The sequence below is a fragment of the Rana temporaria genome, chromosome 12 (genome assembly GCF_905171775.1).
Source record: "Rana temporaria chromosome 12, aRanTem1.1, whole genome shotgun sequence".
In the NCBI taxonomy this organism is placed as follows: Eukaryota; Metazoa; Chordata; class Amphibia; order Anura; family Ranidae; genus Rana; species Rana temporaria.
Window position 1 is genome coordinate 52,303,682 of NC_053500.1, and position 144,179 is coordinate 52,447,860.

Sequence of the window (144,179 nt, forward strand, 5' to 3'; positions counted from 1 at the left end):
AAGCGAGAAAAATCGCAAGAAAAAAAACTCCAGAGTACAGGACTCTAGAAGTGCCTGACTCCTCTCCTGTCGTTAGGCAGAAAAAGACTAAGGCTCCTAGAGCAGGGTGTGGGTTATGCCTGGGGGAGCCACGCCCCCTGGGAGGAGCGGCACGAAGGAAAGGTTTTAACGCTTTAAGTGCTGTTAAATTCTGCCTAAACTCTCCTGGTAGGAAAAAGCATAACCCTAATGTCAAAGAAGGCTGTGGCCGTCTATGAACAAAAGAGAAACATGTATGATAGATATGGGGAGGAGCTCTTGCAAGACAGAAGCTACATGCTCTTTCTGGTTCCCTTTTTAGTTAAAAAATCCTACCTAGCCTATTCCTTCTATGTGTTTATTATAATTTACGCAGTACTGTGCTGAAAGATCTCATTATCCGTTACAAACTACTTGAAATTGTTCAGAACACCTTGAAGTCCCAAGAATAAACCTGCTTCAAACAAACCAGAACGATATGAACATTTTAAACATTTTTGGAGTATCATGTGTGAATGGAAACAAACATTGTGGGGTTTTCTCAAATTAGACTGCAAAACTGGAAATGCCTTTTAAAAAAAAAAACACAAAATGTGAAATCAACACCCTCTCAGTGTTGGTATAAAATGATAGGGAAACCATGATTCAAAGACAAGACCACTTTTCTGTTACACACTCACATTTTATCTTTATTAACGCCAACTGTTTTATATTTTTATAGTTTTTATTTTTGTGATTTAAAACAATAGCACAAAAGAGGAATCCGGTAAGCAAGTCTGAGAACCAAGGCCCATGGCCCTGCCCACTATGCCATTAGGCGTCACAATCCCACAATCTGGGAAACCTAGAAATTATGAAGGAAAAGGAGGGGATAGGCAGAGGACAGATGTTAAGAACAGGAGCACAGGCAGTTCACCATATTCTTCTTTAGCATAGTTAAATCTAAATTAAGGACAAGTCCATCGGCACCAAACAGGCGGCCACTGCACAAGGCTTTTCAGTACTGAAGGGGTTAATGTTCCAGGCCACTGAAAAGTTGGGCATCCTGGGCATGAGAATGTATTGAGCTCAGACCCCCAAGATTAAATATTCCTTCCAGAACAATGGGTTAAACTCCAAAACAGACAACAGGAAACCAACAGTTACAGTATTCTTATGATGGGAAATACAAGAGGTAATTAAGGGAGCAAACAGGAGGGGATGACCCCTCATCAAAAATAAAGAACTGTCTATATACCCAGTCACTTTCCAAACCTGGTCTTGGCCAATTCACACTCTGTAATAACTTGTCAGGTTGCGCTCCCTTTTCTCATTAGATAACCACCTACAGTGGTGCCAGATATATCTGCCTGACATAAGCCAATAGAAAAGTCCCTCCCCTGGTCTACTCTGAGGCAGAATTTCCTCTGAAGGTTTATGGGCGATTCACAGTTAGCAGCTTTATGCTGTTAAATTTCCCATATGTACAGACTGACAGAGCAATTTAATAAAATCCCTAAGGAGTTGGTTGGGGACTAAGCAGGAGCCGACATGGGTTTCTGTTTTCGGACCAGCTCCCCAGTAGGTGGAAGGGTGTTGAGGGATGAGGGAGGACAAGTACAGAGCCTCCCATGGAGGGGGCCTAGGGTCTAGCCTGTTGGGGCGGTGAGACAGCAGGCGAATGGGAATGACTGCGCACATTCACACAGCAGATGAAGGCGACTTGCGCAGCAGTAGATACTGGTGCATGGCATCACCATCTCTCTTCAGCCAGGCAGCATTCAAGACTATATTTTCACAGCACTGTTGCACCGTTCGCTCTGCAGATGGCGCTGGATGAGCTTCAAAAAATGCCTAGAGTGAAAAAAGCAGAAAAAAGTAATGTGAGCACAAAACAAACTATTCACCCCATTTTATTTTCAAAAGGCCAACATAAGCCAAACGTGCACCGATAAAATACAATGAGCTGGTAATCTGAATAGTAATACAGATCACTCAAGATCCAGTCACACCTGCTGTGTTGTATGACTGCACAGCATGAAGGGAGAAAAATGTTTGGAGCCAGAAGCTCCGCTCTTTGTAGGCAATTTGTAATTCCAGGGCAGGTCCTAATGCAGAAAAGCTTAGTTCTTTTGATAAAACAGAAGAGTTGTATGGATTAGAAATGGTATAGGTTGGGGTAATGGTAACGTTTTAGGTTTAACGTTCAGGTTAAGAATGAAAGCTAAAAATTAATGTTACATTTTAGGCAGAAGTTAATGTATTACAATATGGGTTATGATAGATTTTATACCGCGCGTACACACGACCGTTTTTTCAGCTCAAGCTGTCTTGCATACACACGGACACACCAAATTCCGACTGTCAAAAACGTGGTGACGTTCAACACTACGACGAACCTAGGAAGTTCAATGCTTCTGTGCATGCGTCTAATTGTTTCAGAGCATGCATGTTTTTTTCTCCGTCGGAACAACATATAGACGAACAGAATTTCCGTCAAAAAAATAAAAAAAGAGAACATGTTCTCCAAGTCCGTCGGAATTTCCGATGGAAAAAGTCCGATGGGGCATACACAGTCTGAATATCAGATGAAAAAATTCTGTCCGACTTTTTCCATTGGAAATTCCAACCATGTGTACGCGGCATTAGAGTTCAGGTGAGGCGAAAGTTAATTGAGAAGAGAAGCTTAGGGGTCAAGGGGTATTTTTACCTTTGTTTTTTGGGACTAAACCATCAAGTAGACACCTACCAGGAGTTAGCCTTTTAGCACTGAAAACTCAGGGCAAAAGAGCAATTTTCAGGTTCCACTAGTTCAGCTATTGCCTTGCCTCCAGTGCCTTAACACAGTAGTTATGAACCCTGACCTCAGGGCCCACTAACAGGCCAGGTTTTAAGTATTACCTTGGGGTAATGCAGACTAGAATACTGCAATCACTGAGCAGCAAATATCACCTGTGATGTATTTCAGTTATCTCGCAAACCTGGCCTGTTAGTGGGCCCTGAGGACTGCCTTAACATTCACTCCTCTAAATCTACTTAAAACAGTAGTTAAAGCGTTTAACTTGTACGTACAGGTAAGCTCACAAGGATTACCTGCATGTACAGTGAAGGTCTCCTAAATTTGCAGCATTTCAAAGAAAAAAGGATGCCCGTATGCCTAAATATAGCAATGCGCTGCCTCCCCTTACTTGGTGACGTCACCCGCATATGCGGTGTTCCATCGTGGTTCCCGACTGGAAGACACCAGCTTTCTCCTCCTGTGGCGGAGAAACCATTTCCGTCCCAGCTAGTATATAGGCAAGCTTTTTTGTACTATAAAGTAGTTTTAAAGCCTTAAGGTTTTTCACCCTAATGCATTCTATTTGATCCAGCGCTGTGAATGGGTACAGCAGCTCCTGCCGTCACACCCATCGAGCAGATTGATAGCAGAGACAGCCAATAGCTCCCGCTGCTGTCAAACAAAAGCTGTGACACAGGAGTGAGCATGTACGGGTGCCCACATGGAAATCCACTTTCTGTGGGGGCACCTGCCGAAGAGGGGGCCTGGAGCGCTGGCAGGGGACCCCAGAAGAAGAGGATCGGGATGCTCAGTGCAAAAGCATTGCACAGAGCGGGGACATATGACGTTTGTTATTTTAAGTAAAAAAATAAAGGTTTAATACCACTTTAAACATGCAAGTGGTCCAATTTGTGTTAAATAAAAGGGATCGGTCCTACACAGAGGCACTTTTCCTCTCTTTATTGTGCATACAGAGCCTGCTTCTGCTCTTGGAACAGCTTGCCCAAGTGGATGGATATCTTTTTATTGGAGTTTACATTATATTTTTTTTACTTTTGGATGGAGACCAACTTACCAGTGAACGTCTGTCAGCTTTAGCATCATGACAAGCCTACATTGTGAGAGACAGGTGCAGCTACCACAATGCATGACATAGGCATAGAGGCCTATATGGAGGGGTGTGTATTAAGTGCTCAGCGCTAGTTTCATTTCTTCATACAGCAAGAACACTGAGCAAGGTTATTGTTTTTTCCGGTGCCAGAGCGTAACAAATCGACAAATATTCTGCTAGAAACAGAAGGGCATTTTTTAAAGAAATTTTGCAGGATGACTTCAGGGCATTGCATAATGTATTGTGGCTCTATTTTAACCACTGCGTCTTTTAGATACCTATATAGTCAAATGCTGTGTAGTGCTGCCTCCTAGGTTTTAACAACTCCTAGTAATGGATGAGATGTCTCAAAAAAAACTGCACCTAAACCAAACAAACCTAATTAATATATTGCACTTACAAGTTCTTTGATGTACTGGCTGCATTTTTATTTAATTTGTTTTCACCTTTTAAAACTGGCCAGTAATACTTCCAGTCCTAGATGGACGTTGTTGGGACTGACAGAACACCTCCTTCTTGTCTCTCCTTTAAGACATTGTGAGAAGTGTTCTGTAGTCCACAGAGACAACTGGGATAACAGTCAGAGATGGAGAACATAGGAAGTTGGCTCACAGATGTATGGCAGGATCAACAAGTAGGGAGATCTTACCTGTTAAACACCGCCCCCCCTCCCCTCACCGTGTTAAGAGAGTAATCTGTATTAATTAAAAACATTCCTGGTGTTTTGTGAATGTCAACAGTGCTGAGTGAGCGAGTGATTCCTTGTGGTCACCAGCTAGAAGGAAAGCTGCTCAGCACAGGACCCGAAAGACTGACTAACTCTAGCAGTGACTACTACAGTGATAGTCACCTTCATAGTGGTCCCTCAGGTATGAAGACCTATACATACATAGCTCCAAGGTGGAACAATGTAACAGTGTATTTCACTTTCTCAGCTTATTAAATGTATATGGAAAATGAATGTTCAACTGCTTTTAAAGGGGGACTTGGTCAAAAAAAAGCTTGAGACGCACACTTACAGAAGATTTCCCCTTTCAGCTCTCACCAGAATTTTAGATGGAGTTCTACTTTAACAGTATTTTGCAAATGTTTAGCCAGTTACAAGCTTCTGAGACGTTCTACGACTCTACAGAGGCTCTCCAGTAATATATGTAGTGTATTTTTAAGCTGGAATGACATTAACAACAAACAGCTAAACATTTGTGCACTCCAGCATGCATAAAGAATTGCCATTTAGCTAAATGTATGATATAGAACTACTGGGCCATGCAGAGATAGAAGAGGTATTTGATCCCCTGCTGATTTTGTACGTTTGCCCACTGACAAAGAAATGGTCAGTCTATAATCTTAATGGTCAGTTTATTTTAACAGTGAGACAGAACAAAAATATCCAGAAAAAAATGTTATAAATTGATTTGCATTTTAATGAGTGAAATAAGTATTTGACCCCTTCGCAATACATGACTTGGTGACGTTTCTTGTAGTTGGCCACCAGGTTTGCACACATCTCAGAAGGGATTTTGTCCCACTCCTCTGTGCAGATCCTCTCCAAGTCATTGAAGAGGAAGTAAACCCCAAAATGGGTTTTACTGCCCCCCCCCCCCCGCAAAGTAAAAGAATAATGGGCTAGTATGCATCGCATTACGTGGCACTTAACTGCAAACGAAAACCCTGATGTCCCCGCTGGTGGCTGCATCCATCTTCTCCCCTCTTCCTTCCGGGGGTGCGGACTCTGGCTCTGTGACTGGCCAGTCGCATGCACGCGGGAGACGTCAGTCACGGCACTTGCTAGTAAAGAAACATTGGCGCACTACAGGGTAAATATCTCCTAAACGGTGCACGTTTAGGAGATATTTACAGTACCTGTAGGCAAGCCTCATTATAAGCTTACCTGTAGGTACAAGTGACACAGAGGTTTACAATCACTTTAAGGCTTCGAGGCTGACGTTTGGTAACTAACCTTGAGCTCTCTCCACGTATTTTCTATGGGATTAAGGTCTGGACACTGGCTAGGCCACTCCAAGACCTTGATGTGCTTTTTCTTGAGCCACTCCTTTGTTCCTTTGGCTGTGTGTTCTGGGTCATTGTCATGCTGGAATACCCACCCACGACCCATTTTCGAGGGAAGGAGGTTCTCACCCAAGATTTGATGGTACATGGCCTTGTCCATCATCCCTTTGATGCAGTGTAGTTGTCCAACCCCATTTACCATGTTTGATGGTGGAGATGGCGTTCTTGGGGGTCATAGGCAGCATTCCTCCTCCAAACACGGTGAGTTGAGGCCAAAGAGCCTCATCTGACAATACTTTAACCCAGTTCTCCTCTGAATCATTCAGGCTGGGTTCACACAATCGCTGCATCCGGCTCACAGCAGGGGTCCGGTGCGCCCTGGTTTACCATTACAGGTCTGATTTCAGCCTGAATTTTGGACTGAACCCAGACCTGAAAAAGACCAAAAGACGCACAGGGTTTTTGTGCAAAACGCACTGGACGTGCTGCAGAGATATGTGAACCGGCTCCATAGAGAGCCAGACAAAGTCTCCTGCTACCTACCCAACATCCAATTCTGAATGGTGTGAACCCAGCCTTAGATGTTCATTAGCAAACTTCAGACTGGCCTGGTACATGCTCTTTATTGAGCAGGGGGATCTTGCGGGTGCTGCAGGATTTCAGTCCTTCACGGTGTAGAGCATTACTAATTGTTTTCTTGGTGATTATGGTCCGAGCTGCCTTGAGAGATCATTGACAAGATTCTCCTGTGTAGTTCTGGGCAGATTCCTCACTGTTCTCATGATCATTGAAACTCTACACGGCGAGATCTTGCATGAAGCCCCAGACCAAGGGAGATTGACAGTTATTTTGAGTTTCTTCCAATTGTGAATAATCGCATCAACTGTTGTCACCCTCTCACCAAGCTGCTTGGCGATGGTCCTGTAGCCCATTCCAGCCTTGTGTAGGTCTACAATCTCGTCCCTGACATCCTCGGACAGTTCTTTGGTCATAGTGGAAAAATTGGAATCAAAATTATTGCTTCTATGTAGAGGTGTCTTTTCTACAGGTAACAAGCTGAGATTAGGTGCACTCCCTTGAGAGTGCTCCTAATTCTCAGCTCATTACCTGTTTAGAAAACACCGGGGAGCCATAAATCTTGCTGATTGATAGGGGATCAAATACTTTCACTTATTAAAACGCAAATTTATAAAAAAAATTGAAATGCGTTTTTCTGGATTTTTTTTTTGGTTAGTCTCGCTGTTAAAATAAAAACTTACCATTAAAATTATAGACCGATCATTCCTTTGTCAGTGGGCAAATGTACAAAATCAACAGGGGATCAAATACTTTCCCCTTTCTGTATTTATTTTGGATGTGCTAAAGAATATCCTAAAAACAATTTAAACTAGTGAAAGAAAATAATTCTATGGTGGGAAACTACCGCTCCATAGACCTTGCAGCAATGCAACACAGTAAGGCACACTGGTCACAAATTTAGCCTCATTTACAGGAACTGAACCTAACCAAGAAGCAACCCTTAACCTCCTCACCTTAATTTCTGCAGCCATTTTTTCACTTGCAAAACCATCCACGGAAAGCTGAAAGTAGAAATAAGAACATCAACCCAAACCATAAGCTTTAGCACTTGCAAATGATTAAACATAATTGTCTGATCCTCTTACTTTTATCAGTCGGGAGATGAGGAAACCGCCTTGGTACCGGTTATGTAGTTCTTCCCAGTTTTCCTTTACAAAAGTCCATGCTGCCTTTCTGCCTTGCTTACTAGCCCCTGCAACTCCTCCAATTACAGATACTGTATCTTGTGGACGTACCTCTTCCTAGAGAGCCAAAATAAAATCCTTAGAAACATGCGCAGCAAAAAATGATTATCTCACGGTTAGGCTGTACAAAGTCTGAACTATTAATGTTGTGGCACACATCCATGTTGACACATACCTATGAAATCCCTTTTGTGCTTTCATTGTGAGTATGAATGGACAGTTTTTGACACTTATTTCCATAGTCTTTTTTTTGGATGACCAGAAAGAATAGAACAGGTAAAAGTGATCAGCGCCCTCACAGTGGCTGCCAACAATGAAACTGCATAATACGTTGATTGTATAAATAATGCGAAAAGGCGTACAAGAGCTACCAATAGCATATATTAGGCAGATTTTGCATATTTGGGTCAACGGGAACAGTCTGTCCTGTTTTTTTTGGGGGAAGGTGTTTGATGACATGTTGGCCTGTTGATGGTCGGGGTAGAGGTCTTCATGAGAGGAAGAGTGAGGGAAGGCCAACGTCTAAAGCCATATTTTTCAGGACTATTTTAAATTTGGCTTAACAGCAAGAAGGGGACAGGACACTAGCTTTTGTTGGTTAGCAGGTAGGCAGTTGGTTGTGTTGTACATTAAAGCAACCCAATGAGTATTATTTTTTTGTCTCAAAAGGTGTAAATTAATTTCAAACAAAACTATGCACAAAGTAGCACACCAGGTAAAAGTTCATTTTTGTTCTCCAGAGCCACAAAATAACAAGGCTACAGACTGCTGTGGGCTTTGGTAACAGGATCAAATATCAGTCCACTTTCAAAGTGGAATAACCTTTTGATAAAAAAAAAAAAAAAAAAAGCAATATATATTATATATATATATATATATATATATATATATATATATATATACACACACACATTTGGGATTTAGGTAAAGTATGCATATCGGAATTACCTGTAAATTCCCTTTCTTGGAGTATAGAGTAATAGGATATTGGATTAGTGTTAGACTACACTGGGGGTCATTTACAAAAGGCAAAGCCACTTTGCACTACAAGTGCAAAGTGCACTTGAAATTGCACTGAAAGTGCACTTGGAAGTGTAGTCGCTGCAAATTGGAGGGGAAGATCTTAAATTAAGGGAAGCTCTGCTGATTTTATCATCCAATCATGTGCAAGCTAAAATGCCATTTTCCTTGCATGCCCCCCTCGAATCTACAGTGACTGTACTTCCAAGTGCACTTTGCACTTGTAGTGCAAAGGGGATTTGCCTTTAGTAAATAACCCCCACTGTGTCTGACTTGACATTGGCAGCAAAGTTGTTAGGACAGTCCCATATAACCCTGCCCACTCCCAGTATCATTGTTAGCATGCAATAAGGAGTGAAACACAGGGGTCCTCTACTGTACTCCAAGAAAATAAATTTACAGGTAGATAAAAAATATTATTTCTTCATCATACATTACAGGACACAGGCAGAAAGTTTAAGAACTCAAAGAGCATCTTGAATCACCTTGCGGCTGAAGCTGCCACCAGAGGAGGCCTGAATATCAACCAAAAAAAACGCAATGTGAACAGAAGAACAGGTGTCAGTCTTGTAAATTTGAGAAATAGGCCCTGATGCTGAAAAGCCAATGAAGCACAAACAGATCTAGCCCTTAAAGCAGAGTTCCGGCCACAATTTCACTTTTTAAATATAAATACCCCTGTAATACACAAGCTTAATGTATTCTAGTAAAGTTAGTCTGTAAACTAAGGTCCGTTTTGTTAGGTTGTTACAGCATTTAGACACTTTATAAAATAGAAATTAACTGGGGCCATCTTAAGTGTGGGCATCATGAAGCCAGACTGTATGACTTCCTGGATTTCAGCCTTGCAGATCTCGCACATGCTCAGTGCTGCACAAGCAGTGTCAGATCAGGTTTCAGCACCTGTGCTGTCCAAGTCACATGATTCTTTGAGACTGGGGAATGCACAGACTCCTGGAAAGTTACACCCACTACATTCCCAGGAGTCTGTGCGGTGTAGGTTAGGAAGCATTAAGCACCTAGGTGCAGGAAGTGGGAAGATGAACTATTCTGCCTAGCAACAACACTTTGAAGGCATCTAAAAAAAAAAAAATGTTTTCGTAAAGAACTAATGACATTTTTTTAAAACTACTGATGTAATGTTATATTTATGGGTGGAACTCCACTTTAAGACAGAAGGTGTGGAAGCACCCCCAGAGGGTCTGCCAGAAGTCCAAGTATGATCGAGTACTGCATCCTTGTGGGCCAGTATGATGCAATGAGGATCACCAGAATGCCCTCAATCGTGATTCTGAGGGGGGAGAAGCAGAATCAAGATGAACTGCTCCCACCAAAACATCTACTGCAAAAGGCCCAAGGATCCCTGTTCCTGGTGACAAATCTGGCCAATTTGTTGTTAAACATACACAGTGGAACGCCTATGATTGGCCTCCCCCACCTGAAACTGAGGTTTCAAAATGGGAATTCAGATGTTGAGGACTGAGAAATTTTGTCTGCCAATCTTCCATGCCTGTGATGGGCGTAGGGGTCAGAGCCAAAATGTGAAGTTCTGCCCAAAACAAAATCAGGCGTGTTTCTCTGAGCTGCGTGAATTCTGGTGTGCCTCTGAAGGTTGGTGGAGGCCACTGCTGTCTCATTGGTCAAGGGCCGATCTAAGGACAAGCTGCCAGATTACTGAGGTATCAAGAAACTGGTCATATAAAACTGCCTCGAAAGCTGCCATCAGTCCCAGAACCCTCATGCAAAGGTGAATGAAGGGATGGCTATTGCACTGAAGGGTCCGAACAGCAAACCTAAGCTTCTCACGAGGCCACAAATTGTATCCAACACAGACTTCTTTTCAATGTTATTTTATTGAAGGGAACAAAAAGGGAAATGCATTCTGCATAGATTACATTACCGGAAGTAATAGCAATAAAACATATGTATAGGGAGGTTACAAGGTGTAGTACTGTATCAAGTTCGTTGTGTGTGTCAAGAAGAATTAGATTATATTAAGACATAACATGGATAATTAAAAGCCCCTCCCACTGTAAAGGAGAAGATTGTGTAAACATGTATTACTACAAGCAACTTTATTCTAAAAACCTGTTATGCTGTAGAGGATTTGTCTGTGAGGGTCATATTTTGCATCTGGAATAAGTATTTAATGGATTCTGAGGAGTACATTTGTACAGAGAGAAGGAGTTGAGAGAAAGTAGGAAGCAGAAGGATTAGGAACAGGAATGGCTCCAGCATGGTCATGAGGTGGCGCTGCCCAGGTTGCCCTCTACCCAGGGGATGAAGTCCGATGAGTAGCGGAACATGGACCATGAAGTCCAAGCGAGAGAGAACTGGTCATTTTTATTAGATTCAACGACCAACAGACATTTAAGGTCTCTGATGCGGTCCACTTCAATAGCTCACTCCCCCAGGGAAGGTTCAGTCCTTGATTTCCAGTAGCGTGGAATCACTGTTCTGGCTGCAGCCAAAAAGTGACGCAATACGTGTTTTTTTAATGGACTTAAATGTGCCTGGGAGCATGGACAAGAGAGCCATCTCAGGTGTGGGAGAAAGAGGTCGCTATCATCTTGCAGTATAATAGGAAGATCTGTTGCCAGAATTTCTGTATGGGAGGGCAGTCCCACCAAATGTGGAGCATAGTACCCCTTGAGCTTAGATACCGCCAACAGGTATCCGGCGTTGTCACGTTTAAAAGATGTATAGTCGAAGGGCATCTATACCATCTGGTCACCAGTTTAAACCCTTTTTCTTGTGTTTTAGTGGCCAGAGAGTTTGTGCGTCAGAATAAAGCATTTTTGCCAGTCAATGGGGGAGACAGAGTTTCGCAAATCCCTTTTCCCCAAGCCCCCGTGTAGGGTGGGAGGTCAGCAAGAGCAGCATTCAGCAAAAGGGAATAAAGCTGAGATACCACGTGCGTTGGAGGATCGGCTTGGAGGAGCATATCCTTGAATCCTGTCGGTTCAGCTAGAATATCTGATACAGATGGGAAGGTTTGGGATATAGGTGGTTAATTGTTGTTTCTGGAGTCACTGCATAGGGTACAGAGAAAGCGATTTGGGAGGGGTATCTGGCTTTAGAGTGGCGTCTGCTCGGAGAACCTGGGAAAGTCTATGGTCTTTTCGCCAAGGTCCAAAGCTAGTCACATGCATAGCTGGTGGGAAGGCCGAAGTCCCAAATAGGCGAGTCATAGGCCCCGAAGGTTTTGATATGTTTCCACTAGAGATCAAGCGATCCCAGATTTAGATCGCTTGACGAGTAAGGTCACAGATGGGGTATGAGCCCCTAAGGTTTGCGGGTATGGTCCATGGTAGAGCTGAGCGTTCAATGGGGTTCATATGCCAACACAGACTTCTGAAGGATGAGGAGCAATTCAAAGTTTCTCTGAATCTGCACTGCCCACTAGCAGCATTGGCAGATAGGACCTTGGACTAAGCGTTTTTTTTTTTTTTAACAGGAGATCGCCCAGATATCCCACAATGAGGATACCATGAGATTGTAGAAGAACAAGAACAGGGGCAAACACATTTGTGAAGACCAGAGGATCTGTGGACAGATCATGGGTAAAAGCAAAACAAAACCTGGGCAGCATGGGAAGCAAGACAAAACCTGGGCAGCATGGGAAGCAAGACAAAACCTGGGCAGCATGGGAAGCAAGACAAAACCTGGGCAGCATGGGAGACACGACTGACCTGGCAGATTCCACATCCGAATTTGTGGAGAATGTTCAGATCCAAGATGGGACGAAAGCCTCCTTCTGCTCTAAATGCCTTTTTGTGGTTGGGATGGGGACAATGACAAAGCAGCTGCTGCAGGGTAGCTCACAGATCCTCTAGTCTTTCCCTTCAACCCACTTTATGCCCTCAAACACTTTCCACAGACTGAAACTCAAATTTGTAACACCTGGAAATGATGACCTGGCCCCAAATGTCTGGAAAGTCCTAAGTCCAGATAGCTGCAAAGGACCGACAGTCCTCCACTTTGTGAGGAGGGCTCAAAGCCAGATTTGACGAAACTGGGGATTGGGTTTGGACTTGGAGGCCTGAGAGGAAAAAAAAAAAAACACAACACCCTCTAAGTCCTAGAAACCATGGGCCTATTAGTTGTGGGGTTTTGCCTACTTTTTACTAGGCGAAAGAGTACGCTTACCACCAGTGACTTCCTTCATGGAAGTGTCCATGGGTTTACCAAAAAGTCATACACTGCCAAAGGATATCCTCTTGAGAAGCTTCTAGAAGACAGGCTCCATAGACCAGCACAGAGATGAGACACACTGGGGTATTAAGTGTTGCAGCCCATATATAGGGGGTGACAATTTAAAGGGTCGCAACCCGTGCCTCCAGGCTGCAGAACATTAATAGAGCCGCAGCCTGTGCTTTCCGTGGGTGCAACACTCCAAAGGAGGGTAGCAGCCCACACATCCCCTGGACTACAGCACCCTGGGGGAACTATCACACACGCATCTCACCAACAAGGCCACCTGGACTTTTTTTTTTAATTATCCCCCCAAAAAATGAAGGAAAGATAAAGTGAACCATTCTATTACTCTTAAGTAAAAACCCACAAATATCTCATACAAAAATAAGCAGCCTAGGCAGACAGAGCATGGTTACATATATACAAATTCCACAAACTCCTTGATCTCCATTTTACTTTTTTACAAGGCATTCTTTGATTGGGAGAGGTGGGGTGATAAGATCATGATCACTACCTTAACCAAAGAATGCCTTGTATTCATTTAAAAAAATACAAGGCATTTTGTGAATAGTGGCTGTGCTAAGGGGGCAATTATAATTAACTGGTTAATATGTAGAAGGGAAGCCACAAAGCACAGGACCCTAAAGATCGCTGACCACCCAGGCAGGTAGAAGCGGAGGAAGGAAATTCAAGGGTTTCCCTTCCAATAAGAAGTTAAGGGGAAAAGGAAGAGGCCCCCCTAACCACCAACAGGAGCAAAAAAATTGAATGCCATGCCGGCTGACACAACATGGCAGGGAAAAATTTGAAGTTCTCAAGGGACAATATGAAGCAAGGAGAAGACCTTGGGTCCGTCTCCAAATGGAAGAAGAATCCAAGAAAAATCCAAAATAAAGTGCCACTGCTAATGGGAACAAAAAGCAAATTAGTTTTTTTCTATTTGTTCAGAAAAATATGGGCTTGGCCCATGGTCCTTCAGGAAGCCCTCTTTAGTATAAAATTGCACTAGATGTGCAAGGTGTCAAGAGATGGGAAGAGTACGTACAAGGTTAATCAGGACCACAAGCATGTTCAGGATGAAGGATGCACAGGACGATGAACAAGTAGGGAACTCAGGATGAGGTTCCCTTTCAGACCACTAGGTGGAACAGTCTTACCAGAGATTATAGAAAATGTAGAGGGAGATATCCAGAAAATGGGGATATCAGGAATTTGCCTGGCAATGCTGCCATACATCCAGACGCTGTGCAAGGCAGGCAGGTGCCAAAGCTCTTATAGACCACAGGTGGCAAGGAAAGGGGACCTCCCAACAGAAACCCTGGTTAATGGGGGATTGCAACCTTTACCAATACATAACTGGCAATAAAGTCACCCGACAACAAGGTCAAGTCCTAGGGAAGGGAAGGCAAAAAAGGATGCCCTAGCCTGGAAATGGGCAAGTTGGCAAAATGCAGCCATGGAATGTAATGGGAATTGCAATGATGATGCTGCATTGCTCCTATATACAGAGCATAGTTGTCGCTCGTTGAATGTGCTTGCTTGCACTACAGAGGGATGAGAAAATGTTGTAGGGTAGGTGGTTATCGGCACAATCTCTGCCGATTCACAAACCCATAGTCTATCAGTCAGGAGCTGGTTACATCTAGCCCTGGCCACTACTTCGGGAATTGACAGCACTGCCTTTGTTGCTGAAACCTCCCATTGTGAGCTGCAGTGTCTGAGAAGAGAAACATGCGAGACACAAGTAAGGACTCGATCACACTGGTGGCGTCTGCCAGTGTATCCGCCTGCTCAGGAGGGGACCCCTGCTGAGAAAGCAGATGACAGGTGCACTCTGCATCAGCAGAGTGGACACAGCCCGTTGTCCTCCATGGGCTGTCGCATGTAAGAGGACCGCCTGTCCATTCCCATCCAATCCACCAGACGGATGGGGAACGTAGCAGATATGATCAGATGTTGGGGGGGTGTAAACTGACACATGTCCGCTGACCAGTGTTAATTTAGTAAAATAAAACGACTAAAACATGTCAACGAACTGAATACTATTTTAGTCTACTAAAATACGACTAAAACAATTGATATGACTAAAAGACGAAAACAAAAATGCCATTTCAGTCAAAAGACTAATGCCGCGTACACACGACCGTTTTTCGGGTTCTAAAAAAAGACTTTTTTTTTTTTACGATGTGAAAAACCTGCGCATGATCAGAAGTTATGAGGCGGGAGCGCTCGTTCTGGTAAAACTACCGTTCGTAATGGAGTAAGCACATTCATCACGCAGTGACAGACAGAAAAGCGTGAATCGTCTTTTACTAACACAAAATCAGCTAAAGCAGCCCAAAGGGGTGGCATCATTCGAATGGAACTTCCCCTTTATAGTGCCGTCATACGTGTTGTACGTCACCGCGCTTTGCTAGAGCATTTTTTTTTCACGATCGTGTGTAGGCAAGACCGTTTTAATGATCAAGTTGGAAAAAAATGAAAAACTTGTTTTTTACAACCCCAAAAATGATCGTGTGTACGCGGCATTAGACTAAAACAAAATTGAAATTTGACGTCAATATTAGCACTGGTCTGTAGTGCATGTTTATACCTCAATACCATAAGTAATAACATTAGGATTTTTCACTCCAGCAGTATATAAGAAGTTTGGACATTGTAGAGAGAGGTTAACTAATGCATTACAATTTAATTACACCCATTAGATTTTAGACTTAAATGATTTTTAGTCGACTAAAATGTACTGGAGATTTTAGTCGACTAAAACGTAGAACATTTTAGTAGACTAAATACGACTAAAACAATTGCAGAAGACTAAAATGGGACTAAAACTAAAATGACATTTTAGTCCTAAGACTAAAATCGAAATTTGCTGCCAAAATCAACATTGCCGCTGACATCGCCTGCTCTATAGAGAGCAATGGATGATCCCAACGGGTCCGTCTGAAAAACTGGTCAGTCCCTCCATGCGAAAGAAGCCTTAAGGACCTGTTTTCACACTTGTGGGACTTGTCTTGCAACTGCAAAGTCGCATGACAAGTTGTACCCCTTGATTTCCAATGAGTACCGTTCATAGCTGTGCGACTCAAGTAATGCCTGCACTACTTTGGTCCGGCTTTGATGCGACTTGAGGTCCATAGACCACAAGATTACACAGTCATTGCTTCAAGTGGCGGCAAAGTCGCACGATTTTCAGGTCGCACAAGTGTGAAAGGGAATTTAGGGAGGTTTTGGCTCAGTCAGAGAAAAGGAGGGACCTTTTTTTGTTTACTTTACGAGGTCTTGACATCACATAGTAACTGGATTTGAGACTTGTTTAGACTGTCGAACAGACCCTTTTAAAAAAGTACTTTAAGACCAATTATAACAGGCAAGAAATAATTATTTAAAAAATGGTTTAACCAGAGCCAATGTTTGACATAACATCTCTACACACATTCTTTAAAAGATGAAAACATAAAATTTAACTAAAATGATGAAAACTCACCGAAAGGGAAAAACTTAGCACCTTCTGGATTAAGTCTGGGGAACAAATGGCTCCTAGAACCCGCTCAATCCTATTTTTTTCTTCTTGCATGTCAGCTTGTTTGTGGAGCTGAAAAGAAAGAGGGCGACTAACTTTAGTAAGAAGGCGTATTAAACAATGCCAAACTCAGTTAAATCACAGTTTTTACACCAATGATTAAAAGCCTAAAGAATGCAGATTCTATACCACTCCTCTGGCTTGCTGCTTGGAGTACTAATAATCACCATATTGGCAAAACCCACCTTCAATATTCACTCAAAGTATTTGTAAAAGTGATCACTAAAGTTAAATAAAAGTTTTAACATGTTAATGTAATTTTAGGTCATCAATATTTTTAAATCTGCAGTTGTGAATACCTTATGATGTTGCCATGAAAGTCATTGTGCAGGCACTTCTATTTATAGGGTGACAAAGCTCTGTCTTCCCACTATTCTGCTGTGCCGACACTACATCATACACCCTTCACAACACAGACTACAAATGGCTGTGCCAACACATTGCGTCCACTTAGAAAACCTATCCTGAAAAATCACATGCAGCAGTTGGAAAAAGGCTGCAGGAGATCAACAGTGCACACATGCATCAAAGATTAAATTGTTGTCATTCGGTTGTGGTTTAAATATACCATTATGTTAAACTAAAAAGGTAAAACTAAGAGCTATGAACTCGCACCTCGGTGATTACTTTACTTTTATTATTTTCCCTTTTCCTTTGTTTTATAATCTGCAAACGCTGAAATTGCTTGTTTCGGGCTGTCATCGTTTCTATGCAAATCTGATTTTCGAATAATGCATATCTTGTAATGCTATTTTGTTAATAAAAACCTCTTTCTGTAAGAGAAAATCCCTCTAAAATGAGGGAATCCCTGGTTGTCTCCAGGACTAGTGTCCCCGTTGGAAGATAGCCTCAATATTTATGTTATGTGGACAACTCAACATTTTTGATTTCCTTTTACTTTCAGTGAGAATGGTAAACAGGACTAATGGTGATGGTTGATCTGTCCAACGGGGGCACAGACAGCAATAAATTCCTGACAGGGGTTCTAATACCTCTCCACTCCACCCAAAACTAAAAAAAAACAAAAACGTTTGCCTTTAAGGTAGTGTTGCGCTATAAAATAGGGGATGAGATAAACGTGTGGAGGAAGTAAATATGTGAAAAGATAGTCTGTCTATTGGTTATAACAGTCCAATCAAAGACATGTAGCATCAAAAATACACATATTACAGTGTATTAGCTGACAGAGGTGTATCCATTCCAAACACCAGTGCTATTAAGTATATCTTCATAATAAAGTGAAATACAAGAATATAATAATGTACTACTGCAAATTAAGGTGTACAACGTGCATAACACAACACACAGGTGGCTGAGATAGGCTAAAATAAAAAGTACAAAATGGCCATTGTTTCACTTGCAGCCCACTAAACAAGCCATCCTATATAAAGGACCCTCATTATACCGCTCACCACTCCTGAGGAAGTCACGAGAAGTGACGAATACGCGTAAGAGTGTTACAAAGAGTCCACCAAGAGGTACCGGAGGTGACGTTGGCGAACACACTTTCCTTTTTTACATGCCTGATTTTATCATAGCTATGCGAGTACCCTTATGTAGTCTTTCTGTTGAATAAACCTTTTTAAACGATACTGCACTATTGGTACTTTATCTCTCTGGGTGCAAGTCATTGTCAATCCTGGGACGTGACTACCGAGAGGGACCTGTCTTTTGAATTACAGTCCATCTGGATAACATCCTATGCGGATACGATCAGAAAGTGCGTTTGGGTTTATATGCTGTTACCTTACAGCAGTAAGGTAAGGGGACATGCTCACTTACTCTGAAAAGATCACTGGAAACTCATCCTTTCTTCACGTTGTATTTTGGGATCTACACCAGCACTTTCATTTATTTTTTGGACTCCTGTTAATTTTCCCTTTTTTCTTATGCCCATAGGCTTTTGCTGCATGGACTTTTTATTTTAGCCTATCTCAGCCACCTGTGTGTTGTGTTATGCACGTTGTACACCTTAATTTGCAGTAGTACATTATTATATTATTGTATTTCACTTTATTATGAAGATATACTTAATAGCACTGGTGTTTGGAATGGATACACCTCTGTCAGCTAGTTCACTGTAATATGTGTATCTTTGATGCTACATGTCTTTGATTGGACTGCTATAACCAATAGACAGACTATCTTTTCACATATTTACTTCCTCCACACATTTATCTCATCCCCTATTTTATAGCGCAGCACTACCTTTTTTCACAATATTTTATGGTTTGATACACTTTAGTGCCGCAGCTGTATCCCCTTTCCCCCTCCCCATTTCTTGGTAGCACAGTAATACTCACTCCTTCAAATGTTTGCCTTTAGTTATACAGGCGATACTCAAAAAAACTGAAAATCGTGCAAAAGTTAATTTATTTCACTAATGCAACTTAAAAGGTGAAACTAATATATGAGATAGACTCATTACATGCAAAGCAAGATAGTGCAAGCCGTGATTTGTCATAATTGTGATGATTATGGCTTACAGCTCATAAAAAACAAAAAAAACAAATCCACAATCTCAGAAAATGTGAATATTGTGAAAAAGGGATTTTTAATACAGCTTACCTGTAAAATCCTTTTCTTGGAGTACATCACGGGACACAGAGCGGCATATTCATTACTATGTGGGTTATATGGAGTACCTTCAGGTGATGGACACTGGCAATCTCAAACAGGAAGTGCCCCTCCCTATATAACCCCCTCCCATAGGAGGAGTACCTCAGTTTTGTAGCAAGCAGTATGCCTCCCAAAATGGTCCCCATAAGAGGGGTGGGAGCTCTGTGTCCCGTGATGTACTCCAAGAAAAGGATTTTACAGGTAAGCTGTATTAAAAATCCCTTTTTCTTTCTCGTACATCACGGGACACAGAGCGGCATATTCATTACTATGTGGGATGTCCCAAAGCAATGCTTACAATGAGGGGAGGGAGAACATCTTCCCAAGACAAAAGGATTTAATTTAGAGATATACTTAAATCATAATAAATCCAACTTAGTTGAGAAAAAATAATTTTAAATGTTAAATTTAACTCAAAAGGGAGCCCCCGGAATCCGAGGGTCTCAAACTGCAGCCCGCAGCACTGCCTGCCCAAAGGCTGTATCAGTATTCCTTCTTACGTCCAACTGGTAGAATTTTGTAAACGTGTGGACAGAAGACCAGGTTGCCGCCTTGCAAACTTGAGCCATAGAGATCTGGTGGTGTGCTGCCCAGGAGGCGCCCATGGCCCTAGTAGAATGAGCCTTTAATGATAACGGAGGAGGCAACCCTTTCAAGCCGTAGGCCTGAGAGATTAACTGTTTAATCCATCTCGAGATGGTGGACTTTGCAGCTGCCTGCCCCTTCTTGGGCCCATCCGGTAAAATGAACAACACATCTGTTTTCCGGATCTTCTCTGTAGCTTTAAGATAGGCCTTCATGGCCCTGACAATATCCAAGGTATGCAGCAACCCTTCCTTTCTGGAAGTAGGTTTAGGGAAGAAGGATGGTAATACCAAATCCTGGTTTAGATGAAAACTGGATATAACCTTCGGTAGGAAGGAAGGATGAGGGCGGAGAACGACCTTGTCCTTATGTAAAATAAGATATGGTTCCTTACAGGATAAGGCTGCCAGTTCCGATACTCTTCTGGCGGAAACTATGGCTACCAAAAATACTAACTTCCTTGTTAGTAAAACCAAAGGAATTTCAGCCAACGGCTCAAAAGGTTGTTTCTGTAAACTTGACAGAACAAGATTTAAATCCCACGGACAAAGCGGGGATTTAACTGGAGGATTAATACGTAAGACCCCTTGAAGGAAGGTCTTAACTAGCGAGTGGGTGGCCAGCGGCCGCTGAAACCACACTGACAAAGCTGAAATCTGTCCTTTGATTGTGCTTAATGCCAGTCCTTTATCCACTCCTAGCTGGAGAAAACTTAATACTCTATCGATGGTAAATTTGCGAGAAAGCCATCGCTTGGACTCACACCAGCCTACATAGGCCTTCCAGACCCTGTAATAAATCACCCTAGAGACCGGTTTCCTGGCTCTGATTAGGGTAGAGATTACTTTCTGAGACAGACCTCTACCCCTGAGAATCAGGGATTCAGCTTCCAGGCCGTCAAATTTAGATGCCGTAAGGCAGGGTGGAGGATCGGACCTTGCGATAGCAGGTCTGGCCGTAGAGGAAGAGTCCAAGGGTCTCCCACTACCATCTTCAGGATTAGTGAATACCATGCCCTTCTGGGCCATGCTGGAGCTACCAGGATGACTGGTATGTGCTCCACCCTGATCCTGCGCAGCAGGCGGGGTAGTAACTGGAGCGGGGGAAATGCATAAAGAAGTTTGAACTGATGCCAAGGGCAAACTAACGCATCGGTTCCGCAGGCTCTGGGATCCCTTGTGCGGGACATGAACCTGTCTAGCTTCTTGTTCAGTCTCGATGCCATGATATCCACGTCCGGCACTCCCCACTTCTGGCAGAGTGTCTGAAAGACCTGTGGATGCAGAGACCACTCCCCCGGCAATAGAGTCTGGCGACTTAAGAAGTCCGTCTGTAGGTTGTCCACTCCGGGAATGAATATAGCCGATATGCAGGGCACATGGGCTTCTGCCCACAAGAAAATCAAGCTCACTTCTTTCTGAGCGGCTTGACTCTTGGTTCCCCCTTGGTGATTTATGTATGCCACCGCCGTGGCATTGTCCGATTGTATTCTCACCGGGAACCCCTGCAGTTTGGACGTTAAAGCCCTGAGGGCTAGTCGGGCAGCTCTGAGCTCCAAGATATTGATGGGCAACTGCTTCTCTGCCGCTGCCCAAGTGCCCTGGCGAGTGCAACCATCCAAAATTGCTCCCCAGCCGATCAGGCTGGCGTCTGTGGTTACTATCTTCCAGGTCACAGGACTGAACGTCTTTCCCTTCAGGAGATTCTGAGGGTTTAACCACCAAGATAGACTTTGCCGGACTCTTGGTGAGAGTGGCAAAGGAATCTCCAAGGCCTGAGGCCTCTTGCTCCATGCTGACAGGATGGCTGCCTGCAGGATGCGAGTGTGGCTCTGAGCATACGGTACCGCCTCGAAGGTGGCCACCATCTTGCCTAGTAGCCGCATACATAGGCGAACAGTTGGCTTTCTCTTGCTCAGAACTATTTGTATTAGCTCTTTGATGGCCTTGACCTTTAATAGAGGTAGGAACACCCTCTGTTGTTCTGTATCCAATCTCATGCCGAGATATTCCAGCTGCCTTGTGGGCCGAAATGCTGATTTGTCTCGATTTAGGACCCAGCCGAACCCCTCGAGGTACTGAACCGTGAGGGCGACTGCTCGTTCCAGGCCAGGAAACGAGTGGTCTACGACCAAGAGGTCGTGTCCAGGTAAGCTAGGACCGTGACCCCTTGGGTCCTTAGATTGGCTAGGATTGGGGCTAGGACCTTCGTGAATACCCGGGGGGCCGTAGCCAACCCGAAGGGGAGCGCCACAAATTGGAAATGACGCTGAGCCACGAGAAGCGTAGAAATACCTGATGTGGCTGAAAAATTGGCACATGAAGGTAAGCATCCTTTATGTCTATGGACGCCATGAAGTCGTCCTTCTGGAGCACGGCGACAGCTGACCGAATAGTTTCCATCCGGAATGAGCGGACCTTTAGGTACGCATTTACTCCCTTTAAGTCCAAAATTGGCCTGACATCGCCGTTGGGCTTTGGGATGATAAACAGGTTGGAGTAGAACCCCAAGCCCTGTTCCTGGACTGGTACTTCTACGATCACCTTCTGGCACAGCAGATGATTCAATGCCGCCATCAACGCGGCTCCCTTCACCGGGTCGCCTGGTACTCTTGACTCCTGGTAATGAGGAGGAGGGAATTCTGAAAATTCTAGTTTGTAGCCCGTGGCCACGGAAGACCGTACCCAGCAGTCGGGAATGCTGGCCTCCCAAACTTCTGCAAAGAGACGTAGCCTTCCCCCCACCATCGTGGGTGGGGGCGCCCCTTCATAAGGCCGACATGGGGGCTGGCTTCGCAGGCTTGCGGTACCACTGCTTCTTGCCCCCAGTGGCTTGGCCTTGTGGCTTATTGTTAATGCCTGATCTTGCAGGAGGCCGTCGATACTGTCTGGTATTAGAGGGCCCCTGTCCCGGGGAGGGCTGGCGCTTAAACGCGGGCCCTCGGGCTTTCTTCTTGACTGGCAAGAGTGCTTTTGCCGCTTGATATAGTCTGAATATATCTATCCAGATCTTCTCCGAAGAGTCGTCCTCCATGGAAGGGAAACCCTACCAGGAGCTTTTTGCATGGGGGCTCAGCCTCCCAACTCTTCAACCATAAGAGCCTTCTCATATGGATTAGAAATAAGGATAAACGTGATGCCTGCTGGATGGAGTCCTTGATAGCATCCACCGTAAAGCGCATAGCCCTCGGTATATCCGAAAATTCCTCTGCCTGCTGGGCAGGGATAAGTTTAAGCATTTGCTTAGTCTTATCTGATAATGCTTGGGTAATTCCAATAGCAGCCACAGCGGGCTGAACTATCGCCCCTGCTGAAGTAAAGGAAGCTTTCAGTAATGTTTCCAAGCGTTTATCAACCGGATCCTTAAACACCTGTACGTTTTCCACCGGACAAGTTAAAGATTTGTTCACATAGGAGATGGCTGCGTCCACCGCCGGGGGCGCCCATCTTTTGGAGAATTTCTCCTCCATAGGATATAAAACAGAGAATTTTTTAGGTGGCTTAATCCAATCCTGAAACATGACCTCCTCGAGTAGAGGATGGATCGGGAAAACTGCGTTGCTTTGAGGCGTTCTTAAAGAGCCTAAAGCTGAAACCGCCGATACTTGAGGTTCTGGTATGGGTAACTTAAATGCCTCATGGACCATGTCCGTTAAGGCCTGAACCCACAAACTTTCCCCTTGGGAGGCTGAACCAGACCCCTCAGTATCCAGATCCTCGATCTCTGAACCACCCTGGTCCAAAGCGTCAAGTCTATCCAATTCCCCTAGGGAAAGGATTTCTGTGTCTGAGGGTTCTTGCTCGGGTGACGGAGACCTAGTCCGCTTTCTACCCGATATAGCTTTAGCTATCCCTTTTGCCATTCTTTTCTCTAGTTCACCTAAAGAAACAGCAAGAACTCTCTCAGTGACAAAGCCGGGGTTGGACTGACCTGGATCAGCCCCAGCACCAGATCCCCCAGGTCCCATCAAGGCGTGCCCTGATATGTCCTGTGGGGAGAGCAGCGGCATAGCCGTGTCTGAGCCCTCGGACTTTGCGGGGGAATCCCCACCCCTTGTACCCTCTGACCCAGAAGGCATGGTACAATACCGAGGTACACCTGCTATCACCCAGCCACAGACGTAGCTAAGGGGATCTGTCAGTTTGGGAGCGATAGAGACTAACGCCCAAACTGAGAAGGGAGATCAGCAGTTCTTTCCCTTCTTTTTCCTTTTTTTTTTGAAGAGGAAAAGAAACCACTCTGTCTCCCACTAAGTATTGCCAATAGCCATCTGCTGAAAAAAGGAAAAGAAAACCTATCTGTAGGTTTGACAGTCCTTAGAAAAAACTGCAATTCTTCCTTTCGCCACCGGGTGTCCTCGGCGTGCTCCGCTCTGTGTCCTCCTCTCCTCTAGCTCAGGATGACACTGAGCTCTTGGCAGCTAATGGAAGGACCTCCCCTTCCTTTATCTGTGATTCGTCGCCCACCGGGACGCGCCCCCACCACGGAAACGGCGCGAAAATCGTTTATATCTCGGGCACGCGCGTGCGCCCCCGTCGGCGGGGGCCATCACACATGGAGGAGGACGGAGCAGCGCAGGCACCCAGGCAGGTAAGCCCCTTTAGGTAGGTCACAGACCTCCTTTTAGCATGGGAAAAGACTCCCCTCTTACAGAGATCCCACACCTAGCGCCAGCAGCCCAGCTAAACAACACTTACCAGGGAGGTCACATATTACTGGGGAAAAAAGATTGAATCATCCTGTCTCTGTCATAGACATAGTGATTCCTTGCCAATGCAGAGCATACCCAGGCCTGTCCCCCTGTGCACCCCCTGTAGGGAACCTGCTAAGAACCAAGTTCCGCAAGCTCCCCCAATACTTACCTGCTCCATGCCGCAGGACTTTTGCACAGCAAGAGGTCCAATCTTCCCCCATCTCCGTGGGTGGCGTCTAGACCTTCAGGCCCTGGGTTCCTATGAAGGAGCCACTGTCCTGGGCCCATATAGCACCCTGGCAACAGAAACATTAGGCCCCCAAAGGTTTCTAAGTTCTGGGCCCAGGGTCCAGCTCTCTGAACAGAAAGCATTATGGGCTACACCCCAATGGTTTGGGGTCCGGTTGCTGACCACTTTAGCACTGAGGCCTTTGGACAGAACCGGTTAGCCCACCTTAATCCCAAGGATGTGGAGGTAAGCTAAACCATGACCAACACCTAAGACACTGGCGAAAAAACTGAGGTACTCCTCCTATGGGAGGGGGTTATATAGGGAGGGGGTTATATAGGGAGGGGCACTTCCTGTTTGAGATTGCCAGTGTCCATCACCTGAAGGTACTCCATATAACCCACATAGTAATGAATATGCCGCTCTGTGTCCCGTGATGTACGAGAAAGAAAAGGTGCAATATTCTAGGCTTAAAGTGTCCCACTCTAATCAGCTAATTAAGCCTTAACACCTGCAAAGGGTTCCTGAGCCTTTAAATGGTCTCTCAGTCTGGTTCAGTAGGAATCACAATCGTGGGAAAGACTGCTGACCTGACAGTTGTGCAGAAAACCATCACTGACACCCTCCATTAGGAGGGAAAGCCTCAAAAGGTAATTGCAAAATAAGTTGGATGTTCCCAAAGTGCTGTATCAAAGCACATTAATAGAAAGTTATGTGGAAGGGAAAATGTGGAAGAAAAAGGTGCACAAACAATAGGGATGACCACAGACTGGAGAGGATTGTCGGGAAAAGCCCATTCGAAAGTGTTGGGGCCTTTCACAAGGAGTGGACTGAGGCTGGAGTCATCGAGTGCATCAAGAGCCACCACACACAGACAGATCCTGGAGATGGGCTTTAAATGTCGTATTCCTCTTGTCAAGCCACTCCTGAACAACAAACGTCAGAAGCGTCTTACCTGGGCTAAAGAAAAACACACATGGTCTGTTGCTCAATGGTCCAAAGTCCTCTTTTCTGATGAGAAATTTATGCATCTCATTTGGAAACCAAGGAGCCAGGTTATGGAGGAAGAATGGAGAGGCACACACTGCAAGATGCTTGAAGTCCAGTATGAAGTTTCCACAGTCTGTTGATTTGGAGAGCCATGTTATCTGCTGGTGTTGGTCCACTGTGCTTCATTATGTCCGGGGTCACCGCAGCCGTCTACCAGGAGATATTGGAGCACTTCATGCTTACTTCCGTAGACAAGCTCTATGGGGTTGCCAACTTCATTTTACAACAGGACTTGGCACCTGCAGACTATGCGAAAAGCACCAAAACCTGCTTCAATGACCGTGGGATTACTGTGCGCGATTTGCCAGCAAATACGCCTGACCTGAACCCCATAGAGAATCTATGGGGTATTGCCAAGAGAAAGGTGAGAGACATGAGACCGAACAATGCAGAAGAGCTGAAGGCCGCTATTGAAGCATCCTGGTCTTCAATAACACCTCAGCAGTGCCACAGGCTGATCGCTTCCATGCCACGCCGCAGTGAGGCAGCAACTGCTGCAAAAGGGACCCAAACCAAGTACTGAGTACATATGCATGCTTATACTTTTCAGAGGTCCGATATTGTTCTATGTACAATCCTTGTTTTATTGATTGCATGTAATATTCTGAGATTGTGGATTTGGGGTTTTCATGAGCTGTAAGCCATATTCATCACAATTATGACAAATCATGGCTTTTCATGGCTTGAACTATCTTGCTTTGTAATGAGTCTCATATATTAGTCTCATCTTTTAAGTTGCATTGGTGAAATACATTAACTTTTGCGTTTTTACTTTTTTAATCTGGGGGGGGTCATGAACATTGTGTTGACACACCCAGTGGTTCGCATATGGCAGTGTGACCTGCCTGTGAGTTGGGTGCGATGCGCAGTGGATTTGCAGGATTTCCCACATCGCACCAATGTGAACCGAGCGTGAAACGCACCTGAATCATTGAAAACACACCGGAGTGAAAACCACAGCCGGGCATGTGTGAACCCAGCCTTAAGAAGATACCTCTCCTACCTAAGAGTAGGAACTCATGCTACCAGCCTGATTTAAAAGAAACCTGTAATGAGAGAAATACAGTATATAGGTTGTCACTGAGGGCCTATTGGTCTCATATTTCTCTCAGGGGGAAAAAAAGTGGGTAGATATGGATTTTGGAGGTGCTTCATATGATAGGAAGCCTATCAAGTGTCACTGCAGGAGCAGTGTTGTGTCCCAGAAGCAGAGGAGAGATGAAAAAAGCAGCTTGGGGACGCAGATAAAAATTTTGAATGCAGCAAAATAAAATAAAAAACACTCAACCCTCCAGAACTAGCACTTCAGCAGTACAAAGCTGACTACTTTGCTTTCTGCCTAGTGTCCAATCATCCTGTAGGCAGCAGTACATAATCATGGTTTAGAACAGGGGTGTCTAAACTTTTGACCTTCCTGGGCTACATTGGAAGAGGAGAAATGGTCTTGGGATGCATTCGTTCGGGCACCTCAGGCATCAAATGATGGGGCTGCTGCGCCTGCGTTTCATGCAGGAAAAAGGGGTCCTGCACCATTGTTGAACAGCGGGCTGGCAAAAAAGCACCATGTGATTTCCCAGCAGCTCCCGCACCTAAAAACGCGCTGCGTTTTTAGATGTGTGGTTGTGGGAAAATGTGCGATTCCCGCACCCGCAGTAGTGTGAACCTAGCCTAAATTTACTGACCGCGATTTTTACATCTGTCTGTGAATATCCGTTAAACGTGCAGACTGCATGTCCACAACGGACATTCATGGCCAGCTGTCAAAATCGGATTTTACAAACTGTCTTTACATTTCAGGACAGTTGGCAACCCTAGTATGTGCTGTGTGGGGAGCTAAAGTGGAGGTTGTAGATGGGCAACTAAAATCTGGGCAGGTGCAGCCCCCCCAACACCCCCTTAATAAAGCCAAGCTGTATTTATTTAGTTACATGGGATGGAATCTCTGCAATCGCGGGTGGCCATTGCTTTTACAGCACCCCCGGCATCCCATTAGCTGTGCCCGTTCCTGCATTCACATATGGCCCGCGGGGCTGGACACCCCTGGTTTAGAATATCCAAGTTCTTTGTCCCTCAATTGAGAAAAACAACAATTAAAGAGCACTTAAAGAGCAACAGAACTCTGGAAGTGGTAACCTAAAAAGTCAGGCAGAGGGCTGTGGACCAGGCGACAGCATTGTTTTTGGTCACCATGCAGATGATCACTTTCCCATTACTGTATTAACATGCCCTGTTCTACACTTCGTGTGTGGAGGGGGAGAGCCATCTAGGTGGAAGCAGGACTTTTTTTTCCTCACGTCAAAGCCTTCAGCAAGAACAAAAGTGATAAGCAAAGCAGTGCTATCCCTAAAGCCTTGTACCCACGATCAGATTTTCGGACGACAGTTCTTCAGTTTTTTTGTTGCATGCTAGTCTGTCGAAAGTGATGGGGTTACACCATACAAAAATTTGCGTACGACAGAATACACCGTCAGAAGCGACATACTGTGTTGATTAGTTTTGTATGTATTCTTTTTTTTCTGAGCATGCGCAGTCTTGCTCTTACCATTTTTTTTTTAATACAAAAACTGTACCAATTAACCGACGTTGAGTTTACGTATGACAAAAAATTTATAGCCTGCACATCAAGCTTTTGTTGGACGAAAAACTAGAAAAAGCTGTTGAAAGCACCGTACCAACGACCCGAAAATCAACAGACCGTTCGTTGGACAAAATTTTACTTACGATTTTCGTATCGTGTGTACGGGCGGACCTTATATTTCACAGGTAAAGGCATCAGTGCTTTGATCTTACACTGCATATATACAGGTGAGAAGCTTTAACCACCCCCTCATACCAGGATGTGCAGCACTTCTACAGCGTTCTTCATAGGCACAATTATAATTCAAAGTTTTCCATAAACAGAGACAATCTTCATTTTTTAAGTTCAGTCCCACTTTAATAACATGTCTGATGTGATGACTGACCTTTAGCATTGTATCCAGCGTTGAGCTGTCTCCATGCTTTAGAACAGTTACATAAACCTAAGAAGAAAAATGTGTTCACATCAGGGGTCGTTTCATACATAAAAAATATATAAAAAATTGTGGTAACTGGAAAGAAAGAACATACCGGGCTTCGGAGATCAGCACTTAGTGTGTTCTTCCCTTCAACATGGTCCTTAAACCTACGACGAGCTTCCTCCAGGGTAGGTTTATCGCCAGCCTTTCCTAACTTTCCCAATACGAGGCCTCTCAGTAAAGCGTCCAGATGTCCTAAGGATATACACAATTAAAGCTTGCATTCGCACACAAATATATAAGTGACCACATTCTTCAATCAGCTGCAATCGCAATGTACAAAATAAAGTGTTAAAAAGGAACTGAAAAATACAGGAGGGGAAGTCATTCTCCAGAACTGATGTCCGTTATTAAGCCACTTAATTTCTTTAGGGATGCTAAAGTAACCTCTGAAATCATGTACAAGATATTCCAGCAGCTATTTCAATGGTAAAGATTACCGTATTTATGGGGCTATAACGTGCCCCGGCCTATAGCGTGCACCCCCGAATTTAAAGGAAAATTCCTGCAAAAGAAAAAAAAATACTTACAGTTTGGATGCCCCTTGTCGGTGTCTTGCCCGTCCTCCATCGGCGGTCTCGTCCGGTCTGGCGTCCTTCTGCGGCCATCGTGGTGTCCTCCACGCTCGATCCCCGCGCGGTGTTCGAACCACTGCGCCGACATATACCGAGCGGAGTACACTCGGGTATAGTTGGGCGGGCTCGGCTCCTCTCGCGTAAAGAACGTGACCGCGAGAGGAGCCGAGCCTGCCCGACTATACCCGAGTGTACTGCGCTCTGTATATGACGGCGCAGTGGTTCGAACACAGCACGGGAAGCAGGTATCGGCGTATATCGCGCACCCACGATTTTGCTCTGATTTTCAGGGCAAAAAAGTGCGCGGTATACGCCGATAAATACGGTAAATGTTTTATGCATGCTTGCCTACCTGCCCATTGCACCCCTGCTGAAAGCAGCTGAGGCAATCAAACAGAAAAAACGTCAAGAAAGTTTATTTTTTAGGCATAACGAAGTCAGTTTTGAAGGGATGCCTTGCAAGCTGTAATTTGAACTAGCAATACAGTAATCCTGCACTCTACGGCCTCATGCACACAGGACGTTCTAAAAATGGCAGTTGCGTTCGCTGAAGAATGAGTTTTTCAGCATTTTCAGCAAAAACTACACTCCCACAAAAGCTTATGGCTCAAAAAACTCTGATAAACGCCAAAACAATTCATGCATGGTTGGAAAAAAATCAGACCCTCTAACACTTACCCTCTCCGGGTTTGGGGTCCCAGCACAAACGCTGCCCAATAGGAGAAAAAACATCTCTGATGAAGCCTTGAATTTCCTCATGAAACTCTGTATGAGATAACAAAGTTGATAGAATTCCTAAATTACAACTTAAGTCACTCCAAACAGTGTAATTGGGCTCATTCACAAAGGCCTCCATGACTTTTAAGACTTCAACTGTGCTGATGATGCCTGACCGAGCCTGAAAGAATACACATGAATGAGAAAAGGGACCATTAGCATTCATAAACCATGTCTTTGTACTACACTAAAAAAAAATCCAGGTTAAATAAGTGGATGGAAGGGCAATTACTGAGGAATATCTATCTCACCGCAGACATTGGCGCAGAAATCTGAAAACTTGGAAGAAATGCATTGCCAGGCACTTGACTATTACCGATTGATTGGAGAACTAGCGATGGTGAGAATGTACGTTTCACAGTCCCATACCTCGTCACCCATTTATTCCAAATGGTTCTCCTGTAATTTCAAACGCTTGTCCCATCTTTATACTCACCATAAAAAAGAGGTCGTTCTGCAGCCCAAGTCTGTCTACAGGCTGCAGGGAGAGGTCTCTAATTCCAGGCAGCAAACTCTCCAGCATAGAAGGGCTGTACTGGGTGCGATAGAAGCCAACAGTTCCTGGATTTAACTAGATAAGATGAGAACAGGGAAACAGTGAAATGAGTTTGACCAATTAGAATATGATTTTTATACACACTATAGAAGCCTATTCCCTCAGAGCTCATTGAGGGATACAGCATGATACTAATCAACATGGGATTACACTGCCATCTACAAGAGGAATGAACACTAGATGCCAGTGAAACACATAAAAAACAAATAGGAACCAAAGCCATTAAATAGCTGCTTGTAGAACATTTGGACCCAAACTAGCCTATGCAGAGGCAGACACACTGACCTTGTAAAACTAAAAAAACATATGTACAGGAGAAGCCTGATGATGAACAGTCCAAAAAGCACCCATTGCCCAAGTGGAGTGGGCTTTACCAATGAGACACTATCTTGCAACTGATAGGCCTGTACAATAAGTTGTCAAATCCACATAGAAATATTGCATAATGGAGCCACAAAACGCTTTTGGGCCCTTCTGCAATAAAAATAGGGAATATGTCTGCCTAAGCAAAGCAGTCACAGAAAAGGTAAATCCTAACAGCCCTAACATCTAGGAAATAAAGAAAGATGTCCCTGAGGTGAACTGATGCCAGGCAGGCACAGAGAAAGTAACACATTATCCTTATTTGGTTGAAAAACAGAGACCATCTTGGGTAATAAAAAAAAAAAAAAAAAAAAGGTCCCAGATTACAAATCAACCGATTCTTTAGGAAAGGAGCCCCCTACAGGACAATGATGGTAAATCAGAAAGCTGTCTGGTCAAAGTAATGGCAACAAGAAAGGCTACCCAACAGGAAAGCATTGGCAAACAAATGTGCAGAACCAGTTTGAATGGGAGTGTTTGTAGTACTGACAATATTTAATTCAGGGCCCAACAGTGTGAGCAACATGTGTAACCCCTCGCATAAAAGTATGAATTAATGAACAATTAGCAAAAGAATGCTGCTGCTGTTCAGAGAGGGCAGACACCTAACCCTTGATGGTACCAAGACAAGTTTTGTTCTCCCCCCAAGCTGAAGTAAAGAAAGAACACAACAACATATCAAAAAGACCAGGAGACATCCCCATAGGCTCACACTAGTAAAAAAAAAAAAAAAAAAAAAAAGTTGTCTTCTGTGTTTCCATGATAAACTTTGCAGGAATTAGGTTCACAAGCTTTGCGCATGATGAGGATTACTGAATCTGAAATGTCCCCATCATTCAGAACCTGGTTTTCACCAGCCAGATAATCAAAGCCAGCAAACAAGAGATTTGATCGATCTGGTAGAGGCCACAGTGTCAGCTGGCAGTATCACACTGTCTAAGGCCAATCCAGGTATAATAAAATAACAAAATATAGACTAAATCCACAGCATAGAAGGAAAAATATATTAATCCTGCAGCAGCTAACTTAAAACTCCAAATCTCCAAAAGTATTCACCATAAAAAACAAATCTCAAGCAGCGCTCACACTTCATATAAGGCCCCATTTACACGGGACGCTGCTAAACGTACGTTCAGAGGCAGTTGGACACTTTTTTCAACTGCCCATGAATCCATTCAATGTTATCCTATGTGACCATGTGTACACAGTCTCATTTATTGCCGTTTTTAGGCACTTGCGTTTAACGATTCTTTGAAAGAAAAAAAATGGGTTCAGACACCGAAGATTTCCAAGTTTCAGACTCCAAATACGACTAAACGCGGTAAGCCGCATTTAGCAGCATTTCGTTTATAGGCGTTTTTTTTATATATTATATACACACACACACACACACACACACCTATATTTTTTTTTTTAAATGCTTTTATAACGCAAACGCGGCAAAACTGATGTTTTAAACGTGGGTTACTATCCGTCAAGTTTAGTTATTTAGGAGCAGTTGTAAAAACGTCCTGTGAACATGAAGCCTAAAGGTAGAGTGGTACTCTCACAAATTGGAGTATCTACCTTACAACATAAGATCAGACATAAGATCCACTTGATAAAGGGGTATTTACTCCAATACATCGCGATTCATACCTCTGCATACAAGCGGTTAAATGCTTTACTTTTAGCCTGATCTCTTCTTGTGCATGTACTACAATTTTATTCCAAATAATTTTCGGAATGAATGCAAGGCTTCCACCGTTTGGTGAAGAGGCGAGTGAATGACGTCAGAAGCCCTGCCTCAGTTAGAGGACACTATGTATTCATACAGAAAAAACAAAGCTTCCTATGAATGAGTGAACAGCTGTAGTAATGGCTGCTTAATTGGCAAAATTCAAATCTTGCGTAGTCCCCCCTTCCTGCCGCCAGCCGTGTAACCAAAAGTGTTGCGGACGGGGCACAGTAATTTATTCTTTCTAGGAGGACAAAGACAAATAAGTGTCAGCAGGCTCCCTGAAAATAAGGGTAAAAGCCCTATTCTCCTCAGTCCTCAGAAGACCTTATGGTTTCACCCCAGGAACACATGGGAATCCAGAATATATGTCAGGTTCTTAATGCCCTTGGCTCATAGGAAGTGGGATAATTAAGGAGTGGTTTCATTTAGCCCACAAACAGGCTAGCCCTAGATCGACTAATGACAGCACTAGAAAAAAGCCCCAAACATTCCAACTGCATGATAAAGCATCACAAACCCCTAGAAATATTTCACATTGTAGCTTCTATGGAGTGTTCTGTGCATATTTACAATACCGCTAAGATGGTTTCACAGCATAAAGCACAGCATTAAAGTGAAACAATACAAGGTCAGCCCTACATGCTGCAGTGGCATCCCAATACACAATGCATTTTGGCTCACCTTCACCCACTGGTCTGAGGTCACTCCTTCTAGCACAACTGTCATCTCTGGCTTGTCCATAAGTAATCTTAACTTAGCAGAGGCCGGGGATTCACTGGTGCAGATGCTGATCGGTACCATCCACTGAGGACTCTCCTCACCTGAGCGAGGGCAATAGGAGGATGTTATATGGAGAGAAGGGCTGGAGGCTTACCCGCCAACCTATCGTCGGGAGAATAAAGGAGATAAGAGAAATAGGAAGAAAGAAAAGGTAGGATAGCTTTGAGCTGCTCCAGAAAAGCACAAGAGACTATAATGACAGCATTGTGCCTATAAAAGCACAATATTGTCTGCAACCTGCGATCAGGTCACTCAATGACTGCAGACCACTAATGGGGTCACTCAAAGCCCAGAGGTGGCCACTCAAAAAGCATAGCAGGCCTGGAAAGTCTTACCATGGTAAGGACCACTGGCACAAAATTTCTTCTGAGACAGCGTTAAGATTCTGGAGTCTTCCTTCTGAGGGGGAAAGTTCACAGGGATTCAGTTAGTACACTGTTTAAGTACTTATAGTGTTTTGCAACCAAAAGAAAAGACAAACAGAAATCTATTGAAGAATGGCTTAGACAGCTAAAGTACCTGTTCTGACTCCACGTATATTAAGGGGAAACCCATCTGTTTGGTCCAGGTGCTCATAACAGCAGCGATTGGCTTCCCACTGGCCTGCTCTAGAGATTCCCATAGATCCTCTGCAGAAAAGAGTACTCAGTTTACAGCTGTGCCAGAGGAAGCTGAGAGGAAGGGAAAAGGGAAGGTAGGTTTGGGCGGTGGCATCACAACCATCATAAACAGGGTAAAAAGACAATACAGTGATTAGGAGTACCTGTGGCAGCATTCTTTTCCTGGAATTTAATGAGGTATTGATTCATGCCCTTACGAAAATCCTGCACAGAGGAGAAAAAAAAAATTATAAAAAAGTTACTAAATTTTTTGTTACCTGTATACCATTAATTAAATAAAGACAAGAAAAAGATGAAGTTTGGCTTGGCTGGTAGAAGTCGCTCTTTAGCTATTTGCTTTCTGCTCATTTCAGCAGCTACTGTTTTTTGAGAAATCCATGTGTGCAGCATTATAAGAAGTAGGATACCGAAAAATTGCTGGTAATGACAAACAGCTGACTTGATTAACCGCTTCAGCTCCGGAAGGTTTAAAGCCCCCCCCCCCTTCATGACCAGGCCATTTTTTTGCGATATGGCACTGCGTTAATTTAGCTGACAATTACACTGTACCCAAATAAAATTGATGTCCTTTTTTCCCCACTAATGGAGCTTTCTTTTGGTGGTATTGGATAAACTCTGCATTTATTTTTTGCACTATAAACAAAAAGACAGACAATTTAAAAAAAATGTAATATATTTTTTACTTTCTGCTATAAAACATACATTCTGCCACGTTTTCGCTTAAAAAAAATTAGCGTATATGGATTGGTTTGCGCAAAAGTTATAGTGTCTAAAAATGGGGTATATGTATGGATTTTCTTTTACTATGGGGAATATTTGTGCGTTTTTTGTTTTGTACTAGTAAATGGCTGTGATCAATTATTTTTAGCGGCACTGCGACATTGCGGCAGACAAATCTGACACCGACGCATTTTGGGGACCAGTGCAAAATTAACCACTTGCGGACCGCCGCATGTACATATACGTCGGCAGGATGGCACGTACAGGCACATTGGCGTACCTGTACGTCCCTGCCTAGACGTGGGTCCGATCGGGACCCCCCCCCCCCCCCGGTACCTGTGGCTGTCCGAGCGATCCGGGATGAGGGGACGGCTGTTCGTTTTTGTCCGCCCCCTCCGGATCGTTCTCAGCCAATACGCGCGCTCCCCGTGTGTCACTTCCTCTGCCTGTGTAAACACAGGAAGAGGGAAGTGATGTGATCTCTCCTCTTGGCGGTATTTTCAACTGCCGCTGAGGAGAGAAGACATCACACAGTGAGTCTGCACAACACTACACTGACACCAGGACACACAGGCACATTAACCCCTTGCGATCACGCCACCCCCCTGTCAGTGTCACTGCATTTAGTGTCAGTGTGACAGGCAGTTAGTGTTAGGTTCAGGGTAGCCCCGTACCCCCCCTAATAAAGTTTTAACCCCTTGATCACCGCCCTAGTTAACCCTTTCACTCCCTATTGCCAGTGTCACTAAGCGATCATTTTTCTGATCGCTGTATTAGTGTCGCTGTTCTCGCTAGGTAGCTATTTTTTTTTTATTGCGATTTTTTTTTACTAAAGACATGTGGCTGAATAAATTTTGGCCTAAATGTTTGACTAAAATTTAGTTTAGAAAAATATTGATTTTTTTCAAAAATGTCGCTCTATTTTTGTATATAGCGCAAAAAATAAAAATCGCAGAGGCGATCAAATGCCACCAAAAGAAAGCTCTATTTGTGGGAAGAAAAGGACGCAAATTTTGTTTGGGAGCCACGTCGCACGACCGCGCAATTGTCTGTTAAAGCGACGCAGTGCCGAATTGTAAAAACCCCTTGGGTCATTTAACAGCATATTGGTCCGGTCCTTAAGTGGTTAATATAAAAAAAATGCACTGTCACTGTACGAATGACACTGGCAGGGAAAGGTTGTGATCACAGAATTAAATGTATTCCCTGGAGTGCTTGCCAACTGGGAGGGGGGGTGCTTTAACTGGAAGACGACAAATCTCCAACTTCCTTTCTGACAGAATGGCGATCTGCCTTGTTTACCTCGGGAAGAACCGCGCATTGGCTCCCGATGTGTGAAATTACAGAGGAGCAGGTCGCTGGCGGCGCGCCCCAGACCCAGCATTTGTATTTACAGACACTGGGTATAGTTTCACGCTGAAGGGAAGACCTGCTGCAGTAAGGGCCAGTTCACACCAGATACAGTTCTGTTTTTTCTGCACCAATGCAGTCAGTTTCCGGACCGAAAACTGACTGGAACTGACTGCACTGGTGTGAACTAGAGCCATTGGAATACGCAAAAAAACACTGTGCATGCATTTTTAGTGCCGAAAAAAAGCGCACGGAACTGCGCCTGGTGTAAACTAGCACTAAATGTACGTGGAGCGGTACGGAAGCGGTTAAAGCACACTTGTCATAAGAAAAATCACCTTGCCTGCAATTGCAGCCGATCTAAAAAATGAAACTTGAAAGTTTGTCACTGGCTTCAGAGTCACCGACATGGAAAAGTTGTCAGTAAGCAAAGTTGGAGCACCTGATCTACATACATTTCCTGTGTCTAGGACTAGAAATTCTGAAGTTAAGGTGGCCACAGACAGATCAAAATTTGGCCAGTTCAGCAGGGACTGGTTACATTTCCACCAGTGTGTGGCCATTCTAATTTCTGGTGATGAAGAATGTCAGAAAATTGTCCTCAATTAGCAGCTGGAGCCAATGATCAGTGTATTTTTGATAGCTGCAGGCGCCGCTGTCAGAATACAAAGCCCCGGCATAGGATTCCTCCATCCACCTTGTTTGTGACAATAAAGAATCTGTTCAGGGGGTTAAACGGGAAAATACAAACAGTCTATGGCCAGCTTTAGTGTCAACAATAGAGTTAGTCAAGTAGCAATTTTAGAAGGTCAGAAATGGCAACCACTGTTTTTGGTCAAATTTTGTCAAAAAAATTAATAAAAAATTCTCCAGCAATTTACCTCATCTCCAATGTAGTCATGGAGCATACGGATCACTGATGCACCTTTGCTGTATGATATGGCATCAAATATTTCATCCACTTCAGAGGGGTGTCCCACACTGACCTAGGCACAGAAAGTAAAGGTTATAGAAGGAGAGAGAGGGATAGAGGGACATAAAATATATATATATAAAAAATAATATAATATTATATTAGTAATCCAGGTTAGCGAGTGAGGACCTTTTCAGGGTTTTTGCAGATTTAATCAAGCCCAAAACCGAATGCACATATTGATAACATTTTTGAAAAGCAATAAAAACTGTCTTTATACTAGTGGTCCGGGACACTCCTCCTGATTGGCTGAGATAGAGCAGCATTGGCTTTCCGCGGCTGTCAAAGTCAGTCAGCCAATATGGGGAGAGAGGGGTGGAGCCAGGTCGGGGCTCCGTGTCTGAATGGATACATGGAGCTCTGATGCGGCTTGGGTGCACCCATAGAGAGCTGCTGGCTGAGAGGGCACTCAATAGAAGGAAGGGGCCAAGAGCAGCAAAGAGGGAGCTGAGAAGAGGAGGATATGGGTTGCTCTGTGCAAAACCAACGGTATAACGTTTTTTGTTTTTTTTTATCACTTGAAGCCCAGGCCAATTCTGACACTTCACTCCTACATGTAAGAGTAAAAAAAAAAAAAAAACTTTCATGCTTTAAAAAAAAAAAAAAAAACAGTAAAGTTAGCGATTTTTTTTTGCATAATGTGAAAGATGAAGTTACGCCGAGTAGATACCCAACATGTCACACTTCAAAATTGCACACGCTCGTGGAATGGTGCCAAACTTCGGTACTTAAAAATCCCCATAGGCGATGCTTTAATTTTTTTTACTGGTTACATGTTTTGAGTTACAGAGGAGGTCTAAAGCTAGAATTATTGCTCTCGCTTCTATGTTCACGGCAACACCTCACATGTGTGGTTTGAACACAGTTTTCATATGTGGGCGGGACCTGCGTATGCTTCTGCGTGCGAGCACACGGGTACAGGGGCAATTTAGAATAAAATAATTTTGATCATTTTTAGAGCTCTTTTACATATGTCCGTATTTCATCCATCTGTTTTCGGATGAAATACGGACATACATGTATCCCTATGGGATAGCGGGTGTCAGCGGATGAACACGCTGACACCCGATCTCATCAGTCTCCGCTGTGCTCCGATTCTACAGATGGAGGAAAGTCCTATTTTTCCCCCCATATGTCTGCGGATCGGATTGGGTTAACACAGACAGAGGGTCTGTGTTCACCCGATCCTCTCCATAGAGGAGAGCGGAGATCGGACAGGGCGGTCCCTGCACAATGTGCAGGGACCACCCTGTCATCTGCTGGCTCAGCGGGGATCAACGGAGCGATCCCCGCTGTGCAAGCGGATATTTAAAAGAAACGGATCCTCACGGGATCGTTAGTGTGAAAGGGCCCTTATTCCTATTACAAGGAATGAAAACATCCTTTGTAATAGGAATATGACAGGACCTCTTTACAGTGAGCTATGGGGTCAATAAGACCACCACTAGGTTGGAAAGCCAAAAAAAAAAAAAAAAAACAAACAAAAAAAAAAAACGATCACCACTTCCTAGCCGAGGCGGCGCCGTTTTTCTTTTTAATGCAGAGGCCGGGCGTGATGCCATAACATCGCGCCCGGCCTCCGACGATCGTAGAGACTCCGCTGACCATCTGGTCCACCGGAAATCTCTATGATCAGCATCTGGGGCCGGTTGTTCCGTTCTCCTACTCACCGATCACAGCGGTGAGTCGGGAGAAGCACCGGAGGGCGACGGGAGGGCGAACATCCCCTTTTGCCGCCCGTAAAAACGATCAAGCGGTGGAACAGCTGCTATGATCCTTCCTCATGGTGTAGGGAATCGTCGACTGAAAAAAGCAATATCTGAATGATGCCTGTAGCTGCAGACATCATTCAGATAGACCACCACAAAGCCCAAAACGTCATATGATGGCCTCTGGGCACCAAGTGTTTAAACAAAACTTATCACTTTAAGTAGGAGCATAGATTTTAGAAATTTCAACCAACAGGACAGGGCTAAGGGAGACTTTTGGACCTTAATCAGTTACCGTCTGGCCTATAAACAACTGACAGCCAAGCGGGACATTCACCATTCTGGATGGAGTCATGATGTTCTCCTGAAAGGCGCATTTTTTTAAATACCCTGGACTGTTTGCCTTCCAAAAAGGAACACTATCAGACTGAGTTTTTAGCAGTGTATGATTGGGGCCTTGAGTGAAACTGCTGGTAGGCAGGGAGATACACCAGTGACAAATTAAAAAAAAAAAAAAAAAAAAAAAAAATGTATAAAAAAATGTAACCTCTATTGGATGGCTGTTATCCAGTGCATCCAGCTCTTGAGCACGAGTATAATCTGCAGAGACAAACTGTGTCCATATGTCATATTCTGGGAAGCAGTGATCCACACAGAGATATTCAATCCAGGAAGCAAAGCCTTCATTCAGCCATAAATGGGTCCACCATTCCTGCCAAAAAGAATATAAGAATTGTCAAATAATCCTTTAAGTCAGTGCCTGCTGCACAAAAACTTCTCAATGATCTGTAATACTGTTCATGTAGGGTGCATACAGTATCACAGAGGAAGGCGAAGATGCAATTGAAGATTTTAAAAGAGGGCTTAAAAAAAATAGATTTAAAAAGAAATCCACAACTTTAACCTCTCCGTCACAATACCCCAATAAAAAATTATTAAATACATTTAAATACTGGCACATTAAAGCGGAGATCCACCGTTTTTTTTTTTAGAAGTCAACAGCTACAAATACTGCAGCTGCTGACTTTTAAAATAAGGACACTTACCTGTCCAGCATGGCCGTGATGTTGGCACCTGAAGCCGATCTCTGTCTCGGCTCTTGGATGCTGCCGCCGCCATCTTCGGTAAGGGAATCAGAAAGAGAAGCCTTGCGGCCGGACGTGGCGTAGACTCCTGCAGATAATGCAGGGGTCTATATCCGTAAAAGGTTCCCCCTCCCCCTAAAAGGTGCCAAATGTGAATCCGAACAGCGGAGGTTCCATTTTTGCGTGGACCTCCCGCTTTAATACTTACCTTGGAATAAAGCCCACCAGGGGGTGCGCTGTCAGTGCTGACAAGGCTTCCACCTTCTTCCGGTCTTCCTTCTGGGTTCACTGGCTCCGGTCCTTTGAATAGCTAAACTGTGATGACCTTGCTCCTGCGCACAGGAGTAACAGTTTATACGGCACAGTGCTCTGAAGTCAGCATCTAGTGTGAATGTCTCCTAAACCGTGCAAGTTTAAAGAGATATTCACTTACTACAGGCAAATTCCTATTATATGCTTACCTGTAGGTACAAGTTCAGAACGCTTTGAGAGTAACACAAGATTGGTAAAACCTTCAAAATCGAACAAAACTGTATACATACTGTACATTAAGAATAGCATTAAATACAATTCTATCATAATATAATGTAAATAATGTTTGATGAATTTGAAACCTCGGAACGTGGATTTTATTTTGAAGAACAATGTTTTTTTATGTAACAGGTCAGATTCCCTCCAGGTACAGGGTTCTGTGATGGGCACCGTCCAATGCAAATCTGGGAGGGTGGGAGTGTGAGCTTTTTTGGCAGACAACCTGTCCATGTACCTGTGTTTTTTTCAATGGAACAGATACAAAGGCAACATTTTTACACTTTGACTGGTGTCTGAATTTTTGCTGAATGAGTTTGTGATCATTTTCGATTTCAGTGATTAGAATTGAATATTCACATTTGTTGAAGACAGAAAAAGCAGGCCTTTTCTAGACATGAACATCTGTAAAAACTGTAAGGGTTGACTGTACAATAAGCTACACAAGCAAATCTACAACTGGAAATACAAAACTAAGGGCCAATTCACACTATGTGCGGTGACAAACCTCCAATTATCAAAATGTTGTTTTCTGAACCATAACATTTACATTATACATCTACATATTTATACTTTTATATTTGGTACTATTTTGGGATATGTTGGATAATGTTTATTTTTTTTTTTGTTTAGTTTAAATGGAATGGTTATTAATAAAAAAAAAAAAAAAAAAAAAGTATTTTTGTACTCACCATAAAATCCTTTTCTTGGAAGTCCATTGAGGGACACAGTCTCACGTTTGGGTTATACTACTGCCTACAGAAGGATTGGCCACTGGCCAAAAAACTACCCCGTTTCCTCGAAAATAAGACCGGGTCTTATATTGATTTTGGTCACAAAAAACGCACTAGGGCTTATTTTCAGGGTAGGGCTTATTTATTTACGGTATGTACATTAGGTTGTTTTAAAAAAAAAATCCTGTTTCTTTAAAGCATGATAGACAACACAGTGTTTGTGCGGTGTCATCTATCCCTCTCTATTTTCCTGTTAAAATCTAAAAATTCTGTGTCCTCCGTCTTCCCCCTCAGGTCAGGGGTCCGTTTTTTAGATCATTCTGAATTGATTGTAAAGTAATCCGTTTTTTTCTACAGTTCAGTCAGTCCCGTTTTATACCGTATAAAAGAAATGTTTTAACAACTTTTATGGTACCGTATGCTGCTCTTCTCTGAGATGAGGAAAGATGAGGAAAGATGAGGAAAGAGAATGTGACGTCCAGCACGCTCCGTGCACTACGGTAAAGAGGGAGAGGGTGCAGACGTCAACGGGAGGAGAGGAGGAAAAAGAAGAGCCGCGATTGCCGCTGACGTCAGTGCACTGAAGACAGAGGGGACGCCGACAAGTGGAGGAAAGAGAACAGCCGAGATATCGGCTGACGTCAGCCCGCTCCATGCGCAGAAGAGGAAGGGGCAGCAGACATACGGGAGGAGAACATGTTTTTTTAAATACAGCTGTAAACGGAGACACTGGCCAATATTTACAAAAGCATTAAAGGATTCCTAATGAGATTTACTAGGGCTTATTTTCGAGGTAGGGCTTATATTGCAGCCCACCCTGATAATCCAGATAAGTCTTATTTTCGGGGTAGGGCTTACTTTCAGGGAAACACGGTACTATAGACCAACCCAGTATAACCTCTCCTACCAGCACGCCATAGTTCCGCAGCACAGCAGTACCAAGTGCATGATTACAGAGGGGTGGGACCGGTGTCCCTTAGTGGAGTTCAAGAAAAGGATTTTACTGTAAGTAAAAAAAAAAAACACTTTTTATTCTCATCTATTTAGGGACATAGAAGTATTGCCTGAAGCACCATGCGCTTGAAACTGGATTCAGATTAGGTCAAAATGTCAACCTGGTAGAATATCAAGAAAGCGTGAACAGAAGACCAGCAGTCTAGTAAATATGGGAAACCGCTACTTGATGCCAGAAAATGCAAGAATCACACAAAGATTGTAGGTTGCCCATTGACATGAAAAGGTGGAACCCAGTACTTAAGACCTAAGCTTAGATGATGGTCTGAGTCATGTTGAGATAGAACATTTAAGGGTGAAGTTTCCTTCCAGGTTGAATATTCAAAGACACTAGGACACGCCTGAGCAATTAATGAGACGGGCGAGCAATAAACATACCAATAGGCCCAAGAACAACAGGGGGTCAATGTTATGAGAAAGTATCCTCTTTGCATTGCTTCCTTTGTGTGAAATCCCTGTTTCTGTCAGCCCCTCTACTATCCTATGAAAAACTGACTACACTATACAGGAGAATACATTGTGGTCAGTTCTCTAGCTATGCTGGGAACTGCTCTCGTCCATTGATCAGACTTGTCCCTACACTCCACTGCTGCACTGCTATTCACTGGGAAGATAAGTGTATGGTTTCTTCTCCTCCCCCCAGCTCTTATGTAACTGAGAACAGAGGGCATGTAAGCACTTCTAAAAAAAAAGGGGGGGGGGGTATTACATTTTTTTATATACACAAATGTTTTGCCTTTCATTTCACTGTAAACTAAATGGGTTGTTTTACAAGGTGATCGTTTACAAATCACTTTAAGAGTACTGAATTGTTGCACCCTCTCAGCTCGACTGCTGTAAATGTATAATATTTAAGGAGAACATCTAGGATTGCAGTTCTTGTATAAAGGAACACTGAATGATTTTTTTAAAGCACTAAATTACATATTTTTATGTAAACCTAGGATGTGACCTTTTACATTTGCTTGTTAGGTTATATACAGCACTTATGGTAGTTGTAAACCCTTACAACACACTTTTTGCTACAGGCAAGCCTATAATAAGGCTTACCTGTAGCTACCCTGGATATCTCTTAAACCTGAACGGTTTAGGGGACATCCCCTGTATTTGAATGTACCAACGTCATCGGCACATGCCCACTGAAGCGATGGCAGGTACGTGTCAATGCTTCAGTGAGTGTGTTACCCGCTGTGTACGGGCACTGCAGCGAGGGCTTCAATCTCAGGTGAGTATTACATAATGAGCCGGTATGCCATTCATACTAGCTCATTATGCCTTTGTCTTGCAAGTGTTAGTTTTTTGTTTTTTTTCCAAAGTGGGTTTACAACAATTTTTAAGTGAAAGAAAACAATTTCTTAAAAAATGTTCCCTCTCCATTTTCTTACTTATTCTGCCTAATCTGTATTAAAAAAATAAATACCAAAAAGGAGGGTGTACTTACCTATTTTTTATCTGCTCGTCTGGTCGTTAGCGCCCCCTCCTCACTCCTGCAGCAGTCGCTCACTGACACAGGGGAGCTGTGAGATTACATGACCGGACTACAGCAGATTAAAAATAGGTAAATACACACACCTTTTATACAGGTTAGTTGGAAAAATTAGGAGGGGGGGGGGGGGGACATTTTCAGGGGCTGGTCTTCCATCTTAAGGGTTAAGAGTGCAGCACAGTGATTGTACTTTACTGCTTTTTTTTATTTTAGTGAAAACCAGATCATATACATATTTAACTACTTCCAGCCCAGGCCAATTATGACATCTCTCCTACATGTTACTTAGAACACCCAAGCATTATACAGCACCTCACAAAAGTAAGTACACCCCTCACATTTTTGTGAATATTTTATTATATCTTTTCACGTGACAACACTGAAGAAATTACACTTTGCTACAATGTAAAGTAGTGCGTGTACAGCTTGTATAACTGTAAATTTGCTGTCCCCTAAAAATAACTCACACAGCCATTAATGTCTGAACCGCCGGCAACAAAAGTGAGTACACCCCTAAGAGAAAATGTCCAAATTGGGACCCATTAGCCATTTTCCCTCCCCGGTGTCATGTAACTCGTTAAAGTTACAAAGTCTCAGGTGTGAATGGGGAGCAGGCGTGTTAAATTTGGTGTTATCGCTCTCTCACACTGAGCTGCAGTATAATGGCAAAGACCATACAGAGGTTTAACAGGACAGGTTCCACGCAGAACAGCTCTCTTCATGGTTGGCCAAAGGGGTTGAGTTGAGTGCACGTGTTCTGCACCGCTCCCATGTCATACTACCCATAGCTATATCCAGAGGTGGTCTTTGGAAAATACAGTGCTTTGCCAAAGTATTCGGCCCCCTTGAACTTTGCGACCTTTTGCCACATTTCAGGCTTCAAACATAAAGATATAAAACTGTAATTTTTTTTTTGAAGAAACAAGTGGGACACAATCATTTAGTGGAACAAAATTTATTGGATATTTCAAACTTTTTTAGCAAAAAAAAAAAAAAAAATAATTGGGCATGCAAAATTATTTAGCCCCCTTAAAGGGGTTGTAAAGACAAAAATATTTTCCTCTTAAATTAAAGTCTGACAGTAGCTGATAAAGTAAAAAGTAATGTTTTGCATTATAACTAGTTTGATACCTGTTGAAATCAAGCTGTTTTATTCACCTCCAGCACTCCTGAATCATTATTCTCACTGACTTCCTGGTTTGCGGTGCGCATTCATTCTTGCTACATCACGGCCTAATGGGAACTACAGTTCCCATTAGGCTTAGCCTCCATGCCTGTGAGGGATAAGTGAGCATCTTCACGCAGGGCTGTAGTCATAGGGAGGGGGTGAGCACATTCTGCTTTCCACCATGCAAAACGGCTCAGAGGCTGGTGGAAAGCAAGAAGAGGAGAGACAGGAAATGGCATTTTCAAACCTGGATTACTGTATTTTGGAGGTCAAAAGAAAAAACGAGGTAAGTGATATTTAAATGCTCTAGCTTACAGCAATCAATTGATCTAATAAAAAATGAACCTTTAGTGTTCCTTTAAGTTAATACTTTGTAGCGCCACCTTTTGCTGCGATTACAGCTGGAAGTCGCTTGGGGTATGTCTCTATCAGTTTTGCACATCGAGAGACTGAAGTTTTTGCCCATTCCTCCTTGCAAAACAGCTCGAGCTCAGTGAGGTTGGATGGAGAGCGTTTGTGAACAGCAGTTTTCAGTTCTTTCCACAGATTCTCGATTGGATTCAGGTCTGGACTTTGACTTGGCCATTCTAACACCTGGATAAGTTTATTTGTGAACCATTCCATTGTAGATTTTGCTTTATGTTTTGGATCATTGTCTTGTTGGAAGACAAATCTCCGTCCCAGTCTCAGGTCTTTTGCAGACTCCATCAGGTTTTCTTCCAGAATGGTCCTGTATTTGGCTCCATCCATCTTCCCATCAATTTTAACCATCTTCCCTGTCCCTGCTGAAGAAAAGCAGCCCCAAACCATGATGCTGCCACCACCATGTTTGACAGTGGGGATGGTGTGTTCAGGGGGATGAGCTGTGTTGCTTTTACATAACGTTTTGCATTGTTGCCAAAAAGTTCGATTTTGGTTTCATCTGACCAGAGCACCTTCTTCCACATGTTTGGTGTGTCTCCCAGGTGGCTTGTGGCAAACTTTAAATGACACTTTTTATGGATATCTTTAAAAAAAGGCTTTTTTCTTGCCACTCTTCCATAAAGGCCAGATTTGTGCAGTATACGACTGATTGTTGTCCTATGGACAGAGTCTCCCACCTCAGCTGTAGATCTCTGCAGTTCATCCAGAGTGATCATGGGCCTCTTGGCTGCATCTCTGATCAGTCTTCTTGTATGAGCTGAAAGTTTAGAGGGACGGCCAGGTCTTCATAGATTTGCAGTGGTCCGATACTCCTTCCATTTCAATATTATCGCTTGCACAGTGCTCCTTGGGATGTTTAAAGCTTGGAAAATCTTTTTGTATCCAAATCCAGCTTTAAACTTCTCCACAACAATATCTCGGACCTGCCTGGTGTGTTCCTTGTTCTTCATGATGCTCTCTGCGCTTTAAACAGACCTCTGAGACTATCACAGTGCAGGTGCATTTATACGGAGACTTGATTACACACAGGTGGATTCTATTTATCATCAGTAGTCATTTAGGTCAACATTGGATCATTCAGAGATCCTCACTGAACTTCTGGAGAGAGTTTGCTGCACTGAAAGTAAAGGGGCTGAATAATTTTGCACGCCCAATTTTTCAGTTTTTTATTTGTTAAAAAAGTTTGAAATATCCAATAAATTTCGTTCCATGATTGTGTCCCACTTGTTGTTGATTCTTCAAAAAAAAGTTACAGTTTTATATCTTTATGTTTGAAGCCTGAAATGTGGCAAAAGGTCGCAAAGTTCAAGGGGGCCGAATACTTTCGCAAGGCACTGTAGAAGTATGAGTTCTGTCAGCATTGCTGCAGAGGTTAAAAGGGGTGGGGTGTCAGCCTGTCAGTGCTCAGACCATACTCCACACTGCCTCAAAATGGGTCTGCATGGCTTTCATCCCAGAAGGAAGCCTCTTTAAAATATGATGCACAACAAAGCCCGCAAACAGTTTGCTGAAGACAAGCAGACTAAGAACATGGATTACTGCAGAGTTCGACAATTTCCGGGCGCTAGGTCGTGATTGCGACTAGAATTAGCGACCTGCTGCCTGGGTTGAGCTGGGGTATCCTGCGTCTCCGCTTCCCCCCCCCGCTGTGCGATCGCGGGGCGCCGGTCCAGCCGGTAATTGAGGCCGCTACTTTGCGGCCTATAATTCCTACTGTAGTCTGGTACCATCTTGTGGTCGCCGCTGGTATGACAAGAGACAACCAGCATTACTAATGGGGATTTCTGCCTGTATTTACTAGGGCTGCGCATCTTCACCGGTCTCACGATTCGATGCGATTACGATTATCAAGTCCACGATTCGATTCGATTCGGCGATGCATCACGATTGCAGCGCAAGTGCGCATGGCTCTCCCCCCAAAATACTAAAGGAGATGATCAGAGACTGCAGACATGCTACAGGAGATGATTAGAGACTGCAGACATGCTACAGGAGATGATCAGAGACTGCAGACATGCTACAGGAGATGATCAGAGACTGCAGACATGCTTCAGGAGATGATCAGAGACTGCAGACATGCTACAGGAGATGATCAGAGACTGCAGACATGCTACAGGAGATGATCAGAGACTGCAGACATGCTACAGGAGATGATCAGAGACTGCAGACATGCTACAGGAGATGATCAGAGACTGCAGACATGCTACAGGAGATGATCAGTGACTGCAGACATGCTTCAGGAGATGATCAGAGACTGCAGACATGCTTCAGGAGATGATCAGAGACTGCAGACATGCTACAGGAGATGATCAGAGACTGCAGACATGCTACAGGAGATGATCAGAGACTGCAGACATAGTACAGGAGATGATCAGAGACTGCAGACATAGTACAGGAGATGATCAGAGACTGCAGACATAGTACAGGAGATGATCAGAGACTGCAGACATAGTACAGGAGATGATCAGAGACTGCAGACATAGTACAGGAGATGATCAGAGACTGCGGACATAGTACATGAGATGATCAGAGACTGCGGACATAGTACAGGAGATGATCAGAGACTGCGGACATAGTACAGGAGATGATCAGAGATTCAGAGATTGTGGACATAGTACAGGAGATGGTCTATATTTCTCCTCCATACAGCCCAGTCCCTGCAGTGACAATGACTTATCACAGGTGACACATCAGATTCCACTACATGCCCGTACCCCCCCTGTGTCCCCGGATAACAGCACCCCCTCCTCCTCAGTACTTACATGCTGTTCTGCGCAGTGCGCACACAGGATGATTGGAGGGAACAATGAGGAAAAATACATGATTTTGCCTGTGCATTTTCAGTGTGTTTTTATGTGCTGACATTGTCATCAATACGCCCTTTAAAAATGCACAGATGACAATGAACCCTCAATAAAAATATCAGTACAGCGAGGACTACCGTGTTATTTATTTTCTATTAAAATTAACACATTCCCAAGTCCTCGCTGTACTGACATTTTTTATTGAGGGTTCATTGTCATCTGTGCATTTTTAAAGGGTGTAAATCGGGTGAAACTCCCCTTTAAAAAGTGCACAGGAATACACATGGCTGCTGGGGGGCAGGACTCAGGGATTACATTCCACAACTGACAGAGCCCTGTGAGTTTCACTGCACTGCACTGTCTGCTGAAATTTCTCTGACTCTTTGCACATTCCAGCACACTAGGAGTTAACACAGTGGAATGTGCAGAGAGTCAGAGAAATGCCTGCACAGGCAGAGCAGTGTAGGAATCAGACTGCTGATAAAATACCTGTGATACTAAATGCTGTTATAGCCAGGGCTGTAATGTGCTTTTTACAACATATGCAGAATCATCATACCTCATGTCTCCGTGTGTATATTACTTTCCCCTCATGTGACTCCATGCTCAGACCTGCCTCTTTCTCCTCTCATCTCCCCTGATGTCCGTTCTCAGCCCCGCCCATCGTCTATAGCTAAAGTAACAGATCACGAGAGGCGGGCGGGGCTGAGATCAGAAGAGACTTTGAGACGAGGGATGTGAGAGGACAGAGGAAGAGAGAGGCGGGCCGGACCATGGATCACATGATCGCATGTACAGTTACTATACACGGAGCTACGAGGTATGAATCTGCATACATTTTTAAAAAAAGCACACAGAGCGATTGCCACTTAATGGATTACAACGCGCATTTATAAAAAAAAACATTTTAAAAGACCTGCTCGGAGCGATCTCCCGGGAGGGGCGGGGCAAGTCGGGATGACGTCACCCGACATCGATTATTGGGGTCACATGCATCGATGCCGAATCGGGGGGCCCCGAATCGCGATGCATCGATGCATCGATTATATTCAACACCCCTAGTATTTACTGCCGCCCATTTCCTTCCCAAAGTGGAGAAGAGCAGGAAGTGATTGTGCCCATCTGGCGCCTTTTGCCTAATGGTGAGTGTGGGGGGGGAGCTGGTTTAAAAAGCTTCATATAGCCTTATTTTTTTTAAATAGCTTTTTTTTGTTAAGTAAAAACTGTTTTTTTTTTCTTAATTAAAATGTAATTATTTATCATCTCCCTGCTTGGCCCTTTTCACCTCTTTTTATATATATATTTTTTATTCTAACACCCTAGACAATAAAATGGCGGTCGTTGCAATACAGTCACACCGTATTTGCACAGCGGTCTTACAAGCACACTTTTTTGGGAAAAAATACACTTTTTTTAAATTAAAAAATAAGACAACAGTAAAGTTAGCCCAATTTCTTTTTTATATTGTGAAAGATAATCTTACACGGAGTAAATTGATACCCAACATGTCACGCTTCAAAATTGCGCTCGCTCGTGAAATGGCGAAAAACATTTACTTTTTAAAATTTTCCGAGACGTTAAAAAAATTCTACAGGTTGCATGTTTTGAGTTACAGAGGAGGTCTAGAGCTAGAATTATTTCTCTCGCTCTACCAATCGCGGCGATACCACTGCATATGGGGGGGGGGGGGGGGAACATGGCTGCATATGGGGGGGGGGGGAACATGGCTGCATATGGGGGGGGGGAACATGGCTGCATATGGGGGGGGGGGGGGAGACATGGCTGCATATGGGGGGGGGGGAGACATGGCTGCATATGGGGGGGGGGGAGACATGGCTGCATATGGGGGGGGGGAGACATGGCTGCATATGGGGGGGGAGACATGGCTGCATATGGGGGGGGGGAGACATGGCTGCATATGGGGGGGGAGACATGGCTGCATATGGGGGGGGGAGACATGGCTGCATATGGGGGGGGACATGGCTGCATATGGGGGGGGGAGACATGGCTGCATCTAGGGGGGGGACATGGCTGCATCTAGGGGGGGACATGGCTGCATCTAGGGGGGGGACATGGCTGCATCTAGGGGGGGACATGGCTGCATCTAGGGGGGGACATGGCTGCATCTAGGGGGGGGCATGGCTGCATCTAGGGGGGGACATGGCTGCATCTAGGGGGGGACATGGCTGCATCTAGGGGGGGACATGGCTGCATCTAGGGGGGGACATGGCTGCATCTAGGGGGGGACATGGCTGCATCTAGGGGGGGACATGGCTGCATCTAGGGGGGGACATGGCTGCATCTAGGGGGGGACATGGCTGCATCTAGGGGGCCTAGGGGGGACATGGCTGCATCTAGGGGGGGACATGGCTGCATCTAGGGGGGGACATGGCTGCATCTAGGGGGGGACATGGCTGCATCTAGGGGGGGACATGGCTGCATCTAGGGGGGGACATGGCTGCATCTAGGGGGGACATGGCTGCATCTAGGGGGGGACATGGCTGCATCTAGGGGGGGGACATGGCTGCATCTAGGGGGGGACATGGCTGCATCTGTGGGGGGACATGGCTGCATTTGGGGACACATTTAAAAAAAATTATCGCTATTCGGTATCGGCGAGTACTTGAAAAAAGGTATCGGTACTTGTACTCAGTTCTAAAAAAGTGGTATCGGGACAACCCTAGAGGGAACCATGAATGCCAACATGTACTGTGACATACTAAAGCAGAGCATGATCCCCTCCCCTTCGGAGAATGGGCGGCAGGGCAGTATTCCAAAATAACGCCCCCGAACACACCTCCAAGATGACCACTGCCTTGCTAAAGAAGCTGAGGGTAAAGGTGATGAACTGGCCAAGCATGTTTCCAGACCTAAACCCTATTGAGCATCTGTGGGACATCCTCAAACGGAAGGTGGAGGAGCGTAAGGTGTCTAACATCCACCAGCTCCGTGATGTTGTCATGGAGGAGTGGAAGAGGACTCCAGTCACAACCTGTGAAGCTCTGGTGAACTCCATGCCCACAAGGGTTAAGGCAGTGCTGGAAAATAATGGTGGCCACACAAAATATTGAGACTTGGGCCCAATTTGGACATTTTCACTTAGGGATGTACTCACTTTTGTTGCCAGCTGTTTAGACATTAATGGCTGTGTGTTGAGTTATTTTGAGGGCACAGCACATGTACACTGTTATACAAGCTGTACACTCACTTCTTTACATTGTAGCAAAGTGTCATTTCTTCAGTGTTGTCACATGAAAAGATCGAATAAAATATTTACAAAAACGTGAGCGGTGTATTCACTTTTGTGAGATTCTGTATATATTTTTAGGTAGAGACCCTAGAGAATAAAATGGCAGGTGTTGCAACTTTTTTTTTTATGTCACACAGTATTTACGCAGCAATCTTTCAAAGGCTCGTGGTACGGCACCAAACTACAGTACTTCAACTGTGAAAGTGCATATAAGCTTTACATTTTATGCAACATAATTCCCATAATAGGAATTCCAAATAAATTCTTTGAAAAGTGAAATAATCTGCCGACAGTTTTTTTTGTAAAGAAAAAAAAAAAAAAAAAAAAAAAATCATGCTTACCATTGTGACTAGATTACCAAACCATTGGTGCGCTAATTCATGTCCAACAACTAGTGCCACCCACTGCCGGGAGGAAGAGCAAGAGTTCTTTGGATCAATAAGCAGAGCCGTCTCCCTACAGTCAAGATAAAAAGTGGCCTCAATACATTACATAAGAAAAAGCTTCTAGGGGATCAATAAAACCGTATGACTTTAGACCAGTGTGACGTTAGACTTTCTCAACATTATGAAATCCAGTATTTAACAAAGTACTCCCTGGAGCTGGTTGAAAACCAACATGAAATCTCCCTGATGTGAGCAAATACTAGTACCTGTAAAGCGAGGAAAAAAAATAAAAATCTAAAATAGTAAGTAAGCTATTAGAGGGCATTTACTATATAAAAGTAAAAAGTACTACCACTTGTGTGGAATTGTAAAAAAAAGTGATGGTAAACTATAAGTCAAATACAAGGGGCTGCATGGCATCTCGTGGACTTTTCTATTATTTATATCTGATGGATTTATTGCACTGAAGACACTGGGGGGGGGGAGGCACACAAAGCAGCTATGCTCACCCCTCCCCCCCGCTGTCCATTCAGAGAAGCCTTTGCATTATGTGAATACATTCACAAAATACAAAGGCTTCTGTGAATGGGCAGGGGAGGGGGGGGGAGTGGAGGAGTGGTGGGCAAAGCAGCTACGTCAAATGTGCTGTTCAAGATGCATAGCCCAGAAGGATCAATGTCAGGCTCCTAGAACTACAGCATTAGCGGTCTTCTGGGAGTACTATAAAGTTGTCAAATATAAATAGAGCCAAGCCCAGGAGGTATCATGCATAGTGTGCCTTCATTTGCATTTTTTTTATTTTACAAAAGAAATGGATTTCTGTAATTCAGCATTAAATTATGCCCCCAGTTTCCAACAACTGCTATAGCATATCTACAGTCTCTTGCCATCCCCTGCTGCATGTCTGAAGTATTAGACAGTTATCTTAAGCATTACATTTACTAAATTTCATGTGCAGTCCTTTGGTAATGTTAAGGGCCAAGGAAAAAGGAAAACCGCGCTGACTCCAAGTAAATTAAAGGAAGCCAAAGGCAGCAGCTTAAGTGTAATGAAGTCTATGCATGAAGATAAAAAAAACTTGTGTAGCAGCCCCCCAAATATTTACCCGAGCCCCCCTCTCGATCCAGTGATGTCCAGAAGAGCCTTACCTGTCTGGGGACTCGCACTCCTGATTGGCTTTTGGCAGCAGCAGGAGCCACTGAGCCGGAAGGAGCGGGGCCAAGCCACGGTTGTGTGTGTGAATGGACACAGAAGTGGCTCAGCTTGGGTGCCCCCATAGCAAGCTGCTTGCTATGGGGGTACCTGGCAGGAGTGGGGGACCAGAAGCGCCGACGTGGGACCCGAGAAGAGGAGGATCCAAGTTGCTCTGCAAAACTAGTGCACAGAGCACATATTTTTTAATATAAGAAAAACAAGACTTTATTCACGGTTTAACTACATAGCTATTAGTAAACCAAGGTTCCAGAAGAGGACAAGGAAACACCATATGTACCTGTATGTGACCAGGCCCCAGTTTTCCATGGCTCCTGTGAAAAACAAAGAGTGTAAGGAAGCGAAGCAGGGCAGGAGACATTTGTATCATCTGTACAGCATGCTAGTTAGTAAAAACTTTACCGGCTGCAAAGTCTGCAATGGCAATGAGGTCAATCTTGGGAAGAGGGTAGGGCACATTGAAGTAATCCTTATAGAAAGGCAGAGTTTTAGCAGCAACCTGAAGGAACAATTACACACAAGTGGTTGGTGAGGGTATTCATAACACAAAAACTAAATCGGCAGACCCAAAAACAGAACCTACCTCCAAAGCAAACTTTCCCTGTTCAGCTTTCCCAACTGGAGTGTAAACACGAACCAGCACTCCGTCCGAAGAACGAGCTTCCACAAAGTCGTACTCTCCCACCACGAAGGCCACAAGGTAGGTTGACATGATAGGTGTGCGAGCAAACTTCACTTCCACCAAGTTATTGTCATCTGGGTATGCCTTGCGCTCAATTAGATTCTACAGAATAGGGTACAAATTTGGAGCAAGAAAGTAAACATCTTGGAAAAACAAAGCAAATTTAAAATGTCTGTAGGACAAATCTGTCCTTTTGCAATAAGACTCAGCAATTGCTGCTTCCACGTTGCGCATGGCAGATAAAGGGTAGTGACCTTGAGGTTTGGGTTCATCCCAATGTGGAAGATTTACAGTATAGTCTGCAGCCAGATAGGGTTAAACCTAAAGGCAAAGCCTTTGTCTGTGGTGGGGGGGAAGACAAACCTCACTGAAATGGTTTGGGCACCACAGTTGGTGCACATTTTGCATAATTCCCTAGTGTGGTTCCCACACAGATGACAGACAAGACTCCCATATCTGAAAGGGTAGAATTCGATTGCCTACCTTACAACTGCCCAAAGATAGCAGGGGTCTCGCTGTACCACATGCAAGAATATATTTCCTGGCTGCGTGACTGCAGCACTTTGCAGAACGGGGAATCAAACACAGCTGATCCCAATAAACTGTCAAATACCATCTCTTGGCCCAATTGGAGGCGGGTGGGTTTTGGGATTCCCCGCGGTACCCTTTATTGAAACTAATAAAGCGTGGAATGAAATTAAACCGATCAGGATATATGATGGGGTGTCTCAATATTCACCCATCTGGGAGGGAGGGCATTTTGAGGAGCTTGGGAGGGAGGGCATTTTGAGGAGCTTGGTATTCTAAAGCCCCGTACACACGATCAGAATTTCCGATGGAAAAAGTCAGACTGACTTTTTCCATCGGAAATTCCGACCGTGTGTATGCCCCATTGGACTTTTTCCAGAGGAATTCTGCCAGAGTTTAGATAGAGAACATGTTCTCTTTTACTGTGATGGAATTCTGTCGGAATTCCGATGTGAGTTTTGCCGGGCAAAACCCAGATCGTATGTACGGGGCCATAAGGCTCCAGTTTCAAAAAGTTTCTCGACTACTTATTGCGATTTCCGCCTGCGATTTACATTGACATCTGTGCAAAAGCTGCACAGATGTCTGTAATTGCAGCCGAAATCGGGACTGACAAGCAGGAGTGAAATTTTGCGAGTTCAGCTGAACTTGCACGGCTTCATTCCAGCAGCCCAGTGCTAAAATCTCCAGTGCGTTTTTAGTCGGCTAAAATAATTTTAGACAACTAAAATCGAATGGTTTTTGTTACATTGTAATGCATTTAGTATTTCTCTACAATTTCCGGACTCATTATATACGAAAGTGAAAAATCGAATAGGCTATTATTTATGGTATTAAGGTTACACAGATTTTGTCAAGGTCTTTAAGGTAAACCACGTTTCATTACAAGAATATTGCTTTTTTTTTTAAACAGAAGTGTAACATTAAAAAAAACTCTGTGGTATGCCACCATGCAGTGCACATTTACTTGAACTTTTCTGCTTTAACAACTTCACCCCCCCCCCCCCCCCCAAGGATTTACCCCCCCTCCCAAGGATTTACCCCCCCTTAATGACCAGGCCATTTTTGCAATATGGCACTGCGTATCTTTGACAATTGCGCAGTCGTGCACCGCTGTACCCAAACAAAGTGTATGTCCTTTTTTCCCCACAAATAGAGCTAATGGTGGTATTTGATCACCTCTGTGGTTTTTATTTTTTGCGCTATAAACTGTTTGACTGGGCCATTATCATAGGACGTCCGCCCAGAACGAGAACCGCACCGCCCCTCCGTCATTTGATGGTGAGAAACTGGTTAAAGTGTACCTGTGCTCAGACTATGCTCGCTTAGGCTCCATTCACACCATGGCATTCCATTTTGCGGGTGGAATCGCTGCAATTCTGCCCACGATTCAGAAACACTGCAAATCACGGGACGCCCTTGCGATTCCCACTATTTTGAATGGCACCAAATCACGGCTCAAAATGGAACACAATGGTGTAAATGGAGCCTAAAGTATTCACAAATTCTGAACAAGCACCAAAAGCATTTCAAAACTTTTATAATTTTATAAGGGGCACCATTTCTATTGCACCAGAATCTTGGCAGCCTACCAGCATTTAAATGTAAACATAAGATGTTTCCAAGCTGTTGGATACTTACTGACTGAAACCAGACTAAATTCTGCTGTGATCCTTCAGAATTAAATACTTCAAATTTCAAATAGCTGAAGAAGGCAGGGGTGACTTGTGCTGGGCAGGTGAATTTGAGGATTTGTGCTGAGAGAGGGAGGATTTGGAGATTCATTTGTGCTGAGAAAGGGGATGGGTTAGTGCTGAGCAGAGGATTGTATCGAGGGAGGGTTGTGCTGCAGATGTGGAATTGAGACATTCTATGCATGGTAAAAAACCTGCGTGCAGCCCCCCTAATACTCACCTGAGCCCCCTCGCGATCTAGCAATGTGCACAGGAGCCACGGTTGTCCTGGATCTCACTCTTCTCATTGGCTGACACACAGCAGCACTAGCCATTGGCTTCCACTGCTGGTAATCACAGCCAGCGAGCTGGGGAGAGAGTGGGGGCGGGTCGAGCCGTGGCTCTGTGTGTCTTATGGACACAAAGCAGGGCGCTGAAGCACACACCAGTGCCCCCATAACAAGTGCCTCACAATTGGGGATAGTCAAAGGAGAGGAGCTAGGAACGCCAGTGGGGGACCCGAGAAGAAGAGGATCAGGGCTGCTCTGTGCAAAAGCATTGCACAGAACAGACAAGTATAACTTTTTTTTTTTAAACAAACACACAAACATTTAGATTCACTTTAAGCAGTGATACACCAGGCCTGCCCAGTCCATCTATGTTAATTACAGAACAGGCCCTCTCCTACATTTGGGAAATGATGGGAAGTTATTCTTTAATCCTAACACTTCCGGTTCTAGTGCGACAATGCTGCGCCTCCATAAAGTACAGCGAGTGAGGTTACAGGTAAGGCAAGAACGCAAAGTCTGCTAAGGGAGTATGTCAGTCATATTGCCATATTAGAGAACTTTCGGGCACACAAAGCAAGTAATGTTACTTAAGGAGCAGATGCCACTGACAAGTGCCAAATAGAGGGCTATACCCAAACCCAGTAAAGTAGTGGCGTACAAAATCACATATGGGACTGGTCTTAAACAGTTCAGAGGATGGAAGCGAACACTTACTGAAAATGGCATCACTGGGCAGGAGAGCCCTACTGTATTTCTTGCTGGAACATCTTGTGATGAAAAGACTGAGCAAAGAGCAACAAAAGAGGCCCTGCTGTACCCAAGGGCCCAGGTATAATCTACCCACTTCCTGTGATGCAATTTTCGCTAAGGGATCTACAACAGGAAGTCTGAAGTGTAGGTGGATGCCCTTATCAAAACCGTGGCAGCAGGAGATTAAAAAAAAACAGCTCCAATAGAGCCGACGTGCCCAAAATAAAGAATAAAGAGATGGCTACCACAGTAGAAAAAAAAATATATAAAGAACGTGGCAAATTGCACAAAGAACAGTCTCAAAAGGCAAGTTTTCAGGGTCATCCTGTGATTGCAGGCTCAAACTGGCTCTGGAAAACCTGCAGAAAACTGCTGTGGTGACTGTGCTAATCAGGTGGTCCGGTAGGTGCAACGTGTTCTAGGCAGTGCAGGTCACTCTTTAGGAAGTCCACTACAGTGAAGAATCAGATGGATTGTCACAAGAAGTACCAAATTTAGGGCAGTCTGGGAAGCCACTGCGCTTGTTGGCTGCTAAAAAGTTTGATCAGAATTCTAGGATCCAGCATGAAACCATCAGCAGCTGCTTAAAGAATCTTTCACACTAGTCTAGATCCAGCAATGATGGAGAAGACATCCTTTCTTTTCAGGACGCCAAGCTAAAAACTAGAGCCCTCAAACAGGTTTAGAGGTATCGTCACTAGGAGAGAGCTGGACACTTTTTGATTTGCATAATTTACAAACCTCTGGCTGGCTGTACAATACATACACACACGTAAAGGATTATTGAGTTGTGTGCTCCAAGGAAGTGAAGATCACAAGAAGAATTTCAATAGATCTGCTCACCAAAAGCACGTATTTTTACTTTAACCTCATATCTCATCAAGACAGGCGTCATCACCAAATCATTACTCGATCAGTGTTTCTCAACTCCAGTCCTCAAGGCACCAACAGGTCATGTTTTCAGGCTTTCCACTATTTTGCACAGGTGATTTTATCAGCTTCACTGCCTTCATAATGCCCACAGCTGGTTCACCTGAGGAAATGAGGAACACATGACCTGTTGGGGTGCCTTGAGGACTGGAGTTGAGAAACACTGCTTTATGTAGTATGCCTTGCGTTGGTGGAGGTAGGGGTGGAGGAGAGGTGGGTGCACAAAGCAAATGACCGATACCAGTCAGTTTTCCCAGTTCAAAAGTTAGAGTGGGTGTAACCCTAGAAAAAAATGCTCCTGTCCCTTTAAAGCATAGTGCTTTTTCAACGTCATTTGTCCCTTTCCATGTTGAACAATACCTAGTTGATCCTGTCCGTTCATGTGTTCCCCTCTGTATCATGGCTGCTGATCCATAATAGCATGGTTAGTTTACATTCCTGCTCACTCTGCTCAGCGTTTCTTCATCTCCTTCACTCCCTAACCCCGTAATTTCCATAGTCTGAGCAGCCGATCTCCTCCCCTCCAGCTTTGATTGGGTAATCTGCTGCAGCTGCTCCTCCCCTTTGGTAAAGTGGTTGTAAAGTAACATTATATGCCATCTTTGCCCAGCTCTGCTGTGTGGCCACGTCCTCCCTCTGATAGTTTGCATATGCCAGAAGTGAATCTCAGCCCCTCCCACTGTACTCCTTTAGATCTAGAAGGAGAGCAGATGGAGGAAATGTGATTACACAGCAGAACTAAGCAAAGCAGGCATTTAGTATTAGAATTAAAATATAAATAAATAACCAGTATCCAATATGTTCCTAAACTGAGGAAAAATTATAATAGATGGGACTTAACCACTTTGCAGATAAAAAAAAAACAGCTTGCTTTAAGTTACAGAGCACTTGCATTGTTAAAGATGGGGAGGTAACACAAATCTGAGCAGGTTACAAATGGGTGCGTCCAGATAACTGGAATGTAAGAAGTGTATATAGAGATGAATTATTCACTATACTTGAGTGATTTGCAAACTGTTTTTTATGCTGAGAGCTTATCTGAGCCAAAGATGCAGCATCTGTGGAGTTTAGTCTGCAGCTGAGGCAAGTGTGAAGATGTCAAACATGTTGCCCAGAAGTAATGCAGCACCAAACACCCATATACAAGCCCATGCACTGACAGTTATTCAAAAGAATAAAGTTCAATTGAGAAAAAAGTGCTGTTCTGAACTTTACCCTGTATTAGCAAATCCGCCTGATAACACCAACATTCTTTTAGGCAACTGGTTGTACATTACCATTTACACGGTCTTATCTATAGAAAGCTATCATACCATGACTGTCAATATGAAAGTGATTGGATTTATTGGGGGGGGGGGGGGGGGGGACAACATTTGTGAGCAGCCGATATAGATTTTAAACTCAGTAGTGAAGCAGAAATCTTACCATATTTGACAAAGCTACCCTGTCCTTAGGGACAATGAGAATAACATCAAAGGTTGCTTTGATAGCAGGCTCATCCCAGCAGGGGAAAGCTCTTCGTGCATCTGTGGCCTGTAAAGAGAACAGATGCGTTCCATGTCACATTCACAATACTAGCAACGCATTACTAAGGCACAGCAAGGCACAGTAAGTTGTTCTAATCAATCCCCGGAGCCTCGTGTCCTTACCTCAAACTGAGTGACTGCAGCATAGCGAACCTCTCCAGAAGCTGTATTGTATTTACTTCGATAGAAACCTTTCATTTTATCATTCAACTCGCCGACAAAATCTATTTTCAACATCCCCGTACCTGAACATATATATATAAAAAAGGTAAACAAAATAGGACAGCGACATAATACACATGATGCTTAAAGCGGGGGTTCACCCTATCGACGGAAATTTTTTATTTTTTTTTATTTTACCATAAAATCAGGCATTGTAGCGCGAGCTACAGTATGCCTGTCCCGAATTTTTTACCCCCGTACTCACCTTGTTCTCGTAGATTGAAGATACCGGGGAATGGGCGTGCCTATGGAGACGGAGGATGATTGACGGCCGGCTCTGGCGCGTCACGCTTCTCCGGAAATAGCCCAAATAGGCTTGGTCTTCACGATGCGTGCGCATAGCCTGTGCGCAGGCGCCGTGAAGAGCCGAGACCTACTCCGGCTGTCTTCGGGGAGAGTGACGTGCCAGGGCCGGCCGTCAATCATCCTCCCTCTCCATAGGCACGCCCATTCCCCGCGGGAGCCGAAATCTACGATGTCCGATTACAAGGTGAGTCCGGGGTTAAAAAAATCGGGACAGGCATACTGTAGCTCGCGCTACAATGCCTGTCTCGATGGTAAAATGTGTCGGGGGGGGGGGGGGGTGAACTACCGCTTTAACATTAGTCTCTACTCCATTTAGAACATTCCTAAAAATCAACAGCACAAAATGCTTTACAATTATCCGCCAGAAATCATCTTCTGTGCCCCTCTCTATAGCCAAATGTTATTACAGATTGGTGACTTACACCTCTTATGGCTAAGCCCTAAAAACTACCATGTCCAACAGGACTGTCATCAAGGCCGGTAAGGGTACTCAGACAGGATGGCGGCTGGTACAGCTTTGTCCTGTCATGGAAAGTAGGCCCCCTGCACATAAGATATACATATAAACCCTTAGGACCCATTTACCTACTCTGTGCAGTATCATCATAAATGGCATTTGAATGCATTGTAAATAATGAATGGGCTGCCTTAAAGCAATGCATAATAACGTGTGCGCATTAACGCACTGCAACAGAAGACTCAAGCATGAATGGGACCTTGCGAATTACATTCAGTTTTCTAAAGAACTGTGTATGAAACAGCAGTCATATTATTCCTTTTTTTATAAAATACCTAATTTCAACAGAGGACTTGTGGTAAGAATAATCAATGTAATATTTTTTATACACGATTTCATTGGAGGACACGTGTTGTGAATGTAATTTATTTGTATTTATTTTTTTACACATGCTATTGAATATTTGTTAATTGTATTAATTTTTTATTTTTATAAATACCAATTATATTTATTTTTTAATTATTGAAAGAAGGCTGGTTATTGTGTGGATTTTTTTTTTCCGAACCTGACTTTTACTCCAGTGACAGCTGCATTGCATTTCTCAGGTTTTCTGATGGAGGCAAACAATATCTGCATAATGTTTTAAACCAGCTGCTTGTATTCTCAAATCGGAAGCTCATAGCAATGCAGTTAAACCTCATGTACACTGGCTGCGCCTAAACTTGAATTTAGGAGCTTTTGGCATTTTTTTGGATAAAGCCCCTAAACTCAAATTAATAAAAGCCTGAATGTCGATGTACACTTAGGCTTTTGTAGAGTTTAGCGTCAGTTAACATCCCTCTCCTGAACGCAGAAGACTCGTATTCAGGAGAGTAATGTTTTATCCAAAAACCGCCAAATATGGCAAACACTAGCTACGTTTAGCGCTTGGAGCGTTTATTAAATTTCAACGGCAAGTACTCTGGCAAAATGAAAAAAAACGTGGTACCACTTTTTTGCCACGTTTAAAGTTTTTCTACTGCCAGGAAAGTTTCCTTTAGGGAAGGTCAGTGTATATGTAGCCCAATACAATTGTATGAAGGGACAGGGAGGTCATCCTATTAAAAAAATGTCTACACAAAGGCCTTTGGACATACTTTATCCCCAATAGGGAGTACCTGCAGCAGGATTTCTGAATGAAAAGTCTGCAGGGCAACACAGGGTCCTCCAATGATTGTGTCTTACTGCCATGCCAAATGCACAAACATCCCTCTCGAAATAAGGGAGTACCTTTTGATGGGAAGCAGGTATCAATGTAAATTTCAGCCCCTAAGGGGAAGGAGGGGGATACCTCTGGCAGAAAGGTATAGTGCACTGAATGGTCGACATCTGGTGTTCCCCACCTAAGAGGTCTTGAAAAATCTCCAAGTGAAAAGAAAATTTCTCCATACACCATCAACTGAGAAAGTCAAGCTACTAATTTTCCACATTTGGAATGTGCACTGGTTGGGTGACCATGTAATTTAGATGTTCAGCATTGAAGGAATTATCCAAATCACCCATAGTTCCAGAATGTTGACTTGGAAAGAAGCTTTCTCAAGCAACCAGGTCCCCTGCACCGACAGGGTGTTCAGGACTCCTCCCCAGCCCCACTGTAGAAGTAGAAATGCCCTGTATAGAGCAGTATAAAGGAGGAGGACAGCTAGATACTCTAAGCAATGAGTAAGTTCCAGCAATAATTTGAGATCCAGGATCCATCCAAACCTCTGCAGTTTTTGAACAGCTTGCATGACATTGAGTCTGGGCCAACTGTTCCCTCAGTAGAAAGTTGTTTAGGTATCCCACTACGGTAACGCCCCAAGATCAGAACAAGTACAGAGAGTAGCACCTTGATGAAGACCCAAGGTGCAGTGGACAGACCAAAAGGGCAACAAGCTGGTAAATGTTGCATGCCTCATGCAAAATGCAGGCAGCATTGATGCACCAGAAAGATGGGGACAAGCAAGTTAGCATCTTTAAAGCTGACCTTCACTCTGACTGAACTTCCTTTTGAAAACCTTAGAGTGTAGGCAAGGACAGAGCTTCAAGGTTCTCAAAAGGAGGAAATGGAAGGGCCAAAAGAACCCCAATGGCCACAAATGAAGAGTGGCTGTGTGTCAATAAATGTAAGAGGTGGTTTGAGGGACCAGTGCCCAAATTCCAGATTCTCATATAAGAGAATTGAAAGACAACACAAAAAATATGAAAATGAAGCCCCCTCAACAATCAGAGGTAAATGGGAAAGAATACTAGTCAGTGCCAAAGGTGGGCTGTAAAAAGAATAGGTTTACCAGATCAGACCCGGATTAGGGCTACCCTTATATCATAAATTCAAGGTAGAAAAAGCAACAATGAACTTAACAGAATGGATGGCAAGGTCGTAAGGCTTACTGAGCTGGCATCATTTCAGCTCTGATGTAAACTTTTTGCCCTTGACAGCAAAAGGGTTAAGCTATACTACAAATAATCCAGTTTGGCAAGCACTGACCACACACTGACGACATTGGAACACAGATACACACACGTTAACAGCCCCTATAAAAAGTACACCAAGCTCTCTCTAAAAATGAGACGCCAACAGTTTTATACCCAAGAAATGCATTCTGTAAAAAAATAAAAATAAACAATTTTTAGAGCACGAACAGAGTTTCCACTTACCCTTTTGTAGGGTGCTTGGAAAAGACAAGGTCACCTTTTCATCTTCATTCTGGTAATTGAAACCTGTGGCATGAATTTCTGCAACAAAAAAAACACCACACTTAAAAGATGTCAAGCACATTGTCAGATCTGAAAAAGGTGCACCCAGTCAGACTTTCAGACTTCAAGATTCAGAATTCAAAAGCAACACATGGACAAAATGATCACCATAGGCGAACTAAAAAGGTACTTTTAAAATAAAAGTTCACCCTAAAATCTGTAAATCCAAGACTAACCCATCAAGCCGGTAAAGAAGAAAATCGCTATGCATACCTTTTCTGAAGAAGCAACGGTCTCAAGCTGAGCTGTCAGCAGCAGCTTATCTGTGGAGGCGGGTGCAGAGAGAGCAGCCAACAACAGAAGCCCCATAGTAACTCTATGGGTAAAGTCACTTTCTAGGCATTTGCCATTTTCCGCTGATGGAGATCGGACTGGCTTTAGAAAAAAGGTATGTACAGTATAGCGACTTTACAGGGCTAGATAGGTTAGTCTTAGGTTGTGGATGCCAGTAGATTTACAGATTATCATTTTTGTGTATTTAGCTTATATTTATTAAATTCAAGAAGTAGTATTGGTAACACCCCAACAAAAATAAATAACCCTGTTTAAAAAACAAAAAGGGGGGGGGAGGGTGTAGAAAAGTAATGGAAAAGCTAACAAATAAACCAGAAATAAATACCTAACAACAAATGGTGCAGCATGATAGTTTTTTCTATTGGCCAAAAAAAAAAAGCAACTCCAAAAGCTCAAAAACACTGTATAAATATGTGCCAAAAAATGTCCGAATACACTATTGCTCAGGTATGAAAGTGGATGTATGTAAACCCTCAAAAATACCCAATGAAGTGAACAGCCTCAGTTGATACACAGAGATGAACCAAATCTCCCTACATAAGTTTATATACAGTTTAGAAAGTTCAGATTGCGTCAGATTTTTTCTTCCCGTTTAAGCTCTGGTTCACACTGGTGCGATTTGACATGTGAAATCGGCGACATTCTGGCAATGGCACCATCCTAATGGTGCGACTCTCTGCATCTGTGGTTGTAACCTTAACCATGATCCTGATACAACCACCTCTCAGGACATGTGTATGTAAATTTATATATCGATCTATCTATATAATAAATATATATAATACTGGCCACTATGGAGGTGGTTAAAGAAGTAGGTCCAAAGCTCTTTTGGCCGGACTTCTACTGTAGGTCACAGGAGTACACTCCTGTGACCTGCATTCAGCTGACCGCGAGCTGAGCCCATCACTAAACTGGTCCCAATATTGGGACCCACCCAGATGTCTGACGGGGAGCCTGAGCCAGCCACTCGCATCCCCTCCACAGCCCGACACTCTACAGAGTGCTGGAGGAGCAGCAGAGAGAGAAGTGACAGTCACAGGCTCTCTGCTCACTAAAGACTGAGCGATCAGCGGTCTTTGATCACTAATTTCTTGGTTAAGGCAATAGAGAACAGATGCAGAATCTTATCCATGCTGCGTCCAGGCGAATATAATTTTTTTTTATTTTTTTCCCAAAACCAGCACTTCTCTTAAAGTGATAGTAAACTCTGTACTACCACTTTTACCTACAGGTAAGCCTATAAGGCTTACCTGTAGGTATAAAGAATATCTCCTAAACCTGTACGGTTTAGGAGATATTCCCCTCGCAATGAGCCGCTGACTGCAGCGGCACATGCGCAGCGGGGATCCTCGGCTAAAGACCCGGAAGACAAGGCGAGGCAAGATGACATCTCCCTCGGCGTGGACCAGGTAAGTTCCCCACGCCTCGTTCCAAGGTAAGTATTTCATAATGAGCTAGTATGCAGTGCATACTAGCTCATTATGGCTTTTGCCTTTCAGATTATATATATATATATATATATATATATATATATATATATATATATATATATATATATATATATATATATATATATATATATATATATAAATAATATTTTTTAATAAAAAAAAAAAAAAACACCAGCAGGTTTACTACCGCTACAAAAACTATAGCTTCTAACTTTTAATAAACATACACTTACCTGTTCCACGGTCCAGAGGGAGGGGGCGCCTAGGGGCAGAGGAGTCACGGCTTAGGCAGCCCCTAGGTGGAAGTAGGAAGAGGGACAGGAAGTCCCACTCCTAACGAAGCCCCCACTCCCCCCCCCCCCCCCCCAAAAAAAATTACATGCCAAATGTGGCATGTTAGGGGGCGAGGAGTGCTTAAAGCAGAAGTTCCAATTTTGGGTGGAACGCTGCTTTAAGGCTCTGTATTTTAGAATGGCTCGGCACAAAATACGGAATTTGAAAACTCTGCCCTTTCTTGTGGCAAATAGCAGAGTATGAAAATTAGGACAAAGCCCAAAAACTTTATGCAGCAACCACGCTCAGAGACAAATATTAGCCTACGCACAATAGAAAACTTTTATCCAGTGATATACATATCATAAATCAATGCTTCCTATTAGACTGCATGCACTCTGATGTTTTTACTCCCCTGGAGCAAAAGCAGCTTTGGGGAAAAAAATAAAAAATGCATCAAAAGATGTGCTTTACAAATGCGTTTGGGGCGTCAAGCGTTAGGCCATTCATTTATTCCACTTGCCAGAATATTTGATTATTCTGGGCATTGAAAATTAGTACTCAAGCGCTAAACCGGTCTACCATTTAGGGGTGTTCAGCATTTTGTCCTGCTCAATTGCTCCTCTAATCACACAAGTGATTTTTTTTATTTATTTCGGCCTCTAAACACTCCTCTTCTAATAGGCCAACAGGTGCATTTAGAGGCTGGAAAGAAAAACAAAAAAAAAAAAAAAAGGGGGACGACGGGGGGGACATGGCTGCATGCGGGTCTTTAATGCCAACACTTCATATTCCTGATATGTGCCTGCTGTACCATGCACTTGTATGAGAATATATCCTGTTTTTTTGTATTGCTTCCTTCATGCGAAATCCCTGGTTTTCCTGCCAGTCCCTCTGCTTTCCCATTTAAAACTGACCACACTAAGCAGGAGAACATACTGTGGTCAGCTTTCTAGCTATGCTAGGAACACAGCCTGTTCTCTAATGATACATTTCCCCCCCTGCACAGTCATCCACTGGCAAGCTCAGTGTGCTGCAGCTTCTCCTCCCTCCAGCTATTATGCAGCTGAGAACAGAGGGAATGTGATCACTTATTTAAAAGGGCAACAAAAAAAAAAAAAAAACGTAATTTACTTTATATCTTACAAAAACATGTTGCCTTTCATTTCTATCTTAAACTGAATGGGTTGCTTTACAAGGTGATCGTTTACAATCTCTTTAAGCATGAATGAATAGTGGCTGTTTGCTTTAAAGTGTGAATCCCTGCAGAATCGACATTGTCAGCATTGGCAAAATAACCTGCTGAGAAGTCTGGCATTGTGCCTGGTGCCTATTGGAGACTAAGCTGGCATCAGAAGCAGTGCTGAGATCATATCTGGCAAATCAAGTCACAGTACAGCCTCACATCAGCACAATATGACACAAATCCTGGCACAGTGTTTGAGATTGCCCTCAATGGAGGTATGATAACGCATACCGAGGAGCTCAGCAGGACAAACCGTTAGTGAGCCAACTATAAAAGGCTATTTAAATAATGAAGTTATTAAGTTAAATCAGGAAAACTTGGTACACGTGATGTGTTCAAACTTTAATGAAGTACACAAGTTCTCCAATACTGGCCACACAATCTTTTTGAAAAATATAATCACTTTCACTCAGATGAAAACAATTGATGAGATGTACATCTTTCCTGCTAACAATCCAATGCACTAGAATACTACCGTGTTTCCCCGAAAATAAGCCCGGGGCTTATATTAATTTTGGCAATCAAAAACACAGTAGGGCTTATTTTCGGGGTAGGGCTTACCATTTTCACGTGCTGTCTTCTTGCCCCCTCTCCCTGCCTGCCTGACAGAAATCCCCAGTGTGAAGTGAATTAAACACGGTTGTAAACTCCAAAAATCCTTTCTATTACAGTAGAATATCATGAAAAAGGTGTGTGTTTCTGTGTCACATACCTTCTTACAGCGCCACTCCGCGCTTCCATAGACGGCTGGAGCTCTCTCCCACAATCCAACCATTGCAGAGGGAGGGGGGCAGACATCCCCCACCGACAGGCAGGAAAATAAAACATCAGCTAAGCGCCCCTCGGCGCCTTCCATAGCCCGCTGCGATCCAGCTTTGCAGAGGGAGGGGGGCCTGAGATCCCTGCTGACAAGCAGGAGAAGAAAACATCATCTGAGTACCCCCTCGGCGATTCCATAGCCCGCCGCAAACCAGCATTGCAGAGAGAAGGGGGCGGAGATCCCCCCGCTGACAAGCAGGAGAAGGAAATCAGCTGAGTGCTCCTCTGCACTTTCATAGCCTGCGGCAATCCAAGCATTGTAGAGGGAGGGAGGGCGAGATCCCCTGCTGACAGGAAGGGGAAGAGGAGGAGATAAGCTGAACGCCGAGTGTCACTGTATACCGAAGGTATTTGACTACAGATTAGATTACAGAAACACACACGCTAGGGCTTATTTTCGGGGTAGGGCTTATATTGCAGCCCTCCTTGAAAATTGGGGTAGGTCTTATTTTCGGGGAAACACGGTAGTGTCTCCCTGCAAAGGTAAAGCATAATGGGCTACTAGGCATCGCATATTAGCCCATTATGCGACACTTATCTGCAGGATAAGCCTGCGATGTCACAGTCTTCCTCCATGGCGTGAGCATCCATTCTTCACCCCTCTTGTTCTGGGGGCCACAAACTCCGGCTCTGTGACTGGCCGGAGTCGCATGACGTCACTCCCGTGCATGCGTGCGGGAGCCGCCTTTAACGGCATGACCCAGACTTGAAACGGCATGCGCCGTTGAAGGCGTCGGTCGGGGAAATTGCAAATATCTCCGAGATATAAGCCTTAATCTACGCTTACCTGTAGGTGTAACTTCTCCCCAAGGGTTTACAACCAATTTAAAAAAGACAAAAGAGGTAGCCCTGGGACTTTGAATGAGGTGAGAGAGGTTTAGCCAATGTTCACCGCAAACAATCAGACAAAATCAATTTATTCTTTTTTCAAAGTGTTATGTAACGGAGCAGCAACGATTGCGAGTTACCCGGCATAATAGTTACCCGTCATCCTGGACGGTTGGCTGGTTGCTGCAGTTCCACACCCCCCTTGGCGGTGGACGTCTCGCTGACGCCTATGCGTCACCTTCAGTACATGATGCTGGGGGCGGAGCCTTCGGGCCCTTGTGGGCATATCTGGACGTTCAGCACGGCTGGAACTTTGTTTTACAACTTGATGGTTGGATAGAGCGGTCACATCTTTAAGAACAAACTGAGGTACAACTTCTATACTTGATTTACCCCTATTGGGTCTGTTACATTGTTCTTTTACTTATGTAATACTTATATAAATTTCCACATTGTCCCGTAGTCTCCCTGCCCATACCAACTTTGTAACCATGTTGGTTTGCATTCATGTACATACCATGATAGTAACAATGGGTGATCTATAGAATGCGCCCTAAAAAGTCGCCCACCGTTGCGCCTATGGAGGAGTGGATGATGCCTAGCTGCTGTTTAGAAGATAATAAGTGAACAAAAAGAATGTAAGATGATGAAACTCTCTAAGGAGTGTCAACAAATTAAAACAGCGCTATCAAATAACTGTGCATATTTGACTATATAAAATACATTACTACAACCCATATGTAATGATATACAGTGATAATAAACAAAATATATCCAGTTTAAGAAATAAACACTAAACTGTGACTGTAATAATAAACACCCGTGATTGACTTAAACGTGAAGTGAACGCACTGAAAGTGCAAGAGACAGTCTTTAAAAATAATTTAGAACGTGGCCAAACAAAGCAAAGTTCATGTGTATAAGGATCCTGCGATCTTCAAATTTTTTCAAAAACTTCCACCACACCCGACAGTGCTCAGTGACTCCTCCCCCATCAAATGGACACTCACCGGATAGGTATGCCTCACACTCTCGTGTTTTGGCACAAAAAACCTTATCAGATGTAGTTGTTCCCGTCAATAAAGATGTAATCCAAATATGACATCCAATCAGTTCCACATATATGTCAGAGAGAGACAAAAGAAGTGCAAATAGTGTGATACCATCAAAGGTTTAATAGCACACCAAAATAAAACTTCAAACAGTGCACTCACAAACAAAATCTTGTAAAACAGCAGACTATCACATCAAGAAACTCCTTCAAACGTCAAAATGGTGAGAAGCGGTCACGGCGGACCCCCGATCAGCGAGAAAAAGTGAAACCAATTCTCCTAATCACGGTGCCATGGACTTCTGTCAGAAGCGGCTGCACATCCACTTAAATAAAAAACTTCAAACGCACTCTGCATCCAAAAACGCAGCACTCACTAGTAAAATTAGACTGTATGGCAATACCCCGACATGTTTCGTTATAAAAACTTATTCATGGGACTCTTGTATTTTGGTGTGCTATTAAACCTTTGATGGTATCACACTATTTGCACTTCTTTTGTCTCTCTCTGACATATATGTGGAACTGATTGGATGTCATATTTGGATTACATCTTTATTGACGGGAACAACTACATCTGATAAGGTTTTTTGTGCCAAAACACGAGAGTGTGAGGCATACCTATCCGGTGAGTGTCCATTTGATGGGGGAGGAGTCACTGAGCACTATCGGGTGTGGTGGAAGTTTTTGAAAAAATTTGAAGATCGCAGGATCCTTATACACATGAACTTTGCTTTGTTTGGCCACGTTCTAAATTATTTTTAAAGACTGTCTCTTGCACTTTCAGTGCGTTCACTTCACGTTTAAGTCAATCACGGGTGTTTATTATTACAGTCACAGTTTAGTGTTTACTTCTTAAACTGGATATATTTTGTTTATTATCACTGTATATCATTACATATGGGTTGTAGTAATGTATTTTATATAGTCAAATATGCACAGTTATTTGATAGCGCTGTTTTAATTTGTTGACACTCCTTAGAGAGTTTCATCATCTTACATTCTTTTTGTTCATGTACATACCATATCTCACATAGTTCTTTATGCGAACATAAAAAGAAAAGTTGTGCTACACTGGGTAGCGACATGGCGGACTTTAGAGGGCAATAACAGGGACATTTATCGTTATAAAAATAAAGTTTAATTACAAAGTAGTACGTATACAAATAAATTTCTTATTAAAAAATGTTATCAAAAAAGAGAACATAGATACATATTTGAGCAATAAAACGTCTCGCCGACGCGTTTCGCCTTGCGGCTTCTTCTGGACGAGTTGTATGGTTTTATAACATGGAAGTATTGCTACTTGTATGTGTCAATTGAGTTGGTGGTCATCCGCATCCATCACACATCATTGGGGTAGTGCCAAAAATAAGTGCGTTAGCCGGGTAACAAGGAGAAAGAAACGATCTCCTGATGGTATGGGAAGCCACAGTACTATTAGATTCTCAAGGGTAGTATAAAAGGCAACAACCGGGACCAGCAAGGCAGAAAACAGGTGGAAAAGACCTTGAGGGAAAATAGATTCCGTCGCTAGGTGACCCCACTGTACTGTCCACAATAAAGGGCAGATCAGAAGGCTTTAGAGACCTTGAAGCCTACGAAGTAGTGTGTGTCCCGGGGAGGTAGCAGCCTGTGCTCCACGATGCGAACATACTTCAGTACTTTATATATAGATTAGGGTTGTCCCGATACCGATACTGAGCATTTGCGCGAGTACTTGTACTCGCGCAAATGCTCCCGATGCTTCACCAATACTTTTTTTTTTTCAGAGAGCGGGTGGAGAGGGGGCGGAGAGCGGAGCTGAGCAGTCCTCGGGTATGTCACTAATGGAGGAGAGCTGCTGCCGCCGTCTAGTCCCCAAAGAGAAAACCAAGCCCCCCCGTCTAGTTGATCAGCACGGGGAACATAACAGCTTTCATTTGAATAGCTGTGTGTTTCCCGCTGCGCCTCATCATATATAACCTCTCCCCCTTGTCCGGGCACTTTGATAGACAGATCACCCATCCAATCCTGGGATGGGTTATCTGTCTATCAAAGTGCCCGGACAAGGGGGAGGGGTTATATATGACGAGGCACAGCGGGGAACACACAGCTATTCAAATGAAAGCTGTTATGTTCCCCGCACTGAACAACTAGATGGCGGAGGCAGGGCTTGGCTTTCTCCTTGTAGACAAGGCTGCATTTGGGGACATGACCACATTTTTTTTTTTTTTTTTTTTAAAGTATCAGTAATCGGTATCGGCGAGTACATGAAAAAAAGTATCGGTACTTGTACTCGGTCCTAAAAAAGTGGTATCGGGACAACCCTAATATAGATATTTTATCTAGTATAACCTTACACATTAAGCTAATTTTGCAACCATGCTGCCTTCTGATACATGTGCATCCTTGCAGATATTTTCTAGACATGATTGCAAGGGGCTTAGTGGAGACTGCAGTGAGAAATACCCCCATCCAGACCATGCTGATCCTCCGGATGTTTCCCAGTTGTTGCTGTTTGCTCCATCTCCTCAGCTCCCGAGCTGGATGCACTACACGGCCGCCATCCTGATATCCAGCGTTTAATAATTCATTTCAGCCCATTGATGAGTATGAAGTCCCTCTTTAGACCTCTCTTGCCAATCATTCCGCCTGCCCCCATTTATTAACAACATACATCTATTGATTTTATCACTTACATTGCAGATACAACATTAAGGCATCCGCCCCTGAAGAAGCGAGCAGGGTTTTGAGAAACTAGTAGGGCTTTATTGATGCTTGTTTTATGCCTATACCAGCTGGGTATTAGGGATGAGCTTCGAGTTCGAGTCAAACTCATGTACATTGTACCCCTACCATTTCATGAAGGAAGTGTAAATAGTTGTAAAAACACACACACACACACACACACTGGAAAAACAGTCCTTTATTAACAAATAAAAAAAAAATCCAGCGGTGGTAATCCACTCGGTCCCGGCTCCCTGCTCCAACGTTGTCGGTATCCAGCGATGGGTGATCTCCTCTCTGGTCCAGCGATGAGAAGATCATCCAGGATCCAGAGCGCAGCATTGCCGGCCGCCTCTCTCCACCGTACACAGCGGGCGAATGACGCTGCTGAAGCTGCGACATTTCTTTTATAGGCGAGGCGGGGCCACCCGTCACGTGACTCGCCCCCTCTGACGCAAGGGGAAATCCAGGCTTCCCCAGAGACGTAGCAGAGGGTGCGTCAGAGGGGGACGGGGTCACGTGAAGGGTGGCCCCACCTCACCAATAAAAGAAAATGTCACAGCTTCATTCGTCGGGCTGTCTCCTGTGGAGACAGGCGGCCGGCGATGCTGCGCTCTGGATCCCGGATGATCTTCTCATCGCTGGACCGGAGAGAAGATCACCCGTCACTGGATACAGACAACGTTAGAGCGGGGGGAGCCGGACCAAGAGTGGCTTACCACTGCTGGATTTTTTTTTTTTTATTAATATAAGGACTTTTTTCCACGGGGTGTGTGTGTGGTTTTTACAACTATTTACACTTTTTGTGAAATGGTAGGGGTACAATGTACCCCATTACCAATTCACATGGGGGGGGGCAGGATCTGGGGGTCCCCTTTGTTGAAGGGGTCTTCCGGATTCTGATAAGCCCCCTGCCCGCAGACCCCCACAACCACCGGCCAGGGTTGTGGGGATGAGGCCCTTGTCCCCATCAACATGGGGACATCCTCCCCATGTTGAGGGCATGTGGCCTGGTACGGTTCAGGAGAGGGGGGGTCCGCACTCTATCCCCCTCTCTTTTATGCGGCCGACCGGGTTATGTGCTCGGATAAGGGGTCTGGTGTGGATTTTTAAAATCCACACCAGACCTGAAGGGCCTGGTAATTGAATTTGGGGGGACCCCCACGCTTTTTTTTTAATAAATTCTCTCTGAATTGCAGGGAGCCGACAATTCATTATAGCCGCGGTTCCGGTTTTAAATTACTTTTTCTTTCAGAAATGACACTTTGAGCTGGGACAGTTCCAAGTACGGGAAACATGCGCTATTTCACATGCTTACTTTTACCCCCCCCCCCCCCCCCCCAGGTACGAAATTTAAAGGAATATTTCACTTTTGTTTCACTCTAAGCATTATTAAATTCACTGCTCCCGAAAAAACTTTTTTTTGTATTGATACATGTCCCCTGGGGCAGGACCCAGGTCCCCAAACACTTTTTAGGACAATAACTTGCACATTAGCCTTTAAAATTAGCACTTTAGATTTCAAATGTTCGAGTCCCATAGACTTTAATAGGGTTCTAAAGTTCACACAAACATTTGGTGTGTTCTCAGGTTCTGGTGCAAACCGAACAGGGGGGTGTTCGGCTCATCCCTACTGGGTATTATTGATGTCTGCATTATGTCTACATATTTTCCTGTTTATATGTACATTTTATATCCTTATTGTATATGTGTATCCACTGGCCCAGCAACTTTCAAGTTTTATTGTTGCTCATTGATGTAGAACATTTGTAATAAATCTTTATATATTTACTTTCATCTGTGCTGTGTATATTGGCTATTATGCCGGGTAACTCACAATCGTTGTTGCCGCTCCGTTACATAACACTTTGAAAAATGAATAGATTTTGTCTCATTGTTTGCTGTGAACATTGGCTAAACCTCTCTCACCTCATTCAAAGTCCCAGGGCTGCCCCTCTTGTCTTTGTGTACGACTAGGGATGGAGGTGTTAAGAGGGGTCACACCAGACCTTTATTTTCTTTTTCTACAACCACAAGTACAGTCAAATACTTTTTATTGTACATTAAAAAGAACACAACCAATTCAGGTACATTGAATTATGCTCGTCTTCAGGAGGACTGGACACTGCCAAACAAATATGCAAGACATCCTATTTTAACCCCTCCCACCCCAGTTTTGTAGCAATAGTAGACGCGGATCATAAGAACAAAAGGAACCAATGTCAAGGTCAATCAAATATCCAATTTCCTTTATTGTACACAAATACATGCACACAATAATGTACATAATAGTACACAAATGGTGTATATACATATATAAGGCCTCCCATATCGGTCAATCAGAATATTCAGAGAGTATTTGACATATGGCGAGGAACTATAGCAGAATTACAAATGGCTGGCACTGCTATTGGAAATGATCTGAACATATGACTGGCGTATGGGGATTCATCAGTAAGCTGTCAGTGTAGGATCAACAGCACAAGGCTGTGGCATCGTTATGATTGGCTGTGCTACAAGAATGCAGAGTACAGCAATCTACACCATAGAAAAAGAGTACCTCCGTCAGGCAAATTTATTGTGCTTAGAATTTTATAGTGTTAAGACACTCGGCAGCAAACCAAGAAATACCTCTGGCAAGACCAGACTTGTGATGTAATAGTACATGTAGAGTATAAAAGAAAAAAAATACAACCAAAAACAATAATCCATGAAGTTCTACAGAGTTGGAAGGAATCTATTGGAACTCATGAATCCTGATATCGTCTTATGCCAGAGATTTCCTGTACAACAGGTATTACAATTGTGATATATGGGACCATTACCTCACCACATTGACAATGGACAGCCTTAAATTTGCCAGCTGATAAGGAACGGCGATCCAAGAATGCATCAAAAAGACTATTTAATCACTACCTCAGGCAGCAATTTAAACTATCCTAGATGTAATCTTTGCAGAAAAAATAAGTTTTACAAGAAGAAAGTCTTGGAGAAAGCAGTTTCTTAAAATGCCCAGGAAATTCAGCACCTTTAGGCTCAGTTCACATATATGCGAAATGGATGCGTTTTTAACTGCATTCAACTCGCATAACTTGTTAACCGGACCAGCATTTAATGGAGCCAGTTCATACATGCATGGTCTTAAAAAGGATCTTGTGCGATTTCAAGTAAAAAAATTGCACCTGAATCGATGAACATAACCAGACTCCTGCACTGAAACCGCATGTGTGAACCCAGGCTTAAAGCTGTTGTAACCCTAAAGAAAAAAAAAAAAGAAAAAAAAAGCTGTCTGTTCCCTTAATGCAAGATTTATAGCAGGGGTAGGCAACCTGGGGCACTTAAGCTGTTGTGGAACTACATTTCCCATGAGGCATTGCAAGGGTGGCACTTATGACTTCCAGACGCATGATGGGACTTTTAGTTCTGCAACAGCTGGAGGGCCCCAGGTTGCCTACCCTGATCTATAGGGTAGTTATTCGGCATTGTAATTAGTCCCTTTCTATGTTGTAAAATACCTGGTCGATTCTGCCCGTTTCGGTGTTCCCCTGTGTGTGTTGACCACGGCAATCGTGACTGCTGATCCAAGATATCGTGTTAAGCTTACATTAGAGGTGCATCAAAATTTCAGCTGAAAGGAAATAAACAGCCCATACCGAAAGGGGGCATGGTCCACCCCAGGTGCCACCCACTGCAGGAGTGTCACTCCCAGTTCTCCCCACGATCACAGAGCTGAATTGCCCAGGCCTTAGTAACAGTGTCTCCCCTCCTGTGATAGACGGCACACTGATACAATGGCGGGACATTGAATCAGTGTGGCGTGATCACAGGAGGCGAGACATTGTTGCTGTGGCCCAGGCAAATCAAATCCAGCTATGCGACACACTGAGATGGTCGCTGATGCGGACACAGGCAGGCTGCCTATGACGGGCACTGGTGGGGCTGCCGGGAACTGGCAGGCTGCATATGATGGGAACTGGTGAGGCTGCATTGATCTCCTATACCATGTCTGCAGTCTCTGACCATCTCCTGGATATCTGCTAGAGGTGCACCAAATGGATACTATTGGCATGTATATATACGTCCACAGAATGGCACGTACAGGCATATGGGCGTACAGGTACGTCCCTGCCTTTCCGCGGGGGCCGATCGGGGGACCCCCCCCTACATGCGGCTGTCGGAAATCCTCGGGGAGCGATCCGGGATGAGGGCGCGGCTATTCGTTTCTAGCCGCCCCCTCGCGATCGCTCCCCGGAGCTGAAGAGCGGGGAGAGCCGTATGTAAACACGGCTTCCCCGTGCTCCACTGTGGCGGCTGCATCGATCGTGTGATCCCTTTTATAGGGATACACGATCGATGACGTCAGACCTACAGCCACACCCCCCTACAGTTGTAAACACACACTAGGTGAAACTCCTTCAGCGCCCCCTGTGGTTAACTCCCAAACTGCAACTGTCATTTTCACAATAAACAATGCAATTTAAATGCATTTTTTGCTGTGAAAATGACAATGGTCCCAAAAATGTGTCAAAATTGTCCGAAGTGTCCGCCATAATGTCGCAGTCATGAAAAAAAAACGCTGATCACCGCCATTAGTAGTAGTAAAAAAAAAAAAAAAAAAAATGATAAAAAAGGCAATAAAACTATCCCCTATTTTGTAAACGCTATAAATTTTGCGCAAACCAATCGATAAACGCTTATTGCGATTTTTTTTTACCAAAAATAGGTAGAATACGTATCGGCCTAAACTGAGGAAATTTTTTTTTTTATATATGTTTTTGGGGGATATTTATTATAGCAAAAAGTAAAAAATATTGCATTTTTTTTTCAAAATTGTCGCTCTATTTTTGTTTATAGCGCAAAAAATAAAAACCGCAGTGGTGATCAAATACCACCAAAAGAAAGCTCTATTTGTGGGGAAAAAAGGACGGCAATTTTGTTTGGGAGCCACGTCGCACGACCGCGCAATTGTCTGTTAAAGCGACGCAGTGCCGAATCGCAAAACCTGGCCTGGGCATTTAGCTGCCTAAAGGTCCGGGCTTAAGTGATTAAAGCGGAGTTCCGCCAAAAAAAAAAAATTGTTTAAAAGTCAGCAGCTACAAATACTGCAGCTTCTAATTTTTTTAAAAATATGGACACTTACCTGTCCAGGGTGCCACAATGTCAGCACCCAAAGCTGATCTGTCCCTCAGCTCTCGGGTGGAGGCGCCGCCATCTTCAGTAAGGGAATCAGGAAGTGAAGCCTTACGGCTTCACAGCCTGGTTCCCTACTGCGCGAACCCACTGGTCCCTGCTGTCTTCTGGGACCTGTGTCTCCCAGAAAACAGCAGGGGGGACGGCCAGAGACTGAGGACAGGATACAAGCGATGGCCAGAGACTGAGGACTGCATTTTTCTTGACCTTTCTTGCACTAAAGGGGCCAACAATAAATTCATATTTATTTAAATTGATGATATTAAATTAAAAAGTTGAACACAATTTATATATATATATATATATATATATATATATATATATATATATATATATATATATATATATATATATATATATATATATATATATATATATATATATATATATATATATATATATAAAAATCGACCTAGTGCATTCTTCATTTTCGGTACCAAAATTTCCATTCGGTGCACCCCTAGTTTACATGCCTCCATGATCCCGCTCTCTGCTCCGAGTCTCTACCTCTGCCTCCCTCCCTGTCAGTTCTGTAAGCGAGAGTGGACCCCACCCCCTCTTCTGCCGATATTGCTGGTGGCTTGAAAGTAAAATTTACAAATGGCTGCCATCCCCCTCTGTTTATCAAGATACAAAATACAATGTGCCAGTCTTTCTAAAATTGTAAAGTCTAACAAAAGATGGAGTTTAGCTTTAAGGAAGCATCGTAATTTTTGCCCTGTGCCAAAATGGACAGATTTGTGCTACAGCAAGGTTTGTAAAGTGTTTTCAATTGGAACCTTCCACTGTGGTTTTAGCGGTATATTTGTACACTTTTGCAGTCAGATTTTAGAAAAATCCACTGTCTTATGTGTTCCTATACAGAGCATACCAAAAAGTTTTGAGAAGTGCTTCCTGTAAGGTTAGTCACACCTTGGCCCAAAGAATACTAGGATCCTTCCACCCTCCCAAGCAGGAGATCCTTGGGTACCACATTAGCCATCTAGATAAGATACTCTACTTGCAGATTTTATTTGAAACTTCTGATCTCCTTCTGAAATTGCAGATTATACATTTCCCATATGGCTATTGAAAACTTCCATCGGATTTGGCAAGCTTGTACACTTCCCAAGACACTTGCACACTTTACCCAAGACACATAAGCAGTGGAAACATTACGTAAGAGAAGATTGTACACTTATGATGAAAAGATTTAGTTCTTTGGAAAGCAGTTACAAATGGTTTTGCTGCATGACTGCTTCATGTCTCGGAGTGCCTAAGAGTAAATGCAGAGTGATGGACAGACCACAATTCTCAGTAGCCCCTACAGGGGTACCGCTACACCTATTACACTGCTTGCATCATGTCATGGTAGCTGTACAGCCCATGCTTCTTTATCAACAGCACCAGCTGCCTCCACCCCTAGCAATGAATCCCCCCCCCCCCCCCATTCTATGGAGGCCTATACAACCAAGCCTTTGTTTGTACTTTTACAGGAGTGCTTGAAGCAGCTCCTGCATAAACAAAGCCTGCATTGCAGCCTATAAACACGTGCCGATCACGCCTAATGATAAAAACACAGCCCTGCACAGCCAACAGTGTGATACTACAGGATACCTGCAGTATACTACCAATACACAACCCTCTCCTCCCCCCAGCACTTGCAAAATATAAATCCAGCTTAGCTCTGCTCTTTGGCATGGTCAGAAAGCTCCATTAGTGCATGTGTCTGCTTAAGAAACTGAAACACTAATGGTCAGTAAATTAGTGCGTCCTGTAGACCAAAAATACCCAAACTCCTGAGAGAACTTTATGACCAAGCACTTACCAATCTAAAAGGAAATAGATGCAACAAGGAAATCTCTAACAACTGTCCTCAAATATCCTAAAAAGATAGTGAATAAAGACATCAAGACAAAGCACACATTTCTGACTTCTGGATTCAACAAATCTACTAGTAACGAACGTTTAAAGTATAATGAAAGGCAAACCTTTTTTTTCGGTTTTGAATAGAACGGACAGGGATTAGAACACCTAGACAGGTTTTTATTGCTGCTTGGCCCCCTTTAAAGGATTCACCCTCTCCATTTGTCCTGTTTACCATCATCACCGAAAAGTGAAAGACATTTTCAAATTGTGGCTTGTTACAAGAACAGAAATAGAGGAAAAACCTTCCACCAGGGAAATTAGGTCTGGTGACAACCAGGGATTCCCGCCGTTTTTAAAAATGGGAAAGGAATGGAAAAGAATTTCCCCAATGGGACACTAGAAATCATCGAAACATAAAACCATCTGATAAGGGTGGTTTCTTTGGTCATTCTGGAGTCTGCCAACAATGCCAATATTGGGTCAGTTATACAATGCAGTTAAAGCAGAACTCCGGGAAAATATATTTTTTCCATGCCCTAGTTGCTGATCTCCCCACCTTCCTAGACTATGCCATCCATCTTTTTCTGAGCTCTGTAGTTCCTGTTATAGCCTGCTGATCTTGAAGAAAAACCCCCTATGATTTCCTATTTGCAAGACTGCTTGATGGCTGCTGTTCCTCCTGTACTCCCAGCGGTCTTGGCACTTCCCAGTTGTAATTTTATATAGCAAGCAGGGACTTTTCCTTCTATCCCAGTTTGCTGTAGTAGGCAGAGTGTTCCTCCTCCTAAATTAACTATATTGATTATAATCGATTATGAAAATTGTTCAACTATTTTCATGATCTATCAGTTGGTCAGACGATTAGTTGGCCTGCATACAGAACGCATTATTTTTTTACATATCAGAAAATACAGTGCAGCACACATACAGTTCAGTACACCATCCATACAAGTGCCTAAGAACTTGCGAATGTGTGAGGAGCAACACCTCATGGGACATGTAGACCTAGGCAGGAGAAGGAAGAGATTTAAATTGATTCTATAGGCAGAAGTTTTTTTTTACCTTGCTATAGGGGCACAGAGAAGGCAGGGAGGAGCCAGTAGCACCGGTGGGGGACCCCAGAAGAGGAGAATCAGGGCTTCTCTGTGCAAAACCATTTGATGAAGGGATGAAGGCCATTCAAAAATTACTTGCTTTTAACATTCATTCATGACAGGTCCTCTTAAATCTGAGATCAAAAAGATCTCATATTTAGACTAAAATGCAATAAAAAAATAAATAATTTGTCATTTGAAAAAATAACAAAAAAAAAAATGTGCTTTTAGGACGCATGGGCGGAAGTGACGTTTTGACGTCGCTTCCGCCCTGCTATGGAGACTGGTGGGGGCCATCTTGCCCTCAATCGTATCTATGGCAAGCAGTGTGAATTCCCTTGATCGCTCCCGCCGCTGCCGACGGCTCCGGTAAGCGGCGGAGGGCGCGGGAGCCCTCTCCCGCCACCGATAACTGTGATCCTCTTGCGGTGAATCTGCCGTGGAGAACACCATCATCGTTTACATGACCTGCCACGGAAAAGATGAATATCTCGGTTCTGGCAACAGCTGCTGCCGTTCCCGAGATATTCATCTTTAAAGTGATGACGTGAGCCGATCCTTAAGTGGTTAACGCCCCGCAACTGCCTGCCAGAGCATTTGCAAAGTGATCCATAGACTTGAAAGGGAGGTGTTGAAAGGCTTCAAACACCACCTGACTCAACATGAGGCTTCACTTTTGAGGCAACGCCAACACTTCATATTTTGAAAGTGTGAACAGCTGTCTATTGTATTATTTACATAGGCGTTTGAGGATTGTTTTTAACTCCTCTGAAACGCCTGCTTTTAATGCTAGCCTAATGGCCCGTACACATGATCTGAAAATATACTGCTTTCAACGTGATCGTTTGATAATCGGATCGTTGGTACAGAGCTTTCCAGAGCCGATCACGACATTTCAGATATTTTTCGATTGGACAAGCATGAAAAAACTTTCCTCATACGATACCAGATCGTACGATTTTCGTTTAGTCAGTACAGTCATCCCAAAAATACAATACAAATCCACAACACATGACATTTTCATACAAGAATTTTCATGACTTTAGTAACCTATTCAATTTGTACTTGAGACTAGTAAGCGAAAAAAGTCAGACGATCTGTCGTCCGATTTTTCTGATCGTGTGTATTCTAAAGAAAGTAGTCCTCTGCCTATCCCACTTTGCATGACAAATACAACCTTATATATTCTCACTGCACGAACCCTCATTTATGGGTCACATCACTAAATCACTCCAAACTACAAAGAAAAAACCCACACGTCATTTGATCTTTCTTATGGCCCATTACAGTTAGTTACTCGTCCAAACACATCATCACTTGTCACACCCATCCTTAAAAAGGCCCATTTCCTTCCGTAAGCCTCAAAAGCTACTTGTGCAGATTGCCTACAGCCACTTGATTTGCTTCCTTTCTTCTGACTCCCCTTCTTGACCCTTTCCAATTTATGTTACACTCTAAATCATACAGACAAGTAGTTTAAACTTTAAAGAGGAACTGCAGTCTGCTCACATAATTTGTAATAAAAACATCTTTGCCATTCTGAAGCTTCCCTCCAGCCACTTTGCATATTTTATATATACTGTGATTCTGTACCAAATATGCTACAGAAATCTACATCCGCTGAGTCTGGCTGTAACCATTTTAACTGTGGGCAGCTGAAGCTTGTTGGATTTACAGAGGCACACCTGCAGCTCCCATTGGCCCTCTTATAACTCACCCCCCCTCCCTTCTGGCAAACTCTCACGAGAGAGAGAGAGAGAGAGAGAGAGAGAGAGAGAGAGAGAGAGAGAGAGAGAGAGAGAGAGAGAGAGAGAGAGAGAGAGAGAGAGAGAGAGAGAGAGAGAGAGAGAGAGAGAGAGAGCGCGCGCGAGAGAGAGAGCGAGAGCGAGAGCGTGCACTGTGCATGTCATAAGCCTAGGCTTTTTAACAGACAAGTAAACACGAAGAGGGCTGTATAAAGTATTTACTGGCAGGTAAAAAAAAAAAAAAAATGTATTATCCAAAGTTAAAACAACAAGGGCAGAACATTTAATAGATGGAAAATATATATATATTATACACACACACACACACACACACACACACACACGCACAACACTAAAACGGTCCACTTTAACCACTTGGGATCCGCCTGCCGTCAATTGACGGCTACAGTGCGGATCCCAAAAGCCAAACCGCCGTCAATTGACGGCCGCCCCTTTGGGCGTTCCCCGCGCGCGCTCCAGAGCGCGCTGCGGGGAAAATCTGTGTTGGCCGTGTCCCTCGGACACAGCCAATTACAGATCGCCGCGAACGGCCAATCAGAGTGGCCGTTCGCGAGGCGATCTGTGCGGCCAATGAGAGAGGATCTCATATGTAAACATATGAGATCATCTCTCATTGCCGTTTTACACAGAGACAGCGGTGCTGTCTCTGGAGAGGAGACCGATCTGTGCCTCTTGTACATAGAGACATAGATCGGTCACCCCCCCAGTCACCCCCCCTCCACCTACAGTTAGAACACAATGCAGGGATACATTTAACCCCTTCCTCACCCCCTAGTGTTAACCCCTTCAATGCCAGTCACATTTATACTGTAATTAGTGCATATTTATAGCACTGATCGCAGTATAAATGTGAATGGCGCCAAAAATGTGTCCGATGTGTCCGCCATAACGTCGCAGTCCATTAAAAATCGCAGATCGCCGCCATTTCTAGTAAAAAAAATAATTAAAAAAAAATAATTCTGTCCCCTATTTTGTAAGCGCTATAACTTTTGCGCAAACCAGTCGCTTATTGCGATTTTTTTTTTTTTGTTTACCAAAAATATGTAGAAGAATACGTATCGGCCTAAACTGAGAAAAAAAAATGTTATTTTTTTTTTAAATTGGGATATTTATTATAGCAAGAAGTAAAAAATATTGTATTTTTTTCAAAATTGTCTCACTTTTTTGTTTATAGCGCAAAAAATAAAAACCGCACAGGCGATTAAATACCACCAAAAGAAAGCTCTACTTGTGGGGAAAAAAGGACGTCAATTTTGTTTGGGAGCCACGTCGCACGACCGCGCAATTGTTAGTTAAAGCGATGCAGTGCCGAAAGCTGAAATTTCACCTGGGCAGGAGGGGGGTATATGTGCCCAGTAAGCAAGTGGTTAAGTCTGTACTTGCAGGTCTCTGTAAATCTCAGTTTTAATTCAAATTTCTTTTAGTCCCTCCAACATAAATTGGTCTAAATTGACCCGCAGATTTTTTTTTTTTTTTTTACAGATTTATCATCAGTATGTAGTACTTCCTTCAAATTACCCTGTCTTATCTTGGTACAGCATGGTCATAACCTTACAGTGAAGAAAACTAAGAAACTGTTTGCTTTAAAGGATGGATTCCTAAAGGGGTGGTTTTCTTAAAAGCATAGGTCCCCCCTAAACAATCTGCAACCCAGCACAAGTACTGAGAAATGCTTCCCAGGCATGCAGAAACCTAGTACAGCACTAGTGCTTGGTGATTTGCCCAGAGCTGTCACAGGGAGGCAGTATGGGATAGCCAAGCTTTAAGGAGAAATCCTACAGCGTCCTCTGTATTTCTTCACTCCCAGAAGTGAAGTTAAAGGATCACTAAAGGAATTTTTTTTTTTAGCTAAATAGCTTCCTTTACCTTACTGCAGTACTGGTTTCATGTCCTTATTGTTAATTTTTGCTTTGAAGTTGCTGTAATTCTGCTGTGATCTCCACACTTCCTGGTTGTCTGGCTCCTTATAACCACAGTACTGGGAGATTTTCACGGTGGTCTAAGCTGTCATTACTGTGTGTCTAAAACGTAACAGAACCAATCAGATTCATTTTAAAAACAAAAACACTGCCCTGGATTTGTTTGTTTTTGTTCTGTGTGTCTCTCTAGTTCACAGGAACATGAAACCAGTTTAAAAGTGAAACTAACCTGCAGGCACATTATATGATTGATTTTTATCTATTTGTAATCATTTTTAAAAGGAATCAGTTAATTTTTATGTCTCTATACCCTGTAAACAGTAATTTCAGCAAAAAAAAAAAAAAAATTCTCCTTTAGTGACCCTTTAAAGCAGAACTCGGGGGAAAATATTTTTTCCATGTCCTTGTTGCCAATCTCCCTAACTATGCCATGTTCTTCTAAGCTCTGTAGTTCTTCTGTAGTAACCTGCTGATCTTGCTGAAAAAACATTATTGACCTGTGATTTCCTGTTTGCAAGACCACTGGCTGCTATTCCTCCTGCATCCTTAGCCAGCAGTCTTGGCACTGCCACCTGTAGAGCGAGCAAATAGAAATGTAGTAGGCGGAGGGGGTCTCACAGTCCCCGGTCTGTGCCACCTGCGGAGGAGGCATCCTCCTCCGTCATCACGTACACTCCCCCCCCCCCCCCCCCGCCATCTCTGTGCAGAGCGGGCTCCATAATTTCAGTGCCTTTTTGCCAATGTTACACATTTGAACTCTTCCAAGCAGACACAATTAGAACCTACTGTACATATTTCCAGCTCTGTCCTGGCCTTCAGAAAGCCTGTGTAGCCTACTGTACAAACCACATGCATGTGCAGCCACTGCAAGGAAAGCAATATGGTGCACATAGGCCCCACATCCACAGTAGCTAGGTCACCATCGCACATGCACAGAGTCCCAAATTAGGATATCAGTAATATGGAAAATAAATCCTGCACATTAAAGTGATACTAAAAAGTAAAAAAAAAAAATTAACACATTTAAAATGTTATACAGGCTCTCCTAACTTAACAACCAGGTTCCATTCCAATGACCAGGTCGTTAAACAAATTGGTCGTTAAACGAGGATTCACAAGTAATCAATATTTTAAGCATTCCTAACTACTGTACTGTATTGTGATAAAAGGTCTAAAAAAACACAAAAACTCCAGCTCAATAAGGTTGTTTTAATTAACATAAGTACTGAACAAACGAAAATGCCTCTTTTCTCATTGGCTCACTGACAGCATCAGGAGCTAATGGCTCAGCAAATGAGGGGGGGTTAAAGTGGTTGTAAAGTCAGACTTTTTATTTTTTTATCTTCATGCAGTCTATGTATGAAGATAAACTGTGTGCAGAAGCCCCCCCTAAATACTTACCTGAGCCCCATCTTGATCCAGCGATGTTGCAGGAGTGTCTCAGCTGCCCAGGACTTCCCTCCTCATTGGCTAAAACGGCAGCACCGCGCCACTGGCTCCCAAAATCAGTGAGCCAATGAGGGGAGGGGGGGCGCAAGGCTGAACCGTGGCTCTGTCTGAACGGCACACAGAGCAGCAGCTCGGCTGCCCCCATATCAAGCTGCTTGCTGTGGGTGCACTCAGCAGGAGGGAGGGGCCAGGAGTTGGGACCCAAGAAGAGGAGACCTAGCGAGGGTCCCGAGAAGAGGAGGATCTGGGCTGATCTGTGCAAAACTTTTACACAGAGCAGGCAAGTATACCGTATAAAAATGTTAAAAATGGCGCCAAGCAAACCGCCGCGCATACTGGCTCTCACCGAGCACAGAGAAGAAAGGGGAACCCGAACACTACCACCGTCAGCGGGTAGGACGGATGGTCTCAAATGACATCACGCCATAAAGAAAAGGTAGGAGTGAAGCCGTCTTCCAGGCACACCTGAGATATAGACTCCCCCCTAAGAAGATGTTCCCTCCGGGTCGGAGGAAACAAAAACTGATGGTGCTGAGGAGTGGCCTCCAATTAAAGATTTGGAAGGTGTTTCCTAAGGAGGAGGGAGGAGTCACTATATCTCAAGGTGCTTTCCTGAAAGACGCTTTGGGAAAGTGACATCCTTGATAATGTTTTCCAGCGAGGACCCAAAAGTCCTCTCATCCTTGAAGGTTAAATCCACCAGGGCATATGTTAGAGGCCTGGTCAGCAGACCAGCATTCCAACCAGAGGAAGAGGCATAATAAGCCCATCTCTGAAACAGAAGCCCTGGATATCAAGGGCGGGGCATCCAGTGAAGCAACACAGACATATACAAGGCCCTGGACCAGCTGGTCCGCTAGCCTAATAACTTCGGGAGAGAGCCGGTGCTTCTCCACAGTCTGGTGCAAAATGCTCACTCAGTGAGTGACAGACTCCAGAGTAGTCACCACAATAGGCCGCAGGGCAGACCCCAGCATGGTAAACATGGAACGTGTCAGTGCTTTGGATCTCCTATCGGTCAGATCCATACAAGGAGGGGTTCCCGCAATAGGGAGAGTGGGTACCTTATACACCCTGGTGGCAACCGGAGGGTCCACCAACGGAGGAGAAGCCCACTTTTTTTTTTAGTCCGCCAGGCGGTGAGGGACTACAAAAGCCTTCTGCGGCTTTTCCCATTCTGCATCTATGAAATTATCAAAGAAGGGCACAGAAGGAAAAACCTGCACAGAGCTGTCTGATTTGTGTGACCCAAAAAAGACTGAGCCCTCAGCGGAAGCCCAGCTGCACTATCCAGCTTAAGGGAGTCCCTTACAGCAGTGAGAAGCGCACCCACAAGTGCCTTGTCATGCACCGACCCAGGTACCTGGTCCATGGCTCCATACAAAACAGGACCGGGATCTGCTAGGTCCCAGTCAGATACAGAGCATTCCCCAGGGGATAGCGGAGGAGGGGGCACTCTTAACCCCCGCACGTCCGCCCCCACCCTGGCACAAAAGTGTCCAGGACTAACAGTAAAGCATCTGTGGGAATCCCAGGTGCTAACACCTGCTGCCACCACAAGCATGTTGGTGAAGGAACCCAGATACTGACTCCAAAACAAAAAAACGGAAGCTCCTATTCAGGCTAGACTGAAACCCACTTTCTTGCTGCGCTGACCAGGGGTACTCAGGGGACTCACCACAGGAGGAAACTGTACAGCGCCGCCGCCCGCCCTCAGTACACAGCATGTGGAGAGGAAAAAAATGTGAAGTATCTGAAGAGACCTGTATGCGCCGTTGGATCCAGCACTAGAGGCCAGGACTCCTCAAAGATGGCCGCCGAGCATTCAGAATGCGGCCACAGGAAAATGGCCGACCACAATGTAAGCTGCGCCATAGCGTGGCTACAACAAAATGGCCAATGGGAGTTTAATGTAATTAAAAACCACCCAAATATGGCGGTAAAATGCCGCATTTAAACAGGAAAAGCCTATCTAAGGCTTAATAGTGAAAAAAACCCTCACAGGTAAATAAAGTACCCCTAGTACAAAAAAAAAAAAAACGCAGGCCAGATCACCACAGTCACCTCAACCCCCCCGACAGCGACAATGTTCAGCAATGCAGCAGAGGGAAAAGGAGCAGGGAAGGGAGGATAAGAGGACCACCCCCAACCCCTAGGAATGCCCAGCCGTACCAACCCACCTAAGCGAGAGGGACTGTACCTTACCCATCTAAGCGAGGACTCGCTGACGCATTTCTGACAGACCTACACCCGCAATGGAGGTAGCTGTTAGCCCGGTCCACTGTGAGTGAGACAACACCACAGCCCAGTCATATGTGGACCTCGGAGCGGAAAGCTCACCGGCCACTCCAGGAGTCATGGGGTATGTGGTGGCAGACCCAGCCTCTTCGCAAAGGTGTGCTCACGCTCGCCGGCCTGAGGAGACTACAAGGATTTATCCAGCCTGTCTCTCAGCCGACAGTTGAAAAACTAAAAAAAAAAAAATTTTCCTCAGGGCGCTGGGCCCAAAGGGAGCCATACGTCCTTATCCTTTGCTAGGCAGAACGAAACTGAAGCTGCATACTGCAGGGAAGAGGGTTATGTCTGGAGGGACCGCTCCCTGGGCGGGGCTGTTCAACTCTTAAAATAACATGCATTTAATTATCTAACATGTTTCTGCCTAGTCCTCGCCTGTAAACAGGGAACATAACCCACTTGTCAAGATTTAAGGAGCTGTGTCCGTCCATGGACGATAAGAGAAAAGCCATCTGACTTTAGAAATATTTCAACTAGACAGTGAAACACAATACCCAATTTTTGGGCAAAAAAAAAACATTAAAAAAATAAATAAAAGATGGGGTCGTGTTGCGAAGTCCAATACCAAATATGTCAAGACCTAAAAACACGGCATTCCAGTAAAATCCCCCTCAAAAAATAAATAAATATTAAAATAAAAAAAACACACACACACACACACACACACACACACACACACACCAAACCAAAATAATCTACAGGCGATTCTCTGAAAGCCTTTACACCTCATCCCTTTAGAATTACCAGCAAATGACGACCCTAGAAATATTGCACTGTGGCATGTGCAGCAATGCTAAATGTGTGGCACAATCGTTCTTGCACACATGTATAGACTACTAATTGAATAAACTTACCTTCATCTCCTTCAGGAGCATATGAAGCACTAATGATATCAATATCAGCACAGTTCATCACAATCTGATTGGTTGGATTTTCTACCTGAGTGGATGAGACAAAATAAAATGCATTAGTATCAGATATGACAAAGCACAGATTATTCTCTGCTGACAGGTTATATCTTGGTGCATCCAAAAATAAACACACACACACACACACGTTATGGTATGAGATTTGCTTTTTAGTAATTTTTTGCATTTCACCCATGGTAAACATTACCAGCTTAACCACTTGCCCACCGGTCAAATTCCAACACTTCTCTCCTACATGTAAAAATCATTTTTTTGCTAAAAAATTACTCAGAACCCCCAAACATATTTTTTTTGGGGAGACCCTGGGGAATAAAAAAGGAGGTCATTGCAACTTTTTTTGTCACACGGGTATTTGCGCAGCAATTTTTTAAACAAGGTTTTGTGAAAAAAAAAAAAAAAAAAACACTTTACAGTGGGGTTTTTTTTTTTTTCTCATGAAAGTTATCCCATTTTTTTTGTATAATGTGACAGATGATACGCCGAGCAAATAGATACCACTTTATGGCCATACATTATAGAATTCTCTGGTACAAATTTTCCTTTAGATTTACCAAAACCATATGAGGTCAACCCTAAAACGCTTTCAATTTGTATGCAATCAGGCAGGCCCTTACACTACATTAGTTTAACCACTTCAGCCCTGGAAGGATTTACCCCTTAATAACCAGGCCATTTTTTGCGTATATATGTCACGCACACACACACACACACACACACACACACACACACACACACACCTATCAAAAGATTAACAATTATTCATCAGTTTAGGCAGATCTATATTCTACATATGTTTAGTTAAAAAAAAAAAAAAAAAAAAAATCCCAATAAGCGTTTATTGATTAGTTTGCGCAAAAGTTATCGCGTCCACAAACTACGGGATAGATTTAGGGACTTATTTTTTTTACTAGTAATGGGGGCGATCTGTGATTATTATTTTTAATCGGGACTGCGACATTGCAGCTGACCCCAAATTACACTTTTTGGGGACCAGTGACATTGATCAGTGCTATAAAAAGTACTGATCAATGTAAGAACAACACTGGCAGGGACAGGGTTAACACTAGGGGGTGATCAAGGATTTAAGGGGGAGTTCCAGGCTTTTTTATGTATATTAAAAGTCAGCAGCTACAAAAAAGGTGTAGCGGCTGGCTTTTAATAAACAGACACAAAACCGGAGTAGCTCAACAGAGGAACTCCAACCATAAACTGGCGTCTATAACACCTGCGGCCAAAGGAGGCATCAGAAGATGCACACACATCCACCTTGTAAAACTTTGAAAAAGTGTGGATCGACGACCAGGTCGCTGCCTTACACCCCTGTAACACAGAGGCTTGATGCCGGAAATCCCAAGAGGCCCCGATCGCCCTGGTCGAATGCGCCGTAACCCGAAAGGGAGGCGCCCGCCCCTTCAGGGCATAGGCCTGAATCAAAATCTGTCGGATCCACCTAGAAATGGTGGCCGACGAGACTGCCAGGCCCTCTTTTAGGACCAGTCACCGACACGAACAGTGAGTGCGACTTCCGGAACGGAACCGTAACAGATAAGTACACTCGTAGGGCCCGAACCACATCCAGAGGATGTAAAGTGGCCTCCTCCTGTTTTTTCGGCTGAGGACATAAGGGTGGAAGAACAATGTCTACAATTAATGTGAAAAGCCGAAACGACCTTTGGGAGAAAAGAGGGCAGCGGCCGCAGCATTACTTTATCCTCATGGATGACCAAGTAGATAGCCTTGCAAGACAAGGCCGCCAGTTCAGACAGACACTCGTCTGATCGAGGCAATTGCTACCAGAAAAAATCACCTTTTGTGACAGTCAACAAAGAACCTCCCGAATGTCCTCAAAGGGAGCATCCTGAAGCACTGAAAGGACTAAATTCAAGTCCCATGGGGGTAGTGGAGGGCGCACCGGAGGGGCCACATGCCAGACCCACTGAACAAACGTACCACCAAGGAGTGCGACGCCAAGGGTCACTGAAAGTAAACAGCGAGAGCAGAAATCTGACTCTTAACCGTACTTGAGGCGAGAGCCTGATCCACTCCCTGCTGTAAAAACAGCAGAATCCTGTACACCACGTATGTACAAGGGTGCCATTTCATCTCCTCACACAGAGATGTAGGCCTTCCATGCATGATGGCAAATCCTACGTGAGGTAGACTTCCGTGCACGCAGCATGGTAGAGACCGAGCCCAATAGGCCTCGGTCCTTCTGCCCCTGGCTCTCAACAGCCACGGCGCTAAAGCTAGCGACTGTAAAGCAGGGTGGAAGATCGGACCCTGCGACAGAAGATCTTCTCTCAGGGGAAGACGCTATGGGGCATCTGCCACCAGACGCACCAGGTCCGCGTACCAGGAACGACGCGGCCAATCTGAGGCGATCAGGATTGATGGAATCCCTTCGGCTTCCACTCCGCGCGACAGGCGAGGAAGAAGCTTCAGAGGAGGGAAGGCGTAAATTAGGCGATAGTGACCCAAGGCACCACCAACGCGTCTGACGCGTCCGCCCACGGGTCCTTCGACCTGGCCATGAACCGTGGCACCTACCGATTGAGACGGATGCTAGAAGGTCCACGTCCGGAGTGCCGCACTTTTGGCACAGACCCTGAAACACCTGCGGGTGGAGAGACCACTCTCCTTGTTCTAGTGCAGTGCGACTTAGGAAGTCGGATTGCCAATTCTGTACTCCCGGAATGTACACGGCCGATAGAGCCGGAATGGACCTTTCGGCCCACCTAAGGATGTGCGTGACCTCTGTTACTGCAGCTGAACTCCGTGTGCCTCCCTGATGATTGACATACGCCACGTCCGTGGCGTTGTCGGACTGGATCCTGACCGGTCGGCCCTGCATATCCAGGGACCACCTGGCAAGGCACAGCTGGATTGCTCGGAGCTCCAGAATATTGATCGGTAGGCGGGACTCCTCCCGAGTCCAGCGCCCCTGGGCTGACTGGGTGCCCCAAACGCCCCCCCAACCGGAGAGGCTGGCATCCATCGTGACCACTGTCCAGTGGCAAGGCAGAAAACGACTTCCCGGTCCGAAGCACCGGAGATGCCAGCCACCACACCAGGGGAGACTTGACCAGTTGACTCAATTAAATCTGGTAATCCAGAGATGACGGGAGCTCGTCCCAACATGACAGCAGTTCCCTCTGTAGCACCCTGGTGTGAAATTGGGCATACGAAGAGGCCACCATCAAACCCAGAACCCTCATGCAGAATCGCAGAGATTACCACTTCTGGGTCGACAACTGCTGCAGTCCGGAGGAAGCCAGAGGTTGGAGGAAAAAAGTTCTGTTTGGTAGCCAAGAGAAACTATCTTGTACCCCGAGGCAACTACTTTGCAAACCCAACGGTCGGAGAGGAGAGACCTCCACCAAGCCGCGAATTCGCGAAGCCGGTCCCCCACCCGAGACACGGGCGGGGGCAGACCTTCAGGCGGAAGCAGATATGTCCGCAGACTTGCTGGGCTTGCGGTACCAGGTGCGCTACTGCCCCGCAGCGGGGGTCTTAGCAGCTTGCAAACCTTCCCCTACCGCACAGGGCAGGCGAAAAAAACGCTTGGGGGTAGTAAAGGAGGGCCCTTGCTCATGGTGAGGCCCCTAGCCCTTTCCCAGACTGTGGGAAGAGTGTGCTCTTACCACCCGTGGCATCCTTAATGATGCCATTCAGGGATGCCCCAAAAGACCGTACACCCTCAAGGGGTAAAACCACCAAAGCCTATTTTGAAGACTGGTCCGCAGACCAGCATATCAGTCACACAAGGCAGCGCAGTACCATCGCATAGGCGGAAGCCCTGGAAAGCAAGAGCGTAACCAAGAACGACTCACAGACAAATTTTAGACCCAGAACTAATTGTTCAGCCATGTCCTTGCAGGTCTCGGAAGCATCCTGCTCCTCCAGCAAAAAGCGTTGCCCGTACAGTCAGAGTCCGTGACACCAGACCCCCGGCCAAAATCGGTCTCACAGCCGAACCCCCTATCGCGAAGATGGAGCGGGCCACAGCCTCCATTCTCCCATTCGCAGGGTCCTCAAAGACAGGAGCCCCATCCACAGGCCAATTTGGTGGTTAGCTCAACCTGGCGAGAAACCCCCATCCGGCCACCAATCGCTTCAAACCTGGCGAGAAAAACGCCGACATTGCCGTGGCAGGGGCAGCAAGGGTTAACTCAGGCTTACAGGGGAAGAAGTACCTGTCCAGGCTCCATAATGCCCCCCCTCTGTGTCACCTAACTGCAAAGCAGAAATACCCACGGTCACCTCCCGGCCGTTAGAGTATGGGGGCCCCCTGGGAACTCACCACCCCTCCTGGTGCAGCGCGGTCTGAAAGAAGGACAAGGTGTGCTGAGAAGCCATCTGCGCTGTGTCTGTCCCCTCAGGCAGATTTGTGGTCTTTTTTGCAGCGCTAAAAACGGTCACACGAGGCCAAACGAATTCCAAGATGGCCGCCGAATGTGTAAAAAAACAGCATAGGACCACAAGAAAATGGCCGCCGAGCTATATAAAGCGCGGCTTCGGCAAAATGGCGGCCGTTGCGCAGTGACACCGCAAAACAGCACAGCACCAAATTCACATGCCAGCACACAAAAAGGCCCTGTAGTGAACACACACAGCCCCCTGCAGTGAACACACACAGCCCCCGCTACGCACACAGGTCCAGGTGTACCAGAGACCCCAGAGCGGCCACCAGAGGAAAGCAGGGCAAGCTCTCAGTCGACCTCCCAGGGGAAAATTCCAGCCATACCACCTTACCTGAGCAAGGGGCCACTACTTACCCGTCCAGCGACCACCGGCTGGAGGTATCCCGGACAGAACCAACGTCCGCTAAACGGCATGGCTGTCGGCCAGACACACTGTGACAAAGCCATAAAAGACCGGTCATATGTGTGCCCTAGAACAAGAACCCTGGAGCAACGGGGCCTGTCGTGGACATCCCAAAGCTGAGCTGAGGGCCGGCACACGCTCGATGGCCAAACATGGGGGGGACTACAAGAGTCAAGACGCAGCCTGTCACCCAGTCGGCTGTTGATAGAAGAATCACAGGATTCAAAAATGCAGGAACAAAATAATAAAAAGCGAGAAAAATCGCAAGAAAAAAAATCTCCAGAGTACAGGACTCCAGAGTGCCTGACCTCTCCTGTCAGGCAGGAAAAACTGAGGCTGCTAGAGCAGGGTGTGGGTTATGCCCGGGGAGCCACGCCCCCTGGGAGGAGCTGCACTAAGGAAAGGTTGTTAACGCTTTAAGTGCTGTAAATTCTGCCTAAACTCTCCTGGAAGGAAGGTGCATAACCCTACTGTCAAAGGATGCTGTGTCAGTCCATGAACGGAAGAGAAGGACAAATGGTACTTTTTTACCACCTGTAAATCCATTTCTGTTTTCGCCCGATAGGTTCTGTGCACCTGTTATTTTCATTGCACCTGTTGAATGAATGAATGAATGAAAAACTTATATAGCGCGGCACATGCGAACTGAATCGCCTCTGGGCGCTTGATGTTTCGTGTCTCATGACATCAAAAGAGCAGAGTTTTAATCTGTCTTCTGAAAGTCAGGTGGTTTTCCTCCAACCGAACGCTGGTTGGTAAAGCGTTCCATAGTCTCGGACCTTGAAAAGCAAACCTTCTTTCTCCTTTGGACTTGTATTTGGTTTTTGGCACCTTGACCAGATTTTGGTCGCTGGATCGCAGAACGCGATTAGAATTGTGAGGTTCTATCTTGTCGCAAAGATATTGCGGCGCCTTCCCATGGATGCACTTATGTGTCAGGCAGAGTGCTTTAAATGCAATTCTGTCTTTTACTGGCAGCCAGTGAAGGGTTCTCAGCGAAGGTGAGATTGATTCCCATGTCCTTTTCCCAGTCACCAGTCTGGCGGCCGTATTCTGTACGACTTGCAGACGAGCGATTTGGTACTTTGGGAGCCCGAGGTAAAGGGCATTTGCATAGTCCAGTCTGGAATTCACGATTGTTCCCACCACGACTGCTACGTCTTCTTTGGGAATAAATGGAATGAGTCTGCGTAGTAGGCGCAACAAATGGTGCGATCCGCTGACTACTGACCCTATTTGTGCGTCCATTGTCATGAAGGTGTCAAAAATGACTCCTAGACTTTTGACTTTGGAGCTAGGGGTGATGCTTTGGCCCAGAATGGGCGGCGGTGTCCAGGTTGTTGCCAGTTGACTCTTGCGGCTGGCGTGAAACATAAGAAGTTCTGTTTTGGAACTGTTGAGTTTAAGATAACTCTTAGTCATCCAGTTTTCTATCGAAGAGAGACATTTCTCTAAACTGAGATGATGATCCTTTTTGTTGCAGATGCGAAAATACAATTGCGTATCGTCTGCATAAGAGTGATAAAGTAGTTCTTGGCTACTGATAATATCAAAGAGAGGGCGAAGATAGATGTTGAACAGTACCGGTGACAGGGGGGATCCTTGGGGGACTCCACATGGCACCGTGCGTTTTTCCGACGTGAAAGATCCCAGTTTCACTGTTTGTGAACGGTTTTCAAGAAAGGAGGAAAACCATGGTAAATCACCTTCTGCGATTCTGGCTACCTCGGCCAGTCGCATCAGTAACATTTTGTGGTCTACTGTGTCAAAGGCTGCGCTTAGGTCCAGCAGAACCAGGAGACAGGATTCTCCCTCGTCTGCGGCCTCGAGGGCATCGTCCCATATTTTGAGTAAGGCCGTTTCTGTCCCGTGTCCGGGACGGAAACCTGATTGAAATGGATCGAGTAGATTGTGGGTATCCAGATGCTGTTGCAGCTGTTGTACCACTATTTTCTCCATTATCTTGGAGAGAATATTTAGGCCTGTTATGGGGCGGCGGTGAGTTGGGTCCTTGGGATCCAAGTTAGGTTTTTTCAGGATGGGCTGGATTGTGCCCTCTTTCAGCAGGGATGGCACTATGCCTTCCTTAAATGACTGATTTATAAGCTGTGTGATGGGAGGCGCCAGAATGTCGGCGCATTCCTTCAGCAGCTTGGTGGGAATGATGTCATTGGGTGCTGTGCTGTTCCGCAACGCACCAATGATATTTTTGGTGGTATCGATGGAGATGGGTTCCAGAGTGAACTTAGTTGATTGTAGAAGGTTTCTGTTGGTGTTTTGTAGTTGATTGAAGAGGGGGCTGAGGGTGGTATTATTTTGCAGAATACTTACCCGGATTCTTTCGATTTTGTCGATGAAGAAATCCGATAGTTCATTACAGAACTCTTGGGTGTCTAAATTGGGGACTTCAAGACATCCCGGATTCATGGTCTGGGTGACCATCTTGAATAGTTCTCGGGGGCGGTTCATGGCGCTGTTAATCGTCATAGAAAAATGATGTTTCTTTGCTTTGAAGATTTCTTTATGATATTGTGTTGTTATTGCCCTGTAGATGATGAGGTGATCTTCTGAAGGGCTTCTTTTCCAGGCGGCTTCCGCCCTTCTGCGCTCTTGCTTCAGTAGGGACAGCTGGTTGTTGAACCAGCCGGACTTTTTTTTCCGGATGCGGACTTTGCGTTTCGGTGCTGTTATTTTCATTAACACCAAAGCAGCTGAAACCAATTAACAACCCCCTCTACTACTTAACTGACCAACATCCAAGGAGTTTAATGATGCTATACTCTGATTAAAAAGTGTTCCTTTACTTTTTTTGAGCAGTGTATATTAAAAGTGGATTATGTAAGGCTATGGCATGAACACAAGAGATTCCATTTCAGCTTGAACGTGCCCATTTCCTGTCAGTGCGATCCTTTCCCATAACCATGCTCAATGTAGTGTAAAACTCAAATCACAAATGACTATCAGTTAAAAAAAATAAAAATATGTTGCTCTGATCATTGTTTTACTGGCAATACTGTAGACTTTCCAGTACAAACAACCTGCAACCTACGTCTATACTTGCACAATCTGTTACACCTCATTAGGAGACATTTCTCAACTCCTCCTGTGACATTTGCTGAACATTTTTTCTTAATTTTCGTTTAACTGGTCTACTACTACTGTTCTCCCCACCAATCAATACTTTTTTTATTCATGCGCAACATGTCAACCGTCTACCTAGCACATGATCCAAATGCCCCCTCCGGTCTTCTGGCTCCTCTGTACTCCCTCTGAAACCAGTTATCCTCCTTCTCACAACATCCTGCAATGTCTCTGGAGTTCCTTGTGCTCCACTCTACTGATCATTTTATATTACTCACATTATCCAATCTGTCATCCCTGGGGCATCTCAGCTCCTCTTTAGTAACTTGCTTATGTGCTGCCCTGTACAACATACCTTAACACAAGCTATATACACTCCTCCCCAACCCCTCATTCTTACTGTGCATTCACCTGAAAATTAGAGCTTTGTGATTCTGTCTAAATAAAAAATGAGAATCACAATTTTTTTTTTTGTTTAACCACATCCTTCCCGGACGTCAATAGCCAATCGACGTTGGGGAAGTGGTTGCGTTATCCTGACAGGATGACGACCACCGCGCGCCAATGGGGGTGCACCTTACGGCGATCGGTGGTGCGGTGTCAGTCTGACACACCGATACAGCGATCTCGGTAAAGAGCCTCCGGCGGAGGCTCTTTACCATGTGATCAGACATGTCCAATCACAGCTGATCACAATGTAAACAAGAAGAGCCGCTGATCGGCTTTTCCTCACTCGCGTCACAGACGCGAGTAGAGGATCGCTGAACGGCTGCTCTCCTGACAGGGGGGTCTGTGCTGATAGTTTATCAGCGCAGCCCCCTGTCGGATCCCCGCCCAGGACCACCAGGGATGGGCATCCACACTGGACCACCGGGTATGACCCCTAGACCACCAAGGAAATGCAAATCTGTGCCAAGGCAGCTGCCAATCAATGCCCAGTCTGCTGCCAACCAGTGCCCACCCAAAATACCTGCCAATGCCACCAGGGATAAGCATCAGTGCCACAAGTCAATGCCCATCAGTGCCAACTATCAGTGCCACCCATATGTTCCCCTCATTGCAGCCTTTCAGTGCCAGTTTCACCCATGAGTGCCACCTATCAATGCCCACCAGTGTCGATCAGTGCTACCTCATCGCTTCCCGCCAGTGCTGCCTTATCAGTGCCCATCAGTGAAGGGAAAAAAAACGTACTTATTTACAAAATGTTTACAGAAAAAAAAAAAATGTTTTGTCTTTTTATTTGTATAGCAAAAAATAAAAACCCCAGAGGTTATCAAATACCACCAAAAGAAAGCTCTATTTGTGGGAACAAAGTGATACAAATTCTGTTTGGGTACAGTGTAGCATGACCGCACAATTGTCATTTAAACAGCGACATCACAGAAAGTTGAAAATTGGCTTGGGCAGGAAGTGCCTGGTATTGAATTGGTTAAAGTGGTAGTATACTCTGTACTACCACTTTTACCTACAGGTAAGCCTATAATAAGGCTTACCCGTAGGTATAAAGAATATCTCCTAAACCTGTACGGTTTAGGAGATATTCCCCTCGCAATGCGCCACTGACTGCAGCGGTGCATGCAAAGCGGAGATCCTCGGCTAAAGGCTCGGCAGCCGCCGGACCTTGCCGGAAAGAAGTCTCCCGCGCGCATGCGTGGTAGTGACGACATCGCCGCTCCAGCCACTCACAGCGCTGGAGCGGCGATACCCGGAAGACAAGCCGAGGCAAGATGACTTCTCTCCTCTCGGCGTAGACCAGGCAAGTTCCCCACACCTCGTTCCAAGGTAAGCATTTCATAATGAGCTAGTATGCGATGCATACTAGCTCATTATGGCTTTTGCTTTTCAGGTATGAAAAAAAAAAAAAAAGCAGCGGGTTTACTACAGCTTTAAATAAAGATCACAATTCTCGCGGCGTAACATCAGCTTTCCCATTATACAAAAAAATTGGGCCAACATTACGATTTAGTATTTAATTCATTGAAGTGTATTTTTGCCCAAAAAATTGCGTTTGAAAGACCGCTGCGCAAATACTTTGAGACATAAAATATTGCAACAACTGCCAATTTATTCTCTCTGAGATATAGATATAGAGAGATTATATATATATATACATACATACATACATACATACATACATACATACACACATACACACACACACACATTTGAGGGTTTCAAGTAATTTTCTGGCAAAAATAACTTTGTAAGAAAAGTGTCTACTCACAGAAGTTCATTCCTTTGATCTAAGAACAAAAAATTGCAATGTTTATAGTTATCTACTAGCACTGACAATGTTGTGAAAAGCTTGGCAGGCCGAGTGTTTTTTCTTTTGACAGCTGAGTGAGCAGAGAACTCTACACTTGTTACATGCATGAATCGGGAAATTCTGCATTGAGATCTTGAGGGGGGGGTTGAATCGAGATCACGATTTTCTAGCGATCACGCAGCGCTACTGGAAATTCTATTATATTGCGCTTCTTCCAAGTCATAACCCATAGTACTAACATTTCCAGAAGTGAGACCTGTGCCTGCACACATAGCTCATTTCCTGCTATCCATGGTACATTCTCTCTCAACATACAAGCACCCTTAAAGTGGTTGTAAACCCACATTTTTTACTTTTGCTTACAGGTAAGCCTATAATAAGGCTTACCTGTAGGTATAAAGAATATCTCCTAAACCTGTACGGTTTAGGAGATATTCCCCTCGCAATGCGCCGCTGATTGCAGCGGCGCAGGCGCAGGGGGGATCCTCGGCTGAAGGGCCGGCCCCGCCGACCCATGCCGGAATGAAATCTCACGCGCGCAAGCGACGTCATCGCCGCTCCAGCCAATCACAGCGCTGAAGCGGCGATACCCGGAAGACACGCTCGGCGTGGACCAGGTAAGTTCCGAGGTAAGTATTTCATAATGAGCCAAAATGCGGTGCATACTAGCTCATTATGGCTTTTGCCTTGCAGGTGTAAAAAAAAAAAAGGAAAAATGTATATGCGGGTTTACAACCGTTTTAACAGAGTCTGATCTTTGTTCTCATCAGTTCACTACTCTCATTTTCTGTTTTCTCTCTCCAGTCATAGTCATGCAACCATCACATGCTCTTCTGCCTATACATCACTCTTCAACTATTGTGGCTTATAATGTGTATGTAGATAAACAATATCTACCTAGCAGGGGACACTGCAGCAAAAACTTGACGGGGTTCCAATACTTTCACACACACAAAAAAAAAATACCACATTTACAAATACATATGAATTCAGGGTAGGATTCTTTTATAGGGTAGCGCAGGGCTCACAATTTCAAGTCTGAGCTACTAGCCAGGCCTCAAGGGTTACTCGCCACCAGTTGCCCCAACCAACCCCTACCCCGCCCCTAATCACGCCCTCATAAATTATATCATGAAATGACACTTAAATGTTTTATGCAGAATTACATTACAAAAATAAATATTAACTTTATCAGTTCCCCTCATTGCAGTGTGACCTGTGCCCCAAATTGCAGCCTCACTGTGCCCCAAATTGCAGCCTCGCCAGGGTGGAGGAAGTGAGAGGGTGGCCAGGACATGATTGGAGGAAGATTAGAGCCACGAGAGACGTTCTCCCAGCGCAATCGCTCCTGTGGAAAAGAGCATATAGGAAGAGGAAAGCAGCGGGATCGCAGAGAGGTGAAACACGCTGTAACAGCTGACAGTCTCCGCTCTGCTCACTCTCACACAGCCCCGCGCCTGTGAGACGGAATACATCCTAGCAGGGGCGTACCTAGAGCATTTGGCACCCGGGGCGGATCTAATATTTGGCACCCGGGGCGGATCTAATATCTGGCACCTCCCGACATTAAAATGTAACATCCCACTGTGCTCCCTGCATACCTTCAATATCTGTTACTACTGTGTACCCCCTCTCCACAACTGCACCCCTTTACATTACACAGCCCCCTGCACCTCTGGATCACTTTACATTATACAGCCCCCACAGCTCTGGACCCCCTGCATGTTACACAGACCACCTTCAGTGCAGACACCCCTCAGTGCAGACCCCCCCCAGTGCAAACACCCCTCCCTATTCAGTACCTCAGATCAGCGCAGTGACGGCACATGGAAAAAGGTCCCCTCCCCCTGTACACATAGAGAGGGGGAGGCGGCTTCACTTGGCTGTGCATGTGTGACGTCAGGTCAAGCACCAATCAGCAACTGTATAACTTCTCTCTCCCCCCTCTTAATGTAGATCTATGGATTCCAAACAAGTACGAGTGAAAGCTGAAGGCCATTTATTATCCAATATGGAATTTTTATATGATGTGGCATTATGCTATGTGACAAAGTGAGGCTGAGGCATGCAGCTGGGCACAGCGAAGCTGCAGATGTGCATTGTTGACCCTCTTTTCCACTTACAGTAGCTGCTGCATTCTCACCCTAGGCTTATACTCGAGTCGATACATTTTCCCAGTTGTTTGTGGTAAAAGTAGGTGCCTCGGCTTATATTCGGTTAGTGCAGCTTTGCCCCATCCCCTGTTCCCTCGTTGCAGAATTTGATTAACAGCAGGAGGCAATGACATCTGCTGCTGTCAATCTGCCCTGTGAGATCGGAGTGCCACTACCCCTATGGGCACAGTAGTGTTTAGAGGTAGACTCATACAGGTTTTTCTCTGACCGATGCTGATATTTAGAAACTGGGGCGGCCAATGGCTGATATATCAGGCCGATTTTTGTGGCCGATTTTATTTTATTTAAATCGGCCTACCTCTTACCCACTCCACTCCTTCCTGCTTACTCCTATCACTTTAGCACACACTTGATGTCATCAGTACAGATGGAACTGGCTGGCACTAGCAGGTGGCACTGGTTTGGAACTGACATATGGCACTGGCAGGTGGCACTGGTTGGCGCCAATTGGCGGTGGCACTGGCAGGTGACACTGGCTGGCAGTGGTTGCCACTGGCAGGTGACACTTATTGGCGGTGGCACTGGCAGGTTTCACACTAAGCCGAGTGTAGCTGTGTGAAACTAAGAGAGGAGAGAGATGAGCTGTCAGCTCGATGTCGGGGGTGGGCAGGACCGGACCCAGCAGCTAAATTACACCAGCCAATGATTAGACTGCTTTAGAAAGGGGGCGGGGCCACATACACGTAGTGGCCTGCCCAGATACCATCCCATTGGCTGGTGTAATATAGCTGCTGGGTCCCGCCTACCCCCGACATCGAGCCGACAGCTCCTCCCTCTCTCTCTCTCCTCTGTTACTTGTCAGTGTGGAGAAGGGAGGAGGAACGGCGGTCAGTGTAAAATATCGGCCTAGTTTTCATAGTCGGCCGATTTATCAAAAATGGACAAATATCGGCCGATATATCGGTCTACCTCTAGTAGTGTTGGCTCGAAATCGGGTCACAGAGCCCCGATCTCAACGTTGAGTCTATCTGGGGTTAGAAACAGAAGGATTTGAGGCAGCTTATGTCCAAAAGAAGCTTTGTAGAAAAGCCTGAAATTGCTTTAGGTACATGCTAAAGTACTAATTAGATTTTCTTAAAGGAGAAGTGCAGCCAAAGCTCTGTACTTCTATGGATTACAAGAGTTCAGTTCATTCTGCATGGCTGTGACTCGTTTTCAGCAGACGGCGGGCTGAAGCCAGCTGACATCACAAAGCCGGTCCAGGCTCGGGCAAGATCGCAACAATGAAGTTGAGATCCGCCCACATGCCTGGACTGGCACTCGGCTCAGCCTCTCAGCAAGCTACAGAGAGCCTGAGCTGGCTACTCCCACCCCACCACAGCCCAGGGAGTAGACAGAGCAGAGAGTAGCCACTGACAGTCAGCTGCTCACGGAGCTGCGAGAACCAAGCAAATTGGCGGCGTTTGATCGCTCGGTTCTCAGAGCCAGTGGGAGACAGATGCAGCATTCACCTAGGCAAGTATGACTTTTTATTTTTTTAAAACACCCCTCTCAACAGTCAAAACTTTCTGCCACCCTTTTATGACAGTGAATGCAAGTCAGATCTTCCAACACAGACCTGTGGACACATTGATTTCCCAACATAGAATTTTGCTTTAGATTTCCATTATGTATTCCAAGTAAAGCACCCATCCCTAAACAAGTCTTGACAAGGGAGCACATTACAGTCCCAAAGGAAACTGCAAATTAAAGACTTATGTTGTAAGAAGTGCATGTATTTAAACCCACAAAGAAAACTGCCATTACATGACACAAAGTAATTACGATAAAGAAACATTCAAACACCAGATCACGTCTGTAGAAATAGGAAAACACCAATCTGTGCAGAGATTCGCCTATACAAAAGTTAAAAAAAAAAAGTCTCTATCAAACGCTAATAAAAGATAGTATTTATTAAAATTTCTTCTTAGATCACACCTTTACAAATATTTTTCTCTTACATGCCGATCAAGAAGTCCACCAAAAGTACATGAGGTGGCTGAAGCACGTAAGAATACAAGGGGGTGCTTTCCATAGTGTCAAACTGTTTATTAGAATAGCCAATCCCCTCTCACACATGAAATATGCTTACTAGAAAATGTTAAAAATCCAGCTCACCGCCGCTAGAAGTTCCAAACGAACCACCCACCTCGATGAGTCCCGGGATGACGCTTACTGTGATAGACTGGCTAGTGACCACACGACTCACCAGTCCATTACAGCAAGCATCATCCCGGGACTCATCGAGGTGGGTGGTTCGTTTGGAACTTCTAGCGGCAGTGAGCTGATGCTATAACTGTGGGAGAAAGGCTGGATTTTTAAAATGTTCTTGTAAGCATATTTCATGTGTGGGGATTGGCTATTCTAATAAACAAACAGTTTGACACTATGGAAAGTATGCCCTTGTATTCATATGCGCTTCATCCACCTCATGTGAATCGTTCCTGAGGAGAGCCGAGTTTCCAGCAAAGCGGTGCAGACAGGCTTGTGGAAGAAGTCTACAGGTTTTATTCATTCTTACCTTTGGTAAGCAGACAAAGGGGTGAGCACGAGGTGAACCAGTGAAGGTGTAACGGCAAATGATTCACATTATAAGATCACTTAGGATCAGAAGCAGAATACAACACTTGGATTATATTGAACTGTCAACAGGAGGAGGGGATTTTTTTGCACCACTCTTTGCATGCTATTTTAATAGTTTGATGGACGTTGTTTCCCATGCTTTATGTATGATGTTGTAAAACATGGGAAGATTTTTTTACTGCAATGTATGAAATATACCGTTGAATATTTTAAATTCACAAGAAGCGCTGTTAATGCAATTTTTGAGATGCACCTGTACACACACACACACACATTTATAAAGAGGTGTGCTTTAAAAATGTGCTTAGAGTGTTTCTGGATTTTGGGACTCCAATATTGAAGACACACACACACACACACACACACACACACACACACACACACACACACTAGGGCATAGATGACAACCGCATAACAAAGATTAGGAATCGCTGCACATGTTGAAGTTGTAGGAAAAGTTATAAAACCATAAATAATGGTTAAAGTACAGGTGTATCTTACAGTTTTCCATTATTAATCATCCTGGATCAGACCCAAATATTCACTGTGCAGCCCTACTCAGATCCCCACAGGCTCTCCCCCAAAAATGGCCTCTTCCTACTGAGCCAAGGGCAGATGGATTCCAGTAGTAAATTCTACACCAATCATCTACCTTAAGGCCCCTTTCACATTGAGGAGTTTTTCAGGCGGTACAGCGCTAAAAATTGCGCTGCTATCCCGCCTGAAAAACTCCTGCCCAGCTACCTCAATGTGAAAGCCGAAGGGCTTTCACACTGAGGCGATGCGCTGGCGGGAGACAAAAAAATCTCCTGTCAGCAGCATCTTTGGAGCGGTGAGAGGAGCGGCGTGTATACCGCTCCTTCCCGTTGAAAACAATGGGAACCGCGGCAATACCGCCCGCAATGCGCCTCTATATAGGCGCATTGCGGGCGGTATTAACCCTTTATCGGCCGCTAGCGGGGGTTAATACCGCACCGCTAGCGGCTGATTTCCACAGCAATCCCGGCGGTATAGCGCCGCTACTTTTAGCGGCGTTATACCGCCACCGCAGCTCCCGCCCCAGTCTGAAAGGGGCCTTAGGCTGGGTTCACACTTGCTGCGGCTAACAGGGGGTCTGGTGTGTCCCTGTTCACCAATTCAGGTGCGAATCTGGTCCAAATTTTTGCCTAAATTCGTACCTGAAAAATCTGAAACCAAAAGACACACAGGACCCTTTCCAAATGCAGACCGCGGCTGCCCTGAAAGTGTGTGAACAGACTTCATTACGAGCCGGGCACACACTCCTGTCATGTGAATTGGATGTAGGGAAACCCACCTCCAACTTGCATAAGTGTGAACCCAGCCTCACTCAAGATGGCCATAGGCAGAAATGCTAGGGGACCCTTTTCAAAGTGATTTCTCAGCAAACTAAAGCATGAAGAATTGGATGGATGGGCGAGTTTTCTTTGAATATTAACCACTTCCCGACGGCCGTACGACTATTGACGGCCGCAGGGTGGTTCTACTTTGAGGCAACGTCAATTGACGTCCGCCCCTTTGCTCGTTCCCCGAGCGCGCAGCGGGGAACTGCTGTGCTGCCCGTGTCCCTTGGACACGGCCAATCACAGATCGCCTTGAACGGCCAATCGGAGTGGCCGTTTCCTAGGCGATCTGTGCGGCCAATGAGAGAGATGATCTCATATGTTTACATATGAGATAATTTCTCATTGCCGGCTCTCGCAGACAGCGGTGCTGTCAGGGAGAGAGGAGACGGATCTGTGTCTCTTGTACATAGAGACACAGATCGGTCACCCCCCCCCCCAGTCACCCCCCTTCCCCCACAGTTAGAACACTAATATTAGGGTACACATTTAACCCCTTCCTCACCCCCTAGTGTTAACCCCTTCCCTGACAGTCACATTTATACAGTAATTAGTGCATATTTATAGCACTGATTGCAGTATAAATGTGAATGGTGCCAAAAATGTGTCAAAAGTGTCCGCCATAATGTCGCAGTCGCAATAAAAAAAAAAAATCGCAGATGGCCGCCATTACTAGTAAAAAAATAAATAAAAAAAAAATAATTCTGTCCCTTATTTTGTAGGCGCTATAACTTTTGCACAAACCAGTCGCTTATTGCGATTTTTTTTTTTTACTAAAAATATGTAGAATACGTATCGGCCTAGGAGGATAAAAAAAAAAATTGAGCTATTATAGCAACAAGTAAAAAATTATTTATTTTTTTTCAAAATTGTCGCTCTATTTTTGTTTATAGCGCAAAAAATAAAAACCGCAGAGGTGATCAAATACCACCAAAATAAAGCTCTATTTGTGGGGAAAAAAAGGACATCAATTTGGTTTGGGAGCCACGTCGCACGACCGCGCAATTGTCAGTTAAAGCGACGCAGTGCCGAATCTCAAAAAGTCCTCTGGGCAGGAAGGGGGTTTAAAGGGTCACTAAAGGAAAACATTTTTTTTGCTGAAATGACTGTTTATTGGGTATAGAGACATAAAAGTTAACTGATTCCTTTTAAAAATGATTAAAAATTGAATTTAATCTATCATATAATGTGCCTCTAGTTTAAAGCGGGAGTTCACCCATTTATTAAAAAAAAAAAAATTTCCCCTTAGATTCCTGCTCGTTCGGTCTAGGGGAATCCGCTATTTGTTTTAGAATATGAGCAGTACTTACCGTTTTCGAGATGCATCTTCTCCGTCGCTTCCGGGTATGGGTCTTCGGGAGCGGGCGTTCCTTCTTGATTGACAGTCTTCCGAGAGGCTTCCGACGGTCGCATCCATCGCGTCACTCGTAGCCAAAAGAAGCCGAACGTCGGTGCGGCGCTATACTGCGCCTGCGCACCGACGTTCGGCTTCTTTCGGAAAATCGTGATGCGACCGTCGGAAGCCTCTCGGAAGACTGTCAATCAAGAAGGAACGCCCATTCCCGCAGCCCATACCCGGAAGCGACGGAGAGGATGCATCTCGTAAACGGGTAAGTACTGCTCATATTTTAAAACAAATAGCCGATTCCCCTAGACAAAACGAGCATGAATCTAAGGGGAAAAAGTGCTCTCTAAGGGTGAACCACCGCTTTAACTTTCGTTTTTAAAGGTACATACATGAAGTTCCGGGTGAGAGGTGAGTCGGGAAGACTCACAGAACAAAAACAAACAAATCCAGGGCAGTGTTTTGTTTTTAAAATGAATCTGATTGGTTCTGAGGAGTTTTAGACACACAGTAATGACAGCTTAGACCAGTGTTTTTCAACTCCAGTCCTCAAGGCACACCAACAGGTCATGTTTTCAGGATTTCCTTTAGATAAGACGACTGTGGTGATTACTAAGGCAGTGAAACTGATCAAATCACCTGTTCAAAATAATGGAAAGCCTGAAAACATGACCTGTTGGTGTGCCTTGAGGACTGGAGTTGAAAAACACTGGCTTAGACCACCGTGAAAATCTCCCAGTACCATGGTTATAAGGAAACAGGCAACCAGGAATTGTGGAGATCACAGCAGAATTACAGCTACTTCAAAGCAAAAACGAACAACGAGGACATGAAACCAGTACTGCAGTAAGGTAAAGGAAGCTATTTAGCTAAAAAAAAAAAATTCCTTTAGTGACCCTTTAAGTGCCCAGTAAGGAAGTGGTTAAAAATTAAATGGCGATTTTGGTGCTCAGGTGTAATGTGCTTCTGCTTTGGAGAGAAAAAAATCTATTTTCCGCTCTTTCTTCGCTTTTCTGTTGGCATTACACACAATTCATATGCTCACCCACCTACGGTAGTAATCCAGCATTGTCCTGCTAGGGTCCATCACGCCGCTGCCACATCCCTCACAGCCATCTTAATTTTGGGAGTCATTTGAGCGGGTGTGCAGTGGGAGGACAACAGTGTCAATCACAGTGCATTGCACATTTTATTACTATCACAGTAAAATGCCTGGCCCTCTGCTGCACTGAAACAGCAGTACATGCAGTATTTTTGCAGCATACACCACCGCAATGCGGTGGTGTCAGGCTGGATCAGGCTCTCAGAGGCTCGCCGAGAGGCTGAGCCGGGTGCCGGTCCAGGCATGCGGGCGGTTTTAATCCTAATGGTCGTAATCATTGCCTGAGCCAACTCTGTGATGTCAGTCGACAGCAGGTTTCAGCCTGCTGTCCACTGCAGAACGAACTGCTCTCCTGTGATCCACAGGAGAAGTACAGCCTAACAAGCTTGTTTTGACATTCTTTTTGGCAACCATGAGTGCTGTGTCCTCCGGACTAAAGGGGAGAAAAACATCCGGCTTGTTCCAAGTTAAAAAAGCCTACATCTCTGGTGGTATGGGGGTGCATTAGTGTGTATAGAATGAGCATCTTGCACATCTGGAAAGGCATCAATGCTGAAAGATATAGCCAGGTTTTAGAGAAGCATATCCTCCCATACAGACATCTTTTTCAGGGAAGGCCTTGAAGATTTAGGCAGGATAATGCCAAACCACATGCAGCATCTATGACAACAGCATTTCTTCGTAGTAGAAGAGTCTGGGTGTTAAAGCAGTGTTCCACCCAAAAGTAGAACTTCCGCTTTAAGTACTCCTCGCCTCGAGATGCCACAATTGGCATGTAGGGGGCTGGAGAGTGGGTACCTGGTTTTGAGAGGGACCTTTCTTGCTTCTTCCTTCCGTCTGCCTACACAACCCCACCCTGCAATCTTCCCAGACGATTGCCTGGCCACTGAGAGTGCAGCGTGAAGCTGCAAGCTGTCACAGCCAGGCGCCCACACTTGCAATGCCGGTGCTGCAGAGTGCCAGGGTAGATGATCGAGGCTTCCGGCAGCCACATTGCTGGATCATGGGGCAGGCAAGTGTCTTTTTAGTAAAAGTCAGCTGCTACACTTTCTGTAGCTGCTGACTTAATAAACTTAATCAGTGGAACTTCTCTAACTGGCCTGCCTGCAGTCTAGACCTTTTTTCACCAACTGAAAATATTTTGTGCATCTTGAAATGAAAAACACGACAAAGATGATGCAGGACTGTTGAGCTGTTATACTATACCAGGCAAAAATGGGGCAACATTCCTCACCCAAAACTTCAGTAACTGGTCTTCTTAGTTCCCAGTCACGTACAGAGTCCCAACTTTTTTGAGACGTGTTGCTGCCATCAATTTCAAAATTACCTCCCCCCCCTTTTTTTTTTCTCAGTTTAAACATTTGATGTGTTTTCTACTGTAAATAAAATAGGGCTGGGGAAATTAAAGATTAATTCCTCGATTAATTTTTTTGATCGATCAAAATTCTTGACGTCACCGGACAGCCTGGACAATGAGACTTACCCTGCTGGATGCGAGCAAACTGCACCCATTGGATTGAGGTACCTTTGCATCTGTGGAGCAGGAGGATGCACCAGGCTTCATCAGGGGAAGGGGGCAAAAATAACCAAAGTTTTCCTGTCCTAAGCAGTTTTGTGCAGACAATTCTTTGTGTATCAGCAACATCTGTTCCGTGCGAAAGACCAGGGCCGATCCTAGGCAGGGTGCTTTGCACCCAGGCGCCTGCAGAGGTGGGGGCGCCAATGTGTATACACACACTAAAGTGCCTCAAAGATACTTCTTGACGGAATTTTTTGGACATCATGCCAGCGCACTGCTCCAGTATGAAAGCACCCGGGCTCTTACACTGGGATTGCAGATGAGCCTTTTTCAGGTGCTATTTTTAACGCTAAAGCGCCTGAAAAAACCCTCCAGTGTGAAAGGAGTCTAATGGACCATCTTCTGTACTATTGTCTGCAGTCTCTAATCATCTCCTGTACCATGTCTGCAGTATCTAATCATCTCCTATATCATGTCTGCAGTCTCTGATCATCTCCTGTATAATGTCTGCAGTCTCTGACCGTCTCCTGTATCATGTCTGTAGTATGTTGGGGGGTCTTTCTAACAGAAGCCCTCTGTGTCCATCAGAGAGGTCCCCCTCCAGGTCCCAATACAGTACTCTACTTCTCTTCCTGTATTTTGTTTATTGTTAAGAGATCGTGTAAAGGATCCCAGGGTAATGAAGACTTTGTGAGGGAGCATTTCTGTGGTTGAGCCATTGCCATAGAATCATTTGAAAAGGGGAGGAGTTAGTAAAATGTCCACACCCATGTGGGGGCACCAGAAATATTACTGCACCCAGGTGCCTGTGACCCTAGGATCGGCCCTGCGAAAGACTGTTCAGTTCTTCAGGGTATATTGTCAATAAAAGGCAATCATGTCTGCTTCCAGAAAATGTAAACACTCTGGTATGTCTGTGTGGCTGGCTAAAGCGATACCTACTTGCCTACTATAAAGTGACCGACAGTCAATATACTAGATAAGTTTTATAATTAAAGTTAAACTAACTTTCTACGTTTTTCTTAAAGTTTAATAAGAAAAAATTACTTAAGTCTGTGCCACAATTTGAATTTAAAATGTATTTGTGTGAACTGTGAAGTTAAGTCATGGATTGTGGAAACTAACTAGTGTCGGGTGATTGAATATAGTGTATACCACTGACTTATGTAGAGTTGCAATGCAAGGAGATCAGCTAAAAGTAGTTCTATCTGTATGTGCGTTATAATTAATCAAAATTAGTCGATTAATCGATTAAAAAAACGATTTATCGAACATGAAAAAAGTAATCAGTAACAGCCCTAAAATAAAAATATGGGTTTAGAATTGCATTCTATTATGTATATTTTACAGCATCCAAAACTTTTTTTGGAATTGGGTTGTACAAGAACACATTTTCCGTTTTGCTGTCCCTCAAAGTCGAACTCTAGGCTCAGCAACTGCCGAAACCCACCACAAGGTTGAGGTTACGTACAGAGCTGTGTGGAAGAATGCAGCGGTGCGGCATACTTTCTCAGTGCTCTGAGTGGCAGTGCATTGATAACACTGTGCTGGTCTGCGGAGACAAATGAAATATCACTAAGTGCTACTTCAAGTAAAGTTAACAAAAAAAAAAAACACACACACAACAGTGCCATGAGTAGACCACAAGCACTACACCATTCCTTGCCCGACCTGACAGACAACCTGCACTGTAAAATGTTGCAAAAATGCAGACGAGTGAGCCCTTAGTGACACGGCATTACTTTATGCAGCATTTTTCTGTGAGCCTAGGGTGATCTTATGACGAGCCCCGCAGGGAGCATTTGCCTTTTGTCAACATGTTTCTCAGGACATGAGTAGTGCAGCACAACTAATAGTATTCCCAGTCTGAGCTTTTAAAAGTGCATACAATGTTGTAAAGCACTGCACAAACTGTAGATGCCATATCAAATCATGTAGGATGATAAATCAATCATTTTTAATAAAACATATCTGCATGAATAGGCATCATCTAAGGCTGGAAGGAAGATTTAAACCCCCCCCCCCCCCCCCCCCCCTTCATGCCAGGCCATTTTTTGTGCTACAGCACTGCACTACTTTAACTGCCAACTGCGCGGTTGTGCGACATTGAACACAAATAAACTTTACATTTATGTATTTTTTCCCCACAAATAGAGCTTCCTTTTGGTTGCATTTGTTCTCCTCTGCGTCTTTTTTTGTGCTATAAACAAAAAAGGCTGACAATTTAGAAATAAACATCCAAAAAAAAAAAAAAAAAAAATGTAAAGTAATTTAATTTCTTCGTAAGTTTAGGCCAATATGTATTCTGCTATGTGTTTTTGGTAGAAAAATCCCAATAAGCGTATATTGGCTGATTTACACGAACATTATAGCGCCTACAATCTATGGGATAGATTTATGAATTATTTATTTATATATTTATGCTAGTATCAGGGGCAACCAGCGATTTATAGCGGGACTGTGATATTGCAGCAGACAATCTGAGACTTTGCCTGGAACCAGTGACACCAATACAGTGATCAGTGCTAGAAATATGCACAGTCACTGTATTGATGACACAGGCTGGGAAGGGGTTAACATCTAGGGAGATCAAGGGGTTAAATGTGTGCCTAGCCAGTGTGTGTTCTTTTACTAGGGGACGTAATGGATTCTAGTCCCTGCTTTGTAGGAACACAGAATCCATTCCTTCCCTCTTGTCAGAACTGAGACCTGCCTTGTTTATACCTCAGTTCTTTGTGCATTGTTAATGTCCTCCGGCACCCGCAGATCGGCTTCTGCTGTGAATTATGACATGAGGAGCAGCCTGTCAGCGGTGCATATGCCCCCTGCAGGTGGAAGTCCGAAATAAGAGAGAGAGATATGATCTGGTGCACAATTGCTTTGTTTGGGAAGTGTTAGTGTTTCTAGGGAGGAGGCGTCTTAAGGAAATGCACAAAAATCACACACACATGCATGTTTTATGCAATTCCATTGTAGTCTATGGAGCAAAAAGCTCAGTGTGGTGGATGTAAAGTCCCTGCACCTTTACAAAAAAAACACATTGTAGGAAACTGCAAAGATGTGAAGGGAACCCATAGTCAAAGAGGTTAAATGGTTAGTAGTGTGTTTTAGGATCTGCAACGGTGCTAAAAAAAAACACACAGATGTGAACCTAGCCCTAAAGTTTACATTACCTGAGGTCTATACACTGCAGATGTCAGAACTCTCAATGCTACTCTTTTCAGTGTTGTAAAGTCTTGCTTTCATCCTGCCTCCGATGGTCCCCACAGTGCTGCGCTTTCCATTGTTAGGGTGGCTTCTTTCTCTCTGTGTTGTATGGAGCCGCACTCCCCTCAGGACTACAGCCCTACGCACATTGCCTGTGTGCACACACAGACTGCCCTGAAAAAGGGCTCAGTATGCAAGCCCTGCCTCTACTGCTCCTCCAATGAATATGAATGACTGCTGGTAGATGTAGGACAACAAAGTATAGCGATATGGATGATGGGACGTGTAGTCCCTAAACAAGGTGATCATGTGACCTGTTCAATATGCTCTTCCTGGACAGAAGCTTGGAGAAGCGCTGCTGAGCGACCGGAAACCAGCGGCGATGATATCAGCTGTTGAAGAATTACAAAAGGGAGTGTGTTCCTCTGAATGAGACTTTCAAGGGCAATACTCCTCTAAGAATCAAAACCATAGATCTAAGAAATATATATTTATTTGAAAAATAGTTAAGAGATAAAATCTATAGTACAAAAGAGTGCACAGGATGCAAAAGAGATCTGCAAAGAAACAATTCAGTGAGAAGCAACTACTACGCCGTTGTATAATTAGAGCAGAGATAACCCCATGCGTTTTGCGTTGCCAATAATTGTTCTCTTCTTCAGGGGTAGGTGGTTGAACACAGGATGGAAATACATAATGAAATTTGCATAGACAGTAAGCTTGCATCCAAATTAAAACATTTGGAAAGAGTGCTGCTGTCTTGAGCCAGCCAGCTTGAGTCCAGAGATGTAAGCATACCCAGAAAAGGCAACCTTTTCAGACTATGCCCAGCGGAGAATGCCCCATGTCTGGTCCAAAGTGCTAAAAATCGCTAGCTAGTTTTTAGATGGTACAAGACACAGAGGACTGGAAGGCAGCGATGAGTATTTTCAGATGTTTAGGGTCCATTGCAAAAAGGGGGAGAGAAAAGGGGGGGGGGGGCCTTAATTCTGCCTCAGTTTCGATGAAGTCCAATCTGCCCTCAATGTGCAGCCTGAGAACAGCAGAAGAGAACAATTATTGCCAACTCGAAACGCGTGGGGTTATCTCTGTTGCTCTAATTATACAACAGAATAGTGGTTGCTTCTCACTGTATTGTATATCTCTCTTTTTGCATCCTGTGCACTGTTTGTACTATAGATTTTATCTCTAACTATTCTTCAAATAAATAACTCTTAGATGTATGGTTTTGATTTATAGAGGAGTATCACCCTTTAAAGTCCCATTCAGAGGAACACTCTCCCTTTAGTAATTTGACCAGTTTAGGGATGTGGGTAATACTTCCTCCTCCTTGGACAACTAACACCATTTAGTAATTTGTTAGAGGAATTGAACTTCCAACTTTTAATTTTACCTCTAGGCAAGCCTGTAATAAGGCTATAAGATATATACATTCCATGCAGCCAGTGTCATCACTGGAGCATGCACTCTGAAGGAACAGCCACCCATGCCATTCCCTCAGAGCCCTGTGCCGTGAGCAAAAAGAATTATCTGGACAGCCGCACTCCAAAAAAAATCGTTTTCCTTTATTTGTAAAAACAGGAGAAGCACCACAAGCCACAGCGTTCAGTTTGCTGTGGCTTGTGGTGCTTCTCCCGTTTTTACAAATAAAGGAAAAACGTTTTTTTGGAGTGCGGCTGTCCAGATAATTTAATTTCTTTTTGTTCCGCTATATGCATTGCCTGCACTTGTGGTCTCTGTGAGGACGACTATTACAACTTGGATCTGCCTGGAGTGGTAACTCCTCCCCTCCCTGTGCCGTGAACGGCGGCTTCTGGGCGCATGTGTAAGAGTGACATCATTGTGGCTCCAGCCAGTCACAGAGCCGGAGTCCATGAACCCGGAAACAAGACTGGTGAAGACGGGAGGCCCTGCAGAGCCGACTTCTCGGCGTGGGAGGGCTTCATTACTAGCACATTATGCCTTTACCTTTCAGGGTCCCAAAAAATATAAGGCCAGCGGTTTACAACCACTAAGTACTTTCACCTAGGATCAACGGAAATGTCTCACAGGAGATTACTAACCACTAATAAAGCAATCTATTAAAATAAAAAAAAAAGATGAAGACTTAAACCCCCTCCACCCAACAACCCTTTAAGGCTTGGTTCACATATATACAAATTGAATGCGTTTTGCACGACATTGCGATTCACATAACAAGTGAACCAGACTGGCTTTCAATGGAGCCGGTTCACATACATGCGGGCCGGTTTTGATGAAAATACGCAAAGAGTCCTGTGCGTTTCAGTCCGGTTTAGGTGTCAATTTTGCACCTGAAAACGCTGAAACAGCACAGAAACCAGCACCACTCTCTGAAGGTGATGCTCTGGCCTCTGTGGAGCGTCTTTTCATCGACCACAGGTCTCCTTTATCTTGAACTATTTACAGCCCCATTACATGAGTATAATTTAGTCATATCTGTCCCTCTCACCCCCTTCACCCTCCCCAAAGGCGCCAGCCTCCAGTGGGATTGGCACAGGCTTGCTCCATATACAGCATTGCTTACACACCGGTATTGTCTGGGAGGAGCGGACCTGTCCCAAATCACCCGGTGTCCGGACGGTTTTTGCAATATTTGTTACATGTTTTTATGTCATGCATGTCCTACATGTGTGCGATACGGTTTGGCTTGTCTATTATGGTCAGCCAAACTGGATATAAGCAGTTCTATGATAACATTTATATCCACAAATCATGTTTTAAATAAAGAATTTATACATTTTCTAATAGTAAATTAATCTGTCATTTCTAAAGCCCCCCTTTCTTCTCCCCCTCTGTTTGGGATATTTTTTCTATATGCCATTTAGGGCGGAATAAGTTATAACTTTAGATAAACATGGTTTCTTTCAAGCCTCTTGTACTATATTTTTTTCTGCATATATGTGAACCCAGCCTAAGTGGGTCCTAAATGCAAACTCCACCACTCGCAACATCTTACAACCGTATTTAGGGTATAACATGTTGATAAGCACCTCCTCTTTCACCCCTGTGACAGCATGTGGGTGTTCTCCTCTGCAGCAGCTGTCACTTTATATTCCATGAGTGCAGTAATCACAGTAGTCCATATCCACACTTCCTGTTAAAGTATATGATGTACAAATCCACCATTCTGAAACATAACATTTTAATGTTATAAACCTATTATCTTTTTTACTGCAGTCACATGATCATTATTCCTCTGCAGCGCAGGACATCACAGAGCGGGGTGTTTTGTTTGTGCATTACATACACCACTTTCATATGAGAACAGCCTCTGTTTGTCCCTGTTCCTCATTGCAAGGAGGATAGTATGTCTAGTAGGTGGCCGGTCTGATATCACAGATGGCTCCTCCTTCCTGCATGGAGTTACAGGACACTGTGCCAAAACACCTCGTCTAGTCATGCTGCGTTTATTGATAGCAAAAGCTGTCAAACAACACAGCAGACCTGGGTGGGTGGGTGAAAGCCAAAACTGACTACGGGGAGGATACAGGTACACCAAGGCCAAGCAGGTTGCACAGCACGTGAACTGACCACACCAGCATGAATCCGTTTCCATGCCTAGCGTGGTCAGATGGAGTTAGGATAGAAGAGAGAATACCAGGTACCATCAGTGTAAAAATAAAAACCATGAAGGCTTGCTTTATAACATTCATAAAACCCAGGCACATATTTAATATCAACCTGTTGGCAGTGGCCGCATGCAAATATGTGGCCTTTCGGCGTGTGGGCCTTGATGCTGCATGGACACATTTGCGTGAATTGGGGGAATACAGCTGTGATGAGTGTGTGGCCCTTGTCACGGCGGTTACATGATCATAAACCATGCCCCATCTCCCAGTGTCCTAAACCCCTTTAAACCCCTGGGGCTGCGGGGAGGTTAGTGGCACTTCATTGTTTAAGCAGTGCATTCCTTGCGCTAGCGGGACGCTTTTCAGGCATTCCAATGGGCAGGGGCGGTATACAGCGTTCTTACAACGCCCCAAAGATGCTGCTTGCAGAACTTTTTTCCCGTCCCGCAAGCGTGCCTCCTCAATGTGACTCAGGTTTTCACACTGGGGAGAAATTAGGGGCTTTACAGGTGCTATTTTTAGCGCTAAAACACCTGAAAAGCACCCCAGCGTGAAAGGGGTCTGGAGGGTCATAGGGGCACCGGCTCCAAGGGGTTAAACTCTCCTATCCTTTACAATCAAGGAAACTGCCTTCTTAGCCTCTGTTTGATCAGCAGTTGCCATGATGCTGAACATGTGATCATTTATGACACCACTCATTTGATGGCTTGAAAGTAGTTCAGCTGAGCGCACAAGCAAATATTACAGCTATTCTTGCTGCAGAAACAGCAGCTGGTGGTGTACATATGTTGTGATTCTTTGCTTCAAGGCAGGAATTGTATCACCTGTTGCACCTGGCAGGGCGGTGCCATCCACCAAGTGCAATCCATTCAAGTGAATGAGGCTGCGTACAATGTGTGTGGGTGTCTGGTTAAAGTATAGCAAGAAAAGAGGAGAAAAAAAAAAAAACATTCATACTCACCTAGTTTGTTCCCGGGGATTCTAAGACCGAAAAATGAGTGATCAAACGCAATTGAGTTCCCAGTCTTCAGAGACTGTCACAGTCAGCGTCCGTCTCTCTCTGCTCTACCCCTCCAGCGCTCACTGGAGCTGTGGGGAAGGCAGGAGTGGCTGGCTCAGGCTCACAGTGGCTTGCTGAGCCAGCTGCCAGTCAGGCATCAGAGTTGGGCTTCATTCACACTTATGCATTTTTAGTGCATTTTGCAGATTGGCACTAGAGCCCATTTAACATGGTTTCCTATGGAAAACGTTCTGTAGTGCAAATCTGCAAAATGCAAAAAACACTAAAAATGCCATAGGCGTAAATCCAGCCTAAATCCCTGCAGAGCCTGGATGGCCTCTGTGCCGTCAGCTGAAAGCAGGCTTTAGTCTGCTGGTCAGCAGAATACGTGTCATAGGAGTGCAGAACTGAGTGCACTCATGTGATCCATAGGAGAAAAGTATGGCCAAAAGCGGCAGTGAGGGTTCAATACGACTTGAAAAAAAGCACTCCCAAGCATCAGATCGCTCTTCAGAGACAAAGCAGGTGTGTATGAGCCCTAAAGCAGAGGTAAACCCATAGACTTAACAGTTTAAAAAAAACAGCTGCATTTCCAGCACATGCCGGGAATGTAACTCGCATTGGTTTTGCTCTCAACCAAACTGTCAAGGCAGCCAATGGCTGCTGTCATAACTGATCACATGTGCAGCACCATGGCAGTTAAAGATTAAAGGAGAAGTCCAGCCAAAGCTTGTATGGCTGGGCTTCTTCTATGGCTCACAGGAAAGTGGTCCATTTTGCTCTCCTGTGACCTGTTTTCAGCAGAAAGTGGGCAGAAGTCCGCTCTCTGCTGCCATCACAGAAGTTGGTCCAGGCTCCATGTCATGACCACGGAGTTGGGATCCGCCCAGATCTCTGGACCAACACCTGGCTCAGGCTCTCAGCGAGGCTCAGGCTCTCAGCGAGGCCATGCCCACCCCCTCCACAGCTCAGCACTCCAGTGAATGTGGAGGAGCAGAGCAGACCGCAGTGACAGTTTCAGAGAGCTGTGAGAACCGAGTGATCAGCGGTGTTTGATTGCTTGGTTCTTAGTGTAGAGGCGTCGGGGGACCGATGCTGCATCCACCTAGGTATAAATTCCCCCCCCCCCCCCCCCCAAAAAAAAAAAAGACACAGAAAACCCATACTTCTTGTAAACAAAGGCCAAGATGGCAGCTTCCTTGGTGGCTGAAAAGGATAGGAGGGTTTACTTTCACTTTAACGGTTTCCCAAAACAGAGTCAATCTATACCTTGAATTATAACAATTACAGCTGCCAGCGCGCTTATGTTAGCTGTCAACCGAAGCGTCAAATGGCTGGTGTCATAGGTGATCACATGTGCAGCACCATGGAAGCCACTGATCAGAGGATAAGATGGCAGCTTCCTGGTCTGTAAAGGATTGGAGGGTTTAGTTCCACTTTAGGTGGGATTTACTTCCCAGTCACATGACCACTGGCTGTCACATGATCAGGAGCCTGACCTGTCACCTGAGCTACAGACAGGGATCTGCATGGAGTTTACCTGTAATAGTCAGGCCTCACATTATTATCCAACATTAGAAAATACTTTCATTAAAAAGAAGAAGTTTATATACAGTAAAACACCCATTCAGGTAATAATGTGACATATAAACGTCCTATAATATAAAACTCCTGATAATAATAGTGTGTGATGTATGATATGAGTATAATGTCAGGAATGTGTGTACAGGGTGTCAGAGGGTGCACAGTCATCACACGGGGGATGTATATGTGTCCGCACACAGGAACATTACTGACACACACAGAGACACAGGCGTACTGCACATGACCGACACAAGCCCCCCGCTCCTCAGCTGCCCCACACACTGCCTGTCTCCAGCCATTCTACCTCCACAGTGGCCTCCAGTTTCCCCTCGAAGGTGAAGTCTATGAGGTCGGGCTTCAGGCACAGCCCGTAGTTGACGGGCCTGACGTCCGCAGGCAGCCGCTCGAAGGGTCTGCGGTCCGGCATGACGGAATTCCAAACTCAGCAGCCTTGTCACGTATGAAGGAAAACCCGCTGAGCCGACCACTGACTGCACCGTACCGACCGAACCTCCCTACGAACTGACTGACTAGGGGCGGAGCCGCGCAAAAAAACGGAACGTCATCACGTCTAGTTTCTTAGCCAACCCCGTGTAGGCCCACCTACCGTGCGAGGGAACACCCAGTACGGACCACCACGCCTACCATTGCGCTAGTTACGCCCCGCCCAGCCGTCAGAGTTGCGCCCAAATCACAGCTTCAGGGATCGGAGGGCTACGCCCATCTATGGGACATGCTCAGTTACCGCGCTTCTTCCTCAGTGTGGTGTCTGTCTGTGTCTGAGGAGAGTGAGGAGAGTATCAGTAGTGGGAAACGTAGAGACAAGAAACATATCTGACAATATTCAGTGAAACCTACATTTATATTAATTATAAAAAGAGAAGAAAAATAACATAAACCAAGTGTTCAATCCAGCTATTTTTATTTTTGTAATCTCTGTTTTAAATTATCTATTTTTTTTATCTTTTCATTTATTTTTACTCTCTTTTTATTTTTATATCTCCTTTTATTTATTTCTTATGTCTCTTTATTTTCTTTAATTTTGTTAATCTTCCTAAATCTAAGGATTTTTTTTTTAATTGTTTTTATCTCGCTTTATTTTTTTTATCTATTTTTATCTATCACTTTTTTTATCTCTTTTTAATATTTTTTTATCTCCTTTTTTATCTTTAATATATTTAAAACAAATAATCTCCTTCCCTTAACTCCTTTTCTATCTCTTTTTTATTTTCTATTTCTTTATTTTCTTTATTCTCTTCTTTGTTATAATTTTTGTATTTTTTCTTATCTTTTTTAAAAACATATTTTTTTTATTTTCTGTAATCTTTTTAAATCTTTTTTATTTAATTATTTAATTTTTTTATGTCCTATTTTCTCTTTTGATATTTTTCTAGTCTCTTGTTATTTTTTATATCATCTTATTTTTTTTATGTCTCTTTATTTTCTTAAATTTGTTTTAACCTAATTTTCTTTAAATATCTAATTTTACTTATTTATTTATTTTTTTTATCTTTTTATTATTACCTTTTTAAGTTATTTTTTATCTCCCTTTATTCTTTTATCCATTGTTATTTTTAATTTCCTTTTATTTTTTTAATCTCTTTTCATTTTTTATCTCCTTTTTTATCTCTTTTTTAACTTTTTATGTTTTTGTTTTTTATTTTTTATTCTCTTTTTTTGCCTCCTTTTTATTTTTTTATCTATTTTACATTTTTATCTCTTTTTATTTTTTTTAAATCATTTTTTATTTTTTATGTCCTTTTGTTTTTTTATCTCTTTTTATTTTTTATCTAATGTTATTTCTATTCTCCTTTTATTTCTTTAATCTCTTTGTATTGTTTTATCAAATTTTTATCTATTGTTATATTTTTTAATCTCTTTTTTATTCATTTTTCATCTCCTTTTATTTATTATCTCCTTTTGGTATCTATTTTTCCTGGTGCCTCCATGGCAGCATACCTGTGACAAGCTCCGCCTTGGCTCCTCCCTCAGGACTAGTGAATATTATAAAAGTGTTGGTTAGCACAGCCCCCACATTCTCCTTTTTTTCCTCATACCTCATGGCAGTGAATTCTGGTCGGTTGTCCTTACCTTCTGCATTCGGCAGCTTCCGTCTGGGTTCAAGCCTCTCCCGGACGCGGTCCCTTCTCTTGGGCAGCTAAATGCGCTGATAAGGTAGGGAGTCCCTTCTGTAGGATCTTTTGGGACAAGCAGTTTGTCTCTTAACTAAGAGCTCTATCTGCACAGTGGTGTTTAGGCATTTGCTCAGTTGTTGGCTACAGAGGTAGCAGCCATTTCTGCATTTACTTTTGTTTTCTCTCCAGGTTTTCTCCCAATCCTGCCTCGCACTAGTCCTCTTTGTATTCATTCCCCTTTCTTATTGTGCCTAGCCCCCTGTAAACTTTTCCAGCTCCTTAGGAGCCGCGCTCGCTTAGCGCCGGCTTTTTATTTATGTTCGGCGTCCTCAGTCGCGTTCTGCGCATGCGCCGGCGGTGCGCGTCTTCCGGGTTCTCGTCCCGACGGTCGGCGCATACGTGGTGGATCCGGAGGCTGCGGTGGCCATTTTGGATGAGGGCAGAGCGACGCTTTTTGCCCACAAGATGTCAGGCACAAGTCTGAAGCATTCTTCGCCTCTATGGATCCCTCTAGTGGCTTTAGTGAGACACCTAAAGGTTGCAGGAAGTACTACGCAGTCAGATGGCTCCAGGGAAACACTCTCTTCTCTTCAGGTAAGTAAAAGTAAAAAAAAAAAAAAAATAATAATAATGTATGCATACATATGTTTTCTTTTAAAAATAAGACGGATACGTGTATTATATGTTTATTTAAGTAAAAAAAAAAAAAAAAGGGGAAGTAGAAGAAATATAGCTTAAGTAAAATATAATAATTAAAGATAAATACACATATAAAATAAAATATATTTTTTTCGTGTCTCCGGGAATAAAAAAAAAAAAAAAAAAATCACACCATTTATTCAGAGGTAAATCCCCAGATTAGGATCTGACCCCTGGTTTCCTCTTTATTCTTTTCTTGGCTGCTACTTCTGCTAAATCCACTCAGTGTGAGCCATTCGCCACCTGTACAAGATCCTACTCTACAGATGAGGTAAGGACCTACGTTCAGGTAAGCTTACAGATCTTAAAGGAAAAGAGTGCACTGAGGCTGGTACTTTCTTTTCAGCCCTGTACGCCAGAAGATGTCTAAGAGAACCTCAAGGCGACATGTGGACCATGGTGACTCTAGTCCACGTGGAGACGGGTCGTCCAGGCATAGGGATCATAGGAGTGGCAGGTAATCATCGGCCAAATAAACGCCGTCACTCGCGCTCTTTGAAGCCTAGATCCCCGAAATGTCAGACCCGTGGAGTCACCCCACTTCCAGACAAACCGGTCTGGCGGAATTGCCCAGTGGCAGAGGGCCAAAGCCTGCAAATGGCGGACCTACCTAAATACGCGGGAGAGAGTTCCTTTGCGGATTTGGGCCCCACAATGCCGCCACAACAACCGGCATCTTCTACTCTGGAGCAATCGGCGGAGGCGTCCATTCCCGGGCCATCTTCAAGTGAAATCTCGCCCAACGCCTGTCTCTTCCTTCAAACATCAGGAAGAGAATACTATCTCAGGGGACTTCTCCGATGTCCATGATGCCTTTTGTTTCGCTTTCACCACGGTCCAGCCGTATGTGCAGGCGGTGAAACTAGCAATCGGCTGGGAGGAGACTGGCACAGAAGTCTAAATCGTGCCTCCCTTTTCTCCTCCAGATTGCCTTTTCCCTCTCATGGGCAAATTGAGGAGTGTGATTGAGGAAGAGTGGAAGAGGACGGAGAGAGAATTCTCCATTGTTCAACTAGGAAAGTTATACCTCCTCAAAAGCAGTTTCCGCAATGCTTGGAAGCCCTCCAGTAGTCGATGGAGTGGTGGTAAAGTTGGCAAAGAACGTCACATTGCCCATGTAAGACTCAACCTCACTTAGAGGTCACTGATTGTACCTGTGTAATGGGCCATGTTGGGCCTTGTTCGGCTCAGTAAATACTGGCCGGCTGCTGTTTTGTTTTCTATGTCTCTTGTATAAAAAATAAAAAAAGGGGACTCGACTTCACTTAGGCACCCACTAGACAGAAGGTTGGATCTTGATCTTCCACCAGACGGTGGGCAAACACTTGTAATCCTGCGATGGCCCTGACATCAATGTCCACCCCCCTTTACGTCTGGACAGATGTGATGGAGTGCGCAATGCAACTGGATATCCCAAGGGGGATACCACCAGGGCCTTAGATGAGCTAAAGCTCTAAGCAGATCTTATTGGTGAATCCGCAATCGATTCTTTTCTATGCTCCCCTGGGTCAATGCTCCACATAGTCATGGCCAAACGGGCCTTGTGACTGGAACCATAGTCAACAGATATTGCCTCAAAACAGAGCTGGTACAAGATACCTTCTGACGGGAAAGCCTTGTTTAGGGAGAAATTGGGTAAGACCATCTCTCGCATCAATGGCGGGAAATTAGGCCTGTTACCCCAAGACAGACGACCCGGGTGCTCCAGCTCATTCGCACCAAGTTTTTAATACTTAATACAAGAGTGAGGACTACAGACAGTCCAGACGGAAGAAGGCTGTAGGCAGAGCTAGAGAAGCAAGCATTCCACCTTCCTCAAGCCCGTATGCGGAAGCTCATGCCTACCTCCACAGGATTCTGCCAAATCCTTTTTCCCAAGGGGGGTCAGACTCAAGTACTTCTCGAGGATCCGGGTTCAAGGTGCAGGGATCCGTGGGTAGTCTTCACAGTTGAATATGGTCACTTCTGGGCGTTTATAGACACCCCCCCTCCAAATCTTATTTTTTTCCGACAAGGGTGTCGAGGTTCCCCCAGAAAATCTGAAGCACTACAGTGTTTTTTCTTCTCTCCTGTGCAGGAGCAGCAAGCAGTGGTCCCAGTACCTCTATCAGAGAGATTCTCGGTTTTTACTCCACCCTGTTTCTAGTTCCCAAGAGAAACGAAGGTTGGAGTTCCGTGATGGATCTGAAGAGTCTAACTCGCTAAGATCCTCCTGAAAATCTCTAAATGGTTTCGCTTCAAACGATTGTTCGTTTATTCCAACCGAGGTATTGGATGTTATCAATAGACTTGCAGGATGCTTACCTGCATGTACCTGTACTCCTCTCCTGAAATATCCAGGGTTTGCAGTGGGGCATGTACATCTTCAATTTTTGAGCCTTCCCATTCGGCCTCTGCACATCACCAAAAGTCTTTATGAAGATCCTAATTGCTATCATAACCCCTCCAGGAGAATTAGGACTCTGAAGTACACCACTACAGGGATGACCTTTGTCCCATGGTGAAGAATCCAGCCCGATTAGTGGAACAGAACAGTACAGTAAACTTCCCGCCTCAAAGGTAAAGTCCACTATTCGGCAGATGAAGGGAGTCAGTGTGACATCCTACCTGTGGGCATTGAACTGTCTGAGCCTAATAGGCCAGATGTTGTCATGCATCACTATGGTATTAGCATTCGAGACATTTCCAGCCAGAGTTTTGGAGGCGACAGAACAGACCGTATCTATCTCAATCCATATACCTGACGACCCTGATGCCCAGGAGTCTACATGGGTGGATGAAGAAATACACGCTTATGAAATCGCATCCATCAGGACATGTCAACTGGATCACAACTACTACCGATACCAGTGCGGCAAGTGGGGGCTCACACTAGATCCAGATCTCAGGGCAGGGAAGATGGTCCTTCCATACAACATGCCTAGTATCGAATAGCCTGGAGGTTCAGGAATCCTTCCTTTTGCATTGCTAACACTAGAAATTTGAGGTACAGGCAACCCAGTTCCCACCTCCGAATGGCCAAGAGGGCTGCAGTGTCTTATTGGCACTGACAAGAAGGAATGCACAGCAGGACCTGCTGAGGGAAGTGGAAACAATAATCCTTTGGGCAGAAAGGAATCTAAAGACTTAAAAACAGCCTTTCTGCCCAGTCATCTCAGTTCAAGGGCCGTCCACCTATCTCGGGGGTTCGTTGATTCCAAAGAATGGTTTCTGCACCAGAAAGTTTTCACCTAGATAGTGGTCCAGTGGGTCCCCTCGAGCCGGACCTATTTGCGACAGCACCAAGATTTCAAAGTTCGTCCCGAGGCCTCCTCATCCCCAAGCAGAAGCAGTAGATGCGATCCCTGCAACCTGGTCTATGCCTTTTTTCCAGGGTCTCTCATTCCAAAGCTCCTGTGGAGCCTCATGGTAGGAACCATGACGGTGATAGCAGGCCTACCGCACTGGCCAAGACATCCTTGTTTTCCCACAACAATGTACCTGAATACCAAGCCTTCAGTCAGGGTTCCAATAATACCTTTCTCCTGTCATAAGTACGTCGCACCTATCCAGTTCCCCACAGGTTGGATCTTCACATCTGGCAGATGAAAGGGAAAGGTTCCAATCCATAGGATGTTCCAACAAGGTTATCGCAACCCTGCTCAGGGCAAGAAAGCCATCCACAAACAGGATATAGGATAGGCTTATATAGTTACATTGTTGATCAAGTTGAGAAAAGACTCAAGTCCATCCAGTACAACCACAAACAAGGTGCGGAACAGGTTCTGGGCCTTCATGATTGGCAGAAGCGGTGTTCCAGATTCTCCATCATCCTCTCAAATTCTTGAATGCTTGCAGGCAGGCTTAGACCTAGGTCTTGCTTGAGTACACTAAGGGTACGTGCAGCGGCAATTTCAGCAGCAGCCAGTTAAAATGGACAGAGGATTCATTAATAATCCAATTTTTCAAAGCCGTCAAAGAGCCGATCGCCAACTAAACAATCTTTTCCACTCGGGACCTTGCTATCATCCTAGAGTCCTTAGCCAATTCACCTCTTGTCCCTTCAGAGTCAACATCGCTTTGGAATCTAACCATGCAGCTATTCTTCTTCATAGCCATAATCTCTGGCAGACATGTTTGCAGTACTCCCAGATTTAGGAGCGGATTATAATCATATCATATTCTATCCTGACAGAGTGGAACTCGGAACTGTTCGGGGATTTAGCCCCAAGGTCATATCATCCTCGAACATGTCATAAACTTGGGCGCTTCCAACATTTTCAAGACAGGGCTCAGGTTCCCTTCACGAGCTGGACATTTTCTCCACTTTCAGGTGACATCCGCAGGCTACGGCATCCTTCAGGGACTCTACCAGGTTGTTTTTAACTCCCTAGGTTGGAAAACAAGGGCATGGAGGCGCCAGCAAGAACGATTGCCTTGTGGCTCATCCACAAGGTGTACAGGGCAAAAGGACTGTGATCCTCTTTGGCAGTCTGGGCGTACTCCACCAGAGCGGTTCCTGCCTCTTGGGCGGCAAGAGCGAGTGTATCAATTGAAGCTATTCGCAGCGCAACGACTGGGGCGTCCCAGCATATGTTTCTGAAAAATTTGCAGAGTGGAGCTCTTTTTCATCAGTGGAGTTCGGCAGTCAGACGGCGAATAGGCCTTTTGGTTCTTCTTTTAAATGATAAAAAAAAAAAAAAAAAAAACTCTTTGAATCATCCCACCCATCTCAGCTAGTTATTTGTCACAGGTATGCTGCCATGGAGGCACCAGGAAAACGGAAAATTGTATCATACTTACCAGTAATTTTCCTTTCCTGGTGCCTATCCATGGCAGCATACAATCCCTCCCTTCGGTATTCTATATTACGGAGAATGTGGGGGCTGTGCTAACCAACACTTTTATAATATTCACTAGTCCTGAGGGAGGAGCCAAGGCGGAGCTTGTCACAGGTATGCTGCCATGGATAGGCACCAGGAAAGGAAAATTACTGGTAAGTATGATACAATTTTCCGTTTTTTTTAGCTCCTTCTATATCTCTTTTAATTTCTTTATCTTTTTTTATTATTTATCTATTTGTTAGCTTTTTTTTTTTAGCTTTTTTATCCATTTTATTTCTTCATATTTCTTTTTAATCCCTTTAAGGCTGGGTTCACACTATTGCAAATTACATGTGGGTTTCATGCAACCAATTTGCATGTCAGGAGACTGTGACCGGCTCTCTATGGGCTTCAGTGCGATTTCAGCTGAATTCGGACCGGAAATTTACTTTTTTCGCTTTTTTTTATATTTTTTTATCTCTTTCATCTCTTTTTTTATCTCCCTTTATTTTTTATCTATTTTTTTATTCACTTTTTATTTTTTTTATCTCTTTTATTTTTTTTATCTCTTTATTTATCTCCCTTTATTTTTTATCTATTGTTATTTTTTATCTCCTTTTATTATTATTTTTTATCGCCCTTTATTTTTTTAATTATCGTTTTTTATCTCCTTTTTTTTTAATCTCATTTTATTTATTTATCTCTTTTTTATCTATTGCTATTTTTTAGAATAAATAAAATACATTTTTATGTTTTTTGTGTTTTTTCTCATATCTCTTTTTAGTTTTATCACTTTTTTTTCTTTAATCTACTCTTTATCTCTTTTTATAGCTTTTTCATTTTTATCTCTTTTGTTATAATTTTTTTTAATCTCTTGGAGGGGGGGTTTATCTCCTTTTATTTATTTTTTATCTCCTTTTATCTTTTATTTACTTTTTTTATATCTTTTTTTATTTTTTTTATCTACTGTTATTTTTTATCTCCTTTTACTGTATTATATTTTTTTATCTATTTTTTTAATTTTTTATAAATTTTTTTTATCTAATGCTATTTTTTCTTAATGCAATTGAATTTTTTGGTAATTTTTTTTTATTTTTTTTTTAACTTTTTTCATATCTTTTTATTTATTTTTTATCTATTGTTAATTTTTATCTTACTTTTTTTAGAATCTCCTTTTTTTTTTTTTTTTCTATAAAAATAACAAACATGTTATACTTACCTGGCCTGTGTAGTGGAATTTTTTTTTTTTACTATCCAAAGTTAAAACAACAAGGGCAGAATATGGAAAGCTTAAAAAAATGACTGAAGGTCCGCTTTAAAGCGGGGGTTCACCCTTAGAGGGCACTTTTCCCCCTTAGATTCCTGCTCGTTATTACTAGGGGAATCGGCTATTTATTTTAAAATATGTGCAGTACTTACCCGTTTACGAGACGCATCCTCTCCGTCGCTTCCGGGTATGGGCTTCGGGAATGGGCGTTCCTTCTTGATTGACAGGTTTCCGAGAGGCTTCCGACGGTCGCATCCATCGCGTCACGATTTTCCGAAAGAAGCCGAACGTCGGTGCGCAGGCGCAGTATAGAGCCGCACCGACGTTCGGCTTCTTTCGGCTACGAGTGACGCGACGGATGCGACCGTCGGAAGCCTCTCGGAAGGCTGTCACTCAAGAAGGAACGCCCGCTCCCGAAGACCCATACCCGGAAGCGACGGAAGAAGATGCAGCTCGAAAACGGGTAAGTACTGCTTATATTTTAATATAAATAGCCGATTCCCCTAGACCGAACGAGCAGGAAGCTAAGGGGAGATTTTTTTTTTTTTTTAAATGGGTGAACTCCCGCTTTAAGTCCCCTGCCCTGCCCCACCCCCACCTTCAACTGCTCCTTGCTCCTCTGCAGGATTCATTCATTAAATCCTACTCTTTCCCCTTCTTGGATTGAGGTGAGGGCTCACCAATGTAAACAGTATTACCCTGTTTTAGGCCTCATACACACGGAAGTTTAAAAAAAACGAGCTGTAAAACTAGTACTGACACCAGAGAAAAAACTGCGTTAAAAACGTGATTTTATCCACGTTTTGCATTGGCGTCAATGCGTGTTTAGCTGCGCTAGCTTTCATCCAAGTTTCTCTGCCTCTATTCAAAATCAATGGTTCCCTATGGGAGTCCATTGATTTGAATGGAAGCTGCACCAGAAGTTGGAGCAAAATGATCCGACTTGCGGTGCAACTTGTGTTCTGAGAATCTTGAAAGGGAACCCCGCCCCTTGTGACCTCATCGGCCGGGGCATGATGGGGTGATGATGTCACATGGGGGCGTGGCCTCCCAATTGCATCATTGGGTGATCCCGCCCCATGCCAAAATAAGTCATTGCACACAGTGGACCCAACATTACATCGAAGATTGCGTCAACATCGGAAGAAGAGCAGAGGGAGAAGACCCAGCAAAAGAGCAAGAAGACAGTGGAGAGAGAAGACAGCGCAGAGAGGTGAAGGACCGGAGATGGGGGAAGAACCAATTTAAACACACAGGGCCAGATTCATAAAGATCCGCGGCGGCGTAACGTATCGTCTTTACGTTACACCGCCGCAAGTTTTCCTCGTAAGTGCTTGATTCACAAAGCACTTGAGTGTAAACTTGCGGCGGAGTAACGTAAAGACGTCCGGCGCAAGCCCGCCTAATTCAAATGGGGCGGGGACCATTTAAATTAGGCGCATTCCCGCGCCGAACGTACTGCGCATGCTCCATTTTGAAATTTCCTGCCGTGCTTTACGCGAAATGACGTCGCCCGACGTAATGTTTTGAATGGCAACGTGCGTAACGTACTTTCGTATTTCCGGACGACTTACGCAAAAAAAAACAAAATTGGAAATTCGACGCGGGAACGACGGCCATACTTTAACATGGGCTGTCTATTGTTACACCACCTCAATAGCAGCTGTAACTTTGCGACGCGAAAAACCGACTAGCGACGACGTAACAAACGCGCGTACCTTCGTGGATCGCCATAAAAGCTAATTCGCCAGAAGGAGCTGCGGTGGCTCAACGCGATTGGCACTGCGCTGACAAGCCATTCACCTCTGCAGCTAGAGGTTCGGATCCCGGTCTCGGCTTCATGTGAATTGAGTTTGGAGGTCTCAGCCCGGCTCCCGGTGGGTGTGCTATGCAAGGTAAGCCTGTGCTTAGTACGCCCACCCCCCTCCCACAAAAACCACCACACCTACACACGCACTCTAAATTGGGTTAACACACGCACATTGACCACGCGGTCTCTAAAGAGAGGCGAAGGACTAATGGGGCTGGTTGAGCGGGCTAATCCTCTCACTCCCTTATAGGGAGTCCCTCTGCCCCGTTGGGCTTCAAAGCGGAGCAGGTAGGGCGGGCTGTGTGGGAGGACCCCCTCACACCCGCCATTGCCACCCGGGGCATGGAGAAAGGTGGCAGATTGCCTCTGGGGGAGGCCTGCCTACTCCCAACTCCTGCAGTCCAGCTCCTCTCTCGAGTACACGCACAAAAAAAAAAAAAAAAAGCTAATTCGCATACCCGACGCTGGAAAACGACACGAACTCCACCCAGCGGCGGCCGAAGTATTGCATCCTAAGATCCGACGGTGTAAGTCAATTACACCTGTCGGATCTTAGGGCTATCTATGCGTAACTGTTTCTATGAATCAGCCGCATAGATACTCTCAGAGATACGCCGTCGTTTCTCTTTTGTGAATCTGGCCCACAGATCCAGGTTCTTGCTCCATCATGAGCAAGCGCGGCTGCCCGGCGGTCATCGCGCCCGCCAAGCACCCGCATCAGCTCGGGCGGTGAGCCACTGCGTGTGCCCCCTAGCGATCAAAAGGCAAAGCGACGTAAGTTAATGTTGTTTCGCCCAGGGGAACCAACCTGCTGCAGTAAAACTGCGGCGGCTGGCCGGACAGGGTTAAAAATGCCAATGCCTGTTACAGCTAAAAATACGCCACATTGTGTATTAGGCCATTGAATAACACGGAGTGGCGTTTTTAAGGTGCAAAAAAAGCTCAAAAACGCTGATGTAAAAACATCCGTGTGTATGAGGCCTAATGATCACTGTAACTGACCATCACGTGGCAAAGAGCTGCTCTAATTGGCTCTGTGCCTTTAGCTGATGTTTTTTATTTGTTGTTGTTTAATGACAGCAGGAGAAGCAGCTTCCTTTATGTAAACATGTAAGGAAGTACAGTACATCTACCTGTGCTAGTAAAGGTACTTTCCATCCATTTACTTACAACAGCTGGATAAAAGGCCGTAAATAAATCATTCAGTACATTCTCTGCCTATAATAGCTTGCTGGATGCACAGCAAAATAAATAGGTGTCCCTGGTAATATTGGCAACTATGCTATTTGAGCTTAGATTCTTTATGGTGGCTGCCTACTCTCACAAGGTGTGTTGATCATACAATGAACTAAGCATTTTCATGGCACAGTCTTCAGGGATGGGTATTTTCCATGGCAATGCAATCTCTTGGGTATAGGTTTCATTGCTGCACAGCAGATGATATCTTGAGATTACTAAGGCTGTATACTGCTGAACGGACATTCTGCCAATAGTGTCGTCCTTTCCAGTTACTGCCATATGAATGTGTGAAAGGAACAAGTAATGTGTGCTTGGCAAAAATAACTCCTATAAATAGCTTCCAGGTTGGGAATGTTTTGAAGTGGCGAACCAAGATTACAGTATCTTGTAGCTCAATGTCCATTTCTTATGTGAAAAGTTCAGCTAGTTCAATGGCTAATACTGCAACACAATGTTCTAGTCCTGGTGTAGTGCGCTCAGGATGTGGAGACGGTTTTGGTTTACCCATAACAAATCCAACATAGCATTGTGCTTTAATGTCTGTTGCTAGGGTGAAGGAGTATATGGACGTAAAGTATGAAGATCTGGAAAAGCTCATTTACACGCTGTATAGCAATATGACATTGGCAAAGTGGTTTAGTTATCCTGACCAGATAACGAGCTGGCACGTGCCTGCAGGGGGTGCACATCGCGACGATCGGTGGTGCGGTGTGTCAGTCTGACACACCGCAACTCCGATCTAGGTAAAGAGTCCCTGACGGAGACTCTTCACCATGTGATCAGTTGTGTCCAATCACAGCTGATCACGGTGTAAACAGGAAAATATGTGTATCAGCTTTTCCTTCCTCGCATCTGCCTGACGCAAGTAGAGAAGAGCCGGTCGGCTGCTCTTTTGACAGGGAGGTCTGTGCAGCCCCCCCCCCCCCCGAGGATGCCCACCCAAGACCACCAGGCACACCACCAGGACCACCAGGGATGCATACCACTTGTGACCACCAGGTAAGCCACCCATGGCCACCAGGGATGCCAATCAGTGCCCACAATTTATGACAATCAGTGCCCATCACTAATGCCTGCCAGTGCCTCCTTATCAGTGCCATCCATCAGTGCCCCATCAGTGCTGCCTATCAGTGCCCATCAGTGCTGCATATCAGTGTCCATCAGGGCCGCCTATCAATGCCCATCAGTGCCGCATATTAGTCCCACCTCATTGGTGCCACCTCATCAGTGCCCATTAGTGCAGCCTCATTAGTGCCGCCTATCAATGCCCATCAGTGCTGCATATCAGGGCCGCCTATCAGTGTCCATCAGTGCCACATATTAGTTCCACCTCATCAGTGTCACCTCATTGATGCCACCTCATCAGTGCCATCTTACCAGTGCCAATCAGTGCAGCCTCATCAGTGCCTAGCAGTGAAGGAGAAAACTTATTTACAAAGTTTTGTAACGGAAACGAAAAAACAAAAATATTTTTTTCAAAATGTTCTGTCTTTTTTTATTTGTTTAGCAGAAGAAGAAAAAATCCCAGAGGTGATCAAATACCACCACAAGAAAGCTCTATTTGTGGGAACAAAATGATAACATTTTTGTTTGGGTACAGTGTAGCATGACCGCACAATTGTCATTTAAAAAGCGACAGCGCTGAAAGCTGAAAATTGGCCTGGGCAGGAAGGGGGGAAAGTGCCTGGTATTGAAGTGGTTAAAGCTCCTACCGCATCACCATGCATTTTGTAAGCTTTGGTGATGCTTTATTGAAGTATGAAGCTTGTGCAATTCCCTGTGTGTTTTGATTTTTTATTTGTTTTAAAGGGGCTCAGCAGTACCCTGGCTCAGTAGTACCCACAACTTGGTAATACCCCAGCTCATTAGTACCCCTGTTCAGCAGATGCCTAGATCATTAGTACCCCCGCTCAGCAGATCCCCAACTCATTCGTACCCTTGTTCAGCAGGTCCCTGCCTCAGTAGTACTCCCAGCTCTGCTGATCCCCCACTCGTTAGTAACCCCCAACTCTGCCAATTCACCACTCAGTAGTAACCGCATGCTCTGCTGATTCTCTGGTTTGCTGATTCTCCTCTCTCATCTCCTGCTATATTGCTCCCATGTGGCACATTTGCTAGTTTCTCCTGTCCTGGTCCCCCAGCTCTGATGATTCTCCATCACCCAGTCCTTTTTCTCTCTGGTATCTGCTCACCTCCCGCTATATTGCTTCCATGCTGCTCACCACATGTGACATATGCTAGTTTTTCTTGCCCTGGTCCCCAGCTCTGCTGATTCTCTGGTTTGCTGATCCTCCTCTCTCACCTTCAGCTATATTTCTCCCATGCTGCTCACCACGTGTAACATTTGCTAGTTTCTCCTGCCTTGGTCCCCCAGCTCTGCTGATTCTTCGTAACCCAGTCCCTTTTGGTGACAGGGAGTGCTATGCCCAAAGAAGCAGGGGGTGCCAGCTGCGATAGACTGAGTGATGAGATGTCTGCTGGATGGTGGCAGGACAATCAGGATGCACTGCTGGGCAGGAGTACCTCAAATGAACCAGATGAGACTTGGCCGAAGGGAGAGCCAGGAGCAGGGTCAGGAGCCAGGCCAGTAGTTATACACAGCGTATCAGCCAGGGGAAAGGCAGTAAGCAAGGTCAGGAGTAATCCGGGGTCATACATTGGTAATCAGGCAGCAGAGGAGTCCAGAAGAGCAAGCCAGAGTTCATACACGACGGGTACAGCAGACATGAGCGGAGTCAATGAAACAAGTCAAAGCCAGAAATGGAGACAAGACAGGTCAACAGCAAGCCGGGTCGGTAACAGGAAATCCAATAGTATCAAGAACAGGAACACACAGGGGAGCTAAAGCTCATCCAGCAACTAATGGCTGATGCTGCTGGCTTTAAATAGGCCACTGGTCATAGGTGCACGCGCACTGGCACACAAATCTTCGTGGCCATTTGTGCCTGTGTGTGCATGCTTATCAGCAGTGGCAAATTCCTATATGCCAATGGCGAATTTCTAAGTGGCAATCTACGATTCTGCTGGGCATTAGCAAATGTGCCAGTTCTTCTGCGGGCTGTCTCTGACACTCACCTTCCACTATAGTGTTTCCCAGGGCCAGATTAAGAACATCATGGGCCTGGTGCTGAGGATTTTGCTGGGGCCTTTTATAAATAATAAATAATGCATGGGAATGACATGAACGCAGCCCGGCCAAGGCAAGTGACCAAAGGCACAGAACCCAGAAGGAAGACCGGGTGAAGATGGAAGTGCCCGGGCCCCGCCTGATTCATCACATCGCAGCACTGGAGGGCTCAGTCTGAAAATTGAAGTGTACACTAATCTGCTAATATGTTGTGCATACTTGTACGTTGTGGCATAACCTACCCCAGGGCCTCTAAAAAGTAGTAATGTCAGAAAAGTTTACTACCACTTTAATATCAAAGGATCCCAGGAGCCTCTCATGGGGCCCCTACTGACCCAGTGGCCCTTGGGCAGTGCCTAAGTGCACAGTTGCCAACATTTAAAAAATATTTTCAGGGACACTTTTTTATATAAGTGCTATATTTAGAGTAGCTGAGATCCCCAATGTTCCTCTGTACATCATAGTAGTAATCACAAAATTAAACGAGTACTAATAATGGAGCAGAACGAATATGAGAACTGAGATTTCCTTTAGTTGAACTAACAAAAGTGTGTCCATTCTAGAGCTGGTAACATTGAGGATATTCAGTATAATTTTAAGGAACTGTTTTTGTGGGTAAGCGACATAGGGGAGGAGTATGGACGGTATATAAGTGGGAAGTATGTGCAGGTGAGGGAGAGGAATGTGGAGGGTCTAACAGTGGGCACTATGTACAGGAGAGGAGTACAAAGGGTACGGCAAAAGGCACTATGTACAGGAGTGGAGTTTGTAGGGTATGACAATGGGCAGTATGTACAGGAAGAGTCTGGGGGTATGACAGAGGGTAGTACGTACCAGAGAGAAGTGTGGAGGGTATGATGGGGCAGTATGTACAGGAGAGGAGTGTGGAAGGTATGACAGTGGGCAGTATGTACAGGAGAGAAATGTGGACGGTATGATAGTGAGCACTATGTATAGGAGAGGAGTGTGGAGGGTATGACAGTGAACGCTATGTATAGGAGATGAGTGTGGAGGGTATGACAGTGGGCACTATGTATAGGAGAGGAGTGTGGAGGGTATGACAGTGAGCAGTATGTACAGGAGAGGAGTGTGGAGGGTGCGACAGTGGGCACTATGTACAGGAGAGAAGTGTATGACAGCAGGTACTATGTACAGGAGAGGAGTGTGAAGGGTATGACAGTGGGCGCTCTGTATAGGAGAGGAGTGTGGAGGGTATGACAGTGGGCACTATGTACAGGAGAGGAGTGTGTAGGGTATGACAGTGGGCACTATGTATAGGAGAGAAGTGTGGAGAGTATGACAGTGGGCACTATGTACAGGAGAGGAGTGTGGAGAGTATGACAGTGAGCACTATGTACAGGAGTGGAAGGATATTTAGGGACTGTGTAGTGGTTAAGCGGGTCATACATTGATTGAAATTACGCCAATTATGCAGAGACCAGCCATAGTCGATATATGTATGGGCTAGCTGGTTTTACACAAGTCAATCTATTAATCGATTTGAGTACAACCAGCCTGTTAGGTTTTTCCCAAAACAATCAGTGCTGCCAGCTATAGTTAGCAACACTGATCATTGTATTCACTGGCAGAACACAATAACACTGCAGGAGTGATTCCCCCATCCACAGGTCAGCAGGTGAGAGGGTGTGTGGGGACAGGCTGGGGAGACATACTAGTCAGTGGCTGGGTAGGCACTGGTAGTATCAGAGCCAGATACACACAGGTTACATACGCCACGATCGTTAGAGCGAGAACAATAATTCTAGTATTAGACCTCCTCTGTAACTCTAAACATGTAACCTAAAAAAATTTAAAGCATCGCTTAGGATACCAAAAAAAAGCGTGCTAACTTAACTAACTAGTGTTTTTTTTAATGAATGAAACAGTTTTAAAAAAAAAAAAAAACATGTTTGAAAAATTGCTGCGCAAATACCGTGCTAGAGCTGCACAATTAATCGTTAAAAAAATCATGATCTCGATTCAACCCCCCTGACGATCGCCAATGCAGAGTTTGCCGATTCTTTCATATAACAAGTGGAAAGACTTTCAGCTATCAAAAGAAAATATCTGGGCAGTCTGCCAAGTTTTTAACAGGAAACATTGGGCCAGATTCACAAAAGAGATACGATGGCGTATCTCCTGATACACCGTCGTATCTCTGTGATCCGCCCGTCCTAACTATGCGGCTGATTCATAGAATCAGTTACGCATAGATAGCCCTAAGATCCGACAGGTGTAATTGACTTACACTGTCGGATCTTAGGATGCAATTCTATGCTGGCCGCTAGGTGGCGAGGCCATTGCGGTCGGCATAGAATATGCAAATGACTAGTTACGGCGATCCACAAACGTCCGCGTTACCCGTCGCTCTAACTTTACGTTGTTTCCGTCGAGATACGCGTCGTAAAATTAGGGCTGAGCCCTAGGTGTTCTAAGCAATGTGACGTATGGCCGTCGTTCCCGCGCCGAAATTTAAAAAATCACGTCGTTTGCGTAAGTCGTCCGTGAATGGCGCTGGATGCCATTTACGTTAACACCGAAACCAATGACGTCCTTGCGACGTCATTTAGCGCAATGCACGTCGGGTAATTTACCCGACGGAGCATGTGCAGTACGCTCGGCGCGGGAACGCGCCTAATTGAAATGGTGCCCGCCCCATTTGAATTAGGCGGGCTTGCGCAGAGCGGATTTACGTTACACCGCCGCAAGTTTACAGGTAAGAGCTTTGTGAATCAGGCACTTGCGCTGTAAACCTGCGGGGGTGTAACGTAAATGGGATACGTTACGCTGCCGTGGAGCAATATAAATGTATCAGAATCTGGCCCATTGTAACTAACCTTCCTTCTTAGATCAAAGGGATACACTTCTGTGTGTAAAGAAAAAATCTGGGCAGTCTGCGAAGTTTGTAAACAACATGAAACATTGTTACTAACTTCCTTCTTAGATCAAACTTCTGTGTGTAAATGCGGGAAATTTAACTACTTAAAGTCCAACACTTGTTTCTTAAAGCGGGAGTTCACCCATTTGTAAATTTTTTTTTTTTATCCCCTTAGCTTCCTGCTCGTTCGGTCTAGGGGAATCGGCTATTTGTATTAAAATATGAGCAGTACTTACCCGTTTTCGAGCTGCATCTTCTTCCGTCGCTTCCGGGTATGGGTCTTCGGGAGCGGGCGTTCCTTCTTGAGTGACAGCCTTCCGAGAGGCTTCCGACGGTCGCATCCGTCGCGTCACTCGTAGCCGAAAGAAGCCGAACGTCGGTGCGGCTCTATACTGCGCCTGCGCACCGACGTTCGGCTTCTTTCGGAAAATCGTGACGCGATGGATGCGACCGTCGGAAGCCTCTCGGAAGACTGTCACTCAAGAAGGAACGCCCATTCCCGAAGCCCATACCCGGAAGCGACGGAGAGGATGCATCTCGTAAACGGGTAAGTACTGCACATATTTTAAAATAAATAGCCGATTCCCCTAGTAAAAACTAGCAGGAATCTAAGGGGGAAAAGTGCCCTCTAAGGGTGAACCCCCGCTTTAAGTTAAAAAGCAGAAAATATATATAAACATTATATATATTTTAGCAGAGACTCTAGGGAATACAATGGCAATTGCTGCAATATTTTATGTCACACTGCATTTGCCCACTTCAATGAATAATAAAACCCATAAAAACAAAACAGTAAAGTTAGCCCATTTTTTGTTTTAATGTGAAAGATGATGTTACGCCGCCAGAATCGTGAGAGAATCGTGATCTATCTTCTAAGCAAAAGAATTGCAATTCTCATTTTAGCCAGAATCGTGAAGCTCTGTACCGTGCAACATAAAAAGTGCAAAGACCACCATAGAGTAATTTTCTAGCAAAAAACAAATGATGATTTTTACATGTAGTAGAGAAGTGTCAGAATTGGCCTGGGTGGTAAGGGGTTAATTACCATAAGTAATATACAAATAATTATTATAAGCCCTGTGATCCTATCAGTCTGCTGTAGTGTGTCAGCTTGTATTTATATTGGCCGCTCTGAATGTAGCTTCTGACAGGCTGTGCAAGCAGGCCCGTATCTCCGGAACCATAAATGATAGCCGTCCCATATTTTAACCAGTTGTGGGGTAGCTCTTCCCTTGCCTACCCCCAAATGTGGGGTTTCTGTGACCTCTGGTCGTCGAGCTACAACCCCCGAAGTCGATCTTTTTTTTTTTTTCTGAAATTTTTTTTTTTTTTGGGCAATTGGGCCTATCTTGAGAAAGGGGCCTGGAGCTGCAGCTCCATCAGCCCCATTGTTAATCCGGCCCTGATGTTTCCACATTGCATACCATGTGTGCCAGCTGCTAGTTTCTCTGTTCCAGTCTGGACCTAGCTTACCTTCCTGCTGCTCCATGCTGCACACCATATGTAATATCTGCATCAGACACTCCCAGAATATATATATATGAAAAAGTGACTACTAATGATGTATTTTTGGTTCACTTGTTGGTTTCCTAGTGCATCCTAGGATATCTCATACCTCCAATAACTCTAATGCCGGGTACACACGAGAGGATTTATCCGCGGAAACGGTCCTCCGGACCGTATCCGCGGATAAATCCTCTGGCGGATTTTGATCTCCTGGTTGTACTAACCAGGAGATCAAAATCCCCGCGGAATTCCGTCCGCGGTGACGTGTCGCGCCGTCGCCGCGATGATGACACGGCGACGTGCGCGATCATATAAGGATATCCACGCATGCTTCGAATCATTACGACGCATGCGAGGGATGTGTTCGGACGGATCGATCCGGTGAATCTGTACAGACCACCGGATCGATCCGCTGGAGCCGATTCCAGCGGATAGATTTCTTAGCATGCTAAGAAATTTTTATCCGCTGGAAATCGGTCGGACCGAAATATATCCGCTGGATCTTACACACCAGCGGATCTATCCGCTGAAACCGATCCGCGGATCAATTTCAGCGGATCGATCCTCTCGTGTGTACGGGGCCTAAAGCAAAGCTAACTCTGAATAAATGCCCCTCAAAACCTGCAGGTGCTGCTAGCAAGCATTGTGATAGACTTCTATGGAGGCTTTGGAAATGCTTTGAAGCACCAAGAAAGCGACATGCATACCTCCCAACTTTTTGAGATGGGAACGAGGCACACCCAGGGGCGGACTGACCATTCGGGCCCCCATGCCACTAGGGGGCCCCATCAGGGTTGCCAGCCTCAGTAAAACCAGGGGCGTATGTGAAAATCTGTGTTTTTTTAAAAAAATCCCAAGATTATATGTGTATTTTGTATGTATGTATGTATGTATGTATGTATACTGTGTGTGTGTATAATGTGTGTCTTTGTGTGTATACTGTATATGTGTGTGTGTGTACTGTGTGGCCACATAATGTCCTATTGCCCGGGGGCCCCATGAGTTGTCAGTTCGCCCCTGGGCACACCTATTGGCAAACATATGTAGGCATAGTACACACCCCATGCCATGCCCCCCTTTAAGGAGGATGATACAAAACTATGATTGGTTAAACCCACGAGTGCTTTTTTACCACTACTATTCCTTTATATTGGCTTTAGAAATTTGCAAATGTCGCAATTTTAAAATTGGATGAAAGGTTTAGCACTGGGAAACACTTTTTGAAAGATAAAAGGTGCATTTTATATACAACTAGATCAGACCAAAATGAGGGACAAATGAGGAGGAAAGAGGGTTAGAGTGTTCCAAATCAGGGACAGTCCCTCAAAATCAGGGACAGTTAAGAGCTATGGACATTGGGTATAATTTTTGAAGCAAAGCAAAACAAACACAACAGTGTGAACACTACTGTAAGGTAACCATTTTATTCCGTGAGAGGCGCTTTAATTGGCATTCAGAGTGCTTTAAAAATACATTTCAAATGCCAAATTTTTTGAAGTAAGTTTAAACAAGCCCTTAGGCCTGTGTCACTGCTAAATTAAGTCCCACTATTCCTGCACAGCCAAACAATAACCATTTCCAACTTGCATCCAGACACAAGAAATCAGTCCATGGGCCTGTTTTTATTGTTTTACTGGGGAAAACAACTTGGATAGGGTATAGGGATTATGGGATGGCCAACTTGACTTGAAGAACAACAGATGAGGACAACATTCCTTCTCTACAGTATGTACACAAAAATGAAGATCAAAAATGAAGTCCCTAACTGTAGGCAGGAATATGGGGCCAGATCCACAAAAACCTGACGTAACTTAAAAAATCCAATTTAAGTTACACTGCCTTAAAGTTTCTACCTAAGTGCCTGATCCACAAAGCACTTATCTAGAAATTTCAGGCTGTGTAACTAAAATTCCGCCGGCGCAAGGCGTTCCTATTCAAATGGGGCGAGTCCCATTTAAATGAGGCGCGCTCCCGCGCCGGCCGTACTGCGCATGCGCGAAGTTACGTTACGCCGAGTTTTGAGGATCGCGACGGCTTAAAGTTGCGTCGGTGAAAAAAAAAATGACAGCGGCATGCATTCCTGAGGGAGAACTCCATGCCAATTTTCAAAGAAAAAACCGGCATGGGTTCCCCCCCCAGGAGCATACCAGGCCCTTAGGTCTGTTATGGGTTGTAAGGAGACCCCCCCACGCCGAAAAATTGACGTAGGGGGTCCCCCTACAATCCATACCAGACCCGTATCCAAAGCACGCTACCCGGCCGGCCAGGAAGGGAGTGGGGACGAGCGAGCGCCCCCCCCCCTCCTGAGCCGTGCCAGGCCGCGTGCCCTCAACATGGGGGGGTTGGGTGCTCTGGGGCAGGGGGGCGCACTGCGGGCCCCCCCACCCCAGAGCACCCTGTCCCCATGTTGATGAGGACAGGACCTCTTCCCGACAACCCTTGCCATTGGTTGTCGGGGTCTGCGGGCGGAGGCTTATCGGAATCTGGGAGTCCCCTCAAATAAGGGGGCCCCCAGATACCGGCCCCCCACCCTAAGTGAATGGATATGGGGTACATCGTACCCCTATCCATTCACCTGGAGGCAAAAAGTAAAAGTTAATAAACACACAACACAAGGCTTTTTAAAATATTTTATTATTCTGCTCCGGACGCCCCCCCTGTCTTCGTTATTAGCTCTTTTACCAGGGGGGGCTTCTTCTTCCACTCTCCGGGGGTCTTCCGCTCTCCGGGGGTCTTCTCCGCTCTCCGGGGGGGGTTTCTTCTTCCACTCTCCGGGGGTCTTCTCCGCTCTCCGGGGGGGGTTTCTTCTTCCGCTCTCCGGGGGGGGGCTTCTCCGGACTCCGGGGGGGGCTTCTTCCATCTTCTCCCCTCTTCCGCTCTTGACTCGGCGAACCCCGGTTCTTCTGCAGCTCTCCGGTGCCTTCTTCTTCAGCGCTGGCTGCCTGCTATGTTTGTGTGTTAGCTCGATTTCAAACAGGCAGCCAGCGCGGTCTTCTGTGGCGTCAGGGTCTTCTCTTCCTTTCTTCCGATGTTGCCTCGTCGCCTGTTGTCGCTGTAATGATGGAAGCGCGCCTTGCATCCCATTTATATAGGCATCACCGTCCCATCATGCTCCGGTAGGTACCCACGTGGTGGGTGCCTACCCACGTGCACCCACCACGTGGGTACCTACCGGAGCATGATGGGACGGTGATGCCTATATAAATGGGATGCAAGGCGCGCTTCCATCATTGCAGCGACAACAGGCGATGAGGCAACATCGGAAGAAAGGAAGAGAAGACCCTGACGCCACAGAAGACCGCGCTGGCTGCCTGTTTGAAATCGAGCTAACACACAAACATAGCAGGCAGCCAGCGCTGAAGAAGAAGGCACCGGAGAGCTGCAGAAGAACCGGGGTTCGCCGAGTCAACAGCGGAAGAGGGGAGAAGATGGAAGAAGCCCCCCGGAGTCCGGAGAAGCCCCCCCCGGAGAGCGGAAGAAGAAACACCCCCCGGAGAGCGGAGAAGACCCCCGGAGAGCGGAAGACCCCCGGAGAGTGGAAGAAGAAGCCCCCCCTGGTAAAAGAGCTAATAACGAAGACAGGGGGGGCGTCCGGAGCAGAATAATACAATATTTTAAAAAGCCTTGTGTTGTGTGTTTATTAACTTTTACTTTTTGCCTCCAGGTGAATGGATAGGGGTACGATGTACCCCATATCCATTCACTTAGGGTGGGGGGCCGGTATCTGGGGGCCCCCTTATTAAAGGGGACTCCCAGATTCCGATAAGCCTCCGCCCGCAGACCCCGACAACCAATGGCAAGGGTTGTCGGGAAGAGGTCCTGTCCTCATCAACATGGGGACAGGGTGCTCTGGGGTGGGGGGGCCCGCAGTGCGCCCCCCTGCCCCAGAGCACCCAACCCCCCCATGTTGAGGGCACGCGGCCTGGCACGGCTCAGGAGGGGGGGGGGCGCTCGCTCGTCCCCACTCCCTTCCTGGCCGGCCGGGTAGCGTGCTTTGGATACGGGTCTGGTATAGATTGTAGGGGGACCCCTACGTCGATTTTTCAGCGTAGGGGGGGTCCCCTTACAACCCATACCAGACCTAAGGGCCTGGTATGCTCCTGGGGGGGAACCCATGCCGGTTTTGTTTTTACAAATTGACGTGGAGTTCTCCCTCGGGAAAGCATACCAAATGCCGTCGCTGGAATGGGCCTTTACAAGGTGTGACTAACTTTACACTTTGTAGAACGAGCCCTAATTTTACACTTGCAAAATAACACTTACGGCGCAAAAAGGAAGCTAGAAAGCTTTGTGGATCGCCTTAAGTGCTAATTTGCATACTAGCAACGGCATTTCGACTCGAAATGCCCCCAGCGGCGGATGCGGTACTGCATCCTAAGATTCGGCAGTGTAATTCAATTACACATGCCGGATCTTCTGTCTAACTTTGGAAAAAGCCTTTTGAGGATCGTTTCCAAAGTTACACACAGACTGAACAGCAGTTAAGTCGGAGTATCTCTTTTGAGGATAACCCCCAGAGTGTCACCTCACACAGTTCTGACTCTTTCAGATACTACCATCCCACCTGAATGATTTGACTACTAGCCCACCTGGCTGCTCCGAAGAATGCCTCAGGACAAGGGATTGGGATTTAGCACAATGCATTCCCTGGAAAGTATGCTACCACTGGAAGTCTCTCCCCTTTTATGCCCCTGGGTGTTCTGAGGTATTCTCACTGACCTTTTCTTCCTGCTGCACTGGGCAAGACTTCTGTTCAGGCCTCCAACTGTCCAGATCCTTCCATGCCTGCCAGGATGTCTTCTGTACATGACCCAAAGGCAATGGAGATCTCTCACTTAGGCTCCTCTCCTCCCTTTTCTCAGCTTTCAGCCTTGAGGCAGAGCCTCCCAGTCCTGGGTCCCATGACAGGCCTTACAACAGCAACCCCAGCACTCCATCACTTGACAACCCTGCTGCTCAGGTTCCACCATATTTAAGGGCTGACCCAACCACCCTGTAGGTGCCTTTTTCCTGGGGATTGGCCAGATTCCCTCCAGTATGCAGATCAGGACCTCCTACCCTTTGTCCACTAACCTCCAGAAGCTTCTCCAAGCTTCTAGAACCAGGGGAGGTACCAGAGACCTGCCCTGCAGAGCCCTCCTGACCTGGAGTAACTGGACCCAATTACAGACTCATGCAGCTTCCATAAGTCAATAAAATAAATTTGCCTACACTGGTTACGCACTTGGGCTCAGATTCTCAAAGGACTTACGACGGTGCAGCGCCATGTACGCCGTCGTAAGTCCTAATCTGACCCGTCGTATCTATGCGACTGATTCTTAGAATCAGTTACGCATAGATATCCATTAGATCCGACAGGCGTAAGTCTCTTACGCTGTCGGATCTAAACTGCAAACATTTTTTTGCCCGCTAGGTGGCGCTTCTGTCGAATTCCGCGTTGAGTATACAAATTAGCTAGACACGCGAATTCCCGAACGTACGCGCGTCCGACGCAGTAACGTTACGACGTTTACGTTAGGCTTTTCCCGCCGTAAAGTTGCCCCTGCTATATGAGGCGCAGCCAATGTTAAGTATGGCCATTGTTCCCGCGTCGAAATGTAAAAAAGTTACGTCGTTTGCGTAAGTCGTCCGTGAATGGGGCTGGACGTCATTTACGTTCACGTCTAAACCAATGACGTCCTTGCGACGTCATTTGGAGCAATGCACACTGGGATATTTTACGGACGGCGCATGCGCAGTTCGTTCGGCGCGGGGATGCGCTTCATTTAAATGATACACGCCCCCTACCCACCGAATTTGAATTCCGCCGGGTGATTTACGCTACGCAGCCGCAACTTTACAGGCAAGTGCTTTGTGAATAAAGCACTTGCCTGAAAATCTTGCGGCGGCGTAACGTAAATCGGATATGTTACGCCGCCGCAGAGATACGCCCAGTGTACAAGAATCTGGGCTAAATTCCACTTTAAACAAATTGCTAGCAGTCTTCAGCAATTCTTGAAGCTTGTTGAAAGCCTGCTGAAGCCTGCTTGCAGCTTGTTTAAAATGGCATTCAACACTCCCATTGGGATCTGTGTTCACAATGGTACTTTAAAAGGGTCAACAAAGCTCTCTGGAAGCTCTGAAAAATGCTTTGTCAAAGTCTACTGTTGACATTGCTCTTATACAAGATGAAGCCCATGTGAAACTTTTTCCATTCCGACCAGAAATTCCTATTTTCACAGGGTAGTGCAGCACCTCAGTCAAATGTTTAATGAGTTATGCAGGCCATTTTCTTTCCTACAACCAGTGTTGACAGGGGAATCCCTCCCGCCGAGCCATTGTATTCTCCCAGCGGGGCAAGCCGTCCACGCCAGGAGAAGACAGTGATTATTGTTAGTGGCTATATCAGCTGCTAGCGATAATCCTATGTAAAATTCGTCATGCTGGTTGTACTCAAGTTGATTGATCGATCAACTTGGGTACATTCAGCCTGCCCACACATGGTTTGAATCTCCTGCTAAAATGGTTGAGATTTGAACCGTCTATGGCCGGTGTTCTGACGAGAAATGCCCCCTGTCGAATAATGCACCCCCCCCGATACTGTGCATGCGCAGCGCTTGCGCAGCAGCTGAAAGCCTCCGAACATTGGAATTGACGATCAGCTGTAGACGGCGCCTGCGCACAATAGCCGACATTGTGCCAGATGCTCACGATGCTCGTGCAAGTCTGCAAGGTGTGGATTTCTTGATGGGCACGTGTGAGAGGCGGATGGCTACAGAAGGAGGCGTATTTAGTAATGGTGGGCAGTGCTATTGCTTTTATTAGATAGCTAAACAGCACTGGTCATCATTCCAAAATACACCCCCTTCTGTAGGCATCCGCCCCTCACACACGCAC

General features: G+C 44.8%; 1 protein-coding gene across 1 annotated transcript; it reads right to left on the bottom strand.

Annotated features, from left to right (window-relative positions):
- Positions 1 to 679: 679 nt before the first annotated feature.
- On the bottom strand, positions 680 to 118,384 carry NPEPPS (aminopeptidase puromycin sensitive). The gene is made up of 23 exons (XM_040329795.1): positions 118,145 to 118,384; positions 88,151 to 88,235; positions 62,966 to 63,043; positions 59,428 to 59,549; positions 59,204 to 59,311; positions 53,509 to 53,709; positions 53,328 to 53,424; positions 53,206 to 53,239; positions 51,669 to 51,783; positions 39,383 to 39,547; positions 37,035 to 37,139; positions 34,227 to 34,287; positions 33,983 to 34,092; positions 33,799 to 33,862; positions 33,365 to 33,504; positions 30,481 to 30,615; positions 29,946 to 30,165; positions 28,745 to 28,887; positions 28,600 to 28,656; positions 16,365 to 16,472; positions 7,562 to 7,717; positions 7,430 to 7,477; positions 680 to 1,851 (listed from the first exon to the last, which is right to left on the bottom strand). Exons 1-23 carry the CDS (start codon positions 118,265 to 118,267, stop codon positions 1,699 to 1,701), a joined length of 2,628 nt encoding a protein of 875 aa, XP_040185729.1. The 5' UTR covers positions 118,268 to 118,384; the 3' UTR covers positions 680 to 1,698.
- Between the last annotated feature and the right edge of the window lie 25,795 nt (positions 118,385 to 144,179).

What these genes read in the sequence shown, in the direction of transcription:
- NPEPPS (XM_040329795.1), bottom strand. Translation starts at nt 118,267, where the DNA reads ATGCCGGACCGCAGACCCTTCGAGCGGCTGCCTGCGGACGTCAGGCCC. An exon ending in TCCAAGCACCCTACAAAAGG is followed by an intron (nt 59,550 to 62,965) that starts GTAAGTGGAAAC and finishes ATATATGTTCAG; the next exon opens with GTACGGGGATGTTGAAAATA. An exon ending in GTGCTGATCTCCGAAGCCCG is followed by an intron (nt 28,657 to 28,744) that starts GTATGTTCTTTC and finishes TTTTCTTCTTAG; the next exon opens with GTTTATGTAACTGTTCTAAA.